This window comes from Corapipo altera, unplaced genomic scaffold, assembly GCF_003945725.1.
Source record: "Corapipo altera isolate COAL_440 unplaced genomic scaffold, ASM394572v1 23, whole genome shotgun sequence".
In the NCBI taxonomy this organism is placed as follows: Eukaryota; Metazoa; Chordata; class Aves; order Passeriformes; family Pipridae; genus Corapipo; species Corapipo altera.
The window spans coordinates 4,637,645-4,781,823 of NW_020884878.1; the positions used below are offsets into that span (position 1 = coordinate 4,637,645).

The 144,179-nt window shown below is 42.3% G+C and overlaps 2 protein-coding genes across 3 annotated transcripts in view; both read right to left on the reverse strand.

Moving 5' to 3' along the window:
• Positions 1-1,293: 1,293 nt before the first annotated feature.
• On the reverse strand, positions 1,294-103,630 carry KIF26A (kinesin family member 26A). The gene is made up of 16 exons (XM_027638197.1): positions 103,561-103,630; positions 103,121-103,282; positions 100,550-100,789; positions 67,614-68,114; positions 50,252-50,418; positions 31,343-31,526; positions 17,382-17,591; positions 15,308-15,401; positions 14,584-14,846; positions 14,150-14,333; positions 13,692-13,851; positions 11,854-12,016; positions 7,902-11,286; positions 4,256-4,446; positions 3,236-3,386; positions 1,294-2,766 (listed from the first exon to the last, which is right to left on the reverse strand). Exons 2-16 carry the CDS (start codon positions 103,253-103,255, stop codon positions 2,591-2,593), a joined length of 6,204 nt encoding a protein of 2,067 aa, XP_027493998.1. The 5' UTR covers positions 103,256-103,282; positions 103,561-103,630; the 3' UTR covers positions 1,294-2,590.
• A 30,317-nt stretch (positions 103,631-133,947) lies between these two features.
• ASPG (asparaginase) overlaps positions 133,948-144,179 on the reverse strand; it is a 46,904-nt gene continuing 36,672 nt past the window's right edge. For both annotated transcript variants that reach the window (XM_027638042.1, XM_027638043.1), the window contains exons 13-16: positions 142,479-142,565; positions 136,147-136,246; positions 135,770-135,828; positions 133,948-134,376 (exon numbers count right to left, since the gene is read on the reverse strand). In XM_027638042.1, coding sequence (XP_027493843.1) covers positions 135,775-135,828; positions 136,147-136,246; positions 142,479-142,565 — 241 coding nt within the window. In that variant the 3' untranslated portion in view covers positions 133,948-134,376; positions 135,770-135,774. The remainder of the gene's footprint in view (positions 134,377-135,769; positions 135,829-136,146; positions 136,247-142,478; positions 142,566-144,179) is intronic.

Consider the following 144,179-nt stretch of genomic DNA (forward strand, 5'->3'; position numbering starts at 1 on the left):
TAAATAAAAGAAACAAAACCTCTTGTGTCCATTCAAAAGGGCATTACAGGTTAGCTTGAAAAAGACTGTGTGCCCAGGGCTCGGAGGCACCACAGGTCAACTCATCCTGCTGCAGCACCATGAAAATGTGCATCTCCAGGGGACAGTGTAATGGCACCAATACAGAACATAACACCAAGTGCAGAGCTCCTTGTGAATACATTCTCCTTTTGCCTTCATGTTTGTGTAGGTTTTCCCGTTTGCTAATAAGTACTTGTTCCTCAGCATGGTGCTCCTTTTTTTATTTTGATTATATTTACTTATCTGATCCTTGCTCTGAAAAAACCCGCAACTGAATCACTACATGGTTTTGATGCTATCTTTGGAAGAACTGCGACTTTCTGCACATAGAAAGTAAATATAGCTGGGATTTACAAGTTAATAAATATATCTGGTATTTAAGGGTATCAGCAGGGGGATCCTCAAGAAATTCTAGATGCCATATTCCTTTGTGTACAACCTGACACAGTGCCAAATGTTAGTAAGTAAACATGGTGCACCCTTCTCTAGGGATAAATCTTTGGGTACCCTTTGTAACCTATACAAAGTCACAAAGATATTTAAGCATCAAACTCTTGCTCTGGCTCTCCCACTTCTCCAGCTGCAGAATGAGGAGAGGGAATTTAACCCCCCTCCCAGGCCTCTTGTGATGGTAAGAACACTCAGTGCATAGATGCCATGCTGTTAGGGCTACATAAGGAGAGAAAAACAGGAAGGGGAAAATTTCACGCATTATGGGTCGTTTGGACAAATGGCTGCAAAAAATCACTGGAGGTGATGTCATTAGAAGCATTGGCTTTACATTAACCCTGCCTGGAGTGACTCCAGCCAGCATCAGTGAGTTGAGGACCAGGCACAGCTACTGTCTGACACAGCAGTGGCAGAGAGAAAAGAATGTAGTTGTTTGCCATGATGGACCTAAGGGGCTCAGGGGTTGATTCCAGTTCCTAGTTTTCTTGTGTTTTTAGACCCATTTTTAATTGCTTTTTCTCATCAGGGAAAACAAGTATGTGAGTCACAGGTCTTTGTTCTGTAAACTATAAAGTGCTAAGAGATTATAAGTATTATCATCACTATTTATTTTACCCTTTGGTGTTTCGTCTCTTTCCTGATTGGTTTATGATGACTAACTCTGTTCCCACTTATATATCTCTGGGGCAAAGAGACAATGTAATATGACATTTAATACAGTGTACCACAGGCCATCCTCTCTCTTATGAACATTAAAATCACACACATAGCAAAAAGCACTCATAACAATAGATGTATCTTTTATTCACAGATAAAAACTGAAGCAAGCTGTTATAATACATATTTATACAAAGGATTTGAAAAAACCATAAAAAGGAAGATGATTAGAAAATATGATTCGTTATGAAATGTGGGATTACATACACTATTAAACGTTTCCAAAAGTATTTGTTTGGCAACAATTTATCAATAGTTTCCACACTTAAGTGGCCTCCTTCAAAAAAGCACAAATCTCATGCAGCATGTATAAACTTGATCCTGAGGGTTTGCCTTCCTTAGAAAAACTGTAAAAAGATATACTATTTGTCTTAAAAGTTCAAAATTCAAATGCTATATTTATAGTCAAAACTATATAAAAATATGGACCTAACTTAACATTTACAAAAACTTTTTGCTCCTTTTTTTTTGTTTGTTTTATGGTTTTGGTAATAAACATAATTCTCAATTCCTGCAGTCAGAGAGAAAAAAAGAAAACCAAAACAAACCACAGTGCCCTCTGTAGATTTCCTAACATTAAGTTTACAACTCCAAAAAGACCAGGTCTGTGAAAATTGAGGTTAGGAACCAAGGAAGTAGGTAAGCAGTTAATATATATCTATATATGTATATATAAAATGGAAAACAAACATTTATTTTGATCTGAAAAAGTAATAATACAAAACCTGAAGGTAAAACAATCATCTCAAAATGCCATAATACTCCTTTTCAATAGATAAATGTTCATAAAAATATCTTGAACCCTAACCAAGAAAACAATTATAATACAATTTTAATTCTGCTACATAAAACAGCTTTTCTATGAAACAAGAAGGCAAGTTCAGGTATGAAAACATAATTTACTTATTGCTTTTGCTACAATGTTGTTTGTTTTTTACATATAGTCATAAATACACTATACAGTATAAAATATTTCGTAGGAATACATTTTGTGGTCTGCTTAGGTTTGCTGGCTTTAATTGTAGCACCAAATACAAAAATGAAAAATCAAATGAACTTTAAAGGCACTTCCATTGTATGTTTGTTTGTTAATTAACATCATGGTTTGTACTAAATTTTTTCACTTCCCTCTGGTAGAAGCAATACTTGATCCTACTTTTATCTTTGTACAGCTCAGGTCACATTGAGGCACCAAATGATTTATGAACATTCCCATCCCTCAGCTGTTTCTTTCTCTTACAACATTCATTGTTGCTTTTTAGTCTTCACCTTTCCTCCTTCACTTTCCAGCCACTTTATCTCTTTACTTCTTCATGTCAGACGACCCAGCTTCACTTCCTTCAGTCCCTTGAAAAACCTCTCTTCAAACCTCCACTTCCCTTACTCCATCTTGCACATCTGTTATTCCAATATCAAAACACGTCACTATCATGATATGTGACTTGCACAGATTAACACACTGCTCCAGTTCTTCTGTCACTTGTTCCAGTGCCTCCAGGTACTCCTGTGACTCCTTGTCAAGATCAGGATCCACCTCAACTGCCAGATAAAAAAATTACTGAGTAAGAGAAACAGCTCATCATAATACATTATTCTATCAAAAGGGAGACAATAATGTAAAGTAAAATTTAATTTTTCTTGAACTCAGATTTATTTTCCCCACTTTGTTCAGCAGATGCAAAACTCCACCTTGAGACTCCAGTTAAACAGAGCACTCAGTCTGTGACAAATCTCATGTCTCAGTTTCCCAGCTATAACATGGACATATAAATATTTAATATTAACAAGCATCAAGTGTGTGTCTGCACCACTTTGACGTTCACTTCTGGTTGGTTTGGAGGGTGGGTTTTTTTCAAATCTCATATTAAAGAAACACAGACTGAGTCAGATTATTTTAGGATTCGATTCAGCAAAATATCTTATCAGGTGCTCAGGTTTTTCAGTGGGACTGTTGACATGTTGAAAATCTGTTAGATGCTGATCATACCCACTTTTGCAAAATACTTACAGTCTTCTTTCCACTTATTTGGATCCATCATCAACCTGCACTTTGTCTCTTCCAACTCTTCCTTCAAAAATTCATGCTTTGCCTTTATTTCTCTGATTCGCTGCTGGCGCCTTTCTAGTATCTTCAGCTTGGTGTGGAAATACATCAGACCCTTTTAAGACACAGAAAAGACCATTCCATGAACTTTCCTGTTGTGAGCTGACTTTCAACAGTCTGACACAAGCTTATTACTTGTAAGAGTTAGCAGGTGGATTGTTTTGTTTGGTTGTGGGGTTGGTGTGCTTTTTATCTTTTTGGAGGGTCTTTTTATTTGAAATTTACATTAATAGATTCTAATGTAGAGGATCAGCAAGCTACATCACTTGAGTATTTGTTCACTTCTCTGAATTGGCAAATGTCTCTTAATACATTCTGAAATTACTAGTGATTGTAGATAAATATTTTTTCCAGAAGTGAAAATTATAAACACAGTCTAATGATAATGTTAGAGTTACAGTTCATACTAAAACAGATGAATTCTTATTTTCTTAAAAGCATTCCTACCTTCTCAACATCCTGGAAAGGCTATTATGAAAGAAATGGGAAAAAGGCATCAGTAGAACATAGAATTCTGGTCTCCAAAATAGAATTAGCTGAAGTGTTTTCCAATTAGAAGTAAATTAAACTCAGTGTATCCCTGATCTAATAGAATTCTGTCATCTACATAAAGAGTTAATGACCCTATCGTTGAGGGAGCCTGTAAGGTTTCATCAGTCAGGCTAAGATTATGAAGTCTTCTCATAATGTATTCATTGGTAACTTCCATTTACACCATCAGTCATGTTAGACACAATTAATTTTAGACAGTAATCATTTTCATTTTCTGTGTTAAGAGTACCCCAACATATGAATTGTAAAATTAATAATTATAGTACTTTAATTGCAATCAATTTCCTGAGCACCATTCCAGCATTCAAGCAAGGACTCTGTCTGTATATTGTAATTTAACTTGTCTACAGTTGTTGTAAAATATGTGCTGACCTCAGTTTCCTCTTGTCTGTGCCGCTGTAATCGTTCCACATCATCAATCTCATAAACTTTAATTTCAAATGGCTCTTTTAAAGTGCCTGGCAAAGGTGGCAGATCAACCCACTGGCCAGTGACACTGGGTTTTCTTCCTAGGGAGGCAGCATCTGGCAACGGAGCAGGAATCAGTCTACGACGCTGGAGACCTAAAATACAGAAAACAAGCATTCCTCAGACTTTAAGAGACTTAACACACTGCAGAATGTACTGCAGTCGATTAAAGAAAGATCTAGGTTCTCAGAATACTCAGGAAGAAATGCTTTTCTTGATCTTTTCCTTTTAGTAAAATACCCTCAGGCTGCTAATTGAGTTACTGCCTTGACAAAGTATGTCTCACTTGGTTCACAGATGGGAGTAACAGCAGTTCCTCTCCCAAAGCAGATGTCTGAACACCAGTTCTTTATTCTCTCCTCACGAAAATATTTTGCCTGGATTGATTTTTCTTTGGTGCACTACAGTGGTATTCATTACCTTGCAAAGGCAATGAGATGGTGAGTAATCCAATACTGATATTGGCAGATGTATCTGGAAATCTCCTCCTCCTCCAGTTAAAGCCAAGCAAGGCTAAGATCTCTCTCATTGTACTAACTCTTTGCAAAGACCAAACAGTTCCCTCCAGAACTACTACAGATATTTTAGAGTGCTAAATACCACCAGTTATCAGTGACTTTCTGGGATTGAGAGGCATTCAGAAGGCACCAACCAACCGATCTGCAACTTCAGTCACCTCTAACATTGAGATGTATGACCCCTTTGTAGCAGCACTAGGAAGGTCAGTGCATGACAAAACTCACCACTTCTGGCAGCCCTCAATAGGGGTGCTCCCAGATTTACCAAGAAACATCACACCAAGAAACTTGCCACCATTGATGTGTCTGCTAGGGATCAAGTTTCAAGAAGCAGAGACTGAGTTATGTCCTTCAAAAACGCTGATACTTTTGATTACAAGAGTTAGCACTTTGGTGTCCAGCATTTTTTTGTGATTATAAGTCTCTCTTCATTCTGTAAAAGGTTGATCTTTACGGTATATGTGCCAAGGATGAGAACATGCACAGAGTTGGTCAGGCCACACTAACAAGGTTGCAGTCCAATCCCTAGGTAAGGGAGGGCTGAAAGCCACCAGAAACAAGTTGAAACGACACAGTAGCAGTAAGTATAAGCAGTTTTTGGGTGACTAGTGACAACAAATTTAGTACTTAAGTTCTTCCCCTTAATTAAAAAATTAACTAAGGGGTAAGGCATCTTACTTCTACTCTTACAAAATGGAGCATATCTACAGAAGAGACAGCACTGCTCAGAGGACAGTGCTGCCAAAATTTCTGGACTGAGACGTCTGCAGGAGAGGTAAGTGCAAGTTAAGGCTGTCAGGTAAGCCCTGTCATGAACTTCAACATGAAAAGAAGGCAAAATTCCAGCACGTGCTCCCAAAGCAACACAAAGCCACTGATACTTGAAGACCTACCTGCTTTATACACTCTTAAGAAAAACATCCCTCATTCTTAATTTCATCCTTGCTAATTTCTAAGTAATAAGAACAAAACAAGAATGATTTCAAAAGGGGAAGACTTGATTCTACTTCTGCAACACCTGTTCACCATTCTCACACACTAATTCTTTTAGCCTGAAACACCACTATCATCCTGTCACATGAAACCACAGACTGTAACTCTGACCCTGTAACCACTTTGGTCCTCTGAAGAGGACAAACAGATAAAACCAAACACATGCAATAAGCCAGAAAACTTCATATCCTTCCACTGAACAAGCCAGGGTCATCATCATTTCTCCAAGGATGAGGTTAAAGGATAAGGGAACAAGGTTTTCAGTGACATATATGGGAGTAGGATCTGTCCTTAAATCCAGAGACTGCAGGACTCCAACACAGTTTGGAGCAACAGAAGCTGCTCCAAGAACCTCTAATAATGTGCAAAGATTACAATTATTTTAGGATAATAAAGGGTCTGAAGCAAACATTTCTCATAAGAAATATTTGATGTACATCCTAGCAAACCTCATTTCATGTATAAAACACACTACTTTCTTGAAGTCTACAGCACTCCAAAAAAAGTAATACATAATTTACTGATATAGAGCAATTACAGTTGGAAAAAGAAATAGTTTGTCATTTTTAAAGACCTTATAAGCATTTCCTGGGGCAAAAACAAATACAAATCCATCAGTGGGTAATGCCTTCTCAATCTGTGTGCAACTTATACAGCTGTTAATATTGATTTGCTGGAAAGTTTTAAGAGGTTGATATGCTATGGAAAGAGAACTGCGGCAAACGTTGCACTAAGTTTCCAGAATGATTTATCACCTGATGAAGCAACTCAGTAGCCTTGACCAGAAAGCACCATGAGATCTACATCAGCTTCACTCATTTGGTTTTACTGGCAGAACTGAGCATCATGGGTACCTACGGGGATTGCAATAATCACAGCTTTCCAACAAAAAGTTCAGATTCAGTGCATTGCTGATATTAGTTCTATTATGTTTCCTACAGTCAGTATGCTCAGGTTGCTGAAGGAGGCTGTTGATTATAAGCTACAGATTCTTTACAATACCATAGGACCTCAGTAAAAATGAATACTGTAACAGCAGTTATATGAGCCTGATTTTGAAGATGGCTACAAATACATTCGACTAAAAAACCACTTACATGAGCACCACCTGCAAAAGCAATAAGGAAAGGCACCAGAGAGAAGGAAAGGGGACCTGGCTTTCAAACGCCCACCTTTGCAAGCTGTGGTCAGACACAGAAAGTGAGCCAGAGTAGCCTCTTCCCAGCTACTGTCAGTAGTTTCCTACTGCTTAGTGTCCACACATACACACTAAAATTTCTTTATATAACTACTATTATCATGCAGTACAATAATTTTACAATTAGCTGGTAGCATTAACCTAAGAGTCACTGCATCTTACATACACACCCTAATGCTCTGCCTCTAAGCCTTATCTTTAGGTAATCTAATGCACATTCAGCAATCCTCATTAATTCACAAACACTCTTCTCCCCTCCAGGCCTTTCCTTTGTTTCCAAACTACAGTCCCAGCCCTCTCACTGACATTCCCTCACAGATGCCTAGCAGCAGAGCTCCTCCTTTCCTCACTGCCCTGCTTTCACCAGTCTTCCAGGATCACTTACTTGATCCTCACAAAAACTCATCAGCACTCACCCAGCACCCTCACTTTTACCAACACACCCATAACACCCTCCTATTTTGGGCCACCCTGGTGCTGTGCTCACTGCCGGCCCTGCCAAGGGAGGAAGGAATATCCCCCATCTGCCAGGGGCCATCTGCTGCCTCCTCCCTCGTAGGAAGGCTGCCGGCACCCCGGGGCACCCTGCACCTCTCCTGCCCTCTCCACTACAGCACCTGTCTCACACCTGCAGCTTTGAAGTGAAATAAATGACAAGTAGCTGCTGTCACAGCAATACACATGCACACACAGGCACACGCAGTCAGTCCACTTCCCTGCTTTGAGACCCCTCCAAACCTCCTCTCCTTCTCTGTCAGAGATGCCACGAAACGCCTCCATCCCCAGGGATGCAGCGGAGCACCAGCGGACACACCTGGACACCTGCCCCTTTATTTCGTACCTGTTGATCGTTTCTTGGGGGATTTAAGGCTCCTCATCCGACCCGGTGATGACATCCCGCTCTCGCTCATGGAGTCGTGTGCCGAGGAGGCGCTGCCAGTGGCCTCACTGTCCCGAATCATGCTCTCGTAGCCGCTGCTGCCCCCACTGTGGTAGAACAGAGCTGTCCTCCCCATGGCTGGGGGCAGCTCCCCGCTCAGGACACTGCTGTTGTCACTGCCATGCCCACTGCTGTAGCGCTGCGGCCGCCGTGGTGCTGTGATCTTGCTGTATGGGGATGGCAGAACTGGGATTTGTGACTTCTCATCGCTGAGGTTAATGCCACTGTCATTGCCACTGTCGGAGTCGGTGGAGCCTCGGAAGTGGCCCGCCTTGGCAGAGCCACCTGACACCAGCTCATTCACACGGCTGTTGGCTGCCCTCATGGCCTGCTTGGTCCCCATGATGGTCCCTCGGCCAGGTTTGCCGCTGACAGGTTGCACAGAACGGGGGGCTGCCTTCCCACCAGGGGCCATGCCAGAGCTCTTCCCTGCAGGCTGTGCCAAGGACTTCACAGAGGAGCTGAGAGATTTTGACCCGCTGGCAGAGAGGCCCCGGTTTTTATTCCCATTGGCTGGCACCTTCTGGTTAGCTGCGGGTTTTGCCTGGCTGTTTTTACCCGGTGCAGGGGCAGCGAAGGGCAGTGGTAAACCCACACTGGAAGCAGCAGGGGGGACCCCCAGCCTGGGGACAGAGCGCCCTGCCCGGCTGTTGCCAGTGCTCCCGCTCTCCCTCACCACACTTGCTTTGGATCCAACTGATGTCAGGCTGTCGCACCTCTCCAGAGACATGTGGCTCCCGTATCGGTGCACAGCTTCACTCTTTGATGTCTTTGCCTTTAAGCTGGATGTCATCTTGGGCAAAGAGTGGTCACCCTTCAGGTTCATTTTGCTGCTGGCACTTTCACTAAAGTAAGACCCAGCTTTGAACCGTGAATCTGCTTCATCTTCAGCCTTTGGTGTGGGAGCTCTGGCAAAGTCCAGGCCAGAGGCTTTCCCCCCACCATTACCCAGACCGACTGGTTTCTGCTCCAGGCTTGACTTGCGTACAGGAGGCGTTGGAGGTGTTGGCCCACCTGGTCTGGGCAACATGGTTGATTTCTGTGGTGCATTCTTCTTTCCCAGTGACGATTTCAAGCTGCCAGTGGCCAAGGGAGCATCCGAATTCCCTTGGGTCACAGATTCTGGCAAAGCACTGTTAGCATGCGACACCGGCATCACTCCAAGTGTGGTGGCTCCTCTCTTCAGTTGTGGCATCTTCATCACAACTTCTGACTTCTTTGCAGCTCCACTGGAAGATTTGCAGGCCATTTCACAGCCATCCACAACCCTCTGCGAGCAGGCAAGCATAGTCTGCGACTTCACTGGCGTGGATGCTGTGCCAAAATACTGGGCAGCCTTTTCTGGCTGCTTCTCAGTACCAAACGTGTGAGATTTTGGAGACAGCAGTGAGTCCGCAGGTTTTGCTTCCAGCTGATAATCAGTGCGTAACAGCCAAGGATCTTCAAATATGCCATGTGGATTCTGCAGCTCTTTATAGCTGAGGACAGTATTATTGTGGATTGGAGAAGAGGTAGTTTTTGTTTTCCTAGGAAGACTAGAATGTATTGTTTCTATCACAGGTATATCACGAGAATTACTAAATTTAATTTTTACGGGTTGATCAGTGACACAAAAAGCACTTTTTATCTGAGATGCTTTGGTAGTTTCAGAGGTTTGAGGGCTTTTGCTGATGCCTGAGGACAGCTTGCTGGAACTCAAGCTCTCACTCTCCAGTTCAGAGAAGCAAAATCCACTGTCATTCAGAGCGCTTTTCAGGGGGACACATAAATGGGATGAATCCAAGTTGAAGGGTTCCTCGGACTTATTACAGTTGTAAGATGACTGTGCGACAAAACTGTCACTAGACTGAGCTCCATCACTTTCAACTGTACAGATGCTGACTTCACTAAGCCATGAACTGATGGAGGAACGTCTGCTGCTGGTAAAGGGATCCTTAGCAAAGGGCACAACAATATCAATATTTACACCAGTAGAAGTCTCCTGTGAGGTATAAGCATCAAACTCATCATTTATGCTGCTGATAATACTGACCGGCCTCGAACCCGATGCAAGGGCTTGAAGGGAACAGTCACTGTTAAAGCTAATGATACTGGAAGGTCTTCCATTATCCATAATTCCACTAATAGACAGCTCTTCCACCACTGTGAAAACAAGCTCATCCTCTCCATTCAGCTCAACAGGCTGCTGCAAAGTCACTGTGGTGGTCAGTATATCCCGATCAAAACACTTCCCTCTGAACGCTGACCTGAAGCTGTGTACCTCTATTGCACCTGACTGATTCTGGGTGTTGCTACCAACCAGGAATGTGCTTCCTACAGGGTTTTGCTCAGAGTTGTTTCCCATCTGTTTGCTCATTCCTACAGGAGGAGTTCGAACTGCATTGCTATTGTCCAGCTCCAAATTCTCAGATTTGGAGCCCAGTGAGTGCTCTCTCTGCTGTGGAGGGGGAGGTGCTGGGCTTGGCAAGGGTCTCTTCATGTACAAGGACTTTTCCTTAATGACACATTCAGCTGAGGCCTTATTCTGCTCTGGATTCCTTGAAGGGCTACACCTTGAGGACTGCAGGGATTCAGTGATTGTCTCTCTCTCTCCCTCCAGTATGGAGACTATTATTTTGTTGTCAGCTCTGCTCTGCAGTTTGGAAACCTCTGCTTTCAAGTGAGGTGTGCTATTTTCTTGACAGTTGCCATTGCCACCCCTTGGTACAACAGCCTGGAAAGGAAGATTATGTCCTTTCTTGGGAGATGCAGCTTCTTGTGGAACTGGTTTCTTAAATCCTCCAGAAGGAGAGGATATTTTTTCCTTTATCAGCTTAGACTGGGTATTTTCCGTACCTCCAGGAACAGGACTACAACTGGACCCAACAGAGATTTCTCCACATGCAAATTTCATGGGCTCCTCACTTCCATCAATGCACTCTAACCTTTCTTGCAGTTCAGCAAAAGTGTTGCATTTAAAATGGTCCTTGTCAGAACTCCTACCAATAGCAGAATTGTCTTTATTTCTTTTCTTATTTAGGGATGGGATTATGGGAACAAATTCTGGAGGACCTTCATTATCCGTCAATTCCCTGTCGGACAAAGCTGCCCCATTGGGACCAACATATATGACAGTATCACAAGACTGTTCACTGCTGGAGGAATAATCAGGATCACTGGATATATTCAGGACAGGAAGGTCAGGATCAAGGGCAACAGTTCGTGGGTGGAATGGTCGCAAATGGGGCGGTCTCCGTACATGTCCTTCTTCACATGAACTCTCTCCTCCAGAGGAGCTGGATGCATACTGCAAATGATCAACACAGGAAAAGATATTAATATTAATTGATAAATAAGGATATATATGTACATGTAATTGATCAAAAGGTCAAGTTTGCTATATACTTCGTGCTTTGTATATACTATCACCACTACATCTAATGGGAAAATAAAATTAGAGTGGAGGGTGAATTAAAATAACAAGGTCATGCTACATAGATTTTACTGTATTAGGAGCAATATAACAATCACACCTTTTCAGATAATTTCCATTAAATATTATGCATTGTCTTTCTCCCCAACAGTTTTCTGTTCCTTCCTTATTGGTTTTCAATTAATACAAATAGAAGGTTTTGAAATAGTTCCACACGTAGACAAAGAAAGAATATGTGTTTGAAACAAAAAGGAGGGAATTTCAGGATTAAGGATTGGGGGTAGGATGATGGCTCAGTGCCAAGTCATTTGTCAGTTCCTCTCCTGAGCTTTTATGCATTTTGTATTACTTCTTACCATCGAGAAACCCCATGTTCCCCTACCGAGAGGTTAGGAAAACTCATTTTCAAATGAATTAATTTCTGCTTGTTTGTGAACCAACCTTGGATTTCTTCTTTCTCATTCGGTGGATTCGCGATGCAAGCTGAATGGTGGTGAGAGTTTCTGCATAATTGGCTGGGGAGTCAGAAATATGTGCAATCATAGTAGTTCTGCAGTTGATGTTCCCAAGTGATTCCCTCAACAACATTGTCAACTTGTTGTCCCTGTGCAACAAATGAGAATGCTAGAGTGACCTAAAGAAATCACAGTCTTTTTCTGCAGAATTTTACACCATATACCATGCTTTTGCTTTCATAGGATGCATGCATGTACGCTGCATGTAGATAATATATGTTCCTATTATTAACTGCACTTCAAATGTGCCTAAATGTACACATACGAAGATACTAATATTTTATCTGCCTGTGTATTTACAGTATGAAAAGTCATTTTCTTTGTTACTTAGAAAATTGTAAAACAACTGACTGATAACTGTTAGTTCAGGTTTAGCTCATATTACCCAAAACAGCTCATGAGTGCTGTATTTTTAGCTGAACAGATTTAGTACCAGGATAGTTGCACTCTGTGAACTCTATGCAAACAATTTTGATAATAAGAAAAAACTAGGTCAAGAGAAACGTTAAGAAATTTCTAAACAAATACAACAATGTTAGATATCAGAAATATATTGTGTCACCCCAAACAATTTACTTTCCGTTCTACCACCTATAGTCTGCTCTGACGTAGCAAAGAGAAGCAGAAGGCTTTCCTGGTGACGCAAATCCTCCACTGTGGACAGTAAAGCTGACAAGAGAGGTGACATTTTGTCCTCCACTGGTCTCCAAGTCACCTCTCCCCAGGGCTCCCCAGAGTCCTACGCCCCCCTGAGATGGTCCAACATGAGGGAACTACTGTCATGTGTGCTCATTAAACCATGGTAGGCGACAAAGTTGAGGTTCTGCCCTTCCCTACTCTAACCCATCCATCTTCCATTCCATACACAAACCTAGCAACTAGCCCGAGGAAAATATCTTTCTGCCTAATACAGAAAGAAACAACACCTGTTTGAGATACATCACTAGATATATATGTGAAATGACATGATTGATAACAACAGCACAAAGTTATAATGCATGAAGACAAGCAGCAATTAAATTTAAGAACTGAAGGTCAAGTTCTGGTAAGGGTATCACCAGTGTGGCTGCTGTCTTTCAACTGGGCTCCCCACAGGTGTGTTTGACACAAAATTGTTGTCAAGTACACTCCACAAAGGAACACACTTAAGTGTTCACTTCTGCTAAACAAATGTCCAACGTGGTGGTCTTCTTTTTTTTAACTGAAAAGATGTATCATTCAAAAAGACGAATAGAAATAACAACCTTTGATGACCATACTTGACAAACTCTCAAATATTTTCTGAAATTTCAATACAAGCTTTATGTTTGGAAAAAGAAGAAAAAATCCTATGAAATTTTGGTTAAATTGTTCACTGATGTCCAGCTGGTTGAGATCAGGCGCAATTCCAAATCCAGGAAACAAAGAAGAGATAGAAAGAAAACATCCTGGCCATTTTCCCTCCGCTTTTTTCAACAACCAAACTATCCCAAACATTTCACTCAACTTCAGTATATACCACTATGAATATAATTTTTGACTATGTAACTAAGAATTTCATTTTACATTGTAACATTTAGAAACTTGTGTGTATGTATATATGGACAAGTAGGTGAATAGATACATGTATCTGTAATATAGAAATTACCTTAAAAGAGGACAGATCCCTCTTTGACAGAATTTCCTTTAACTTGATCTTAGGTGAAGAGTAAGTTCTTATTGCAATTCATTTCTCAGGTAATACCAGCCACAAATTTAAGCTAATGCAGACAAGAATTCACTTACTTATATGGCACATGCTTAGCACCATTAATTAAGGCCAAAATTACATTGCCCAGGGCAGAGAGAGACAGACACAGAGAGCCTCCTCCATCTCGGCTCTTGCTCAGCACTTTTTCACAGCTCCCCAGATCAATGAGATGCAAACGACTGCGTCCTCCAGACACTAAAACAAAAAGGGGAAAAACAGTTGTACATCACGTTCTTGCATGGACTCAAGCCAAACCTGGTATTCAAGATGTATTCAAATGAGGAAAATAATGAATACAGCATGTGATAATGACCAAATTAAATATTAATTGTGAGGAAACCAGATACTGGCCACAGTTACAAAAGTTAAAGGTGACTCAACTGGCTTGAGAGTTCACTTCGTCTTTTCTTTTTAAGTTTATTGCAAATTATTATTAAAACTAACCCAAGACCACATAATTTGAAAATAAACAATACGGCAAGAAGATTCATACTTCCTCCTTTGCCACTCTTCTCCATGCGATACTGGTATATGTGAAGAGTAAAGAGCATATGTGAATTCCTCCTATCCTCTTCCTCGCATTCAGGCTTGCTGGTGCTTCTGGCAGCAATTGCAGCATCAAGAAAAAAGGCAGCTTTCTCTGCTGTCGGGGCCCTTAGCTCACTTTGGTTTTGAAGCTTGAATATAAACAAGAAAATGACTAATTAGCACAGGCGCATTTTTTTATTATTCTTTTGCTGAACTGGCTAAATCTCCAGGGCACTAAAAGAAACAAATATGTACACCATGGGAGAAGGGTTTATAAATTAAAAGCAATAAATTTTTTTTACTGTCTTAAAAGTTGTCATAATTGTTGTCAGATAACAGGAGATAAAAAGTAGAAGAAAGTCAGGCTCAAAAAAATCTATGCTGTGATATTCATTATACCTGGGTTCCACATATTGGATCTTCTCTCAGATAAACCCCGGGAGATTGGCCATCCTGAAGGCTGCCAGTGGCTACTTCAGCTAACAAATCCTTAAGGTTTTCATCTTTGCCACTGATCTCCACAGCAGATACTCTAATAGAGAAACGAGTTCCAGTTTTTTCTTTACGTTCATTGATTAATTTGAAGAGCCAAGAAATTGCACAGGGGATGATACCAAGGCTTTGTGTGGAGTTATCTTTCCCAATCATGGTAAAAGATTTTCCTAGAATGAAAAGACAAACACGAACATAATTTACCTTTCTTGTACACGATAGTGTCTCTTCATATCACCACTGTACATTGCATGTAATGCCATACAAAGAACAGATGCAAAAATTCAAAGTATGTAATTATTAATTTATTACTATTTATTCAATTAGGTTTGAAATTTTTGTAAGTCAGACCCACAGCAAATTAATATTAAAGACATCTCTGATCTTTTGATTTTCATCACAACGCACCTACATAAACCTGTTCTTGAATAAGCTAATCTGATGCTACATTTTACCTTTTCAAATTAAAACTTACAGTCACGGTGTAGAAATAAACCATGATAAGTTTGCAAAGCTAATTAAAAAGAAATTCTAATCTATTCATATACTCCAGGTTTATTGTTCCAGGAGCTGACAGCATGTAATTACCAGACTGACATAGTAATTAACTGTAACGAATTTGGGAGCTCACCAAGCTTGACATGACCGAAGCAAAATATGCAACCATCTGCACCATTCACAACAGACTGAATTACTTCTGCTACTGTTCCAGAGCATACCTCAGCCTGAAAGAAAGATTGGAGACAAATAAGTAAAAGACATATACTGCTGTGGTTTTTACTATTCTTCTGTAATGAAATGAATGACTCAATATTTTTGAGGCGCAATATTCTCCCCATTTTTGTGGCACCAGTCCTATTGTTTTAGTAACTATGCTATCTTAAAAAAATAATAAAATATGCTACTACAGCCCAAAATAGTTTTCAATTCTATTAAACCTATTCTCTTGGAATATTGATTCTATGACTAATGTAGCAGACTGAATGCTATCCAACCAGGCTTCCTGCTGGTGTAATAGCTTAGCCAAGGCTATTCAGTAATAGCAGCAACTCCACTGAAATTAAGCTACTGAGGAGCGCTCACGAGAATTAAAAAGACATCCATACTGAAGAAAATGCATTAAGATCCCTGAATAAGATTTCATAGTATCACATTTTCCTTTTCCAAGGGAAACATCATCATCAATAAGGAGAACTTGCTAAAATATTTGAGTGTGTTAAAACCAGTTTATCCACGTCAGTGAAGGTTTCAAATACACCATACGATGATCTATCAAGTGCAGCAACTGGGGGCAGGGGAGAGGGCTGGTGTAAATATGTAACTACAGTGAAATGATAAGGCTCTGTTTGCAGGTACATGGCAGCAAGTTTGCCTCCAGCAATGACGCCTGCACAGAAGTGGCTGCACTGACCAACGTTACCCAGAAACATCACAACAGGCCACCCAACAGGCCCACCACAAGGGATTGAAAAGCCAGCCCAAACCAGGGGTCAACAGCCTGAAGGACTGGTGCCAAAAACAGCAGAGAAGCAGGCTGTGACCAGCCACCTTGCAGCAGGGTTGGCAGCACAAGTGAGGAAAAAAACTCACTTCCAATTCTGGACTAATGTTGAGATCACTGTTTCATATTTCTTCGCAAAGACCCCGTTTAAACACACGCAGGATCTTAAAAACAGCCTCCAGATGTGATTACCATTGCTCTGGGCACTGCTGTGTGGGGGAAGTTATTCTCCCTTTTTAGTGTTTGGCTAGAACTTAGACTTAATAGATAGTTTCGTATCTATAGTCTGGGACCCAAAAAATTAAGAATGCTAGGAGAAGATCTGAGCTTGAGATTATGAACTAGATCTTGTCATATTTTCTCAACATTAATAGACTATTTTCACCCTGGATGCTTTGTGGTATTTTTCACTCTAATTTTCTTTCCAGCAGTTCAATCTTGGCATAGTTCATCATACACTTTTGAATTTGTTCTTCTTTTTAAAGTTGTTTTAGGATTTTTTTTTCTGAACCGAAGATTTTTTTCCCCAGAAGGTGGGGGAGGTGTCTGTGAGGAGAACCTCACTGAATACACTGCAGATCACAATCCTCTCAAAGACCAGCCGTCCCTCCTGTATAGTGGATTTCAGGTCTGGGGCTACTACTGTACAAATATACTCTTTTACAGGCCAAAAGAAAGGCATACACCACCAGCAGCACAACAGTCAAGATAAAATAATCAGTCCAAACCACAGTATAAACAAACTGGAAAAGGTGAAGAGAATATTAAAGCTCCCTAAATGTTTCAGTACAGCAATCCCAAGGGGTTAGCTCTATCTTTGCTCCCAACAACAGCATTTAGTTTAACATTAAGCACATGTTTATTTCTCATTGAAAGCCATGGGGAAGGACTTTATTTCCATGCCATCAAATGGAAGGAAACCAAATTTCAAATTGGCTGTCTGTCTTGCTCTAACAAGAGAAAATGCAGGAAGGTAATTTAGTCAGCAAATCCATCTCCCCAGATATTATTCCTTAATTTTACATCTCAATCAAACTGAAAAATGTAAGAATTTACCTACTTGTCTCTTAATTAGCATGTTTTTTTCCAGGCACTAAGGTAATTCATTTAAATAAAGTTCCCCAGAAACAGAAGGAACTCTTCAGGCAATCAAATGCAGTGGCCATGAGAAGACTCAGGAGGTTTACACGAGTGACTCCAGTACCTGCGAAGCATCCTGGGGGAAAACCGCATCAAAGGCAAACATCTTTGGGACAGCAACAACACCTCTTCTGTGACCTGCATTCGAAGGCCCACTTGCTGCTGGATCATAAAACGTGATTTGTTTTTTTCGTGGGTCTACCTTTAGGAAGGACATCGATTCAGATGTTTCATGTGCTCCTTGAGAGGAACAAATCCTTACCATCACTTTCACCTGCAAGAATTCAGAAGAAAGCGACAACTTGAGTTCCCAGCTACAGATAAACACATGCAAAACATTCCTCCCAAACCCACTCTTCTTCCCATGATGTGTTTGTTTGTAATGGTTAGGTGTGTCAGAACAGCCGTGGGACAAACATAGAGCCAGATTTTCCAGCTTGGGGTCTTCACTGAACTAACTAGCTTTTAAAGGTGCATTTTGTCTCTTCAGTTGATTCTGTTCCAATTTTACCATTTCAATTTATAAATGTCTGACCTGCAGGTACGATCCACTGTAGGTGTAACACCACACCAAAGAAAAGAAAATTCTAGTGACCTACCTTTCAAGTACTCAGTGTGACCAAAAGGACATAACACTTTGAAAATCAGTCTGAATACCCCAGGGCTCAGACAGTTAGTGCATTTGAAGTAAATCTAGAAACTTTCAATTCCTTGTTCACATTATTCTAATAAAGAGGTGTTTTTATCATAATTTTCCCAGGCACATGCCTTTATGTTGTCATTGCTAGGCTCTTTAGTGGTTAATTGCAGATTTAATGGAGAAAAAAAGGAAGCAAAAATTTCCCACAAACCATTAAAAAGTCAAAAAGCGTGAAACAAAACCACTCGCAAAGTACTTTTCTATTGCAACACTACAAATTATGATATCCTACACAAAGATTTTTAAAACAATATTTTTAGAAAGCTCAGACATGTTATCTCTGATTTCCAAAGCAGTTTATGGGAGCCAAATGACTGGGTCTGAGGAAAGTTCAGCAACGGCTGCACACCTGCTTCTTTTAAGTTTCCTGGAAATCATATTCTTAATTGAAAAACCTGTGAAATACTGCCTCACACCTACTTACGACCATTTATCCATATGAAATTATTCCAAGGTCAGTACCAACATGTTTTATACACCTTGCATTGAAGTAAATTACCATTACAGGTGCAACTACAACTCTGAACTGCCCAGCGGATCAAACTTCAGGGAAAAGCAATGTTTGGCCAGAATTACTTTTTCCATGGCCAGTCTGAAATGTTTCAATAACAAGCCGAACAACAATATTATCTCCTTATCCAACTACCAGACAACTCTCTCAGCACCAGTGTTAACCAGGTAGTTTCACTGGATGAAGAGCCTCCATGGTTACCATAGCTGGAACACTTGCACTCTCCACAGCACCCACCAGGAGTTTGATCTCCTGCAACACAGCTGCTTACCCACTAAACATCCACTCCTGTTAAAGCACTTGCACTTGATTTGGAAGGGGAGTGACAGAGAGGAACCCCTCCACTGCAAATCTACCAGGTGAATCCTCCAGACAAAGAGCAGAGAGTCACCTACTGATGAGTCATCACTTGGCACGGGGGAGGCCACACCTCAAATCCTGTATTTAGTTTTGGACCTCTCACTTAAAGAAAGACATTTCGGTGCTGGAGCATGTCCAGAGAAGGGCAACACAGCTGGTGAAAGATCTGGAGCACAAGCCTGATGAGGAGCAGCTTAAGGGAGCTGGGAAAAGAGGAGGCTCAGGGGGGACCTCATCGCTCTCTACAGAGAATGTTAGACTGAAAGGCTGTAGCGAGGTGGGGGTTGATCTCTCCTCACAGATAACAAGTGATAGGGCAAGAGGAGATGGCCTCAAGTTGCACCAGGAGAGGTTTAGGCTGAACATTAGGAAAATATTCTTCACCTAAAGGGTTGTCAAGCCCTGGAACAGGCTGCCAAGGGAAGTGGTAGAGACATCATCCCTGGAGGTATTTAAAGGACATGTGGATGTGGCACTTGGGGACATGGTCTAATGGTGGGCTTGGCAGTGCTGGGTTGAGAGTTGGACTCGATCTTAAAGATCTTTTCCAACCTAAACAATTCTATGTTTCTTTGAGTCAGGTTCACTTTCAGCCCTGAGCTGGATACTGCACATGGAAGCTAGGTTTGAAAGCTCACATCTCTGGTAAAGAATGATTCTCCATTTTATTGCTAAATTTAACCTTATATCTCCCAGAACAATTTAACTCCTACTTACTATGTTTCAATAACATTGTCATTAAAATGGTGTGCACTTATTACACTGACACATTGTGTCTTTGCAAAAAGAATGGACTTCACAGTCAGCACTTCCCCGTCACTCCTGGATCCAGAGAAATAAAACCTACTTCAGCAAAGCAAAAAATGGGAAATGCAGGCAGTAAACAGAGCACTTATCTAAACAGCCATGCTCTGGGACTGCCCTTCATACCAGACAAGATGAAAAGATGATGCCATACACACCTGCACCCAGTGTGTGCAGTGAAATGCAGTGCCCAAGCCAGGATGTTCTATAGCAGACAGATAGAAACGACGCTGAACTGTCCCTGCCTTTATCAGCTGGGAAGGGCAGGTAATTTGAACATTTCATTTAAGTTCTCAACTGTTCCATTTTTCCATGTCCTCCTCTCTATGGTGGCTAACCTGCACACAGGCATCCCTACACAATTATTCAAGCACCCTCACAGAAAATATTTTCCACAAAGCAGCTACAAAAGCTTTTCCCCAACATTTTTTCCAAACAAAGAGGTTAAGAAACAACCAACCCTTCCCATAAGCACTGCAGGAGGCTCCACCAAAGGTAGCAGCAAATTCTTCCACCTATTGACTCAAGCAGTCCCCTTATTTAACACTTTCTTTTCTTTCCCCTTTCATGGTAATATGAATATGAAAATACAGTTGCAGAAAACAAGCAAACCTTAGAATAAATAAAACAGCTGCCTCAAAAGCAAAGTGCATCAGAGGTGACACATTCAAGGCTGTTTCCCCATAAAAGCTGCATGAAGCCAGCTTTGTGTATTAGCCTGCTAGCTCAACCTTGACATGCTACCAGGGTGCTCATAGAAATAACCTCCCTTGGGCAAAAATAAAAGAAACAAAACCTAAATGTATAAATATATGTAAGTACAAATGCCCACTCCAGGGTCACTTGATTAAAATGAATTTTAAAATATATGCTGTTTTCAGAGCACTTATCTAAACAGTCCTTTCTGTTCTCTCTTCCACCTATTAGATTATAGCAGCTAGAGCTTGGATAAGAGGAAAATTGGTTTGCTCCTGACCTAAACATCAAGTTATCTTCATCAGGGTGTTGTTCCCCCTAAACACAATGATGGCTTCACCCACAAAAAAAACATGCATGTCAAATTAGCTTTTTAAGACCACCTCTCTGAAGCAGAAAGATTATAAAATACCTTCCCATACTGGATCAGATCCCAAACTTAACAGGTCTCGAGGGTCATCTTCATTTTTACAGTGGAAGTGAGCTTTCAAGACAAATGGGAGTAGGAAGCGAAAACCAGCTTAAGGGAGTTCCCCTTTTAATGTTTAAAAGCAGATTTGCCAGTAGAAAAACAGTGATTACACATTTAGTTTCCCTGCCCACTAAATATATCTGTAAGTGGTATCTACCAGAGACTGTAGGGTTATAATGTGTCGCACTTATTCATGATGCTGAGCCAGACTGATTTCACTCAGAAATAAAGCAGAAGTGCTAATGAAAGTACCAACAAGCATGAAGATTACTCAGACATATCCTTTCACAACAGCAAAAACTAAGAGCAGGCAGATCCCAGGTGCATGCACAAACTTCTAAGTGCATAAAGGAAAGGTTTGGTGTAATACTATTTATTCTTCTTACACTTCTTGCACGCCTGTGTTTGAGGACCAATATTAAGTGACAGGTTTATATTCTCAGCTCTGAAGTTCATCCCAGTACTCCTCTGGAATGAATACTGCTGGAAAAGCAGTGTACTATAGAGCTAGCATGGTCTTGCCTTGAGGATCAATTTAACTGCAACTTCTCCTGGGTCTCTTTATCTAGTTCTCATACAAAAGATATGCTCACCTGCAGGGACAGCAATGTGCAGTGCAGGAAATCATCCAGATACAAGGGCTTGCAGGGAGAGGAGGATTCCAGATAACATGTGAACCCATAAATCTGAAAGTAACTTTGGCCCATAACTACAGAGCGAATCAGCAGTAACTGCGCTCCAACGCTTTCATTCACTTATGAAAATGAATTATTATAATTAAGTGCAATAACAATAATTTCAGGCCCACTCGGGATCACACCTAGCATAGGCAATTATTCGACAACATGTCCAGCTTTGTGTGGTCAACTCCAGCTACAGTGGTACCAGCTACTGGTAACGTTTGTAAAAAGTAAGGAAACACAAGATAAAGAATTTAGAGGAGAATGAACAAAGAAATGGAAGAATAAGACAAGTCGAAAGGAATAAGAACAGGTCTGGCGGGGGAGAGGGGAGAGAGAAAGAACAGAAAAAAAAGGAAAGACAATATAAATTTGGTGATTTCAGAAAAGTCATCCCAGGCTATGGGCATCCTGCCCTGACCTCCTCTTACACTCCTTAAGGAGAGCTAAGACAGCACATCCATCCTGTGATGGAAATGACCCTTATTGCTAGAACCAGGTATTATTATTAACTCCTTTCCCCCCCCCCCTTTTGTGTATTTCTTCTTCAATGCAGTGGACAGTGCAGGGTAAGAAAAAGAAATGTAAGTGGAAGTTTATAATCATGAAGGATACAAGACATTGTACACTGACATTCATACACACATCAAATACTGGATAGAGGCTCTATTTTAATGAGGATGTTGACAGAAAAGGAGGTTAGCTTTATATTTGAGTTCCATTTTCGTGAATAAAACAAACACAAACATCACAATACTTGCAGATTAGTAACATTTTTCTCAGTGCCTGAAGACAACCTAAATCATGCAAACCACTGAAGTATCTCATTAATTAACTGGCTCTGATCTGGTGGGTTTTGTACACTGGGGTTTCACACTCCATTGCTGAACTTTTCCAAACTCATGTTTCTGCAGAAACCAGCAGGTCAGCAGAATTGCTGAAGGAAATCCTATTAAAATCAAAAGTGTTCGGGAAAAGAAGATAGCAAATACATCTTGAATATGTCATTACAAGATAAAGAATTTTTAAAAATAAATAAACAAGGACCTAATTTGGAAAAGCTCTAGAAATTGGTGGCACAAGGTCAGAGACCCCTCACCCAGCACAACAATGGATGTAATTTTAACCTTCACTGGCAAGGGTGGGAGAGACATTCAGAGCAATCAAGGAATTATTTTTTTTTTTCAAGTTTATCTGTCTGTCAGCCTACAGTGGAAGTCAGGGCAAAGAAAGGCAACAGAAGAAAACATCTGCAAGCTAGAATTAATTCCAGCTATGTAAGGGCAAGCCTAATGGATGGATGGTGAAGCATTAAAAAAAAAATCGTACCACAGTTTATGCAAACATAAAGAATTTTAAGGGAGAAAAACTGGCAAAAGGGCACACTTCTGAAAAGAAAAGGGGGGAAAAGAAAAGGCCCATGTGTAGATGACAAGGGCAATGTGGATGATTCTGGGACTAAACCCCAAAAAGTTTTAGAAACATCTGATGAGATCACTAGAAAACCACAGATCTACTCAAATTTCAGTAACCTGTTGGAGTCCTGAGCCAAAGCTCTAGGCCTTGAGATCTCTGACCCTTATTAAAGTAAAATCTAAATGCATATTTAACAATTTTCACCTAAATACTGAAATAACTCAGAAACTGAAGGCTGTACATGCTGGCTGGTACCAGCCCTTCCTCCTCTTGCAGCTCTCCTCCTCCACTGCTACTGGCTGCCCCGTTTCACACCTAAGGGTCACAAGGAGAGACCTCCTCCCCCATCACCACATGGCAGTCACTGTTCCCATGCTGTGACCTTCTCCACTGTTGCCAGTCCCATGGGACCCTTTTGTGTGGACTCGTGATTTCCAGATCATCCCCCAAACATACTGAACGAGCTGGAGTTGAGGTGAACGGGATGAGGGAGTCACAGCAACCAAACTAACGAGGTGACTTCCGGACTCATCAAGACAGTGCAGAACATCAAGTCTATGTCACTGCCAGAAGGCAGGTCTGGAAAAAGTAAGAGACAGACCAAAAAAATTTTAAACCCAAAATTCAAAGCAACTCTGACAACAAGACATGAACGTGAGACTGATGGTCAGAGGCAAGCTAGCAATTTTATCTAATAAAGCCCATATATTTTGGATATGCTGAATTGAATGGAGCTATCACGAAGCCACATGTCAATGAACACAAAACTCCCCTAAGACCAGTGAGGCATGTGTTGTCCCAGAAGAAATCACATCCAAGGCTGAATTGGTAGAGAAAAGAGAGCCAGTGATAACAGAGAGAATGATCTACACAATTCTACACAATTTTAGACAGAAACAGCCAGGAGACTGACAGTCAGGTTCTCACAGATTACTACCCCATAACCAAGAGAGATGGAAAGGCTATAAACCAGAGAAAGGGGAAAGACCATCTCACACTTAAAGAACCATATGATTTGAATTCTGTTCTTAAGACTACCATGGACCTCTACTACATGTTTTAGACAATTAAAAAATGTATTTTATATATATATATATATATAGAGAGAGAGAGAGAGAGATCAAAGTTGTTCATTCATCTCTAAGTGGAGGGTGCCAAATACTCTACACAGTTTAATGAGGGGCAGACATGTAGATGGAAAAGACTCTACTAATTCACTAGGTAATGACTAGACTCCATGGCATTTTGAATGGTGAGGAAATTAAGATCCTGACCCAGCCAAGTATGTTAGCACAGGCATAACTGTAACATATGGTACCTCCTTCGAAATCAATGGATGTGCAGTGTTTATGTTTTTGTAGTGATGTTTTGTTAGCATTTGATGCTTATGTAGTTGTCAAGTTTCAAATTAGACAGAATGAGAAGGAAAAAGTAAAAGGAATGGATTAAAAAGCATGTAAAATTTTAAAATACATGGGTTCAAGCCTTTTTACTAAAATAACATGACTTTGTCTGTATTTCGGGAAGGTGATGGCACTATACTGGAATCCATTTTAGAAATGCTGGTCATATTCTGCATAAGAGCAGTATCATAATTCCTAAATGAACAACCAATTTGATCTTTAGCAATAAATGTCATTATATCAAATTTGAACAGACACTAAATATTCCCTGGAAACACACATCTTTGACAGGCATCGTGCAGCCAGGAGGTTAATTTTGCCCAATGTTCACAAAATGGCATATAGCAGCAGGTTAATTAAATAACTATGTTTAGACACCCACCATTCTGAATTAAGATTTCTCAGTGAGAAATTACAAAGAATTCACATTCAGTTGAATAAAGACCATTTTCCAGTGAAATCACTTATTTTTCAACTACAGTGTAAATCAAATTACAAAAGTCCTAGTTCAGAGCCAATATTTTTCATGGATTTAATTGTAACTGACAGATATATAACCCTTGCTAAATTGGTTTACTGTGGGTAGTTCTTACAAGCTTTTCATATACTGCCACTACCAATGGATGGCAAATTTATATGCAAAATTGCCATGCTAGCATAGACCAGCTAGCTCCCCTGGGAGAACCTAAAAAAAGAAAAAAAAATCACTTCTATATTGTAGTCTGTTAAAGAAGAATTGATTCCCTACTCCCAGAAAACATGAAGAAAACTATTTCATTTTTTCAAGATGAAAAACAGCAGAAGGTGAAAGTAGAAGAATTTATGTATTTTTATCTAACTTTTCCACACTTTTGTTTAAGCAGTTCAAGGTGTTTTGGCAGGGATACACACACTTGGGATGATACAGTGCTACATACATCGATAGACAAGCACTTAGTATGATACATGACTTATATCAGAAATAACGCTTTAGTCATTAGGAAAAAAGGAGCAATAAAGATGACAAAATTAAGTACCTATTTGTTATCTTGTCATCAAACCATCGCGAGAAAAAGTGAATGGGACACACAGCACACTTAAGAAAATCCTGCATGATTAGTAAATCAGATTAGCAGTACCTTAGCTATGGCTTGGTAAAGCATAAGCGAAAGTAAATACCTAAAACTCGTAAACGGAGACCAGTATACATATACCTGTCCAAGAAACATGTCTGACAATTCAGGTCCTCTTTAAATGCTCCACTTCAATTATCTTACACAGGAGGATTCTGTCATTCTAACACAAAAAAATTGACAGAATCCTTGAAAGAGACAAGCACTTAAAGTTGCTGTTGTAAGTGATGCAGTATTATAAAGAATGAGCTGAATAGAACCCCAGAAAAAAAAAAACATTTTGCATGAAAAAGGTTTCCTACCATGCTAAAGAAAAATAGCACATTAGAATGCTATGCAGCAGCCACTGTAAAAAGGATGCCTTTTTTAATACCACAATATGATAAATTATCTTAAGTAGCACATTAATGTCAGAGATTGAGCATAATCTAACTTCTTTCCAGTGACAATATTAAATGGCTTTCAGACGTCTTTCCTACTATTCTGACATTAAATTTAATAACACCCAGAGAGACCACAAAAATGATTCAGTTACAAGAATCATACTGCACTGGATCATTGCCTTTTAAGTAGGATTCAGCTAAATGATTTGGACTCTGATGCTTTTGGCACATTCAAGAGAAAGGTATGAATTTTACTATGTAACATTTATCAGTAGTGAGCAAAATTCCTTTCAGCATCCAGTTTGCATTGGTAGTGGGATTCTCCTTTGTGCAAGAGTTTGAACACTGTTGATTACATGAAACACAGGCCACAGACAGACCTACCATTCTATTTTTTTTTTTTTTTAACTTTTCCCTGCTTGGTATTGTTGAATATCGACAATCCCTACAAGCACCTGTTAGAGTGTATAACATTTTGCAGTATTAGTAAAGAAAATTAACAAAAGGTTTAATTAAAGATTTATATCACGGGGCAAGTCCACATACAGCTGCTGAAAATATTATAATGGGAAAAATTAGTATTTCTGAAATGTAAAAGAAATTAATAAGATATTTATTTTCCACCTTCCAGAAGAGCACTTGAAACAGTGAGAAATTATAAATTCAAATTGTAAAAGATACACACAGGCTCTCTGCTGAAGTAGGTCTCTAATAACAAGTGCATTCAAACATAAAAGCCATATAGCAATTTAACCGCAGCAGAACTGCATGATACACATGGAGATGATGATGTGAGATTAGGAATAAATTTAGATGTTGGGCTAAAATAATCAATAACTGAGTTCAAGCGCAAGAACTGGCCATCGAGATCTCTCCACATCCTGTCTCGTCCAGCAGTTCTCGCAATGCACAGTAACTGCCTTTGCTGTAGTCATGCAGCTTATGAAAAGTAAGAATTCAAGCCTCTTCCTTTCCCCAAATGCCTGTTGGGCTGAGAAGTTCAAGAAAAGGTCCCACAACTAGTGGCAGGACCTGTCCAGTTATAGACACCACAGAAGAACACAAAATAATCCAGATGCTGCCTTCAAACAGTTCCTTAGATTCAACTGTCCCATCACCCAATTCAGAATAACTCTTATTTCTGTGTTTAACTTTGAAACCAATGAAAAGGGCTTAATGCCTTCAGCTCACTATTGAGTCAGTGCTTTTGCCAAAGGGAGTTTTTTGCATGATAAGCCAATAGTCACAGTAGGACAGCTTTGAAAGTGTATATCAAGTAAGGATAAGGAAGATAAAATTCTAAGTACAGATGTTAATTTGTTTGGTGAGGTCTTTTTTCCAAAGGTTTAGGTTGACTGGGGTCAAGGTCTAAGCCAGCAGTGAAATATGCTCCACTGCTGCTTCTGCATGCTGGAGTCTGAGGACCCAGCCCTTCCCTCACTCAGTCACAGTAGTGCCTCTCCTCTAAGAAGGTAATTTGGAGATAAATACATGATAGAGGAGGGGACATCTTTATGTTTCTTGTTACCATCCTCTCAAACTTCTTTAAAGATATCACCTCAAGGAAGAAGGCGAGTACAGGAAAAAAATATCAATGAGTGGCTGTAATTTAAACATTATGAGCCTGAGGAGGAACATGTATTTATATCACATATTGTTAGACACCACCTAAAACTAACAATGCTTAATCTTTTTGCCTTCTGAACAGCCAGTAAAGCATTTCTTTAGAAGCTCAGGTTGATAACAAACTAATGCTGTAGCTTCCACGTTGGCTGTTAAGATGGGTTCTGGTCATGTCTGATTTCCTCACAGCTTACTGTCTGTGCATGCATAGTCAGAGCTGCTTTCTTGTGTACATTACCCTGTACTAATCAATATGAAAATCCATCTGCCTCCTTACTCACCCAGCAACTTCAGTGTCGTGACATCATTTTCCAAATCTTCACAGTCAGTTTTAGTTTTGGCTGCTGTGAATACACAGCTTCACCACTTCACCCAAACTATTTAATAGAGGTGACACCAAACAGGATGGATTTCCATATTACAACACTGCTAACTTTGCTTCAGTGTGAAATCTACCCTCATTTCCTACCATTATCAAACCACTAGACAATACATGACAAATTAGAGTTTTTTAAGAAACTTAGGTCAAGGCACTTGTCAAAAAGCTTTTACATAATCCAAATACACCCTATAAATCAGACCAACCCTATTCTAATGCTCACTGACTCTTCCACAAAATGCTAATGTATGTGCTCCATCTGCAAAAGCTTCAACAACTGATCCCTCCTATATGGCAATAATCTCTGCCTGCTAATTTTTATCTTTATTGTTGTTTCAACCACTTTGCCTGGATACCTGGTCTCAAAGTCAGCCTTATGACACTATACTTCTAGATTCCCTCTGGACACCTTGTTCTACTTTTGGCCCTCACATTTTCCACAGTATGTTCCTGTGTCTCTTACAGCATATTGAATACCAGCTAAAATACAACCTTGAGTATCCCTGGGGTGACAAAATATTAAGAATTACCACTGCAGGGACCATACAGAAAGCCATTCATATTTGCCATTGTAAATGTTTCAATGTGCACTTTAAGTTTCCAGCAGATTTACAAAAGAAATGAGACTACTAAGAATGTGTCAGTACAGATAATAATTAATTGCTGTAGTATTCAGGCCTTAATCACTTACAATAAATGGTATTTTGGTACAGTTGGCATATCATTTATCTCTTCAGTTTGCCACATTGCTCTCACTGAAGCATCTTGGGCACTTCATAGGTTTCCAGTTTGTTACTTCTATTCATCATTCTTGCACAACTTTCTCTCCTCAGAGGTGAGGGAGGAAAAAGCTGCCCCACCAGCTGCTTAACCCACTGTAACTACACAGTAATAGTTGGGTGAGGGACACGGCTGACATGGAAATGATCACATAAACCAAGGACAGCATGAGCCACAGATGCTGTGGTAGGAAAAAGTGACTCCATAATTCATCACTGATTCTGTCCCCTATGTGTATTTTATACTCATCACTGGACAGGCTGCAAAAAAACCCTGAGGAAAATGATAATCAGGAGGAGTGTAAAGTAAAAAGCTGTTAGAAGAAAGACAAGTTAACAGAGGATCACAGCACAACTGCCAGTGTTTACTGATTGTTCTCTCAATTGCTATGATACTTAAGGCAGTGAGGAATAAAAGTGATTACTTTATTCCCATCACCCTCATCATGAGACACCAGCTGAGTAAATCTTGATCAGTAGAAGTTGATGAAGAGGAAATAATGCAGAGTGCTAATGCATAGTGAGCTAAATGCTATCAAAAGCTGTTTGGCATTGCTCAGAAAAGGTGAAACTATGAGTTTTTACTACTGAAGTACACCTATAGAGAAGTGACACTGTTCCTTTGACCACAAGTTCTAGGAATTTGGACACATGAGATTTCATTTGTGCTGACTCATAATTTTTACAAAAAGCCATATTGCTGGAGGGCTTTTTTTATGGGCCAGCACTGATATTTGTGATGTTGCAAAAGAGGAATGGGTTGAGACATTTAATAGGTATTGCATATCAAACTGGATCAGAGAAGATGCCTAGTTACTTTGTTTTTTGAGGACTATTAAAACTAGGAACTAGCACACCACATCACCATTTGGATGGTCTAGGTTTTAACTGTAAGAACCAAAGGGCTCAGTTGAAATCCTGGGCCCAAACAAACAGTATCTTCAATACTCAATGATCCTTGTAGGTCCTGTCCAACTCAGGATATGCTATGATTCTATGTTTTTAATGTTTTCAGCTAAGAGCTAAACAACAGACATTTTGAGGGTCAATAGTAACTCACTGACCCATAAACTCTGGAAATTCTTGTTGTAATGTGCCAGGCAGGGGAGGAATGCCACCCACATTTCCAGCATACTACAGATATATATCCTGTGCTGAAAGAGAAGCTTCCACAGCTGATTTGCTCAAGGTCCTACCATACTCCTTAGCATTTTGGTAGAGCTCTTCCTTTGGAAAGCTCTCTGCTCTACTCACTAATGAAGAAAGTAGGTAGAGCACATGACTCAAGGCATATAATCTCCTGCTATCTGGGATAATGCATTTGATCTATATCAGACTTTTGAATCTTGTTTAAGACACCAGATAAACCAGAGCTGTCCATAAAGTACAGGTCTTGCTGGGAAGCTCCACCAGCCACCCTCAAAGCATAGTACAAAGGCTGAAGTTTCTTGGCTAGACATAGCTGGAGGCACACAGGTGCAATGAGGTGCAAAGACAGTTTTATTGAGCCGTAGGCACAAGGATATACAATCACACTTAAAGGTCTTCCTAAGAGAACGTGCCTCAGAAATGCCATGCTCCCTGTTATTGTGCCATGGACAAGTACTAAGTCTCAGAAAAAAGGCAGGCACAACAAACGGATCTGTTAAAAACACACACATAGAAAGGGTATTCCTTAGCAAAACCTCATCCACCTGGGAACCTCTAAATTACTGTGTCAGGTTTTCTGTATTTCACCATGTAATACTTTCTCCTCTTTTCTAAGACACTGGAAAAAAAGGAGAAGAAACCACATTTTCGTCTGTGAGTTTCCACCCGCTTAAAACAGCCAAAACTATTGCTTTGTTTTCCATTCAGCACAAATTCACTGAGTTAGGAAATGCAGAATATTTACTGTGAGCAAGTGTCAGCTGTAGGTGTTTAAGCTGACAGTCTCTTTCTGTTAATGCTGATTTGTATAGTTACTCTAGGTGCATATTTTAGTTCTCCTATGCACATTACATACTTCAATTCTATCTTCAAACACTGATCTCTTGTAGCCTATGTAAATAACTGTTCAGACTCTGCTGTGTGGGTGATTAAACAGTTATAAATATGAATAAAGCTCTAAGTAATTGGCTTCTATTTTAATTAATTTTAGATAAAATTAGCACAAATTTTTCCATTTCAAAAGGTGCCTCATTTCCTAAGCTGGTGAAACGTATATTTCTCTCCTGCTACTCCATTTGCCTACTCTTGCTTTACAATGACATGCAAAACAGAGGGAAACAAAGCCCCCTCAATGTATCTCCTTAATCTCAGCAGACAGACAGCACCAGCACCAGTGGCTGAGCCTTGCTGGCAATGCAGAGACTATTTCTTCCACAGGCAAAGCCTGTGTGTGCATTGGTTTAGGACCAATAACATCAAAGGAAATTTTGTCTCTTACTTTAACAGAAGGAAGGGCAAAACAACCTTTGCCAATACTGTTGTCAGTGATGTTAACTGGCTTCAAGGAAGCCTGCGCTCCAGCACTGGATCTGCCCTGAGCCTGCCAACTCTTCACCAAGTCAACAGGAGATAACAGGAACATTCAAAAGGATGTGGCTATCTCTCTATCCCAAGACCCTTTCCTTGAGCCTACCCAGCTCTGTTCTAGGCTGAAAGCTTCCAGTCCCATTAAAATTTGTCTAGAAAGCTGTTTTAAAAAATTGAAATCCAAAGTTACCTTTCCAATGCCAGGGTTGTCCTTGATTTTGGACACAGCTCTCAGAAGGCATGGTGGTGCTGGGGGAGGACAGAGCTGCAGGATGCCACTAAAGTTAGTAGCATAAATAGAGAAGTCGTGTGTGTGTGGCAGGGGCGGATGGTATTTCTTTCTCTTCGAAGACAGGTTAAGCTTCTGTGCTGCTCTGTATAAAAGTAATAGCAAGAAAGGACAATGTTACTAGGTGTTAATGGGAATCTGGACCAGACAAACAGATGCTCATTGTCATCACTGCCTGCTTAACAAATCAAGTCATTGCATTCTAATCTGATTTCATAAGGATAAACCATCAGGATGCCAATAGAAGGAAATATGGGTAGGAAAATTACTGGCAAAATATTCAGTTAACTTCTCCACCAACAGTTTCAATTATTATCTAACTTTCCCTTCTTTCCCCCAACAGCTAACATCTGAATCCTAAAAAGCTAACATCTCACTGACATAATAAAAAACTGAAATAATCCCCTTGTCACTGGCAGAACCAGATGGACTTTGTTGGTGATAACATTATGAAAATGGTTCTTTGTACTCTACAAGTTACTCAAGGCAGAGAATAACACTCCAAGTCAGCCAAGCTCAAGATCCTCTCCTGTTGGCTGCACAGAAAATCCTTAGATAACAGAAAATTTCCTTCAAGACAGATTGGTTTTTCCTCCCCAATTCCATTCTTTCACATTAAAATGGAAAGCTATTAAAAAGACATGCTTTAATGTGCTGAATGATAATGATGCTGCTTTTGAAATGTAGAAATTCAAAACATAAAAGATGAAGGAGGAAAAATTAGAACATACAATTAAAATTGTAACATTCTTCCCTGTGAATAAAAATAGGAATATAATCAGTTTTTTCTGTTATTTCCCATCAGCAACACTGAACAATATAGCAAGAAACAACAACAGAAACTCGAGTCTACATCAAAACCCACATGGAAAAAAAAAATCACCCTGCAGATTTAAGTAGAATAAAAATGTGTTAGCAAGCACATGCTGGGCATCTGAGAGTGGCAGTGAGAATGAAATCTCAGCTCTGTCAAAGTCAAGGAGAACTTTACCACCCAAATAACACATGTGTGATCTGACCCTGAGGCTGTCAGTAGATAGTAGTCCACTCACAAATAAGTATAGTAAAAGCATCCAACATGTTATTTTTTAACATTACTTTGAACAATTGTAAAATGTTCAAAATTTGCAAAATTGCAAAGTGTTCCGCTGCCAGCACCTGTGGACAACTCAAGACCATGCTACTGATGCCAATAGGTCTTCTGGGGACAAATCCCTATTCTGGTCCATGCTTGCAACAAAACAGCTTGTCACTTTGAACATATTAGTTTATAAATATGTGATGGCCAAAAGTATCTTTATACAATGACTACTTTATATTTTCATCATGTCTTTCAGCCCAAGATCTCCAAGTACTTTTCAGTGAAATCAAACTGGCACTAGCATCTGTGAAGTATTATAAGCAACAGACATGGAGAAACTAAGTCACTGCTTTGCTGTCATAACATATTAAGGGTAAATCTAGAACTCTAACCTTGCCCCGAATCTTCTTGTCAGTCAGTGTCAGGCTAAGTCAGTTTAGTAAGCTGATCAGAGATAAAAACTCTTCCTTTTCTTATATTTATGGTAGGTTAGAAGCAAAACCAAACACCAAGAGAAGAAGGGCTGCACAGTTTCTTCTAGCAGCGCTACTGGCTTCAAATGAGTAACAATACAAAGAACTGATTGTATCTGAGGAGCAAAATGCCACATTTGCGTAAACATTAGACAGCTAGTCAGCACTAAGGGCAGGACTCTCAATACAGATCTCCAAAATTCCCAGTCCTATGTTCTATATTCCCAAACTTGTGTGTTATAAACCTTTTTACTTCAACTTCCAGTTGCGGCCCCCCTACATGCTCCCTTTTCCCTCTATAAACACTGCACCATTTAGAAAAAGACAAAGATTCGTATGATGAAAAAATGAGGCTCTAGTTCCAAACTCAGAGGGAGCCTGAAGCCACTGTCTTTTGAGGAGCAAACTGGACTTTTGCCTCTGAGGAAAGAAGCAGCTTTTGACTCCGACTGCATCCTGAAACCAGCAGGAACTGGATCCCACAGTGAAGAAAAATACCACAAGCATGGGTTTATACAGAACTTTGGCGGGTTGGTGGCAATGAGAACTGATTTAACTGCCTAAATCTCAAATCCCCTTGCTAATACTTCATTCGGTATGAAAACATATGCCTGAAATAGGACACCAGGCACACAGTTGCACAACTTCACAGTGGTTGCAGCTGCACATTAAAACTGTAATGCTTCCTAAATTATATACAGCTTTACTGTGCAGGAAAGAGTCTCTACCTGGTGGTACTGCCACTGTGGAACTCAAAACAGTCATTAGCCTCTATCTCCAAGTACCAATTAACAATTGTGATTATTATTTAATCATCTTGTTGATTAATATGAAAGATAATGTTTATTTTCTTGTTTACATGCTATGATCCCTTGTTGAAATTATAAAAACTCCTCAAGAGAATGTCTTCAAAGCGCAATCAAGCTATACATTAAATCCTGATGAAATAATTACTCCTGCAACAGATCTGGCTAAAGGAGCTCCTCTGGGAAACATACATGAAAGAGAATGAGATACAAAGGACAAATTTACTCAGGAATTGTGTATTCAAGCAGCCAACTAAGCACTAACACTCAAGGAGTAACTGCACCCAAACAGGCCTAGCTAAGCAAAGCATACAAATAAATCAAGAGAAATTCCACTTTTTAGAAGTACAGAATCTCTCAAAATACCTCAGTAGCACATTTCTGGGACATTTTGATAAGTAGACCTAGGATACTGAATCCAGTACTAGTTCTCTGAACTTCCACACCAAGACAGAACAACTTTCAAAGTGGTTTGGTTTTGACAATATTCGCCACCTTTCTGCATCTCCACTGTTCAAAGGACAATGTCATTTGCTAGCTAAAGCAATTAACTGCTGTAGTGCTGATAAATCCTCTTCCTATGAGTCTGGAGTGCCACAGTTTTACGAAGAAATTTGGCAAAGGGACTGCTGATGTCCATGTGAGATAACAGGAAACTAAAAGGAGAGGAACTGGAGTAGCTGTTGTAGAAAATAATCGGTGCTTTGATGGGCAACAGGCCAATAGCACTAATAATGATGTATGTGGCTCACACTTAAAAATCATCTCTTGTCAGGTAACAGAGCACAAAGCTTAATTACGACCTCTTTGTGTCTGAATGCAAGAATGACTTTGCCTCACATTAAAACAAGGTTGTTTCTGGAGCTGGAACATCACAGATATCTTGTACCAGCAGTTTCAAACAGCTTGCGGGGTTTGGTTTTATTTGTTGTTTTGGGAAAGGTTAAGGATCTAATGGAAAGAATAGGCTGATTTAGATAAAACATCACTATCAAGCCATGCACTCTGAATATGAATTCAAGTAATTGTCATCCTCAGCCCCCATAAAAAGCACAGTCAGTTCTTTAACAAAAAGCCAATTGGGCAGCAGCCTTCATATGCTTTGCTTGGGCTCCTGGACTTGCCCAGGCAAAGAGCACAGCATAAGGACTCATCAATCCTTATGAACTTCTTGCAGAACCAACAATATACTTGGCATCCCAGCCAAGTACTCATTAGGCCAAAAAATAGGCCAAGCTGGTCTGGACAGGGGACCAAATAATTTAAAACAAAATCCAACTCCACAAACCTCCTTACTTCAGAAAAATTCATTAGAGAATGTATTTACATGAAACCAATCCTGAAACACTCCAGAGTGCTGGGTTTTCTGCAGTCCTTATCCAACAACCCATTACTGAATCTATACCTAAGTTTCCAGTTGTGTCTTTTCTCCAGCATTCCTTTTCTCAGGAGGAATTTGTTCCATGGAGACAGGGCAGGCAAGGCTCTCCTAAACTGGGCCCTTTTTGCCTAGCACCAGATAGACAGAATTCGGGCTCGTACCAGATCACTTTCTGTAGGAGCCTAATTGGGTGCCATGCCTATTGCCTGATTTGCTTCTTTTTCTCAAATTTAATCTTGCACAGAAAGCCCTCACATACATCTTCAGCACTACGCTGGGCTGTCTGACCTTCTTCAACATCAACTTCTGTTTCCTCACAGGAAAAATTATGACCTGTAGAGAATACTATGCAAAACTTAAGCATTACAGTCATTTGTTTTTCCAGGCATTTGCAAAGCATTTTGTCACAGCTTTGTCACAGTTATGCACTTTCCACCCAGCTTTGCTTTCCCCATTCAGCCTTCACAAGCACTCTTCTACAAAACATTCTCGCAAGGGAAACTAACCTCCATACTCCTAAGCTTCTCTTCCAATTAAAGCATGAGAGACATCCATGTATATTACTTTTACCTCCAGCTGTGAGATCTACTGTCTGCATTTTGCTTAACTCTTTCCCTCTTTAATAGAAGATGTCTTTTAAGACGCTCTGGAGAGTTCTTTCCTCATAGCTATGTGTCACAGTAGAAAATAAAACTAATATATGGCCCATGCAGGGGCACTCAAATATCAAATGACAAGGGACAGTCTCCTTACCCCACACAATTTACAGATTACTAGTTTTTCTGCCATGCATGGATGAGACCAGTGAGGAAAACTATGGCCAGATCAATTACATAATGTTTAGCATCTAGGGAACAAGACTGTGCAACAACAGCCTCTACAAAGCCTGCTCATTGAAAGAACCATACTATTTTTTATTTTAAATTCTGCCTGTGTAGTTAGCATGACATTTCAGATAGTCTGATGTACAGCAAGCTGCTTCTAGCTTACACTCACTGCACACGTTCTGCACATTATAGCTGTGAAAGTAAACAGCACAGTTTAAATCCCTTAAGCATTCCTTCTGGGTATAATTTCTCCACAAAAAAAAAAAAAAAGAAAACTAGATTTGAAACTTTTATAACTATGCAAAATTACAAAATTTTTGCTTAACACTGTGGAATTTATTAAGCTTCAGAAGGAAGAGGGATGTGAAATATGTTCTGGGATGCATACTAGAAATGGGTCAAGTGAGATAAATGCAGAGGACTTAATCGACACCATGGGTTTATGGACAAACTGCCACAAGTCAGAAAGAGAACTGGGAGTCCTGCTTCCCATTACTAACATCCACAGACAAGAAAAATAAAAGAAAACTTCTGCACGTTCATTTCAGCATGACTCATTACATATTAACAGTTTTAGTGTTATTAGCCAGTCTTATCTTTCAGAGATCACAATCATTATTCATATTGTGAGAATGCTTAAGGGCTACACTGAAAGAGTCAAGGCCAAAGTGTACAGTCCAGGCCTTAAATAGCCTGACATTCAGAGTTTACTCAAGAGAATGCTTACTCAAGACTTTTGGTTTGACCTTGACAGACATCATGGAAGTGACTTTTAACCTGATTCTGAACCCTCTACAAAGTTTGCAAGATTGTAGACGCAGGTTTACACTGAGAATCAGTCTACTTTAAAGCAAAGCTTTCCTGAACTGTCCCAGTTCCAACAAGGCATCAATCACCTCCCATAAGCAATATCCCAAGCTTTTCCCACTGCAAACCAGCCCTAAAGAAAGCAGTGGGAAAGTCACAGCCTATCATCATATCTGCAGTTCCAGTTATTGTTTCCTTAATTACTCATCAATACAGATAATAAATAGACGGATGTCCTACAATACACCCTCCAGCACTCTGTCCCAAGCCTTCCGCAACTCACAGAATACACTTGGTAGGCATTATTATTATTCTTATCCCTATTACTGTTTGATTTGTGGTTCTAAAACTAAAAAAGGTAGTACAATGAAAAAGTGCAGTTGCTATCCAAAACCCCAAGCAAAATTAAAAATCAGTTTCCACTAACAGCATGCAATGCGGAAAATAAAATGTGATTTAGAAAAAGACATTTTTAAAGAGAAAACTGGGAATGTCGGAATCTGTCATGAAGGTTTGGAAAGGATAGGCACCATCTGCATTTCTACAGTAAATTTTGCTCAAGAAACCACTTCTAAAATACACATAAAACTTTGAGGTTGTGGTCTCTTCTTCCCCCTAGAACCAGCATAGAGGTTCCTGGGATGCATATATAGCTCCAGGAGGATATAAAGGCTTTCCCCACTTAGTACCACTACACAAGTACAGCACCAAACCTTTGTTTGCTTAGCTGTCCCAGCAATGTTGCTGAGAAGCACTGCCAGGAAGAACAAACAATTAATGTTCCTTATTTCCGTGGTTCAACTTCCTCAATAAATAATCAGTTCATCTGGATCACAATGCACAGCCTCAAACAATGGCACTTTTATAATGGGTGATGGTAATAAAGTTTCAATAGAAACTTTATTCTGAAACATTCCAAAATGTCAAACCACATTTTAACGTTGTGGGGATGTTACCACGCCAGCATTATAAAAGAAAGTATCTCCAATACAAGACTAGGTTCATGCTTTGCCTCTTGCATATAGCATAAGCTTGCAATCTGGGCTTGGATTTCACTTTGACCTCTTACTTTTCCTCCTACTGTCTCTTATTAAAATCCACAAGGTAGAAATAAAAATCAGCTATTTATTAGGAAAAGCATCTTCTCATAGCTGGAAGAAGATGAGTCCAGAAGAGATTTTAAGAGGTTATCTACACTTTCCCAATGCTAAAGGGTAGGATGAACTTTACCTAATACCATCCAATAAATATTTCTCCAACTTATTCTTAGAAACCTCCAGTGAAAGCAAGTCCACAGCCTCCTGAGGCAATCAATTCCAGTTTCTAACTAGTCTTACTCTTAGAAAATTCACATCTCATGTCTCTCATTCTTTATCTTCCCCCCACCTCACCAGCAGACATGCAGAGAAGCTTATTTCCTTCTCCTGCAGAAGCTGTTACCTGTATGAAAGCCATTACCATATCCCAGTCTTTTCTAATGTTCTAATCCTTCCAACCTTTCCTCACAGGTCAGGTTTCCTTGATTTCTGACTATCCTTGTTGTTCTCCCCCTACTGTATTCATAGCTTCATACAGTATGGAATCAGGGCTTCTTGTATCAGTGAGAAATAATCAAGCATCACCTAAATGTAGGCACCATAGAGAAAAGCCAGGCAAAGCCACTTTGGGATAATCTCAAAGAGACCTCTAGAAGATGACAAGTTAAAACAAACCAGCTGGGTACCCTGAAATCAGAAGAGCTTCTTCACGCCATACAGAACCAAGAGTGATCCCTCCTCTCAACTGCACATTATTAATTTAGCAGAAGCAACCAATCAAGCCCATCTTCAAGCATTCAAGTAATATTCATACAGGAATTCAAGGACGAGTTTTCTCTATGCTTCTCTGTAATTTTTCCCCAGGTTTGAGAAACACCAAAGGGCAGATCCTCACAAGCACTGATAGTTACACTCCAGCCATTTCTTCTGCTCTCCCAAACCAGCGGTTTCCGAGGTTGCTGCTACAAAATTGTCATGGGTGACGTCAGCTCCTTATTCTCTTCAGATCGTAGATTTAAGATGCTTTTCTGGCCAAAGAACATTGCTTTAGCAGCCAGGACCAGCATTCATGAATTGACTTTTATATTTATACACATACACTCACCAGAATAACAGCTAGTCACCGCAGCCTGCCACATACCATTTCCAGCTCTTTTCACTAATGATGTTAAACAAAGCAAGAGCAGACGAACATATTGCTGCACTTCCACACTCACTGTTTACAATTGTACCATATGACAAACTGCTGAAAACCTGTGTAGGTTAATCTTTAAGTAAGCAAGACTGTCAACACCTAATATAGAAATATGTCAGTTCCCAGGCTACACACTGCATAGCTATGTAGTGAAAATACAGCTACCTGAATGCCAGCAGTATTTCCCAGCTCTGTTTCATGACCTAACTGAGCTAAAGCAGGCAGAACCACATCAATCTAAGCACACTCCTTAGGCAAAAAACGTTGGACTTATTTGCCAGCAAGACACAGACTCATGAAACAGTCAGGTTGAGCAAAACAGAATTCTAGCCTCATTTGTATTCTGTCAAGAAAAAGTAGTAAAGACATTTTTAAAGCTACAAAGTAATGAAATTTAAGCAATGGTGTTAACTAGCCTTTCATTATTAAAGTAACCACTTAAATAGATCACTTAAAATTTTGCTCTGTAGTATCAGCTCCTGGTGCACAGAAAGAAGCCAATAATTTTTTTTTGTTACAAAAGATATTACACTCCATGCTATTCATCAAAAACAATCTGCTATGAAAAGCAAAAGCATTCTACTCATTCAGGTTGCTCCAGGGAAGAAATAGATGCACTTGTAAGTGGAAAAGATGAGAGAGAAAATACATGACATCACTAAAAAGGGTTCATCTGAAGCACTATATTCAGACAAGTATCTGACAGGAAAGAGGAGGACTAAAAGGGGGGAAAATTCACTATTTTCACATTCCTGATTGCATATACCAGTCTGAATAAAAGTGAGCATCTGTGACTGTAATGCCTCCTTTACCTTAAAAGCTGTGGGGTGAGTTATATTTTCAGGTTACCTTCCTTTGCCCCAACACGCCATGCCCACAGGCAAACCTTTCTCATCAATTTCAGCTCCCTCAGTTCCATATTTTATTGCACATCTAGAAAAATCCACAGAGGATCCATTCCCACTTCAGCTGGGTTTTATTTCAGATGCTTAGTCAAAGTCTTGACACCTATACTGCCAAGCAAATAACTTCTCAGGGGGGCATTTACTTATTCGTACTGTTAGTGAGTTAAATGGTCACCGACAGCACTAAATGATGCAGGGGAAATCACCCAAGTACAGGAGTCACGTGCCCACACAATGACTATTTTTAAACAGAAGAGGGGTACATGGGCTTCTAAACCCAGGGTTTCTATGATTTATTTAACTGACATCAGTACTGAAGCGATATTTCTCAGAGGTATAATGGGCTGAAATTACAGCACCATTTAAAATAGCACTTAACAGAAAAATTTGAGATGCATGTTCTTCCTTCACTGAGGATGGAGAGATTTGACTATTTCTGACCCAAAGATGATAACTTCAAATTTCAGTAGAAATTAGCGGCTCCTGAAGACCTGCTGAGACACAGTATCAAAAGATATTCTGAAGCTTGCCCTGAACTCCAACAAGCTTCACTAATAACATTTAGATTAGATTCATTTTATGCTGATTAACTTCCATTGAGTCATTTCCTCATAGTAAAAACTCTATAGGGCAGTGCTTCTTAGTAAGTGAGCTCCACCACTGTGGACACAAAAAGCCCAGCAAAGCAGAAAGCAACCCCAAGAGCAGCACTATACTGATGTTAAGCGAGGTACTGGCTAAGCTGTTTGAAATGTCCTGCCAAAAGAAACATCTTCCATCCTCCAGCAGGAAAGATGAAGGAAATTTTAGAAAGCCAAAATGCAATGATATTTCATAGAGAATTTAAAAGTATCTTCAGAGTAATCCTGCAGTTGATCAAGCACTGCAGTTATAGTGCTAGTGCATTATTTTGGCTTGACATTTCATTTTTGTTATAAATGATAATGTGGGATGTTTTATTTTGCCACAAGCACAAGAAAGCAAAGCAATGTTGCTCAGAATAGAGAAAGTGTCACTTCAAAGTCCATCTGCCCTGCAAACCACATCGTGCACATCATAAACTTAGTGTTAGATTGACTGCAAGTTAGCCATGAAAACTAAATTCTCAATAAACTATCAGTCTGGTTTAACTATTTCACATGCTAAGTCTGTCTCTCTTAACAACATATTAAAATAGTTAAATATGTTACTAGAAGAGTCTGAAAGTCACTAATAAAGTTATAAAACAGGTGCAAACTGTCAAAGTACATCCCCAGAGGAAAGTAACCATTATTATTCCATTTACCTATGGAATGCTCCATTCCCACTGCAGCAAAACCACCAGTGCAGCTGCCACTGCTGCCAAGCTGAGAAGCCCCAAATAACGGAGTCAGAGCAAGCGCTGGTGTTCAGGAGTCCAGGAACCAAAAAAGCAGGCAGACTGGGAAGGCTGGGGTGAGGAGGAGGCAGGAGAAGTACTCCTCTTGACAAGCTAGGAAGGGCAGAAAGAAGGGAAAAAGCCAAACGGAAAGAGAGACTCTGGTAGCCAGACAACAGCGAGATTCCATACAGTCAGGAAAACAGAATGATCGAGTGGGTTCAGCTAGGGAGGAAGGAGAAAATATAGAAAGGATCATATAAAAAAAAATCCTAAAATTAAGGGAGAAAATATTAAGTCCAGGCAAGCAGAAGATCCAAGAGAGGACAAAGTAAGAAGAAATATCTGAAGTATTTGACTGGAGTCATGCAGACTTTTCCCTAGTTTAAAATCCACTGACCACCATTTACCGGCACAAATAAATTCAAACTTGGGTAGCGTTGAAGTCTCCCCTCTGGCATACTTGTGGACACATCTGTTTCAAATTATTCTTCTTTGCTCTTCCTCATGGGCATCAAGGACATCTCAGAATATAGAGCTAATCCAAGACCCAACCACTGCAACCGCCATCTGTACTGAACCACCGACAGGAGCTCAAAAAGTCATCACATCTGGAGGGGCTGCCTCTGGTACTCCAGAACTTCTTGTATTATCATCCATCAAGGCACTCAGAGCTGACAAAAATCTGTCCTCCTTAGAGGTGGCTTCACATGCTAAAGATCTTTAGGGTATTCAGTCAGCAGGAAACATTGCAAATGCTTTGTTGTGCCCCAATTCTGCTTTTGCTATCAACCCGGAATAAAGACCTAGAACATCCTCTCCAAAATCCTGACCTAATCATGAGGTTCCCACATTATTAGATCCATTTTTCCCATCTTTCACTGTTTCCTCCTTTTCATATTTCCTGCCAATCTGTTCGGCAGCAGGTTCCCTCCTTTTTTCACTCTGTCATCTCCTGCCCAACCTGTTCAGCCACAAGTCCTACAGCCTATGCTATCCAAGTGAGGCTTCTCCTTCCAAACATGTCCCTGACATTGATGCCTTGCATCATCTCTCCTTGGTTCATACACCATGATCCTTAATACTCTATATGGGGAGCTTCATCTTCCAAGGCAATGACTCACAGATGCCCAGTGCTGGTTCATCTGCTCACCACCCAGTTCCCTCTGAGGCTCTCTCAAATCGTCACCATGTGCTCTCCACCTTGGCTGATCACTCAGTGCCTGTCCCCTCGAAATCAATAGGCATATCCCGATCGCAGATCTCTTAGCCTTTGGGACATTTTTCACGCTTTCAGTAGTGTTCTAACTCAGCAGTGCTGACATCCAAACACTACCTTCCCTCTCCTCTCAGCTACTCCAATTTCTTTACGTCCTCCCTTTGCTGAACTACAGCTCTGTGCCTCATCTCTGTTTGCCCAGTCAATCTCTCAGCCATCATAGATGAGCTTTCCATAGCGGGGGGGCCTGGTTCACCGTACACTGATAACACCCTGTGTAAATGTACGATGCTGTATTAGCAGTAACGATGTTCCGCAGCTAAACATGCTGTCCTGAGAGTCATTTGTGTTCCCAAGGACAAAGACTACTAAATTCAGGCTTATCTCCTAATTTATCCTCCTTACAGGCTAACATGAAACGGGATATACCTAAAGCATGCACTCTTTGTTTGTCCTTAATTACAGGCAGTATTATGCTGCCACAGCAACTAGGAAAGCTTAAGCTGCCCTGAGATGATACAAGATACTGCACAATGCCTCACACCCTACCCCGTCCCCTGTCCCCACATAGTGCTGTGCTACGTGCGGGTCATGTTTGCTCTCTAGCAACCACATTCCAGCAGCCACGGCATGGCACCGGCAAGACAAGGCAAGCCCTTTGGTGACACCCGCTCCCTCTCCATTTGCACATCTGCATGAGGGCTTTCTTGCTCTTTCCAGCTCCATGCAGAGGGGAGAAAGGGGACAGGAGGGCATCCCTCTCTCCAGCCCCGTGCAGTGGGGAGGACACCACAGGGATTGGGCTGCTCCAGCCTTCTAAGTCCAGAGTAGGGGGGGTCATTAAGGGACAAAGAATAATTATGTATCTAATTATGTATCTGGCTGACTCTCGAAACAGCTGGATGCTCCACTTCATCTGTAGATCCATAGTTCTCCCCCAAGCCACAAATTTCTCAGCCACCCTTCCTGACCAGTGACCAAACGGTCACAAGAGAATTTGGGGCATTCCAGGTATTTAACAAAGAAGGGATGGTGCACTGAGGGGCTGTTGGGCTGCATTAATGCCAGCAAGCCACGATGTCCCTGAGGAGCCCTGCAACTCCCGTGATACTGCTATGACACTGTAAATTAGAGACAAACCACGCATGGGTTTGGGATAAATCTGCCAGCAAAGCAGCCTTAATTGGGAAGAGCTGGTACCCCGCTTTCCTAGGTAACCAGTTCAAAGAATATTTTCCCACATCCCCTCAACACAGGATTCCTTAGGCATGGGTTATGCTTGCTGAGGAAGCTTTAACAAGTGACTGTGCTGCTTCTCTTGACCCGTGATTTATCAAGAATTTACTATGGTTACCTGCTACTATAGTAAGCACTTCTGTTTCAACCTCACAGACTAGCTTAACTACTACAGGTCAGCACAAAAATCTCTAACTCAGGATCCAATGAATTACACATTTTCCTCACCTTTTGGTGAACTACTGCTTATTCGTAACCCAGTTATCCACTTTATCTGTCAAAGAGACTTAATTTGTGCCAGCTCCGCACAAAGGCAGGATACCAGTGCATCCCAGCAGGGTACTGGGCAAAAGTTTACAGCTATTAAATACAGGGAACTACATTATGAGCTTAGCAGAAATATAATTCTTGCTTTTAACAGGACAGAGAATGACAGGTTGAGGTGATTTACTTAGAAACATCTTAAACATGGCAACTTAAAAAAAGGTATGGGTTTTTTTCCTTCTCTTTTTTTCCCCCTGCATTAAATTCTGAAAGCAGTGGTAGTCATGGAATAATCAGGTTTAACAGGTTAGCAGTAATATATGCCTCAAGTGTTCCTAATACATCATAATCTTCTTTCACAGAATTTGCATCACTGTCAAACTGAACTACTGATTTTCTGTTGATGCTTTTAACATGTTTCTATGGTTACTTTCCAAGGTCGCATTACAGAAGCCTGAACAGCAGTTCAGAAAGACAAAAGGCATTTTGCACCCTTCACCATATTAAATAATTTATGAAAGTTAAGGCATCCTCATGGAAAAAAAAATCATAAAAGAATGGGTTCTGAGGTTATTTTCTCAGCACCAGTTTGAAGCACAGCAAAATCAATATCTCTACAAAAGCTTTCAAGACAAGACTATTTGACTAATGTTCCATATGGTAGAAAATGCTAAGGACCACATTCTGAGTTTAGATTATATGCACAAGCCTACATGAACTGCATGAATGGACCTTAAAGCAAAATGTAGACATCTAGTTTGCTGCTATCAGCTTCATCTTTTAAATCAGGCATTAGGCATTGTCTCAGTATTCTAAATCTAAAAAATGTAAAAAAAAACCTGAAAAAAAAAAAGAAGTAAAAACAGTAATGGCAGCCTTTATTACTTCCACCATTTTTCATTCAAAGCCCCACAGATTTCATCTGTGGCCTAAATGTTACAAATTCTGACTAGTGTAATGAAAGCTTGTACACAAAATATCTGAATTCTCTGCCTACCGCTACACTAGATCAGAGTTTATTGGAACTAATTGAAGTGTCTAAGGCTTGGAACAAAAACACATTAGTCATTTAGTGGTTGTGCTAATATTGCTATGCCTTTCCTGCAGTTTCATTAGATACAGACTGCTTCAATACCCTAATCATATGCTCAGTCACAGCACAATCAGGACACAGAGTACTGACAAGCTGTCCCACCATGCCTAAAGCTGATAAGGTGTCTGCTCTATGAGTAACCTCAATTATTGACTATATTTTATGGTCAATCTAATGACCAAATGCTTATCAGTGAACCATCAGGTGCCTGTAATAGGATAGTGACCCTTAGTTTATATGTACCATTACTGCTCATTAGTGAATAATTAGATTCTTTAATCCAAACTCACAGGCATTAAAATATGATGGAATATCCTGACTCTAGAAAAAGACAACTACGCTTATTTTAACTCTTCAGATGTTCAATTACATTACTTGGAGATTGTATATTCTGTTAAGAAAAGCTGCTTGCAAAAAGCATATCATGTGCAATGTTTTATATCATGTCTAAATTGACACAGCTTTCCCAAACATGCAGGAAGATGAGAGTGGAAAGATAATGGGTGTGATTCACCACTGTAATTCTCCAGATTTATTAACTTAAATGTTTTTAATCTAGCAAAGCCCAGCAACACTGAAAATAATTTAGAAAACTGAAAAGCAGTGAGTGCATAGTGAGTGTTATATGTTTGGAAGAGTAATTTGTCAAACAAAAGCAGGCAGATACAAGGGAAAGAAGCTGCAACTACAGAGACATTTCCCTGCTTCAAAGGCAGCAGTGCCACAGCAGCAAGTGCAACCTGTGACTAAGACAGTTTGAAAAGATCAACAACTCAACATCAAAGAAGATGACAATTTTAGAAGACAGACTTAATACAATTTGTCTTCTGCTCAACACTGCTTGCTTTGATATCCATTTTCTTCTAAACAGCTTTGATTCATCCTAGCTGCCCTGTCACTGCTCAAACCTTCCTTCCAGCTTGTGCACTGGGGGCAGCTCCCCATGGTCTCACCCCAACAGCAGCACAGGCACTGCTGCCACCACTTTCACCAGCCACCAACAGGCAGAAAGGGCATGTTAATGGTGACAGCTTCGATTTATTGGGGGTCTTGATTCACCTCCCAAGGGAGTGGTATTTTCTTTTTTGTCAGATAACCCATTAACCTCTTCCCAAGTGCATGCCTCTTCTCCTCATCACTGCCCTTCTCCCGCCTGTTCTTGGAAACACCATTTCCTCTCCTTCCCAGGTGTCCAGGTGACAAAAAAGCCCAAGAGCTTATTACAGTTTTATAACAAAATATGCCAATATTTACTTAGTTGCAAGCATAACCCACAGAAGGGTCCTACAATTATCTCACATATTTTCACTTAATAATATAAAGTTTGTTCAGGTTCCTTATACAAAAAAAAAAAAAAAAGACACCTGAAAAGAAGTATAAAGCGTGGAGCACTAGGCAAGGCACAGTTCATGTTACATCAAGGGACAAAGGCCAGATGCATTCTTCTTAAATCTGAAGAATGTAAGAATAAACTTCTCCTCTTGAAGGTGAACTGGGAGTCTCTTCACAGCCATCCATGAACATGAGCTCTGCTTTTTACCCGAGATTTCTTATTCTGTCAGTGACCTACTGAGAAGCTCCATTTTCTGCTAAAACCTCTGGTCCTTCGGTAACACAACCACTGAGTAATGTCTGGCAATTTGCTTGCGTGACACAGTCAGATGTTAATCAAAGCTTTCCTCCTTCTGTGACAGATCACAGTGAGGGAAAAAAGCTTAAAACTGATTTAATTTCTTAATACGCTTCTGTCTGCTGTCTTTAATATTTGGCTTTGATTTTGAATACTTAGCACTTCTCTGCATTCCTCAGTAATGAATAAAATACTTTTTTTTTAAGTAGAAGATAATTAAGCTTCAAGAAATTAAATATGACATTCAAATGAGAAAGAGTTTTGGATGAATATGTAGATTTGGGCTGCACATATGCTTAACAAAATCAATGCATTCACTGCAAAGAATACCTTAAACATACTCATTTTAATCATGGGTACCTCTTATCACCAGGTAAAAGTTTTACTTCGGCTTTTAGTTTTTATTTTCAAGGTGAGGAAATGAACTTTCTGTACCATTTTTTGAGTTTGTGACCTTTGAAACGCAAAACTCTGACTCTCAAGGAACAATCTGGAGTAAAAAACTAAGCAACCAACCAAAAAAAAGAAAATCAGTTCAAGAGTGTAAGGCTGTTATTTCACCAAATAGGCACCCTAGCTTTAATGTAAAAAAAGACATTTATATGCTGTCAGGAAACCATGTCACAATCCAAAAGTTAATTGTGCTGTACAAGCACAGTTAATGCTGTTTCATGAAGAATAAGACTGAAATCCTTTATTCATTTGGGAAAAGTCTATATTTAGTGACACTGCAGCTCAGGAAATCACAAATGCAGTTTTCACAAGCATCATATGAAGGCTTTGTCTTCCAAAGTAACTAACCCTACACCCGAACATACTGAACATTAATATGCATGCAAATTTTTACCTTGCTACTCTATTTCCAAGGCAAAAGTTCCAACCAGAGCTCCTTTTACAGAAGGCTCATGTAAAAATATGAAGGTCCTCAATAGACTTGGTCAAAGAGAGGTCAATGATTTGGGGAAAAAAAAAATATGTGTGTATGTGTGCGAGGGGAGGGGGGATTATCAATATATTAACTGCATTTATTCCACAAGAACAAAATGTGCCAGGCTCTGGATAACATGAGTAACACACTGGCTTTGCTACAAAGTTCAGAATTTAAGTGGCTGAGGAGTGAAACACAGCAAGGAAAAAAAATCAGCAAATTTAATGAACAGGGACTATAGCCATACACTACTGCCATGACTTCTCTTTCATCTCCAGGTGCTTCCTGAGAGAGGATTAGCTGAAGAGAGATATGAAGGAGAGAGAAGTGGATGCTGCTGCAAAGGATTCAAGGCAGGGCTGACCTTCTTCCTCAACAAGTTCACGGCTGGATGGTGCAAAGGGAAACAGACAGGACTGGAAAGGCTGAAGCAAAGAAGCCTGATAGCCCACCAGCACCGGACAAAAAAATCCAGACTGCTTATATCCTAATACCTGTGGTCCCTGGATAAGCCATTTCTCTCAGCATCTATGGTAACTCACTCATCCTTGAAGATCTTCTCCTCTTCCCCTCCCCTCCTGCTGAGAACTCCACACCATGAGGGTGGGAGGAAGACTCAGCATGAAAACTTGGATCCATAAAGGTCCCCATGGCATGAGGAGTTAGAAGAGAAGGAGCAGTAGCAGAGGGAGCCTCTCCTGAGGTTAGTACCAACACTGGGGGAGCAGCCCAGCCAGGACTATGCAGTGGTACCCACCTGAGGACCTGCTCAACATACTTATGACTGCCAGAGATCAAAGACCTCTCTCCCCTAGCCCTTGTCAGATTTTTTTGTGTATCAACAACAACACAAAGAACAAACAGAAGTGCTTTGCACACAAAAATTTCAACCAGTCCTGTTCTTTGGTTAAAAAATTGAAGAGAAACAATTTTGAGCAGAGGAAACACGGGTAGGGAATAAGCAAGGTACTAATGGGTTTTTAAAATGTTTTAGCTAGCACATAGCTGCTAAAGCTATAAAACTCTGATTCACTTGAGGCAAAGACAGATTCATGAGAAGCAATTAGGGCCTGATCCAAAGTACAGTGATGTCATTTGCAGTCTTGCTGCTGACTTCAAGAATTTTTGATTCAAGCTAATGACAATCGCTTCACAATAAAAACAGAACTGAGTTTTGCTGACCATTGACAAAAGCATCAATGGGAGAAAAGATTTTGGGTCTTATTTCAGACTGCTAGGCACTGATTTCTTTCAGTTCCAAGGAAGGTATTTTATTTTCTGGCTTACCCTATGAAAGGGACAAGTCTTTACATTTGTTTGTGACATACAGATTAACACTGAAATAAATCCAAAGCAGATTAAGCTAAAATCACACTGTTTATACCCATAATATGAAACACAGTAACGAAAGCTGTGCTGCTGTCCATTCTAGATACTTTGGAGAATATTCATCAGTCCTTATTTAGGTAACTAAACAAGAAGAGAGATGCCTGAGCTTTTCCCCTTATTCTTCCTCTCCAATCCCACTAATTTCAGATACCTATCTTTAAATTAAACCAATCATCCTCTGTAGGCAACCATTTCTCTGTGTTGGCTTCAAACCCACAGCACAGAGACAAACCACTAACTTACACAGAGCACTCTTAGGGCAGTCATTTCCAAACCTCTTGTGTACAGACAGACCGTGATATGTAGGCATTTAAGACTCATTGTACTATGTTCTTCTAAAAAAACAAAACTTGGAAAGTTGAGCTCCTTCGGAGGTCAGGTTGTAACTTATAGTAAACATCATTTATTTAATGGTACAAAACATGTTAAAGACCAATGAAAAGGAAACAACACAATTACTATTGTGATTAAATGATAAGAAGTATTCTCACTCCGTGCATAAATCTGACTTTACTGCCATTCACAGACATACGTTTTTCAATATTGTCTGAAAATATGTTCAGTTCTGAATTAAAAAGGAGTTGGAATGCAAGTACAAAGCCCTGAATTTTGTTGTTTTAAATACCATCTGCTTGACAGCGTATTGCATTTAATCAACATTGCTAATTACAACAAACATCCAAACAAAACTAACATATCGTTTTTGTTATAAGACCAAGGAATGAAAGTAAAAGATTGTTCTGAGCTACTGTTAAAAAAAGAATGTCTTAAACTGTTTTAACTGTTGCTACCAACCATGTAAAAACTTTCATTTGGACACATAGGCCATGCTACTGAATAAAAATCTAACTTGTTTTTTTAAACTTGGTACTTCAGCTTTAGCATCAAGAAAACCTACAGAATAAAAGGCTTATGGTAGAAATGGCCATTAAGGACTAGAAAATGCCCTAGGATTTTGGTTAAGTTCCTGCTGATGTCTCCAGAGAGAAACAGGGCATCACCATCACACCCCTGCACCCCAGTGGCAGCAGAAAGCCAAAGTCATGACCAGGTGACCAACCCCATTTCTCAGCAACCAGCATCACACAGTACACCTTCTACCCATGGCAAAGATTCAACAGCATTTCACAACTGTTTGAAGATGCATGAGCAGTTATGGAAACCAGAAAGGTGAAAAACTACCTTATGAAGAACGAAGCTGCAGCTGAAGTACCTGCCGAGACTCCGGCCGGAGCGACCATGCTCTGGGAGGCTGTCATGCCTCCAGCTCCCGAGGGGTCGGAGTTGTGCTGCCCTGAGCTGATCTGAACACTGGGAACATCTCGGCCACTTTCTGGTGCTGTTTCTGCCTGAAAAAAAAAACAAAACATGTGCACAGGTTACTACTAGTTAATACATGGCCACAGCAGGGAAAATCTCATGCAGCACTTCCAGTGAGTGTCTTTGAAGGCAAAGAACAGCAGTGGCTGAGGAGTGATACAGCTGGACAAGTGTAGCACAGTAGGTCCAGCAACAGAGAATGTAAAAACCATGACCACAGCAGAGGAGCAGAAAAACACAGAGAACCTTTGTGATGGGTAATGCACAGTTAAACAGTTTGACAGGCATGAAGAAATGGAAAACGATAAGCAGAACCCTTTTGTTTTACAGTGTTATTTGGGAGCTGGCAGAACTGTTTATCTGGTTCAGTTATAACTGTCAGGAATTATTTCTCAGTGGCACATCATCTACAGGACCTATCTGTTTAAGAGGAACTAACCAAACAGTCACATTTGTAACACGTTTCCACATGAATAACTCCAAGAGCTAAATAAAAAATTGATTTTTTTAAAAAAAACATATCTACTGCCTTGTTTTTTAGCATTATTTATCCTAGCAGCACAAGTGTATGACACTTTTTTCTCCTGCAGACTACTCTAGTGGAAGAACAGGAGCGACTGCAGATGCATCTTCTCCAGCATAATGTATCTGCAGTGTCTGAGAAGTTTGGAAGGTGGTGATTATTTTGAAATTTTTGCCAAAATATCAGTCATCTGTATTGTGAAATTGTGTCATGTCTATATCTTCGTGTTTAGGCCACCAACTCTTTGAAGTACCGAGTTCAATTAAGCCCCATCAGTCAAATGCTCATTGAAAGTGCTGGGATGCTTCCTTTTCAGAAAAACCTGCTCTATGTCTAGGAGTCCTGAAGATTTAATTAAAGATGACACTACAATAAATATCTGTCAAAAGAGTTAATTGCTTCATGTATGATAATATATGATATTTCTGTCATCTGAAATACTATTTTGACATTTCCAACTAATTAGCTAAAATAAATTCCAAGGAAAGCAGACAGCCTTGTAATGAAGCACAAATGCAATTAGGTATTACCTGGGATGCCACCAAATTTTAAATTTTGAGCTGCCATAGATCATGTTTTACAACTACAGATATGCAGACATGGTGATAGGGCCTTTGCAGTTACATACACACCCTCAATTTTCTCATACACCGACAACACAAATAGAGATTTTTCTCATGAGAATTGAGGCAATACCTAATTAAGGCAATACCCTGTTATTAGGTACCAAGTAAAAGAAAACTCTGTCAACCAAGCAGTGTTCAACAGGTGCATGAAAAGACGTCTGGAGTTTCCTCTGGACTTATTCCTATAGACTGAGTGCTGAATTCCCAGTTCCCAGCAAAGTCAACAAGCAAAAAGTACACCCAGCTCTTTTGAACATCTGCTCTTTAAAGATTAGTACTGTTATCAGTATTATGGAGTGTCTGACTAAAGCTTCACCATAGAGTGCTACACAAAAATGTACTTTTATAGAGCTCACCGAAGAGATCTGAGGCTGAGACACAGAAGAACAGTCATGCAGATTAACTTAATCCTAGCAAAGCTACTCACGCTAGAAGCCAAACTGGAAACTTTGAATAACCCTCTACAAAATCCTTCACTTTGTAATGCAGAAGTCTCACGAGATCGGATTTCTTAGTGATGCAGGCAGAAAGACAGACCAAGCACTGCTTAAGATCGAGACTGGCACAAAGAAATGGCATGGCAAGAAAACGTGCTTTACAAAGAGAGTTTGTCTATCCCATCCATGATCTACTGGCGGTGACAGCCAGGAACAGAGATGCTTGGAAAAGGATCAGATCCACTCATGTGGTTAATTGCTTATAACTAAGTGATGGAGTAATGAACCTTGAGAGGGTCAATAAAGCAGGTATTTGATCGTTAATGCACTGAAGCAACAGATGTGTGGTCCTGACCTATACCAGTCACAGAAAGTACATGGCATGGAGAAAAACGCGGATGGGTAAAATCCACTGTGATATCTGAACTTCAGAGTTACATGAACTGACACAAAGCACTGACAAATAAGTGGAGCTTACTATGGATTTAGCAATTTGCAGACTTAAAAAAAAAAATCTACATCAGAAGCTTTGGAGCCATCACAAGGAGCCTAAAAACTGGCACATCAAGGACTTCCATTCTCAACAGCTATGGCCTGATGGCCAGCAAGAGAATGACACCCCCCAACCAGCAACCACAGTGGCAGACACTGTCACATTAGTGTCTGAATATTCTCCCCCATTCTGTCAGGAAGACAATCATAATCCTCCGTCACATAAGATGTTGTCTCAGATTAAAAATTGCAGGCTCAAGATTAATTCCCAACACATTTTTCCACTCTCTTTCAGCAGGGGCTGTATTACACAATGGACCTTGAAACAAAGAAAATTATGTTTAGGCAAAATTTTGGAAAAAAAAGGCAGAAGCAGTAACATGTTTCTAACTAATCGCACTTTAATGAGTGTATAATCTCAATGATAGCATGATCTAAAGCTAAATATGAAATCTGCAGAATTAGCATGAAATGTCACTGAATTTTACAGTAAAGTGTAAGAGGTTTGTAAGAACTGACTGGAAACTTAATAGATCAATTCCTGTAAAAGCAATTCACACCTAACAAAAATATGATCAATGTGTAACACACATTCCTTTTACACCACTTTTTTATTTCTATGAGAACTTAGAAGCCTGTATTTCTAAGAGACCAATGATTTTGGACATATTAGACATGTAACTTGAAATATCCAAATCAAATCTGATATTTCAGATAACAGATGGTTAATATACTTTCCAGAACAACATATCTAAGTTGGATGTCTGTAAATTGCCATTCCCACATTAGACACACTTTCAGAAACTCAGACTGTAATTTCTGGATAAATCTGGAAGTTTTTTTCTCAGTTCTGTGTGTGCATGAAAGGAGGATGAAGGGAAGCCAAGGACAAGGCACTGATTCTTCTAAAGGGAGAAAAAGTGAAGACATGTAAGATAAAAATAATCAGAAAACTACTGCAAAAGACAACCCATATAGTTTCATTTGTCTTCAACTACCCAATTAGTATTCCTAAACACAGAGGTACCATCAGTTTTGCTGCATACTGAGAAGCTGAAAAACCACAAAACTTCTTCCAAGTTTAGGACTCATTTCAAGGGCTGCTTGTACCATCCAAAGTGACAGGATTTTCCAGCACAGCCATATTCAGGTCTCCCTGAGACAGCTACATCTCTCAGGAGATGAGGAGGAGGACTCAGGTATGAGGAAACTTGCCAGGTTCAAGTCATATGCCCTGAGGCAAGAACACTAAAGACAGGTAATGGACCTGGGTACTTCAGCTTGTCACACCACAAAAAAAGAATGCAGGAATTACTTCATGCTCCTTCCTCATCTCAACACATACTTTTTCACAAGTGTGTATGGAAAATGTAATTCTCTAGAGGACTGCAAGCAACTTTGCATGACTTTTTCAAGCATGCAAGTCTGCACAAAGAGAAGACTCCAAACTGCAGCTGAGAGGGAACTGTGCTTCAAAATTTACTGAATTTTCATAAATCACTCATGATCAAATGCTGAATCATAATCTTGTCACTATAAAGTGTTACTGACTGCACTGAATATTTAAAGTGTCATAGGCCTCCACATTCAGAAAGTAATGTTTGTTTTAATTTTCTAAGAAAAGGTTTGCTAGACAAAAGACATTAACCCTCTGGAAACAAGCTAAACCTCAAAGGAAGGACTTCCAAAACTGCTCTATAGGACCCCTTTTCTCCTGTGTCACAGACAGGAGGGTTTTGGTACCAGGTCCCAGTGCCCATTCTGAGGACATGGGAAAAGAGCTAGACATGCTGTGTTCCCAGCTGGCAGCATCCACACACACAGCTGAAGTTGGCACGACCACAACAAGAAATTACAGCATGAGTTGTTCCCCCTTAAGACACTCCCCCCAAAGGCTGGGGGAGAGAGCAGGAAGAGATGGAGGTGACCAGACATCCTCAAGCTACAGAGGTATGCTGGGTAGAGCAGGGACATTCGCATTACACAGGTTCTCTGCCATGACTAGATGGCAGGAAACATCTGTCTGGGTTTAAACAAGTCAGATTAGTCCAAAATCAAACTGTAAAGAAGTTGGCCATAAATGAAATATCTAGGTACACAGTACTCTGTCAAGTCATTACCATCCAAAGGACAATTACAATCCTAACAAGCTCTTTACAAGTTTGAAATGCAAAGCCAAAAACTAAGCCATAATGTTTTCAGTTTCCCGAATACTTCCATTATCTGGACATTGACCTTTGTCCAGGGATCCAAAAAAGCCAAGCTAAGTCATGCCACTTGGTCTCTGTAACACGTGCAAAACATATATCTGGTGACAGGCAAGAAAAACATGGGACTATAAAAACAGAGAGAAAAACTAATCCCAGGATTAGCCCCAGGACAGTACTGTCATGGCAAAAGAAAACCAGAAGGTTGGATAGAGCTGCAAAAGACTATCAAGAACAGAATCACAGAAGACAGAACGGAGAAAATTACAAGAGCCTCAACAAGTCTAACACACATCTGTGTAATCAGAGTCAGAACTCAACACAATTTACTTTGTTTCAAAAAATTAGTCCCATAACGAAAGCACTCAACAGGGTTTCAACAGTGTATTGCAGGTAAAGCTCTAGCTGCTCTAGTACAGCCCGAGTCTGTACTGGTGATTTTTTTCCCCCCTTTTCTTCTTGTTTTTATCCCTTTCTGACCAACAGTCAGACATACAGAATTCTGAGTATTTGCTTTAACTTACCATTTTCTCCTTTCTGAGTAGAATGTCACAGTCAATTAAATTGTAAAAACTGCTTGATCTAATGATTTTGCAACATATTAAAGCTACTGTTTGTATATGATAAAACAATAATTTTCTGCCTAAATGATTCATGCAAAGACTTTCATGACCAGTAACTGGAACAAATGTGACGTAAATCTCTAGCTGGATAATGCTCATAATATAAACCCCTCTTTCAAGTAAGCATGGATAAGTCCTGCACACGTCTTCTGTGTGAAATTCCTCCTCCTGACTGACGAGCATTACATAAAGTTAACAGGGCAGCATATGCCAGGTTGCAATGAAACATGTTCTGGGATAAACTTTTTTACTGCCATTTGACGTTGTTTCTTCCAGGGCTCATTATAAAATAACTGGGGCATTTTATAACTACAATACACTACTGTAGTCATTTTATAACCCGCAGCTGTGATGTGGTAACCAGAATGCCTAAACCTGTAGTTTCAAACTTTTATATGCATCTCGTGTTCAGTGCAAATCAAATGCAGAGCACAGTATCCCTTCTCTCAAAAAAGGTTTTTAGCTACAAAAGTTGCTAATGCCCGGCTTATCACTGATCTCTGAAAATGAGGTAGAAGGAAAAAAATTACAGAGAAATAGAATTAAACAGAAATAGGAGGGCCCATCTGCTGTCACAGACTGGAAAGTAATACAGGAGATCCACAGACAACCTCAGAGCTCTTGCTTTTTGAAACTATATGTAAATTACTAAAACAGGTTGAGGGTTTGGATCTCAACCACCAAAAATTACAAGCAGTCTGTGCTTCATGCACAGAAAAGACCTCATCCTTCAAGTGCAGGGCACATGCACCCAGCTACATCCAGCACTGGCACCCCTGACAGTACAAGAATGGAGAATTAGCAGCTTCTTCTCTCTGACCAGGGGCTTTTAATCTCAGTCTGAGCCAGATCTCTCCTAAACCAAGATCCTTGGTCCCTGAGAAATCTATTAAGGTTTTGGGCTGACCTGCATCTACAAAATGCAATGTCATCCCTTCCTTCAGATTGCCCACGTTCTCAGCCTCTGAAGCCAGGGCTCTGGTAGTGCAAAGATGCCACCAGGCAGTGACAGACCAATTGTTCCAGATTTCAGCTACTCCAGACACCAATACCAAAAGAGACAGCAAGCGATGCTCTTTTTCTTTCTTTCCTCACAATTATCCGACCACCAGTCCCATGAACCTCACCCTCCTATTTGCTCGTGTAAACCCACCACCTGGAAAGCCAGGAAGCCATGAAATGAGCTATCAAGAAGGACATAGATCCTGCTGCACATTAACATCTCAAATAAGGACTTTTCATGTGCAGCGGATTTAAAACAGCCAGGCTAGAGGAACTGTGTCTTCCAATGCCTCCAGGCAAGCAGTAAGTGTTGTCCAGAGCCTTTCCTGCTGACAGGTATTACAATAGTTACAGCCTCCAAAGCCAAAAAATATAGCTATGTACTGCTCAGGGTATTTATTCAAGTGGGCAAATACACAGTTGAACTCCTGCTTTTTGTCAGAGGTTGATATGAGCAAGCAAAGGAATTCATTAACAAGCTCATAATAATGCAAATTTCTGTCAGTTTAGGGTTGGGCTTCTGACAAGAAGACAAATGCTTTTCCATTAGGACTGACTCCCCAAGGCCAGATGTGTTTCAAATAGCCACTAAACGCAGGACACATACAGAGCTTTGAGTTGGGAGATCTTGTGTCGCCTTCCTGATTCCACAACAGAATTTCTCAATGATTTAGGCAACTCAACCAAATCTCACTGTACCTTTATTACTCTCTATTCAGCAAAGGAATTACCATGTTCCCAATTTTATTATAATCACTATATTGTTATAATGATTGACATACAATGTCATCAAATAAAGGCAAAGGTGGACAGAGACTGTCATACCTAATTTCTATTTCAATCATGCTTGAGCTGCTTACATATTAGATGTAACTGCCTTAAAAAGAACATCCCTTGGGATCAATTTGCCTGACAGCTACCACATGCAAGCCACCCATTGACTAGTATCTCACTTGAAGAGGTACAAGCCCTCATTATCTGAAGGGAAAACTGGGTATTTAGTACACCCAAATCCAGAGACCAAGATTCAATTACAGGCAAGCTCACGAAGCAGCATTAAGTTTGCACAGCTGTGATCATTGGGATGATTGCTGAAGGGCACTGAGGGCCCAAATGAGGGATGGAGCTGTGCAGGTGCAGCTCTTGTCTTCTGGCTGTTCCTTGCTATGTGCTGTTTGCTCCCAAGGTGGGAACCGTGTAACCCAGGCACACAGACAGCCATGATCCACCATGACTAGAGTGAAATCTGCAAGCCTGTAGATGTCCCAAAGCTCTTTCAAGTAGCCAAATGCCAGTATTAAGGAATTCCAGAATTTCCCAAATGTGAGTGAGCGAAGAAGTGTCAGGTGAGATTTGACATAGATAAGACCACGTACATAGGGAAAAATAACCAAATAACTCCTCCACAGTGCTGAGCCCAAAACTTGCAGCTACAGCTTGGAAGATCCAAGGGTTATTGACAGTTCCTCTGAATCAAGAATCAGAGCAAAGAAAAAATAAAAAAAACTTTTGGACATCACAATGCAGGGCACAAAGAACAAGGAGGGTGTTCACATACTGAGAACCATAGAATCACAGAATCTGCTGAGTTGGAAGGGACCCACAAGAATCACCAAGTCCAACTCTTAGACCTGTACAGGATCATCCCCAAGAGTCACATCATGTGCCTGAGAGTATATCCAAACACCGAACTCTGTCAGGCTTGGTGCTGTGACCACTTCTCTGGGAAACCTGTTCCAGTGCCCAGCCACCCTCTGGGTGAAAAACCTTTTTCTAATATCCAGCCTACATCCCCCTGACACAACTTCAGGCCAGGGATTGGATTCTGTCCCTGGTCACCACAGAGAAGAGATCAGTCTGTCCCTCCTCTATGAGTCCTAGTGCTGCATCTCAAGACAGGGTAGTGGAGTAAGGGAAATGACAGAGACAAGCAAGTAAATAGTCAAGAAGATGAAGCAACTGCCCAGGAGGAGAGATGAAAGAGGATGGAACTCTTGCTTGGAGAAGGGAAGATTGAGGGCAGCCTGATTAAGGTTTACAAAGTCATGGAAGTGCACTGGGACAGTGAACTTGTGGAACCTGCTGACATAGGAGGCTGTGGAGGTAGAGAGTGTTTGCAGGGTCAGAAAGGAATTAGATCAATTCCTGCACAGCAGGTCCATAAACAGATACTAAAGGGAACAGACAGTGCCTCCTTGTGAATTTTCCAAGTGTGGGCACTGGGGAGTATGAGCAGACTGCAGAGAGCAGCTCTCCCTAAACACCATTTCCAGCTTCACTGCTGGAGACAGCCCTGGGCTAGATGGGCTGCAGCTGAGACCCAGCAGGATATTATTAATGTTCTTATCATTCCCATATAATCTTTTCACTACAATCTTAGTTTAACAGTAACAGAAGGTTGTGCTATTCCCACAGGCCCCCATAAGTATTTCAGAGTCATCAGGAGAGGCTGATGAGACTCAAAAGGATGTCCACACAGCTACCTGGCATGAACAAACTAAACCCAGACCCTTCCCGAGCCAGGCATCACAAGGGCCACTCTCCCCTTCTTCATCCTTTCACTGCCATCTCCCCCTAAAACTGCCTTTCACAACTTCACCACTATAATTTTTTGAGAAACAGGAGAGGGACAGTTCTGAATGGCAGATCCATTAGCTTTGCCAAACAACACCAAAAACACAGCAATGGACTTCTGCCTATGACACCTTTCAAACACTTCCTTCAAATCAGAAAAGAACAAACTCATCCAGTTTTGAGATAGTGGCAGTTATGTAAATCCAGAGGAATTAACTCAGAACCATTTGGGCACCAAACAAAAGTAATAGTAATATTAAGTCTGTTTTGGAAAATACCTAACCACAACGTCAGTTTGTATAATTATTTGGACTCAATTCCCTAGAAGAGTTTCACACTTAATCTTACAAGTATTACTTTCAGATTCAAAGAAAATCTCTAATCACTAAGCCTCATTACAGAGAATCAGAGAATGACTGAGGATGGAAGGGACCTCTGGAGATATCTAGTGACAACCCCCTGCTTAAGCAGGTTCCACAGGATTGTGTCTGGATGGGTTTTGAATGTCTCCAGAGAAGGAGATTCCACAACTTCTCCAGGCAGCCTGTTCCAGTGCTCCCGCATTTCAGTTTGTGACTGTTGCCCCTTGCCCTGTCACTGGACACCACCAGGAAAAGAGTCTGCTCCCATCTTCTTGACAGCTGTCCTTACAATATTTGTATACAATGATAAGATCCACTCTCAGTTGTCTCTTCTCCAGGCTAAACAGGCCCAGCTCCCTCAACCTTTTCTCATAAGAGAGATGCTCCAGTCCCCTCATCATGTTCACAGACCCTCCCCTGGACCCTCTCTCCAGGATCTCCATGTCTTCCTTGAACAGAGGAGCCCAGAACTACATACAGTGCTACAGATGCAGCCTCGCTAGGGTTGAGTACAGGGGCAGGATGACCTCCCTCGACCTGCTGGCAGTGCTTTTCCTAATACAGCCCAGGGTATCATTGGCCTTCTTGGCCACAAGGGCACACTGCTGGCTCATACTTTACTTGTTGTCTATCAGGATCCTGAGAGTTGCTTTCCAGTAGGTCAGCCCCAAGTCTGTACTGGTACACGGGATTAATGCTCCCCAGGTACAGGACCCTGCACTTGCCTTTGCTGAATTTCTTTAGGTTCATCTCCTCCCATGTCTTCAGTCTGTCCACATCTTGCTGACTGGCAGCACAGCATTCTGGGGTATCAGCCACTCCTCCCAGCTTTTCATCCTACACAGACTTCCTGAGGCTGCACTCTGTCCCTCTGTCTGTATTGATGAATAAGATGAATGAGAGAGGACACAGCACTGACCCCTGGGGAACACCACTGGCTGTAGGGCTCCAACTGGACTCTGTGCTACTGATCACAGCCAGGGTCCAGCATAGCACCTCTCCTCCTTGGCTCTTCTATCATTTGGAGAAGAAAGCTATCACCAACACATTCCAGGAACCTCTTGGATTGTTTATCCCCTGCTATGTTGTCCCTCCAACAGATATCAGGGTGGTTGAAGGATCAGGGCTTCTGAACATCAGATTGCTCCTATCTGTCTATGGAGGACCTCATCCACTCAGTTTTCCTGGTTGGGCAGCCCACTCACTACAACATCATTGGTAAATTACCTCATCGTAGTTTTAAAGTTCTATTTTAAGTCTAATAATCTCATCATTGATTACTGTGACTGTATTCAAATTATAAATCCATTAGCAGCTCAACAATGAAATAAAATCAATAATGCACATAAATGGGACAAAAGGAATTTAAATGCATACATTAATGTCACTTCAAGTAGCGCTATTTTATGCGCCATCTCTAACAAAACTGTGTCACATCATTAGCAATAATGTGAAAAATCTTTTTCAATTAACAGAGCTGATTTGATGCTATATTCAGTAAAGTGGCAATCCATTCCATTAAACGCACACATGTGAAATGCTTGAAATATCTATGAACTCTATCTATACATCATAAATTCTCTCCTAAGTGCTGAAACACAAAAGTAGATGCTTTTTCTATTGATGGTTTTTAGACCTCCTCTCAGAAGCTACCACCAAGGGCACCTCAGTAATTCTAGTTGGAAGTAACAAAGAGCATCAATTTTTGCCCCATGCTCTGCCACTCATGCCACAAAACAACAGGAGGTGCTTTCAGCAATGCTCACACTGTGCACACCTCGACTGCCTGGAGTCCCACAACCTCAACATGCCATAGTTCCAGGAAACAATCTGTGGAGCAAATGTTACATTCAAAGCACTTTTTAAAAAAAAAAAAAAAAAAGGTTCAAATCCTATTTTTACACAAGCAGGACAACTGGGCAATCCACACCTGCATCCAGCTGTGTAAATCAGTTCCTTCCATGTGGTATACAGAGGCCACTGCAAAAGACTTTCTCTCCACCAGCCTGCACACAACTAAAGTCTAAACTCAGCCTGAAATTATCCGATTTCACTGCTGTTTTAACTTTTGAACCCAAAGGGCATTATTCAGCTTCAGCCCACCCTTAACCCATAGAGCCAGTGCAGAGCAACAGTAGCCTCATAAAAGCTGTTCTACATGAGATATGTAGAGCCTTTCTCAAATGTTGGATGACACTTCTGAGCTCCAGCCAAAAATTACGTACCTTCCTTGTATAGTGATTTGAAATGTTGGGGTGGCATGGGATGCATTGATTAGCCATCAGCACACTGAAGAATTCGTAGGAGAGCAAATTCACATATAAATGTACCAGCAGGAAGCAAAAGAAGCTGAAGAAAATGAAGTGAACAGAAAAGGCCATCCCAAAGAAACTAGTTGAAAGGCAAGAGTAGAAAACTTAAATATTTGGGGTATTTAGTGTACCTTATGATACATTTGCCAGATGAGAGAATGACCTGTGGGCGAAAGGTAAATCCAGTGGATTATCATTTGCAAATAATCTCTCAAGTCTGCTTGTCTTAAACCTACTTCTGATGAGTTACAGGTGAAGTCTGGGCCAACATTCCTTATTATTGCCTGTTGACTTCAATTGTCAACAAAGGCAAGTATGGACTTGTTTCCCCTTGAGACCTGTAATAACAACTGCTTACCCTGCAGCAGTAAAAGATCAAAAGAACTGCTTTCAGGTTGTAATTTGAGCCACAAGAGGGTCTGAGTCCTACAAATAGTTACCCTGTCCTACAACTGTAAAACCACTATTATGGTGGAAGTGTCAAACGCACAACATAAAGAAATGCAGTCCGCACCCTCATCTAAGAACATGCTCATTTCCATCTTGTAGCCAATAATCTTCCTGTTAACTCTTGACATTTTTCCTACATCACTCTGATACCTGGAAATACATTAAAAAGTAACCTCATTTTGACCCTCAGCATCCTACACTGGGGACAAGTTGGAATAAGAGAGAACAAAGATCTTAGCAACTATACAAAACGGAGGGCCATGGTCTCCATCCGGATGGCTAAGGCTGAATTTGCAACTCACACTTTCCAAGCCAGTCTGCCACCTGGCTGCTGGGGCAGGGGCTTGGTGACAGTGGCAGCGCTGGCCTCCTACATCACATCCCTCCCTCTGCATTTGCTAAGGCAGCAAAGTACAAAGCAAGGTATGACTGCACAGCAGAGATGCAGCAGCCACAGGAAAGGTCTTTTCTATGGGGGGTTTATATCAGGTTAGTACGAGAAAGCATTTAGTAATTTGGAGCAAAAGGCTTCCTTCGCCTGTTGAGATTTGTTATGGAAAGTGACCCTCAGTAACTTTGAAGAGCAGTGTATTTTGCCACCTCCTTTCTTTCATGTACTTCCTCTACAAAAGCAATGTCACCAACACCACTGAAGCTAAAAGGAAGACAAAAAAGCCTCTATGCAGTCCTGGCCCCACCAGCTGTCTGACATTGACTTCTTGAGATTCAAGATGTTATACATGGAGTCAGAAATATCCCAAAGCTCAAAGACATCCATATGTCTCACAGACAAGATTTATGGTCAACACACTGTATTTTAATTGTTTCATTACAAAATATATTTCCCACGTTGTATTAATAAAAGGTCACTGAGAAAGCTATCAAGAAGGATTTTAAAAATTAATTTAAAAATCCATTTAGTATGACATTTATCAAAGTAAAAAAGCAAATGCTGGAAAGTAAATCTTGTCATTCTTCTGTTTTCTGCAGTCAGCTTTTTATTGCATCTTTTAAACAAAATGTAAGTCACCCTTGCTATAAACAAACAAAGAGGTTTTAAGGAAAGTCAGAGGCTGAACTACTCTCTGACGAATCCATCTGGTTTAGATTAGGGTAAGAAAAAGACTTACTCATAGAAACTACAGGAAATCTTGAATTGTGACTAAAATAACTCAGAGGTTTTTCACATAAGACAGGCAAACGTAATTAACTTTATAATCTATGCACCCATTTACATGTGCTGTGGGCAGACCCCCCCTCTTTGAACCTTGCAGACCCAGGCCATAAACTCACACCTAACTTTAAATTTTTGAATACTCTCAGGGATGTACTTGAAGCTTTTGATAATTTTACAATTTTACATATATATGGTTAAAAGTTTTACTTAAGTCGCTTTGAATTTTACAGCACTCCAACTTTTTCAATTTCCTAGTGGTACATTTTTTAATATTTTTTAAAACAACTTACAAACTGGTAAAGTTTCAAGGAGCCACAATATTTTGCCTTATAAGCAGTACCAATTGTATGTATTCGAATAAGAAATAGTGTGACAAGGATTTCATTTTGCACAGAGATAAAAGAAAAAGCAATTTGCAAATAAGCTCTATTTCACTGTGATGTCTTTATAGCACATGGCATGGCTATTTTAGCACTTTTATGCAGTACATAACACTGCATAATAATAACACAGTCAATTTAAAGCACACAGTAAGACCTTTTTTTTCACACAATACAAAATAAATGCAGATACTTCTAATAGGTTTACAAGGTACTTTCAGTGGTCTTAATATCCTACCTCTCAGCCAGATTCCAACACATCTGAGAAGCCTAAATTACCCTCAGTTCTCTGCTTTTGCATTTAACTGAGTGTCAGTGCTGAGCAATGCTAATGTTTTTTCATTTGAGTAGTAACCTTATATTCACTTGTCAGTTTAGAACTAAAAACATCAATATAAAACTATTTATTAATTAAAGTTGTCAGGCATCCACTACAAATCACCTGTCTTACCCAGAGTTATACCCACTCTCTCCACAGTGCTTGTTGTCTGGTCAGACAACTTATCACTGCTACGGGTGATTATTATTTGTAATTTTTCACAACACGCCACTTGGGCAAAGCAACTGATTACATCTTCACCTTTTGCACCTTGGTTGAAATCCTACTCTTCCCCTCCCTGAACCTTCCTCCAGATCCTTAATTACTGTTCCTCTTCACAGCTCCCAAAGCCCAGTTATTATTTTGGTTTGAGTAGCAGCCTCACTATGCTTCAAACACACGTTCCTGTTCAAAAAATTTATAATCTATATAATGGATTTTTCACACTTGAACTCCAAACATGTATTAAAAATTTACGATGTCCTGCACTTGTGACCCCCAGCGTTCAGCCCAGAAGTGTTTTCCCAACCATAAGTGACATTACAAGGTAATACATGCGAGTTTGGAGAGGGAGATGAGAGGAGCAAAAAAAAATCAAATAATTTTTTTTCCCCTCTCCACAGGCAATTCCATTACCATCGCTATTAAAACTAACCATGAATAAAAAATACGGATCCTGGAGAAATGTCTGTAGGTACAAGGTCTCCTGAGGTCTGGCAGATGTACACTGGGGTGTATTTTCACTCTCAGAAGGCACTGGGCACACAGTACCCTGCATCAGCCACCCACGCAAGGATTTGCTCCACATCACCCACCTGGGCTCTGCCAGCACCAGCTGAAAGCCACAGGCACCTTCAGTGGACAAGGCAGACCAGGACACTTATCCAAGGTGAGGACAAGGCACCTCTTGGAGGTGCCTGTTGATCTTCCACAGCTACAAGAGAAGCCTCAGTAATTAGCTTAGAACAAACAACTGTCTTTTGGGCAGCTAAAAATACTTGAGATGAACCCCAGCCTTCACTTGTACCTGCCTTCCCAATTTTAGAAAATTATTCACTCTCATTTCATATGCCTCGGTGAGTTAAATCGCTGAGAGGTTAGGAATTGGGTAACAGCTTCCCACCAGGGAGTTGAGTACTTGTTTCAGGTACCCTTTGGTAAGGAAGAAAGGCAAAAAGATTCCCAGTGAAACGGGTATATACGGAGGAGTTAAAATAACTGGTATCACAACCAAGAGTGTAAACTCCCTGGGAAAAGATCCATCTTTTTCTTCTCCATTTGTGCAGTATCTTGCCTAAACTGGGGCTGAAGACTCCAAGATGCAGTCACACATACAGTACATGCAATGCTGTCCTTTCTACTGCAGTAGTTCTACTTGTTCCAGAATTCCTCTGGCCAGACCAGCTTTGCTCTACAAGAAGATGGGAAATGTTACTAAAGACATCACTAAAAGTATGTACATCTACATCTTTCTTCTGGGTTAATCTGAAACCTAAACTCTGCCTTCAACTTCAGGAAAGAAAAGCCAAAATTATCTCTCTAACCAGAGTTTAAAAAAAAAAAAATAAAGGAAATAAATCAAGTAAACTTTTCTAATAGGAAAGGAAGTTCAGACTTGAGAATCAAGAGAAATAGGGAAATCCCAGTCCTTGAAAAATTGTAAGAGGAGGTCAGATAAGCATTGGACAAGAATGTTATGCAGTGAATGCTATCCTAGACAAGGGCTATACTAGCTTTTTCCTGAAATCTCTCCAATCCTATTTCCTTCAACACCTGGGATTCCTCAGGGGAAGAGCGTAGGGGAAGCACTTTCTGCCTCACCCATCCAAACAGCTTCATCAGACACAAGGTTCTTAATAACACAAAAGGCAGTAGAAGAATTCAGACAGACACAAGAAGTAGAATTTGGAAAGACATACACGCACAGTTTTCGGTAACTACACTTGGATGCAAATGAATTTAAAAAAAATAAATTAAAAGAGATAAAACAACTGAAGACTAGCTCCTCTCCAAAAACTGCTTATAAATCGAAACTGCCCTTGCAGGTGCCTGGATCACATCCAAGCTGTCTCCAACAGCTTGTTTGTCCTTTCATTAAAGGTCACTGTTTTCCAGGCTACTGAGTTTCTTTGCACATTTCTTGATCGCACTTAATCTCTGTTGCATTATACACATTTTTCCTTCACAGGGGTTAAATGAGGCAACAGTTTTATGTTAGAATAGTACAGTGGTTAGGGAAAACCACATCTATCAGTCAGCATGGTTAAGCAGGAAGAAATCTGGAGCTGGCTGTTAGTGAATTATTTAGGACAGGAATAAGGGCAGACAAGGAATGAGCAGGCAAATGGAAATACTTCTGCTTTCAAAGTGCAGGTTTCTTAACCCAGTAGCTTTCCCATTTTTCCTTCTACATTTCTGAAATATATACAAAATTTAAAAGGTAATTTAAAGACAACATCATACACTTACATTGGCCAAATTTATCTCTAGTGCATGGAGCAACACCTTTGAGAAAAGCTCTTATAGCAGCAGTTCCTTACAAACTATGAAGAGCTGAATGGGTCAAGTTTTTTCCTTTTCTCAATGAGTGATCTGATGCCAGTGGGTATTCACTGGATTTAAATGGGAACCCCTCAGAGGTGGGATGTATGTGAATTCACAAATTTCCATATGAGAGAGAAGCATGGGAGGGAGGAATCATGCCTCCAAGCCTTTTCTGGAAGAAAACACAACAGTCAGGCTGCAAAAGTAATGCTACACAGCAGCACTGTTAAATATTTATCACTGATGATCTTGGAGCTCAACCAGCTGAAGCTACGAAGCAATATTAGGCAGTGTTTACATACAACAGCACAGAAGGCATTATGTTAAATTTAAAACTGTCTAGCACCAACATACCTGGTCTTGCAGGATCTGTTACATCTTTTAAGTGAAAACCATTACTTTAAATTGTACACATTTCATCATTACACGCACTCCCCTGTTCACTACCTTGTGAAAACCATTTAGGAATAGATCTTAGTCAAAACCAATCACTATATCCTTCTTCTTAGCACAGTTCCATAGATAGTCACAAATACGTAATAAACTTGATTTTAAAGGTAACATGCACCTCTATAAAGCTTTTTCATTTCCCACAAGAGTTCTTAAAATGCACGCAGAATACAGGAAATCAACATCAATGCTTAAAATCCAAGTGCAATGACATTTACAGGCATGTGGCTCTGAAGCAACCTTCTGAGCACCCTATTCAGCAGCAAACTGTTTTGCAACACATCTAAGCTGAAGATTAATGCTCATCACTGTCCATTAACAGCAACTGCTGAATTGTATACAGCATTAGAATCTCAGTGCTAGACTTGAGGGTCAAGTTCATCTTTGATATAATCCCATGAAGCTCCCAGAGTTACATATGTGGCAAACTTGGCCTTTTATGTTTTTCTAAAGGGGTTACCCGGTAGGTGACAGACAAATAACATCGCCTGCGTATGTGAAGCTAAAGTAGGTGCAAAAACATCTGAGGAAAGGATCTCACCATCTGAGATAAGAAAGCAAATTCCCTGTGACATCTGATAGAACATCGTTCAAAAGCTCTTTTTCAGCCCTTGAAACATGGTTTAGAATACCATTAGCTGATCCCGCTAAGATAAATATGTATACATCTCAAGTTTTATCTTTATCTCTCTGTATGTCCACACACATGTAAACAAAACTCAAACAGCTAAATTATTGCTACTTACTAGACAAGCCTGAGGCAGGAAGCTGTTCACCCTGGAGATACTCCACATGCCCTCGAGGTACTGCTGAGCTTGGATGGTGACCGAGCTCAGAGCACCGCTGAGACCGCTGGGGGCCACCGTCACTTGAACGCTGGAGTTCGGAAAACCACCCACGCCTTGAGACCATCCAAGTCCCTTCTTCCTCTCTGCTGCAGAGAAGAGATTTGGCGACTTTCCAGGCTGCCTGCCCACCTGCCCAGCAAGGAGTGGCAGGTCTCTCTGGGAGGAGACAGTGACCATCCTGGGTACCATGCTGGTCACTGCCCCGGCGCTGGGCGGGAGGTCAGGCATTTCTGGGTAGTTGGTTTGACTGAGGGTGTGCATCATCTGAATGGCTTCCTGCTTCAGCTGATTCAAGTGAGTGGCACAAGTTTCGCATCTGCTCTCTCCTTCATTCCTGTTTTTCTGTAAATAGTCAGGCACTTGAAGCTTGTCAAAAATTAAAGCTGATAATCGTGGGTCCTAAAGAAGTGGAGAAAGGCAAAAAAAAACCCGTACTGAGTGAATACAGAAAGATAAAAAGAAAGGAAAAAAAAGTTCTCTGATTTGCTCTCCGCTCACGGAAGTACTTTAAATCTGTTCTGGTAACTCTCAATCTTTTTTACCCTGAATACCTCAACAGGCTTGCAGGTTGCAGTGGATTAATAAACCATAAGTGCATTCATTTGTATCAGACCCAGCATGAAAATGATCATCAGAATTAAACAGTGGAGCTGTGGTGTACTTGATAACTGCTCATTTTTCTAATTAACTCTCCTTTGGAGACATCTAAAGTGCCTGTGTTTCCCATGCTCGGGAGCATTGTTAGTTGAGATGCTGAACCTACAAATATCATAACTTGATTCAAAGTCATACCACGACCAGAAGCCCACACAAATTAGACTTTAAAGCATTTTAAAACATTAATGCATGACCTGGTAAACGTTTTGCTGTCTTCATCCTCAGAAATGATTAATCAAGTGGCATAAAAGCCAGTTTACGTGGTGCTGCCCACAGCTGGTTCCTCTGCTAGCAAGGACCGTTATTTCTGATCTTTGCAACCCAGATGGTTGCAATATTCCCTTATGCTACAGTTGCTTTGATGAGAAATAGATTTGAGCCTACAGCTGTGTGTGAAGGTGTGACAATGTACATGCTAAGAAGCTGATTCAAAAGTAACACCTATTTTGTTTCTAAAAAGCAATTCCCCACCACCCCTTTGCCAGTTCATTTTAAGGCTGCTCAGACATTTTAAAACCCAGCACCATGTTTCCACTTCAGAGATAGAGTTACCTATCTCCTGGAATGCACAAATTCCTTCCCATCCCAAGCCTGCTACTGTAAAGATTAGTCGAGAGATTAAATCCAGCCCTGTTGTAAATCTGCTATCGAGACTATTGCCATGCAGTAAAACTGACCCAACTTAACACTCTCTCATTGAGCTCTCTAAACAAATAAGGTTTTAATGAAATCTCAGCACAGCCAAAGGTTTATTTGTATAATTATTTTAAGTGAAAATATTTAATTTGCTTGTTAATAAGGAGGGCACACATAGCTAATAAGTCTGCCATCCAACATATGCTGGGGATATCCCCAGACCAGTTCTTGGTTTTAAAAGTGTATTACTTATGCCAAGCTGCAATTGCTCTCTAGGAAATGAATGTCCTGTTAGAAAACTAATTCTGGTTTTAATTACAACGCACATCAATAAGACTCTTTAAAGAAGTTTTGGCACTGGCACTTTGCTTTGCTCTGAATTCAGAAAGTCCTAAACCACTGCCTAATTTCTGCAGCAGCAGCACAGAATTCATCTCATGTTCAGCTGTTGGGCTATTCCTGGAATAGTTTTAATCTCTCACAAGACACACAGAGTGTTGATAGAAGCCATTGTGAGTATATCTAGCATTCCACAGCCAAAAGCCATTAACAAAAGTTGCTCTTTCCGCAATAATCTAAATTATTGTTTATTTACTGACTTAAAAAAAAATACTTCTCAGGCTAAGAAAAGCTACTCCTGCTGCCGATTGAACAATAAATTGCACTCACATTAGTGAATCAATATAAAAAATGAAGTGAAAGACACTTTCATTTTTGTCTCTTCTCTTCATTGAGGTTTAGATGCTAATAAAAATGCTTCTGAAGTTGCACCATTTGCTTACCCTCAAGAGGAGGAAAATTCTTCCCCTCCAAACCTCCCAAAAGATGATAATACTAAATTAACAGATATTAGTCAGGGAAAAAAGGGAGTAATTAATATTTTAGAAACTTTTTTCTAACCCTTCAGCAGAAAGTGCTATTGGTTAGACTTAAACATAGAGACTTAGTGCTGCAAGCACTATTTAGCTTTAGGCAAAACAAAGGCCACACAGTCTATCTCCCAAGAAAAACAAACACCACCATGCTCTGTGCTCCACAGAAACCTCTCCAAGAGAGAGCCCTCTGAGCAAATTCTTGCTGAGGCTGACACACAGCATCTATTCAAACAGCCCCAGAACACAGTACCTTCCAGCATTGGGTGCCCCGTCTGCGGCCAGGCACATCCCTGGTCTCACTCCTTTGATCCAAGTTGGGCACTCAAGGAAGCACCTGCAGGTCCCAAATTGCATGAGCCTCATCTGGCAATGTTTAAATTGCTATCAAATGTCAAAAGTTTCAAATAAGCAATTAAAGCGAATTACTAGGTGAAACAGGCTTCTCATTTAAAAGAAATTACTTCTTTTGATGTAAAGAAAATTAATGACCCCAATTCTAGCTCCATAAACACAGTTTACAGCATAAGGCACATCAGAGTCAGGCCTGTCTTGCAGTTACAAAGAAATCAAGTGGATGCCATATTAAAGGGGGGGAACAAAAATAAATTTAAAGAAAATAATATATTTAGAAAATTACACAGAGTAAAAGCATATGGGCACATAGTATGCCAAATTTAAACCTTGTAATTTATTTATGGTAAAAAAAAAAAAGGAATCTCATTTCCAATGCTTATATTTTTCCAGGCATTACAAGGAGCCTCTTAACCTACTCAACCAGCCTCTGTGACCCCCAGTTTGCATCTGTGGCCAACATCCTCCAGCACCTCAGTGAGGGCCCAGCTGGACTGTTAGATTACTTTTATTTTTCCACTCTGTGCAACAAAAACACCTGGCTAATGGTTGGGCGTGAAGGCCAGAGGAAACACAAGTTACTGTTAAAAACATTAACCATAACTTAAAAGTTTAGCCAGCCCCATTAAAGAGGTTTTACTGTTCGGTGACAATGCCTGGTCCTGGGGAGCCCCTGCTTCGGCAGCTCGTGCCCCAACAAGGCTGGGGTGGAAGTTACACTCTCATGTTTTACAGAGGGAAGAAATAAAACTTGAGTGACCAAATGTGTTAGACACACACACGGGAGGGGTGAAGCAGCTAAAGCCATCCTTCTTGCAGCTCCACCAGCAGAGAGGCAGCCCAGACAAAGGGGGTGTGCAAATCGCTGGGGGGAATGGCGCAAAAACTAAATGCACAATGTACAAGCCTCTACTCCAAACAGTGCTCCAAAATCACTTTAGTCTGCTGTGCTACAAAGAACATGACTCTTTTGTTCCTCCACAGTATAAATAAACTATGCTGTCTTTGTCACACCTACTTTCCAAATGCTGTTCTTACCTCCTGAACAAGCAGGATAAGCAAAATACTGTGATGCTGTAATGTTCACAGCTTCCCCTCCTACTGTAGAAACCAAACCCCTAATTTCAGACTCAACTTGTTAACTTCTGCATACAAATTTTAGATATCCAAATATCACAGATTGTTAGAGTTGTAAAATAAGTGGTCTCACTAGGAGCAACTGTACTGGGGAGCCCAGCAGCACTCAGTAAGGTCAAGGCATGAGACAAGTATGTGTTGTTATATGAGGACAAATTTTCTGAAGTGCTTGAATTTACCACTGCTTTTCTGCAAGCAGTTCTTACAGACACAAGCCAGCTTGCCAACTGCTGCTAGGAGATTAAACACACACACGTAAACTGCCCACAGGAGAAGAGCTTGCAAGTCCTTCCAAGCTCAACTGGGCAGGACAGTAAGCTCAGAAAACCAGGATTTTTCTGAACACATGGCAAAAAAAACCATTTCCTTCAACACCAGCACATTTTGCCTGAAGCCTGCCTTCAGGCTTTACCTCTGAAATTATGAGTAGGGAAAACGAGCACAGGTTTGAAAACACATCCAGCAACACATAACAGAGAAAAAGAAACAGCCACTGTAATTCACGCTTCCCTCTCTGACGTACACTTCACCTCTGCTGCCTCCACATGAAAGCAAGTGAGGATCAAGCAAGGCTTCAGCTATTCGGGTAACACCGTGTGGGGCACACAAACAAAACTCACATCTCAAAACTGTAAAACACCACAGCCCAAGACCACTGCCCTTGAAACTACACACATATTCAAAATATCTGAGATGTGACCAAAGGCCAGTATCTCCAAAAGCCTTCCTTCAGCTTAGGTACCTAAGTCATAGCCAGGTTTTCAAAGCATGAAATAACAAATTACCTTCTTTTCTGAAAATAGTCTGTCAGGGATACTGCACTTCCAGTAGATTCTTTTGACATTTTAATGTCAATTAATGTCATCTGTAATTTTCTTAAATTAAAGTTAACTTAAAGTTCACAGTTAGATTTTCTGTTCAATTAACAAGGAGCAATATAGAGGTTTTTTCCATTGCATAAGAGAAACAAAGATACAAGCTTTGAAACTTACCTGTAGCTACTGACTTCTAACTCCCAGACTAAGCAAGAGGAAAGGAGGCAGAAAAGCATCTGGATTCTCACTTAAGAAGTCCCTGAAGTAATACCCACCCATTTGTAACCTAATCCTTTCAGTGGGGAACTGTCCAGAGAGTGCGAACAAACGATGACGAACAAATGATGAAAAGTCAAATTGCCAACAACCAGCCTCAGTAATTACCTGCAATTCTGCCTGGCAATAGTTTCTGCAATGCGAGTGTATCTGGAGCAGTATTCTGAATTGAATTAAATTCTTGATATAAATATAATTAAAAAGAAAGAAGAAACACTGAATGTCACACTATAATACATAATTAAACACAGACCTAGGTGAACAACATTTTTAAAGGATGCTTTTGGAGACAGGAATGTACTATTCCAGTGCAAAAGAATCAATGTTAATGATTTTTTGTCTTAATTGTCTTTCCAGATTTCTGCCGCACTGCTTACAAATTAGTTTTTATCTTACATGACATTGTGAAATATCCACTATTATCTTCTATATTGACAATTACTTTAAAGGCTGAGGCTTGCTTTCAACTATAAAGCAGTCATGGTCAAAAAAAAAACCCAAAATACAAAAGCACTATACTCAGCAAACCCAGGGGCTGCTCAGTGTAATCAAGGGGAAAAAAAAAGTGCTAATAATTAATTTTTTTTTAAGAAAAGTTTCCAACTATCTGACTATCTCAAGGGAGTGAAAATATGAGGTGTAAGTCTTCAAGTAACCCGTGTTGTGAATTCATTCACGTAACTGACTTAATCTTATCAGAATATAAACAATCAAGGAAAAACAAACACATGAAGCCTTCACAAAAACAGAATTCACCTGAAGTCCTATCTCCCGCTGGTTAAGGGTATCTGGAACTTGCAGTGTGACTTTGCTATCCTTGAAAACATCCCTCTGAATAAGCAGAAGAGCAATCCACATTTCCAAAGTGAGCAAAATGTGCAGGCATTTAAAAAACAAGCAAATGCATTTTTAAGGCCAAATTCCATTCGGCCTCCCTACAGGAATGCCTCACTACCTTTAGGTGAAAGATTAATTTAAGCCAATGGATTGCTGTCCTCCTCCCATTCTATTTGCTAGCAGGATTTCTTCACATCTCCAATCACATTATTCTGTTTCTAACCACAACCTGAGGTAGTGCATACAGACATATCCCACTGACTCTACCCAGCTGAGGCTCAACCCAATTTCTTTTTATCTCTGGTGTCCCAAAGAGTTTGAAAACAAAGTATCCAAGCATCTTTTCCTACTTAAAAAAAAAAGTATATTGCATCTCTTAAACAGCACCCATCTTTCTAACAAAAGTCAAGCAACATGATAAATCTGCTAAAAACCGCATGACCCCACACTAAAAATGACTGTGGTGTGTTTAGTTATCCGGCAGCCTCCACTGAACTCTATTTATTTCCATTTCCTGCCCACTTTAATGTACTTCAGTGGCCCGCAGTAAAGTTAAAGCAATAGGTGTCTGTCATAAAGATGAATAGTGCTATTGGAATGCATAATACAGTGGAAAGAGGAAATGAGAGCAATCTGGTTTATTTACATCTCAGGCTCCCATCAGCACCTCAACCCACCTCCCAATGGTTTCAGCTGCCTTTCCTGTTATCTTGCTGTATAGTCCCCTGCAATGATTTGGCTTTTAACCTTCCAGAACCAGAGGGTATGAGCTGATCTCCCAGATTTACTTTCATGAGCTGGCAGAGTATTAGAGCAAACAGCCATGCAGTGTGTTCAGGGCAAAGAAAACAAAATAAAGGTGGTGGTTGCCATTTAAAATAATTAAAAGACACAAACAAAACAAAAGACCCCAAAGAGATCTGCTATCACCGTTAAATTTAGATCAACACACAGGAACCTCACTACTTCTGAAAAACAGTAATTACTGTTTCACAAAATATTACTTTTAATCTTCTTTCTTTACAATCTAATTAAACAGATATTTTACTTGCCTTTGGAAAATGTTTTTCTTAATTTCATTCAATTTTAACATTTGGTGTATTCTATAAACTACACATCCAAACTAGTATGTAATTTTGTGCTTATTTTTAATAGTGCATGACTTCATTTAAAATTGATGACTTTTAATTTGCATGTTTATTGTTGGTTTTAAGTAATCTTTTAATTTTCCCTCTTGGGTCTGTGGCTTACTATAACTTCACAATGTAAATTCAGTACTGATTTTGTTCATATGAAAACACCGTCTTCCAACAGCCATTGTGTCTTTTTTAATTTTCCTCTTATATTTCTTATAAACCTTCAAAAAAGTATTATCCCTTTGAACAGCAGGAAGTGTTTGGGGAAATACTTGCACATCTATCACTACACAACACTTAGAGTCACAACTGCATAGAAAGTCACAACTTTTCTTTCCTCTTCAAAGCAAATCATGTACTTATGTGCTAGAACAGCTACTTGGGAAAGTGATGCTGTCTGATATCTTCACCACATTGAATGTTCTACTTCACATACAGTTTGAGTTCAGTCAGGCTGCTCAGATAATAAAGTAGCTCTGAATTTCAGCATAGGGATGAAAATCATAGCAGAGCACCTCTACACAGAAACACGCTGCCTTGTCAAAATGCCTCAGAAACATCAACTCCTAATATCATTTTACTGGAAACAAAAGGCTGTTCCCACTATTAGAATTATTTAGTCAACAGCCTGTGTTTTCAGAATGACAAATTGCAATGTAAGCCTGGCAAGATGAACTCCTTCACTGATGAACTCTGGCCAGAGACCAGCAACCCAACCCAGCCAGCCCAATGGAGAGGAGTCATGCATCAGATGAGATCTTCAGCACATTTGTCCCAGTAGAACTGTGCCCATTTCTATCAGACAGATCTTTAATGAGGGAGTTCGAGAACGTCTGGACACCAGCCACAGTAAAAGCAACTCTGGCTCAGAAAGACTGAATAGGAAAAAAAAAAAAAAGTGCTTGGAACACTCCTCTGTATATGAACCCTGCAACTGTTTCAGTCCAACCATCTGAATCCAATTAAGAGAACGTTCAGCGGCAGAAGTTAGGGAGTGGACACATTTTCCAAATGAACATCATTAACATAATGTACATTTAAAATCAACTACGAAAACCAGTGCTTGGCATTGGATCACTCTCTCTTAGTGTCTCTTTCACTCGCTCGTTTTATCAATTACGTGGTAAATGAATACTTGAGGACCATACAGGAACGATTTAGCTTTCACAACCAAAAGGCTGCCCATTGTGCACTCCTCTTGCAAGCTACAAATTGCTGCATACAGTGCACAGTTAGCACGCCATGCAGTTTTTATTATTAAAAAAGTGGATTTCACTTATTCTTCATCTTAATTAAGTTCCACTGTCTCAGTTTAGCTGCTTCTACAAAAAAAAAAAATCATTTTGGCTGAAAAATTTTGAGTTTACATCTGAATTTAGGCAGTACTGCAGTGGGTTAGAGTTTCTCCTTTTTCTCCTTGCTGAGACTTAATCAAGGGGAAAAAAAAAAAAAACCAACCACAAAACAACTTTCTAAACAGGGATTAATAGAAAAGGAATGATGAAGAGAATCTCTAACTCCTCAACCACAAGCAGACCACACTCTGCTTGAAGAGTCTGCTCCAGATCCCTTGCTTACTAGGCGGCACCTATGTGAGACACCACCTCCCTCTCCAATCTGTTCATCCCACAGCTGCTCTAAGAAAAAGCCAGCCAAGAATCCGTTTTAAATAGCACTCTTCAGCAGAGGAACTTCAGCAAGTATATTCAGAAATCTGTCATCAGCTACCTATTGGAAAGTGGGATCCTGTGCCTCCAGTTTCTCTGGACTTGGATGGAAGCAATGTCCATGCTCGTCCCTTAGTTTCAGATACGATACTGCTGCAGAGAAGTAATTGACCCCATTCTGCTGGCTCCAGCTTGCATTAGAAAGTATGCAGATACTAAGGGATTTATGCAGGTGGAGGATATTGCCCAAAAAATCAAATGATCCTCCTATGGAATCTCATTAGGTGAAGTATGATCCCAGCCATATAAACCACAGATGGAGACAGAACATTTGAGGAGTGTCTATAGGACAAAAAGGAGTTTAGAAAACAAGAATGTTGTAGGAAGCGAGAAGAAGTGTGGTTTATTTAGTTTAGAAGAGAGAAAACTGATCAGAATCCTTCAGTACACAAAAAGTGGTAGAAAACAGACTAGTGACAAATTACTTTCCATATCCACTTGAGAAGGGAAAATAGAAATCATGCTACTTTTCAAAGATGACTCAAGAAAAAACTTTCAAAGGCAAGTGAATATTGGCAATTGCTACAGAATGATGTTGAGAAATCTTGTTCCTTTGAGACAGTTTCTGAAGAGCAGGTAAACATCAGTGGGAGGTGATCTAGACATAGGATGACCCATTTCACCGGAGGAAGCTGGACTACTTTTTAAAGATCTGAAGATCCTTTCCCAGCCCTATTTTCTTATGATCCTAGTTTTGGAAAGATGGGTAACACATTTGTAGACAGACTTGTTGCTTGGGTCCAAGTGCCACAGACAAGGAATACAAGACTTCAAAATACTGTTCTCCTTAGATGACTATTCAGTAACCTATACTATCTTGCTTGCAGCAAGTTTTCCAATTTGCATCATTCCTATATTAAATTCCATACTTCTTGTCTTAATTGTGACTGTTTATACACCTTGAATAATTATTCTTTTGTCAAATTCTCACAGCCCATCACTACCATACCCAAAACTTTCTTTATCATTAACTATGCAACATATATAGTTTACTTCAATCTTCCCTTAGAGATACAAAGTATAGCATTGTTAGATTTCATTCCCTACAAGTTCGAGGGATAGCTTTGGAATACAAATGAGATGCCTAAATTCGATGGCGCAAATCCAGCCACTCCTACCTCTCCATCTTGATGGACATCAGTGACAAGTGGTGTCCCTCAGGGGTCCGTATTGGGACCATTGTTATTTAATATATTCATTAATGACATAAAGGGATCAAGTGCAGCCTCAGCAAATTTGCAGCTGGTACCAAGCCAAGTGATGCTGTTGTTAAACCTGAAGGGTGGGATGCCATCCAGAGGGACCTGGACAAGATCAGAAAGTGGGCCCATGGGAATCTCAAGAGGTTTAACAAAACCAAGCACAGGGTGGTGCACCTGGATCGGGGCAAGCCCCAGTATCAACACGGGCTGCGGGTGAACAGATTGAGAGCAGCCCTGCTGAGAAGGACTTGTGGATGCTGGTGGATGAGAGGTTGGACACGAGCTGGCCATGGGCACTCACAGCCCAGAAAGCCAGTTTTGATGGGCTCCATCAAAAGCAGCATGATCAGCAGCTTGAGGGAGGCGATTGTCTCCCTCTGCTCTGCTCTCATGAGACCCCACCTGGAGTGCTGCCTCCAGCTCTGGAGTCCCAGGCACAGGAAGGACATGGACCTGTTGAAGTGAGTCCAGAAGAGGCCACCAAGATGATGAGAGGGATGGTGCACCTCTCCTAAGATGAAAATTGGGATTGTTCAACCTGGAGAAGAAAAGGCTTTGTGGTGACCTAACTGTGGCCTTCCAGTACCTGAAGGCTGAAAAGCCCCAACTCTCTCAGTCTGTCTTCAGAGGAGAGGTGTTCCAGCCCTCTGATCATCTTCATGGCCTCCTCTGAACTCGCTCCAAGTCCACACCCTTCTTACACTGGGGAGACCAGAACTGGACACAGTGCTCCAGGTGGGGTTTCATGAGAGCAGAGTAGAGGGAAACAATCACCTCCCTTGACCTGCTTCCCACATTGCTTTGGATGCAGCCCAGGATACAACTGGCTTTCTGGGCTGCAAGCACACGCTGCCAGGTCATGTCAGCCTCGTAGCAAGAACAAGACTGTATTAGGAGGAGATACTCCTGCTGTGTTTGCTGAGACTGTTGGCCTTCAGTAGCCATTACCTGAGCAGTATTAGATAATCCTACCTACAAACCTACTGTTTTCTAGTTGTCCTATGTCAGATCAATCAATCGCTTTGCATGAGAGTACTTTGGTTTTCCCTAATACCACTTTTTGTAAGTTGGCTGCTATCCTTTGATCATACAGGCTTGTAACAGGCCTTTCAGTGGTTGTACTGCGTTGTTGACAACAAAGCATATATTCATCCCTGAATCCTTAAAATGCCCGGCTGGGCACCAAAAGGCATCGTGCATTTTCTATGCAACCTAAATAACGAGTAGGAATTGCCTTTATCAGCACAGCAAATCACATTTGTGTGAGCGGAACAACAACAGTCTGGTGATCAATACCCACCTGTAACCCTTATGCTAAGAAGCCCTGCGGTGGTCCTGTGAAAACTGCAAGCTGTGCAACCTCCCGCCATCCAAAGGGATAGCATAATCCAAGAGGAGCAACTCCCTTTGTCTAAGGTTTTCCTTCTACAAACATAAATCGATAGGGCTATGCCCACAGGCAGACAAAAACCCACTCTACCCATGCTCAAAGCATCTCAAACCCCATGTTAATAGGGTTTGTAAACTCTGCTAAGGCACAGGATACAAACATATTAAACCCATGAGCAAAGTGAGCTTGTATCTGCCTGTAACTAACACACATGTAGACATACCCACAGATGACTGGCAAAAATATCTCTGTAAACTCCTCACAAGTGCACATACACAAAACAAGCCTTATCTCCTGAGACACAGAAGCAATCAAACACCTGGCAACAACTTTCAAAACCCTTCAAGCCAGACCCTATTAAAAACAGCAACTAAGAGATGAAAGGCTCTAGCTTGTCCTACCAGTCACAATTAACAGGGCCCTTAAACATTTACTGTATCTAACGCTGCCTCTATAGAAATTCCACAAATGTAGACAATGCCTAACATCATAGGGTACATTCATGCTTCCGTTCAATTGAAGGTACTACATAAAAGGATGTTTTTATTTTAATTTTTGTGTTCTGAGACCTTGGAAAAGAAGCTGCCTCATCACCTGCTGGAAAAGGCCAAGTACAGTGGAAGAAAGGGTTCTTTTAAGAAGAGAAATTACAGCCCCAGAGAGGGACCTGAGACCTAAGGAAATCCATGGCAACATTCATACTGAAAGTCAAGTCATTATATCCCCATCTAAATTGAAGTATCCCTGTTCCTAATTTCAAATTAGCAGTGAACTCTTTCACCAACTTGTCTTTCCACTTCAGAAAATGCCCACAAAATGCATGTTTGCAGTTATTAGATGATTAATTAAGTTACATTTTAGTGTATCAATTTCCCCCTTATTTTCAAAGGGAAGTTTTGTGGAAGTAACTCGTGTGTCAAATTTGCAGTAAATCATTAAAAAAACCCCCACCACCCAAGTTGTCTTAGTATTATTATTACAGATATAAATACACACTTATAACCAGTAAAGTGAGTGTAATCATGCCTTGGTAATATCCTTATAAAATCTGACAGCTTGTCAAACAGCTCCCGTTGTGGACAGCACTAAAGCAGTTCTACAGATCATTAAAGGCCAGGGAAGATAACCATCTTGTCCGGCCTCCTGCACATCACAGCTCTGCTAATTTCAATCACCAGAAGTAGTGATCCTGATAAGCTTCTTTAACGAAAGTAGATGCTTTTGTATTTTAAGAAGCACTTTTATTTAAGCCTACATGTCTTCCAAAGCCACAATACTTGGAGGGGGGGGGGCAGGGGGAAGAAGAAAAAAAAAATCACATTTTTAAAGTACAAGGTGTATGAATAAAAAAACATACAATCAAACAGGTAGGGACAGCACTTGAGCTAATGTAAATTCAGAGCCAACACACATTATTCTTTGCTCCTATGCAAGTGCATATCAGCTGGGCCAGAAACTCTACTCCAAGTGGCCAACTTGAAAAATCCAAGTCGCTGATTCCAGGACTCTCAGCACCATCCCAAGCACTGACTATGTACTGTTAATATTTGATGTACACTTGCAGCTCTAGTCTCAGAGAAACCTATTATGCAGGATATCCTCAAAGATGTGTGTTTTTTCTCCACGTGACTGATGCTATGATTCACAGGGAAAACCTGCACACAAGGCACAGGCTGGGATGTTACTGCTCCAAGCTCCATCAGCAAATAGTCACTGAAATAACAACACCATCTCATGGAAGTCCCTGCATGAAAAAGTTAGGCAAGATTTATTCAAGACTATAATCTCAGGAGAAATTCATCAGAATCAAAGGTAAGCCAAAAAAGAAATAAATGAAAACAGGATCAGCTAGAATAACAAAGCAGCACGGCCAAGGCAGCAGCCACATGACAGCCAGAGGCATCTCCACAGCGATCAGAACAACTGTCCACAGATCTTGCCAATGAGCCAGATGCTGCTCCTGGAAGAAGGCTTGTGTTGATATAAACTCAGAGATGTGAGATGCTTAACACCAAGTGCAATCAATCTTCACCATTCCCACGTGGCTGCCAAGCTTTGCTATTATGCCTCAAAGAGATGAAAACAAACTTCATGAAACACATGTAGATTCTACATGACATTGAACTCCCTCCACCCTCCCCTTACTACTCAGAAACAAACCAGTGATTTGGGTGTAGCTATAAATGACCTGATGCTTTTCCTGAGTTAACAACAGAATCAGGAAAGAATATCGTTGGCTAAACAGTGCACTGCACACACACTGCCAGAAAACCAATGAACTTATCACACTGTATAGGAAATTCCTATCTTCCACACCAATCAGTGACCCAAGAGTGATTGATTTTATAATCCCAAACTTGACTTACAAAGTGACCTCCTCTGGGGCCAACTTTCCATTACCCAGCATGTGGAAAATTGCATATGGTCAGTGCACTATGAAAACCAAGGAAAAATAAGTGCTATTTAAACCCCAATTCTACCATGCCTCCACATTCCTTCTTTCCTAAGGGAGATGCACTCTCGACAGTTACTTCCTTTCCCTGCCCCAACATCCTATCTGCACCACACACCAGCTGGGCACTCAATCAAAACAGAAACAACAACAGGAACTAGCAGCTATTCATTACAATAGGATCAAAACATTTCTAGGCATTAGTGCTTCGCCAAGTCACTGTCCTTGAAGACCTGCCACAATCCACTTCTTCTCTCCCATCACAGACACCATTACTGAAAGTGGCCCCACTTCAACATGAAGCACCACATATTAAAGATTGTGGCTTTTTAGTCAGAAGCCACTTGGTGGCTGGCAGTCACATCTCAGAAGTGCAGGAGGCAATGAAACTGGGCAGCAGAAAGGTGAGAAAATTAACCGGCCAACAACACAGGCCGATGTTTAACCTTTATTTTAATCAAGCTAACATTAGCTCCAGTCTATAAAACCAGAATTGCACTACACACTAACTACCAGTGTAATCAGAGAAACAGCACCACAATATGATTACTGGACACTAATTATATCTTATAAAGAGTTAAAGACAATCAAGTACACGTAATAAAGATTTATATGCAGTTTTTCACTGACCTGTAAACAGCTTCATACATTAGTAAGTTAACGTTACTGCAGGAACAAAGCAAACACATCTACATGACAAAATACATGAGACACAAGAGCCAGATGTTGGGTCTTTTCATCGAGGAAACAATTATTTAATTCCTGGGAAGAGATTTTCTCTCATTGATTCATCAATATATATTATCTCTAATAAAAGACCCAGCCCTGGCTCCCTGGCCTGGTCTAGGTACAAATCTGCAAGTCTGCACAGCAGCATGAACCCAGGGTCTTCTTTTCCCACTGTGCCATTGCTTCTGGGCAGTGAGCAGAGAGCAACTGGTGACACTGTATCTTGAATGCAATTCCTTTTCTTGAATTTGTGTTATAGTTTGTATCTCATGAGATGCACAAGGGAATATCTTTTGGATTTAATGATTTGGGGAGCAAACTACATTAGCAGTTCCCAGGAACTCCTTTGTAGCTGGGGATGTTTCCATTTAACAACTTGCTTTCAAAGGGAAGGGGAGATGCCATGAGATCCATGAGATAGTCTTGGACCGTATCCATACCTCCCCATTCATGCACAACAGCGCAGACCCCAAGGTGGTTGTCAAGACTGTGCTTCCCCTCACACCTCTCAAGGAAGGCCAGTTCTCCATGGGTAAGCATAGCAGGGAATGCTAGGGAGCTGCCCACACTCTCCATTACAGTTGCTGCCTTCCAGCTCCCAGACACAAGGGGTCCCTTGGCCACCAACTGATGGTTCCCTGCTAAAACCCCATCAAGAACAGCTGGTCTTTGGTGACTCACTTTGCCCATACCCTCTCATCGATTGTTGATCCCCTCAGATAATAACACTTGTCATCTCTCAACAGGTCAACAGCCATCATTAGCATCCACCCAGAGATCATAAGATTGCAAAGGTCCTAAAAGATCATCCAGTTCCAACTTCCCTGCCATGGGCAGCAACACCTTCCACAAGACTAGGTTGCTTTAAGCTCCGTCTAAACTGGTTGCATCCATAGGTCCAGCTAGGTCTAGGCCCTCCTGTTCAAAATCACTACTCTAAAGCATCTAATGATTTTATCAAAAATCATAAATTACACAGGACCCTCCACCACAAGCAATTCAGCAGTTTTGCTAACCATGCTACGCTACAGACATCGTAACTGAAGAAGTACTTCCCTCTGTAAGGTTATTCCAAGGCTGTCAGTGGATAAACCAGCCAGCCTCAGCCTGAAAATACCATATGTAAGGCACGCTCCTGAACAAGACACAACAGATAGGAGCACTTAATAAACAGAGCCATTAACTGGGAAACATCCCTGCAGCAATTAAAAGTTTGCAAAGTACTACAGCGTGCACCTGGTTATTGCTCTGACATCTGCTTAGGTTTTCTATGTGTTTGTAAGTTGGACCAAAGAGAAAGATAATTGAGTTTATGGACATATCATGACAAAAATGACAACAAGGTGCTGTTAATTGTTCATGAAAAATAGCATAAAAACTCAAATAAAGCATGTGTACCGCCTGAAATGCTTAAAAGTTACTGCATTTTATAATGAACCATATATGACCAAATGGTGTTTCTCCTACTGCTAAAGAATAAAATTATTCTCAAATAAGGATCCCATCATAAAATGGGAGGAAATTCATAGTCTGAACAATTGCAGTTGGGCTAAGCACATTTTTAGGCATATGGCAATTTTATAATGGTCATTTGGGATGAAGAGCTAAAACTCTGTTGCAGATTCTGAATTTAAGACATTTCACATAAAATTGCATATCTCAGGAAACAAATTTTTAAGTGTGCATCCTCATAATGTTACAGACAACATTTGGCATAGGTAAATCTGACTACCTCAAAATATGAATGGTATTTCTGTACAATGACCCAATTACTTTATAAAGGGTCCAAATAAGTTTTTAAAAAATGCCTGAAGGCATCACTAAAAGGAAGCAAATAAGGAGATCTGCTTTAACTTTATACAGACTTACCGCAACATTATGCAACTGCAGTATGCGATCCAGTGTTCCCAAGTAAATGCCCCAATTACTATTGTAAGTCTGTCATTTAAATAGTTCCTTCCTGTTTAAAATGTAGAAAGCCAAATGCATTTTCCCACCACTAAGCATTGTGTAAGACTCTTTTCTCTTCCAGCAAGCTGGCCGAAGATGGATGAGCTTCCAAACTGATATCATTTTTAATTACGTGTTTTTCTCTCATTACTAATTTCCTAAACATGCCTCTAATCTTGCAGTGAAATCTCTGAGCGCAGTAGGTGTATCCACATACATCATACTCCAGAAAATTAATATGAGATAGTGATCAGGACTGCCATCACAACATAACCTGAAACAAGCAAGATACACAGGAGGTGATACATACTGAGAAGACTCTGATCTCAAGTGTTTCTGGAAAGCAGTGGTTAATGGATGGTTTCCATCCCTCCTACAGGCCCCTCTTGGAGCCAGTAACACAGTTACTGGGATCTAGGAGAGGGAGATGCTTCAAGCAACCTCCCCTTTGCAGTTTCCACAACGCATTTATAAGCTTGTGATGCCAAATGTGTATTCACCCCTTCACTCCCTTCCCCTAAATACTCCACCAAGAAGCACTCTTTGCATAATGGAGCCGTGATCAGCGGCTCCTCTACAGGAGATAAGCACAGGTATCCCAGTTCCTTCCTGCCATCAGGGGTCCAACAGCTCCCTCCGCCTAGGACAAGGTCTCCTGAAGTCAGGAGTCTTCTCCAAGAGCACAGCAGACCAGGAAGCATTAGAAGCAGCCGCACCCACCGAACGGGTAGTAAAGCACATGCCCACGCACGCCCCACGTACCAAAAGGGGTCACACACCCAGCAGCTTGTCTGCATCAGATGCTCTTCTGGCAGGCAGGAATCAGGGCTATGTATAGACCCGCCAGCTTAGGTCAACCAAGTGCCAGCCAGTTATTCCCACGGGATCTCTCTCATTCCTCGGATACCTCTCACTACCTGAAAGGCATTGCACAGCTAAACAACACTGCAGCATTCTTTCACCAATAAACCAGCAGGGCAAGGCGGCAACTTTTCAGGGAAAAAGAAAACAAAAACAAAAGGGTAACTGTCACAGGGCTTTTTTTCCCAGCTAAACACATACTAAATTCTTAAGGGAATGATGCTTTCAGCACACCAGCTGCCTTCTCATCAACTGACACTTCCCAAATAAAGGAGGAAAATCCTGGAACTGTTCAGAGTGGCTGACATTTAAGAAATCAAATAAAACAAAACAAGATAAATCACCGGCACTTAAATAAGTTTATATTTTCTAAGTGGTCTTAAAGTATGTCGCAAGTATGATTCTGCCTACTCACTCAAAGAAAGAGGATCACTGCTGTTTCATAGTCAAAAAGATGAGGGTAGAGAGGGATTAGAAATATGGTTGAAGTAAACACGCACATAAACCCAGTGCAATTATAAGGAACACCAACAGGAGGGCTCTGGTGTATATGTATGCAACTCACTAGTCTGTAATCACATGCTGATCAAAATGCATATGCTAAATGGGGTAAGCTTATCTAAAAATGTAATGCTAGCTAAATTACCCTGAGTCCCAAGGGAAGCCTGCAGCACAGACAGTATGAGTGGGCTGGAGTTCAGATGTTTCACTGTATTCACACATGCTACTATGGAAGCTGGCTGACAGAAAATTACACCATTTCACATTTTCTTCTCAAAAAAGACAAGTCAACAAAATTCCATCCTGTTTTTCTGTCTGCTATCCATCTACCGACCAAGATCAAAAGCTTTAAATCCAGCCTTAACTTCCTCAAGAATCCGATGAAGAAATTCCTGCAAGAAACCTGGTTCCTCTTGAAAACAAATACTTCTACTAAACTTCACTCATTCAGCAGATGGAAGGAAAAGCTGGTGGACACTCCTATTTTCTTTTCCCACAGCATCTTGGAAGGACCATGAAGAGGGCACATACAAAACCAAGGTTCCACTAGAGCTTTTGCTGTGCACCACCCACCCCCTTGACTGGAAGCAGTGCCCACACGGGAGTCACGTAACACTGAACTGAGCAACGCAACCCTCCAGCTCAGGTGGGAATTAACTGACCGCTGAAGGCACGGTGAGCCTTTCAAGTGACTCTGCTGGGTTATGACTGGTCTCCTGCTTCTTTTTAATTCTTGTTAACATTTGCTGACACCTCTTTTACAACCAGAGGGACTGGTTCTTTACGAGAAGCCGTTTCACCTTCCCCAGTTAATGTCTTAATCCACAGACTGAAGCAGGTCAGATTATCTACACTTATCAAAGACAACATTATGCTTCATAAGCTATTTTTCTGCTTCAGTAGGGAATAAGCACATTTTATTTCTTACTATGTTTACCCATTACCTCACCAAGAAGCATTATTGTTAGTCTTTCTGAGGCTCTCCTAGAATAGGAGCATATAAAACAGGATTTCCTCCAGCTCTGCATACCTACTTACCCCAGAGTCATTAATGACATAGGACTGGATTGAACAAAGACTTAGGATCAAATGAGCATTCAAAACAGCTGGGAACAAAAATATATCTGCCTGGAACACTGCATCTGTGTTTTGTCTTTTAAAAAAATGCCAATGAGGCAAAAGTTTGCTTTCAAGACCACTTTCACAGGAATGTTTTCATGAGAAAAAAGAAAAATGGCTAAATATTTGCATATGGGACATGTATCTCAGTGGTCTCTAAATTAAGTTTATAGCAGTTTTTATTTATAAATCTGCAAATCAAGTTGTCCTTTTACTGGAGATCAGAAGTACCTTCACTGCTGTCAAAAGGAACTCTGCAGAAAATACCCAAGAGTTGCCCAGGAATCCTCCAAAAACCCAAACTCAAACTGTCTTCCATGTGACAACAAGCAATAGCTAAAATACCCAAGGATAGGTAACTATCCTCAGAACTTAACTCTGAGATTTTTAAAATACCTCTAACCAATGTTTTAAGGAAAACTTATAGATGTATATATGTAAGAAAAATACAAGTGATATTGTTCCAGGATTGGTAGAAGCTGATTCCTCGGGTTGTTACACTATTTGAGTGTCAGGTGGGAATATTTATCAGATGGAATCACTCCCTCGGCAGGGTGTGTTTCCCAGCAGAGGCTGCAGGAGGACATGGGCCCTGTACCCATCACATCATGCAGCAAGACAGGCTGCTGATAGCCCAGCACTGAGACACAGCACACTCTGTTCCATTCCCTTCTCCCTTCCCTCCCCACTGTCCCACAGATAGACATAATAACTCAGGGTAGGCCTCCAGAAGCCAACCTCTAAGCACATCTCCCCTGAAAATTATTTGGAAAAAATTATAGGCAAACAATGAAAAAACAAGCCAGAGGTTACAGACTGTCCATATAATTACCTCATATAGGGCCAAAGTCGGTAGGACATGGGAAAAATAACCCAAAAGCTAAGGATACAGCTTGGGTTCAGTGGTTAGCATCCAAAATTACCTTGGCAGTCTCTTAAAGACCTCGGTAGGGATGGTGTACACAAAAGCAGTAGCAGCCAGCAGGTTGGTAGAAGCACAGAGCAATGCAGAGATGCTTGAGGAGAAACACTACTGCTCTATGTAATGTTATCAGATCCTACCTGCCCCAGGACATTTCTTACCTCTACCTACAAACACGGTGATTCTCCAACCATTAAGTAAACAGCCTTTGAAGATAACAAAGCTTATTCTAATCTCTCACTGATGTCACTCCTGTATTGTACTCAGTTGAGCTACAGAACTCCTGGATTAACTAACTCTTCTGTAAAATCAGGATTACCTTAACTCTTTGCTCCTGCCCAGACTTCAGGAATCCTGTTCAGGTACAGAAAGAAGTACATTTTTCACACAGTGGATTTACATTTTTTCTAATTGAACCATCATAGACATTTTTCAGCTCCCTCCTTTAGCAGCAAGTGAACCACTTCTATTCCATTATACTTAGTGAAGGTTTCCCAAAGAAAGTACAAGCACAGCCTCTAGAAAGTAGGGAATGCCATGGACTATTTTTCAACATTAGCAAAGAGGACTGTTCTTCCAGTGGCAAGGTGAAAGAAAAATCAGATCGAGCCTGGACTAGTGTGGTGTGACTCTTGATGTGGTCCTGTGCAGGGCAAGGAGTTGGACTTTGACGGTCCTTGTGGGTCCCTTCCAATTCAGGATATTCTATGATTCTATTGAGAGAAATTCAAATAGAAACTACAAAAAGAAAACAGAAAAGTAGTGATCTTCCAGTGTACCACCTCAGAGGACAATGCCTTTGTGTTCTCGTTTGTGTTCACTTCCCAGGGTTAAGTCTTTTTTCTGCATTGCAGTTCTTTAACTATCTACTCTACACTTCCGATTGCACCCAATCCTACAAAAGCCAAGCCCTCTCACAGGAATAAAATGCTCAGTGAAAAACTCAGGGTGAGTCAGAAAAGCCAGCCCTGTGTATAACACATCTCTCATGTCATCAAAAGTCTTGTCAATAAGAAGCTGAAACCCAACTAAATTCTTACAGCACATATCAGAGCTATTTTGCTCCTGAGCTGTGTGTTCTTATGAGTAGCCATGACCAGAACAATAAAAGGACACACAGTACAAATCTGAGAAAGGGGGCTCAAAAGCTGTGCCTGAATGTTCACGCTTACTCAGTCGCAAAGCAAGTTTCTTTTGAACAGCCTGAATATTACCAACTTGGGTTTTCTGCCTCTTCAATAAGCTATGTCTCAGTTATAACAAACAGATCCTGGCACTATTTCCACACACATACACATAAACAGGTAATTATGTTCTCACTGAACAGAAAAATGAAGAGGATGTGCTGGAAAAAAAAGCAGACAGAGGTAATGATACCTACACAGAGAGATGGATTTGGAATACAGACATTGACCCAATTCTGCAGTCTGGCTTCCTCTTCATTTCACCCTTGTAAATCAACTGAAACTACAAGAGCCAACAGGCTTCATTTTCCACCTGTTAACACATTTTTGATTCCACTGTCAATAAAAGAACGACAATGCAAACTGTTCTGAAATGAAAATCCAGCATCATATGTAACTGGAGACAGAAGCAGAAAGATGAACAGGCAGATTCAGGATGAAATATTGCTGAAAATACTCTTCCCTGAACCCAGTCATTGCTCCCCAAAGGGTTGTTACCAAAGACATGACTACTTTCCACTGCCAAACTGCCCTCAGGGAGCCAGTAAGGCTGAGGCCAGGGTGTTGCTACTGATGATCAACTGAGCAAACACTGAGCACAAAGTCCACCCTTCCACATGAAAATCAGAGAAATCCATTCACAGCCTGTGTTTCACAACATCTCAGGATGAGAAACTCTCTCAATCACACAAATATTTTTCTAATAATTTGGTTCTTTGTGGAGGTCTCAGATTTTAAACTTGAATAACAACTAACTTCACCAGAGGTCAGTCAAGCAGCAGTAAGACTGCATGAGGTGGCAGGTTAAAGCATCTCTTGTGTATAAGAGTACAAGTATGAAATTCAGAAAGGGCCCCCGGGGATCCCAATGCAAGACATGAAGGTGTAATTAAAAACCATATATCCATCAAATGAAAAATATGTAAACTTAATATATTAACTCATATATTTTTCTTCCTTGAACACATTTGTCTTATTCTACACTCCTTTGGAGCCTACAAATAAAAAACTAACAATATCAGAAGAAATATTTCTTCGTATGTGGAATGTGAATATCAATAATAGATGCTTTTTACTTTATTCTTACAGGTAATTGCTGAAAGAAGCTATCTCAGCAGACTGCTGAGATTCTATGCATATTATAAATTACTTCAACTGTATCTTCTATTTCTAAAACCCACAAAAGGACAATATCTTACAGTGTTTCCATGCCACTCAATCATCCACACAAAATTACCCTTGTGAGAGTTTATTGGAAGAATGTCAAATGTATTTGCCTGTCTTTGCAACAAAATCTTCAGAGAAAGACAGAAAAATAGTTCACAGTTTACAGTTACACAAGTTACATTAACACCTGAACATTTTAACTGCAGATTCTGGGTTTAAACTTTGTATTTCAAGCTACAGGCAAAATAGTTACAGGCCTGTGTTTCACCCACGGAGTAGTTTTCAAGATAGCTTACAAAAGCTCTGCAGCACCTGTAGGTCATATTACGGCTAAGGCACCTCTTCTAAAAAGGGTATTGAGGACAAACCAGCCCTTCTACCTTCTACTCACTGACTAGAAAAGTAGAACCAGCATCACCCAGAAATGACAGAGGCAAAGACACTCACCTCCATCCTACAAAGGCCACATTTTGTAGAGCAAATTTGTTTCTCATCATTAATGAGTGCTTCCTCAGGACCAGATGGCCCAGGGCCAGGCAGCAGTATGGGAACACACTCTTCCTGATGACACAGTGTTATGGCACATATGTGGGGATTATGTGATGGTCACATCAGAGGTTCAACTCAGTTTCCTTTCTGTTGCTGGTGCTCTTGTTCTCACAGTGGGGCAACCAGGTCTCTGTACAAACACATGTACGTGTGTTCAGCACAAAAGTGATTCATTATTACAACATGGCTAATGCTTCTCAAATAATACCCAACTCAGCAAAATATCTCTTTTCCTAATGCTCAGTGAGCGCTTTTACTAAATCCAGGCCAAAACTCTAAACAACTCTGCTGCTCTGCCAACACAACACACAATCCAACACTGGCAGACAATGGCATACCCTTCAAAATCATCCTAAGCACACTCACCACAAGAGAAGCAAAACCCTCCCTGTCCTGGATGCCATGGATCAGCTCACTCAACTACCTCCCCACCTTTCCTTCGATCACTTGGATTTCAGGTGCTCTGGCATCATTAGTCAAGCTTCCCCTGCTGAACAGAAACCAGATCTGTCCAATTTTTGCTATTTGCAGTTGAAAATCATTTATTTGTATGAAAACAGGCCATGTGGGATGTTCCCAGTCTGGGCCGGCGACTGGTCACCCAGGCCTGGCAGTCACCTTGGCACCTGGAGCCACTTCCACACCAATGTCTACCAAGCATTCCACAAATGACAGAGCACATTGATAGGGTTTTCCTCTTGGCCACTAAACCCCCCTAGGAACTGTGCCATTAGTCATATAGACTGGCTGCAGTCGGGAAGTAAGTACAAGCATTTCCTTTAACACTCCACACTAGGCAATTTGGTGTTAAAGAGGGGGTTTGTGGCAACATGAGCATGTTTTGTCCAGGGCCAAAAAGAGGTCCTCAAAGAGGACCCAACAGCTACCAAGAAAAAAAGCAGAGTGCTTTCACCATTCCACACAACAAGCACTAGAGAAACCATCAACAGATGACTCAAAAGTAGTAGAGCAATTGAAACAAGGATGGCCAGATTTCCTGATCGTATAAGGCACTTGTTTGTCTTCAAGTTTCTAACAGTTGTAAAGACTGTCACATTCCACAGAGTCCCTGGAGACAGCTCATGGTCTGGGGATGGCAACTGCTGCCCTATTTTGGGGTGGGAACTGGACATGTGCCACCAATCCAGCATAGTGCAATTGATCTCAATCACTTCACCAGTCTCATCTCCTCCAACACACTCAGAAGTATCACTCTGCTGAGGGCCCCACGATGTAACCCGGGTATAGTTACCACCCCTGAACTGCTCAGGAACCACATAAGATGCAAATGCAGCAGGAAACCACTGAAAACAAATTTTTACTTGATAAAACTACATGCAAACTGTAGGAAACTGCTGTACTCAGATCCAGGAGAAAAGCAGCAATGCCAGAAGGAGTAAATGCATGATACAACATACAATACAGTGAGAACAACACACAAAAAAGAGAGTACAATACAAACTGAGTACATCTGACTTCCCAAATGACTTAAACCACAAAGTCAAATGCTGCCCATTTATAGTACAATCAGCACTGATCAATATATACACACAGACAGCGACACAAACCACATTGTAACAAATGGTAAATTGCAGTAAAACAGGAAACACATTTAAACATAACCTTTTGAATGCTGTGAGAACTAGGACTAATGCCTCGCTTTTGCCATTCATACTGAAAGCCAGTCAATGCCCAACCTAGCCAGAAGTATCACATTTCAGTTTTGTAGAGAAGGTTTCCCGTTCTGTTCAATCAACAGCGTAAAATCCCTCAGCAACATGCAGGGAAGATCTGGTAAGAGCTAAATGAAAACTGATTATTTCCCCAGAGCTGTCCAGTGTTCCAACCAATCCTGCACAGGTATTGACACATGGTAACGCCAGCCCAGCCCCAGCCAAAACTTGGAGTGGCTTGCCAAACTCTAGGAACGCTGATCAAAGAAGAATTTTAAGACTTGACTCAAAGAAGGGTAGTTGTACTCACCTAAGCCTCTTTTTGTGAGCAAGTGCTGAGATTTCACTGATTCACTGCACTTTAGAGTGATGTATAGAGCAGTCAGATTCTTAGAGATAAAACAAACACGCAACAATGGCATTATGCTGCCTAAAATAGGTGGATATATTTACATTAAACATTCTTTCTCCAGCATGAAAATGAACATCTGCCAACTACATCTTAAAAGTTCACACAACTTCAAAGCAAAGGATTCAGTCCAAAGAACTATACACCAAAGGTTTACATTCACTTTAATTTATCCTAGAGAAGAACACACTACTCCTGCAAAGTGACATATTCCCACCATATTCTAAATGATTGAAATAACAATTTGAAGCTCTTTTCTTAGGTTCCTCTATAAAATTTACCTTTCTTTCCACTTAAAAATAAAATGTTTTTAATTAAAAACTAGCAAGTAATACACTTTGGCATAAACTTCAACAGCAATATTAGGAACTGAAGCCACTGAAGAGTTTTCAGTTTACAAGGCCACACCATATTTCCACAAGGCAGCTTTCCAGTTTCATCACAGGGAGGCACAGCACAGTACACAGATACACCCTTTTTAGATACCATCAGCACAGTTCTAATCCTTGCTACCTGAGCTGATCTGATACCTGCTACTTAATAAAGCTCCAACTGGACACACACCACAGCATCTTCAGACCCCTCCCAAAGCCTCACCACTCCCCTCCTGGCGAAGTGGCAGATTTTCAGGACTACCTGTTACTGTCTTCATTGTTTATCTGAAGTCCCTGGCTTTGTTTGCTGTTTCTGCTGTTGCAGTGACCCCAGTCCCAGAACCCCCTCCCCTACACCCAACCTTAAAGTTCATTTGCCAGTCACAGAGCCTCCTGTTTTCTGTGTCCCTGTGTTATGTATTCTTCCTTATTATACATATTATAGGAGCAGTCAGCTCTACTGAGAACAGCAGTTGATGGGGCTCAATCCTATACAAGGAAGAGAGTCTCCACCATAAAAAAAAAAAAAAAAGTTTTTACTGGAAATGGACAAAAGATGGAAGCATTTTCTCTTTGCTGAGCAAAGGAGAAACTAAGCACAAGATTATTAAGCAGCTTGCCCAAATTCACAAAGTCAGTGACACAGATCTAGAGATTAACTCAGGTCTTGCATCCCTGCAATGGGACACAATTCCTCCAGTTAATACAGGGAGCAGGAAGCATGATTCTTCTGGAAATAAGGCACAACCTTTCTCCCATAAACCACTCATCTGTACAAAATTAGTAAACACTCATTTGAGAAGTCAGACAGCTCCTGATCACAAGCACAGCCAGCAACAGACAAGACTCCCACCTTCCTGCTGGTGTCTTCCATTTGGGGATATATTGGACACGTAAATACAAAATAGTTATTCCAGTGCTGCAGGTCTGAAGTCAGAGGACAAGGAGACAAATTCAGACAAATTAAATTTCATTGATTTCCAGTAAATAATAAAAAGCAGATACAATACTCCCAACTGGACAGCTGCCTGGCCATACACAATATGAGCAATATCCAAATAGATGTAGTTCCTGAAAGTAATCCGATCTTGAGAAAGGCAACAGCACTGGCATGGAAAAATCTTCCATAAGTCATGAACATGCTTCCAGATAGATTCTCCTCATCTAACCAGAGTGAAGCAAAATCTCTGCTCACTTTTCACAAAAAAAAAAAAAAATGTTCATCTGCCAGCTGAAAACCCAGGGACTGATTAGCTTTTCTCTACATCAGCATTGTCACTGTGAGAAGTACAACTCAGGCCCACAGAGGGCAGCCATAGTGGGGTACCTGAGCAGCAGGAGACACAGCAACTGAATATGGCAGGTGATCCTGGTCTTGGGAAAAAAAACCTGATTTCAGTCATTCTCACTCTTATACCCTACAGTGCCAGGCCCAGAGCAGCAGCCACTATCAGGTGCTGTGAGCCAGGGAAGAGCAGGATGACTGCTGCCTCCAACAACCTCACTGTTAACAAGTCAGAAGTTGGGATCACTGTAGGTGGAAACCCTTGGCAAAAACAATAAAGCAGCTACTACATATTTCAACAGGTTCAAAGTAACCTCAGATGTTAGGAGCAGATGCTCTTTTCCACCCCCTGGGATTTTGAAATGGTATATGTGTTTCCTCCCTTTTTCCTAATAGGGCAGGGTGCTGAAGGAATTAGCCAGAGAAAGAGCCAGAGCAATATTAATTACCCTCAGCTACCCAGGAGACCACAGTACCTTCAGCTAATTGTGCAATCCCTTACTCCCCTAGTGAGAAGGTCTCTTGGTCTCTTGCCTCCAGCTTCTGAACTGCAAGATAATCCCACCCACCTGTATTTTAAAAGGGTATGCTTGAAAATCCTAAATGTCTAAAACAAACTCATTACAATTAGTTTCCACAGCCTATCATATCACATGGGGACTACTGCACTGACTTAAACAAGGGAACTGCTCGTGTCAACACATCTGACACTGTGCTGTCACTAACCCTGTTATTAGACTGCACACATACCTGAAATCCACATCTGAGATCATTGCCTGAAGCACTCCACAGCCAAGAGTCTCTCTCACAAAATTAAATATTAAGTGTGCATCTTAAAAAAAAATGCCCCGTAGTTTCATATTTATTAACTAAGACATTACTTTTCCACTTACACATTTTTGAAATGGTAAATATAGAACATTTTGAGGTGCATTTAGTGCTTGTAAAGAGCTGTGAAAATTGGATTCCTCTAGAGAGCAATCTGTAAAAGATAGCTCTCCCACTCAATTCCCCTTATCTGTATCAACCCAGTTGCAGAAAGACATCCCATGAAAATAAAAAGATCCTGTAAGTAAAAGGACCCCAAACTTATCCAAGACCCAGCAGTCTCACCATCGTGACTTCAAAATTCCAGGTGACCACACCACCCAATAGTAAGGACTGATACATTAATAGAAAATAATGTGCACAGGAAGGAAAACTCAGTGAAGGAAGAGATTGCTTCCAAAAGTTCAGACCTAGTTCCCATGCACATCAAATGCTGCAAGAAGTCCCCATATGCTCTGAATCCTTTCTCTTTTAGGGAAGCATGAGCCTGCAGACAAACAGTGAGGACACAGAGCCCTCTCCCAGGCCCACACGCAGCACAGGTTTCTGGAGCATCCAACAGTGCACACCACAGTGAGGAGACAGGTACTGGCAGCCAGGGATCACACAAGCTCTCCTTGGCACTACTCCTGCTGATACCATGCCATCAGGGCGGCCACAGTGGGTATAGCAAAGCATACCTGACTCTCACACATTAAGACCACAGTCTTCAATTCAATACCTATCCCCTTGGCCTGGTTTTCCAAAGCAGTAAGAACAGCTTCATCGCCCTCCTTTCCATCCTCCTTGCTGCCAGCCCTTCTTAACAGCTTTTGAACCTGTCAAATGAACTGAAATTGAGGTAGAAGGCTCAGAGCAAGTTCCTACAACTTCCACAAACTGGCATTGAGAGAAACTGGGCAGGACCCACATGTTATTAGTTGTTTGGCAGAAGACAGATGTCAAAGTACTATCTTACTGTCAATCAGACTGTGGCTGTGCAGTTGCAGAGAAGATGGAGTCTTCTGGGACAAGGAGGGCACAGCTGGGATTAATGCAGAAGGATGGGGAAAACAAACGCAGTGAACATCCATCCTACCAAACCCTCTTTCAGCTGCTCATGGAAACGTAGGGGTTATTTAGCACACAGGAGAAACCCACAGGAAAGAGCATGCCCCTCCCAAAACTTTGTTCTTGATCTCCCCTTCAGGTGATGCAATCAGCAGCACATACAGGTGTGCCACCAAGAGACCATCACTTTGATTAAAAGGAGTGATGGGAGTTCAATCCAGTGTTTGCACAGTAAGACACATCCATATAAACAGCATGTCTAAAGCCACTGCTGTCCTCCCTGTTTTTTCCTGGAGAAGCTGGGTTTCCTCAAACTCTGGCTCGAGTAACACTGAGCCTTGACTAGGATACAGCAGGCTAAGACTTGCTTAGCTCTCTCAAATGATTCATGGTTCGTTAGCAACCAAGGCATGACCTGTCCTGGTCACTGAGACTCCCTGCAGACCAGGGCTGGCAGCATGCTCCTTTGTATCCAGCCACAGTTTACCTGGGCAACTGGGAACACAGGGGTTTTTAGGTTTTGGAGAAGAAACATTGCAAACCCCACCAGCAGCAAAGAGCCACACTCACTTCTTTGTCCTTCAGGCCCTTGGAAGCCATCCAGTGGTTGTATCTCATGTAACTTGCAGTGCAGAGAATACAATGGGGACAAAAAGAAAAAACAAAACAACAAAATTGGGAAGAAGAGAAGCTCTTAAAAACTAAGACAGCAAGAACTTCCTGAACTTAAGCTACAATACAGTATGAATGTTTCTGCCCCACTTAATGTTGCCTCTGACACCCACCTGCACTGGCATTAGGTACAATATAAACTTCTCAGATTGGCAGAGTTGGGAATGAGGGTTGATGGGGACAAGGGTGTCTGAATCCCTGGGTTGGGAGAAGTACAGCCATCAAAGCTAATCATCATCATCATGGCTAGGCTTTGAGAACAAAGTTAATCACTTCCAAATTTCCACTGGTCTTGGCGTCCTTTCAGTACTGATTAAAAAAATTCTTTTATTCCAGTATAGCTGGTACAATTATTACTTTTCTATAACCAAAATATTTACACCAGGATGAAAACCTTCTGTGGATGTAGTTGCATCCATGTGTGCATTCCTCACACCATGAGAGCTTTCTTCCTCTGCTCAAAAGGGATTAGATAAAATCATTTTACAGTAGCTGGATATCCTTAAGGCTATTGCCTTCTCCAGAGGCAGTACAGAGTTCACTTCCAGCAGTGCAGCTACAGGAGCACATCCCTCATGTTGAACAGTCCCTGCCTGTCCCCTTCCTTCTGGAGACACACACCTTGCTCTGACATACATGTCTTTTGAAAAAGCATGTTTGGGTTTTACCTAACAGGGGCATCACACAAATTGACTAATTAGCATTTGTGAAGCACTGTGAAGATTTTAGGTGCTAAGTATTATTATTACTAATTTAATCTACATCCCATTCAGTCCTTAGCCTCTCCTGTGAAACTGCCAACAGTGATGCCAATTAGCGGTAATTGTTGTGGTGGTTTTGTGACAAGGCTATTTGCCAACTGGGAGTGAGACACAGACCACCAACTCATTTCCCGTGGATTGTCCCACAGCTGCCAACAGCAACAACTTCCAGGCACAGCAACCTGCTCTCCACTCCAGCCAGAACTCTGGCAGTAGGAGATCCTGTATCCCATTACCAACTCCCCAGGGACACAGCCTGCAAAACTTTTACTTAGGGATAAACCAAGGCACCTTGTTTTTCCCTCCATTAGTTCAGTACATGACCTGACAACTGATGCTGATACTGCAATACCAAAATGCTAATCTGGAATAATTTCAAATTAAACTTTGCTCGTTTCCATTCACGCTTGATGAAAATCACATTTTGATTCACATACAGGCCTCACTGTGGTGGCAAACTGTAAAGGCAGCAGCAGTAAAACGAAGGGAATTGAGAGTGTAGGGTGCAATAAATCTTGTACTTGGGAGACTGTTAAAAGAGTTTTAACATAAGCAAAGAGGTGTATCTTTTTATCAGCTGTCCACAGAGATTTGGAGGACTTTGAAGAGACACAAACAACTAACAGTATTCTGTAATCAATGCACATCATCTGAGCACCGAAACTTTAAATTATTTATATATTTTAAATACGTCTAATTGAAAGGACAGCAACACATAAACTGTATGAATCATAGCCCTCTCAAGCAATTAGATTTGTTATCCCTGCAGACTGCAAACAGTACGTTGGCTTTTTATTCTAATGTGAATTCAATCCCTTGTCAGCTGCCCCACGCATGAGAATACACCTCCTCTCTTTCATCAGGAAAGATATCAACAGCAGGAAACTAGCCCTTCTTTCATCTCTGAGGCACCCACCCACCTTTCCAAAGGGTTTTCAACCAGGTGTGGAAATCTTTCTGAATCTGTGCTGAAAGATCTCTTAATTATTATGGCAAAGGAGGTAAATCCTTTGAGAGTAGCATGCTCCAAGCCGTAGCCTTCTGGTGTTTACTCATCCAGTAGTTGCTTAGTTTGACAGTGCATCAGAAGAGCTTACAAGAAACTTTGGACTTGCATTGTATGGGCATGAAACTCTGTAAAAGAGAAGCTGCTTTTTCAGATGTCTTGTTATATAATTAAACAAGAAAGGGAGGGGGGTGGAAATCGAGCAAGCTGCCTTTCTGGCACAAACATTGCACAGTGCTCACCCTGCCAGCATATTGCATCAGATTCCCACTGCAAGGCCAATTCACAGCAGCTGAGTAGCCAAACCCCTGACTGTTATCTCCCGCTAACCTACTTCACGCTCAGAAGGCAGTAAGTACGACTGTTTATTGCATCTTCCTTCCTGAGGAGCTGCTCACTACACCAGGGTTAGGGGGGTTCTGAGCTTGCAATTAGGCTGCAGGTCACACAAGCGTCAGAGAATGTAGCTTTTAAAAAATTTCAAACATCAAACACTACTGTATGCTACACAATGAGTAAACTCCAGGTATCTGTTACTTTGTGCTCAGGTCTGTCGAGGTTCTGACACTGTGATGACTACTACTTTTTTACATTCCTAGGCATGCTTTGAAACCCTGCAGAAAAAGAGGATCAATTTACCCATCATCAAGTGCTTATCAGGGAAGTCCCCTGAGACTTGCAGGAAGGAGACCACACAAACAGGCCTTTGCTCACAGGTCTCCTCATCTGAACACCTGGCCGAGGGCCCCAGACTCTCCTGCACTGGCAACTTTTTTTTTTTCCCATGGAAGAGATTCACTCCCAGATAGGACACAATTCTTTATGGCAGTCCCACCCCAACAATGGGAACAGGGGTTTCTGTGCTCCTCACTGAAGCAGCCTATCGCAAGCACTTCAAAAGGGAAATTAAACTTCTTTCCACCACTTGCAGCAATCCAGAAAACAAAAGGTCCAGCAGTCCTGAATCCAATGATATAAGATACGTGACCTTTTACACCACAGAAATAAGAGCCCACTCCAAACCCAACAAGTCAATAGGGAGACTCCTGTTGATTTCAAAGGGGTTTGGATCCTGCCTGAAAATGCAAACCTCACCATGCATTCGGACACTGCTCCACAATGCACTTCCAAACAAAACTATATTTAGATTCAATGGGAATTCTGTAGATCATACAGGAACTCTTTGAATGAAAACGAAGGTCAGTAGGGTTTGGCTTCCTCTTCAGACCCTCCCCCCCATTCTTGCAAACATCCAGATAAGCATTGTTTAGAAAACAATACATTACTTCCAAATGTTATCAAAACCCCAACACACGTTTTGTGTGTCCTGAAACAGAATCTCAGGGTCTTCTGCTGCATTTGCCCCATCAGCTGGTCCACGTGATCTCTTCAGATGTCTAGACAAGACTCAGTATTTTTTCACCTGTACCACCTTTCAAAAGCTTTGCTTCACCTGTTCTGACTAAAGGAAAAGGGACAAGGATAATAAAGGCCTTTGATATACAGAAAACAAACTCGGAAAGGAAAAACTGTGCAGACAGTTACAATACATACAAATGAAACTGCACCTGTGTTAGAAGAAACCTCTGGCACCCTCGTGCACTTTCTCCATTCCCTACCAGATATGAAATACTATCGTGGAGCACAAACTGAAGGGAAATGACACAGCCAGTGCTTGCGTGAGGGACATTAAGGACAGGAGTGAGCCCATCAGCCAGGCAGGCACATTCAAGCACTCAGAGGGTGAAAGCACAGCAAAATCATCCCACTCAAAGTTTCCTCCAGAGCCACAACCACGAGTGCGTGATTCTCATCTGCACTTTATGGGCTCCTCGGAAGGAGGAGCTGAACCGCTGCCATCGGCAGCTCCTCTTAGGAAGGATGAAAGCAAAGCCCAGTCGCAGCACCGAGGCGGCATCCCCGGGGCGGTGTCAGCAGGACTGGGCGGCACAGGGTCCTGCGGAGCGGTACGAGGAGTTCCCCCGGGCTCCGAGGCGGCTCCGAGGGCGCGTCCCGAACGGCTCCCGCACAGCCGCTCCTCGGTTCTCTCCCTCCGCTTCCCAAACTCCCTGTTTTATTTTTAACTGTTTCTGGCAGTCAGCGAGAGCCCAGCCGCACAGTTTCGCCTTTTGACAAAGTCCGGGACGGGAAATCCTTGAACTTCTGAAGAACCGTCCTGGGTTGGAAACCACCCGCTTTGCCGTCACGCTCCCCTCCCAAATCCATAGGGACGTACCTCTGACCCCGGGCCAGGGCCAGGCTCCCGCGGGTCCCGCACCCCCCGTGACCCCCGGTGGACTTACCGGCGGGGCGTTGGGCGGGCAGCCGCCGGCGGCGAGCCGGGCTGCCTGTCTCCTCAGCTCGGCCAGCTGCGCCTGGCAGCTCCGGCACCAGCCCCCGGCCGCCGCCCGCTCCAGCGGCCGCTGCTCGGCCCCCGCGGCGGCCCCCGCGCCCTCGGGCGGCGGGCGGCTGGCGCAGCGCTCCTCCTCGGCCCCCGGCCTCTTCCTCGGGGAGAGCTCCCGCGCCGCGCTCCCCTCCGCCACCTGCGGAGACAGCACAGCTCAGCAACGCGGGACGCGGAGGTAACGCGGCTCCCCCCACCCACCTCGCGGGGGGGTGAAAGAAAAAAAAAAAAAGGGGGGTGAAGGAAAAACAAGGAAAAATAAATTTATTAAAAAAAAAAAGAAAAAAAAAAAGGTCAGCTGCGGGGAGCAGTGTTGTCACAACTTACCCCCGGCGCCCGGGGCTCAGGTCCCAGACCCTTCCTGCCGGCGGCCGCGATCATGGTAGCGGGGGATGCTCCCCTGCCCCGCGCCCCGCTGCGCTAATGCGGCCGGCGCGGTGCCCGGCGGCGCGGCCGGCCCGGGGCGCCCATGGCGGGGCGGGGGTCGGGGGTGCCAACAGTGATCGCGCCGGTTCCCCGCCGCCCGCTCGGTCGCTCTAGGTGATGTTGCCTCCCATGTTGAGACGGGAGCGAAGTTTGGGATGGGAGAGGGAGGCGGAGTGAACTCCCCACGGCAGCACGGGGAAGGACCCAGAGCACGGGAGCACGTCGGCAAAAAAGCTGGAAAAGTGCTCGGAGGGCAAGGGAGGAGGGGCTGGGCTGGGCTGGGCAGGGGCGGGTGGGGTGGGGTAAGCGGGGCGGGCTGGGATTTGGGTTTAGGTTTGGGATAACGGCGGGGAGAGAAAGATACCATTTCGTAGTGACCCTACAGGAAAGTCCCAAAACCGGTGTGACATAAATCGTTGCCCTCTTCACACTCCAACACCCAAGTTCCTCCAGAGTGCGCAAAAAAGGGCCGGGCAGGGGGTGCGGGTCCCGCTGCGGAGCGCGGGGACACGAAAGCGGTGCTGTGGGTGCGGACCAGCTGCCAGTGGGGCCGAGGGTTTCCCCCGCTCCGCCCCGCGGCTGCTGCTCTCCTGCGAGGGTTGGGGTGCGGTACCCCCCCTCTGCGGGCAGATGCGCAGTGCCGGGGGGCACAGCCCCCGCGGAGCCGGCTCCCCCGCCGCTCGGCGGGCGCGACGGGATGCTCCTACACGCGAAAATTGACCTGACAGATGGAGAAATTAACGTTCCCGCAGCTAGTTGTCTACTTGGCTGCCGCTCCGGCTCATATATTTAGCACTTTTCTCCTTTTCTAGCATTTTTTTTTTTCCCCGAGAGAGGAATACTCGCCGCTGACTGTCACGACACCCCCCCCAGTGCCGGTCCCGGTGGCCGGGCCGGGACGTGCCCGGACCCGCGGGGCTCAGCGCCGTCCCTGTGACCAGAGTGCCACCTGCTGGCACCGCGCGGCCGCACAGCGGAGCCTCCGGTCCCGCCCGGGACAAGAACGGAGATGGACATGGAGAGGGAGCCCCGCGGGGCCGCGCCGGGTGACGGCGGCGGCTTCCCCTGGTGATGCCAACGCAGCTCCTCGGCCCTTTCCCCACTCGCGGGTGGGCGCTGCTGGCACTGAACAGCGGGGTAGGGTCTGCGGCAGAGTGAGCAGCGCCGAGCACAAAGAGTGGGGAAATACATATATATATACGGGGGGTAGGAAGGGGGGAATAATCCTCCCCAAGAAGCGCCCTTCACCGCCGCTTAAACTTTTCTGGCTCTCCTGAGCACGTGTGTGAAGCGCTTTCCTCTCTCCCCCTCTTTCCCCCCCCCCGCTATGCCCAAGGGTACGTGCCCTGGCACCGCAGGCAGAGCCCCCCATCCACTACGGATGCTGCCCCCCGCCCGTCCGAACCTCCCTAAAAAAAAAGTTTGGATGGGGAGCAGAAGACGAGGGCGCGGGCTGTTGCCCGGGGGGTGCCATGAGCTCCTCTTGGGGAAGCGGGACTGACACAGACACAAGCACGCCGGCATTGCACCCCGGCTCCCTTCTCCCGCCTGCTCGGAGCAATGCTGGTCTACGGGAACTTGCTCCGAAATGTCCTGTGCCCAAACAACGGCTGCTAAACCCTCCCGCGGCTCCGAGTCCCGGGTTGGACGGGGCGGGGGGTAAAGGGGTGGGCTCCCCGACCGGCGCTGGGCTGAGCCGCGCTGCGGGGCTGAGCCACCTCCTTTTCTTAGTAAAAAAAACCTTCCTGGAAATAGCGGGACGTAGTGCCCCCCCTTCCCATCTGAAACTGGGGTCACATAAGGCGCCGCAGTGTCCTCGGGGAGCCCCGGGAGAGGGCCGGCAGCACGGTCCCCCCGCCCCGGTGCGCGGAGCCGCCAGGACTGTTCGTGGTGCTGAAACGTGCCCGGCACCTCCGCCTGCAACTTCGCACCGCCAAGTTTGCCATCCCCTTCCCATGAGCCGGCCAAGAACAGGGCAGGCAGCACGACCCCACGACCCTCTCCCGGGCCGCAGCTCCCCGGGACCGCGGCAAGGTCCCCTTACCTTGGCTTTCCTCCGCAGGAGGTGGCTGGTGAAGCCGAAGATGATCTCCGAATCCAAACACAAGGCTCCTATTTCCAAGAGGCTGGGGTTTTTCCTCGTGGTATTGGAGGCATCGGGCGATTTTTGAAAAGCCATAGTTTAGGATTGGAAATATCCGGCTCCCTGAGCGGAGGCGATGTATTTGTATACACACAAGCACACGGAGGGAGGAAAAAAAAAAAAAAAAAAAAGATAAAATACAAACACCTCCCACCCCTTAAAAAAAAAGAAGGGGGGAAAAAAAGGAAAAAAAAAAGCCAGGCGCGGGTGAGTTACTCCGTCATCTGCCAGGATGCGCCGCCCGGGTGAGGCAGCCAGCAGCCGGGCAGACCCACCAGCCTCCCTGCCTCTCTCTGCCACTCTCCACCTCTCTCCCTCCCGTTTTATCCCCCTCAGCGCACCTTGCCTGACGAGCGAGCGCGGGCGCGGACCCCTCAGCGCCCCACCGGCGCCGGGGCCGTGGCCGGGGCCGCCGCTGCGCTGGGTGCGCGGGGCCGGCAGCGCCCTGATCCCCCGCCGCCGGCCATCAGCTCGCCGAGCGAGGGGGCTCCCACCGCCCGCTGGCCAGGAACCCGCACTGCGAGCCTCCTGCCTCCCCCCATCCACTGCTGGGTGGGTTTAGTGGCTGGGTTGGTGGGTTGTTTTTTCCCTCCTCCTTCTCCTCCTCCTCCGGGGTGAGCGCAAGGAGGAAAAAGCTACCAGTGAAGTCAGTTTAGGAGGGAAGAAAGATACGGGGGAAAAAAAAAAAAAAAAAGGAGGGGGGAAGGTAAAAAAAAAAAAAGAAAGCCTGAGGGAGCAGCAGAGGTAAAGCACTTTTCGGAAGTGATCCCGCCTTTCACTCTTTCACTCGTCCAAAAAACTTCCCCCTCCTTTCTCCCCCGTGCTTAATTTTACGTGTAGTGGGTGCGGACGGCAGGACCGAGCGAGCTCTTCCTCGTCGAGGAGTCGAGACACAGGTACTCGATGGCTGCCCCCGGAGCAGGCAGCCCTCACTGCAGGCTACCTCTCCGGCCGCCCCCTCCTCCGCCTGTCCCAGCCTGGGGGCCGGGGCAGAGCCCTTGGATCGGGGGTCTGCGCCAAGGCGTGGCCCGTCCCGTCGGGGCGGGCAGGATGAATGGGGCTCCCTGGAGAAGCGGGGAGGGAGCTATGAGCAAAGCGCTAATCCTTTCTTTCTCTCTAGACAAATAATCCCCCCCTGACAAAAGCATTATCCAGCTTCATATCGCCTGCAGTGAAAGGGAGTTGAATAATCTGTTTAGCCCGGCTCCGCGGGGCAGCCCCGCCCGGACACCGGGTGCTGCTGGGCGGGGGGCGGGGGTGTCCCGCTCCTCCCACCCGCAACTGCGTCCTGGGCAGGGCTGAGGTCCGGGGGTGAACTGCGAGACGGTGGGTGCTTCGGGGAGGGGGGAGGGAAGGAGGACAAGAAGGATAGAGATGAGGAAAGGGAAGGGGAATGGAGGGAGGGAAGACAAGAGAGGGAGGGACAATGGAAAAGTAAGTAAAGGAAGAGAGAAGAGAGAAAGAAGAAAGAATAGAGGGAAGACAGGAGAGAGGAAGAGAGATGTCCTAACTCTCTATGGCCATGAAAGGACATCGTAGCTTATCTTTACTCTGAATTTACTGGATTGTCTGTTCTGGGATTCCAGCTAATGATGATCCTGTGTTAGACGAAGGAACTGGGTTAATGAGTGTGCCTGTAGGATGGAGGTACACAGATGTCACAGGCAGGCACAGAAGCAGTGCTGGAGGGGAGCACAGGGAGATGAGAATGGTGAGATGCTTATAGCAAAGGTGCAAAGATTTGTTTGGCTCCTCATTGCATCCCTTCTTGATGTAGACATCAGATCAGAGATGTACTAATGTGTTACCTGGTCCCTGAACCCACCCAGGAATGGTGTTTGCAGGGACTCAGTCCCTGTGACACCTTGCACAGACTCATCCTCTCACTCCCCAACAACCCTGTCCCAGCCTCCTGTCTTGCTGTGCACCACTATGCATTCAAAGTCTTCCGCCACCCTCTGCTGCACAAGAGGAACATTCCCCTGCCCCAGAACATCCCTGGGCTTGGAAGGTGTCACATTATCAAGGCATTGTGAAGTGAGTGAAGGCGAGGGCAGAAGGAAAAGCTATTCAAGCAAAATGGTGGTATGGACCAGGTAAAAAGTGTCACCACCTAGGCACTCAGCTCAGGTGTTCAGCATGAGGTAGAACAGTGCCCATCCCCAGAACCAGAAGCATGAAATGTCACTTCCCATGCATTGGGGTCTTTCCCATCTTGGCTTGGAAACATCCAGGGGCAGAGACAAACTCAGCCAGGCCAGGGAGGCTTGTTGCCTGCTTTGGAGAAGGCCTGAGGCATCTACCTTCATCCCCCACATCTTCAGGCCAACCAAATTTAAGCACTCGCACCATTCTGTTCTGGCCTCAAGGAGAGCCCAGGCCTTCACTGCCCTTAGGCCACTTCTGGCCCACCAGGTCTCCCTTCCACACCACAGTTTGTCCCTCTTCCCTGACTCTTGGCAAAGACCCTGGGAACAAGCACTAAATGTCAGGCACTGAGGGTCTCTGTGCAACCCTAACCTCACCCCTAGTTCTGGAGTCTCCCTTTAATCACCTCTATTAAAGCAAATATCTCCCCACCCCACTGCCCTCAGGTGTCTTGCTGATAAACAAGCTGAAGGGAAAGTTATTACCTTTTATTCACGGTGTCTAAACTAAAGTAAAACATCAACAGGGTGACTGTACATAATAATAGACTAGATAAAGTCCATTTTTCTTGGGCCCTCTGAAAGCGATCCCCAAGCATTAGAACGGGTCTCTTAATAAATATCTTATCTCCCCGCCACAGAGCCCTGGCTGCAGATAACCAGACAGCCATTACTGTTCCTCTGAAATAACCCCATTTCCATCAGGGCCACTTCAAACAGGCTTCTCTTTAAAGACCACCCTCCTTCCTCCCTGAGGGGAGGTGGGAGAAGGCTCAAACCTCTCAGACTGGGGGATTTCATCCAAGTCCCTAAGCAAGATATGAGGTTACTGCATTGCAATGCATTCCCATCCACAAGTAACCATGGAGCAAGGCATTCCCTCTGCAAACCACAAGTATAAATCCATCCCACTTGTGCCCTGCTTTGGGGTGAGTAGTGCTGGGCTCCATAGTTCTGCTCCCCTGGGCCCACTCTGCAAGCAGAGAGAAAGTTGGCCAGGAGATCAGGGACATGGGAGGCAGCTGCCATCTCCTCGAGGGAAATGGTCTTCCCACGTGCACATCACAGGCTGCAAGGTGATGCTGTACAGGTTGCACTGGACTCCTTTATTAATACACCATACAGGTGATAGTGGATTTATTAAGTATATTGCTGTGACTTCACATTTAATTTACTAAGAATACAATGGTTTGGGCTAGAGGACCCAAGGGAAATCTAGGCAACAGTGAGCAAAAATCCATGAAATTCAATGTAGCACACTAATCATGGAGGCATTATAGTATTAATTGCTATAATGATATACTTCTAATCCTATCTTACACTGTGCCACATAATTTCATTGGGTAAGAGAGGAAAGGATTTAAATTTAGTTCAATACAGGCAAGTGTGTAACTTAATAGAGTAGTTTGACTCTGGCACACTCAGGGGTTTAGGGCTAATGTCACACAACACAGTGGGCAGCCAGGAAGAAGATCGGCACAAGACTTTTAACACCCTCACTGAAATCTGGAACCAATATGGAAAAGTGTTAGATTTCTGCTTTTCGAGAGGCAACCTGGCCATATAGAGGATAATTAGAGTTCGTTGCAAAGATGATTTATCATGTCTATCATTGTGCTTGAAAAGGCTAGGTCACCCATGAATGCTGATGAAATTTCAAAGATCTACTCCCCAAGGACTTTCTACATCTGCTGCCCTCTGAGATGGGGAAATAGCCCAGGGCAAGCTTCTCATTAATACCGCAGGAAAATATAAGCGTTTTGTCTGACATAACATTTTTCTTCAGTATTTTACCTGACATGATCAGATCTTTAAATAACGTGGTAATAGGGCTCACTTTAAAGTTCATGTAGTTGGTGTTGCGTCCCCCCTTCCCGTTCATCACCTTCACCCTCCCTCCCCCCGCCCCGGTTTCAGCTAGGTAGTAGGTCTCACTAACAAGGCAGCGTTTTGACCCGAAACACACTTTCTCCCGTAACAAATATTGTGTGAGGTGGGCGGAGGTGGTAAAAGTAGCTTTTGATCTTGTTTGTATAATATGCAAGAGGACATCAAAGCGAGGGAAGAGGGGGAGGGAGGGAAAGGAAAGCAGAGCAGAAATAACCCTAGTCAGTGGAACACCAAATAGCTCATGAATAGCTAAATAAAACATAATTAGGAAAACACGATAAATGAGTGGTTCTTTAAATAGGGCGATGGCGGAGCGCGCTGGGAGGGCGGCCAGGGAAGGCGGGCACGGCCCGATTCAAAGCCATCCCCGAGGCGACTGAAGCGGGGCCCGGACCTCGGAGGAGGGGCAGCAGGATCCCTCGGGTAGCCCCCTCGCCGCCGCCCCGGAGTCGGCTTTCCTCGGCCTCATCCCTGTCGGGGAGCCCCAGGACAGCCCGAGGGGCGGGAGGAGCCGGGGGGGTTCCGGCGGTGTCCGGACCCGCTCCCTGCGGCGGGATAAGGGGGAGCTGGTTTCCCCGCGGGGCGCTCCAGGTTTCGGGGCGTTCCCGGTCGCTCTCCACGGCGGAATGCCCCGGGGGCCCGGGGGGGGGGTGCCCTGGGAGCCGCGGGGGCGCCGGTTTGTTTTGGGTTGGTTCGTTTGTTTGCTGTGTGGCCTCCCCTTTATGTCGATCAGGCCGACGCTGGGTTTAATTGATCTGCGGGGCGGGCAGTTGAGACCATCAAGGGAAACTTCAGCCCTTGTAGACTGTGGAGAAAATAATGATCGTATCGGTTGAAACCGGCGTGAAACGCAAACACAGCCACCTCCCCTCCCTCCTTCCCCCACGCGTGTTCACACACAGGTGGGGATGCGGCCACCCCAGAGACCCGGGGGTGCCCCGCTGAAGCTGCAGGGCTAGACCGATCGCGTGGGACATCCCTGGGGCCAGGGGGGATGTTCGGAGGAGACCCTGGCCCTCTTCCCGTCGCCAGTTGCAGCCTGAGGGCTGCGAGAGGGACGATGCCGGGTCCTCGGTGACACTGCAGTGGCTCTGAGGGCGGGATGCGCCTGCACCAGAAGGGACGGAGAGGACACACGGAGAAGGGTGGTTAAATTCAGACCCCGAGGCAAATTTCCTTTCTGTCCCGCAGGTGAGCCAGGCCGGCCAACTCCATCCTGACTCTGGGTAGTTCTCCTTCCAGCTCTGCACTTGGGTAATTCTTCCCCACAACCCTGCGGCTCTGCCCTCTGCTCATTTCAGCGATGCTTCCTTGCCACATCTGTTGTCCTGGGGGGTCAAGCCCAGCCTGCAGGACCCCTTTTCAGTTTCCACCACAGTAAGGGGGCCCCCAGCCATGCCAAGACCATGTCCTGTCTGCACTTGGGGCAATTCAGGCTCCAGTGAGGATCTCATAAGTCTGGAGCAAAGGAGAGGCTTAAGAAAGCCCTAAATCGTGAATTGCTTTGTAGAGAAGGGTTGGGTAAGGCAGCTCGGTGCGAGGGTTCTCCTGTCACTGCCTGGGCTTGGCAGCTCAGAGCAGATCTCAGATCTGCTCTTTCTCAGTCTCTTGCCTTTTCCTGACCCTGTTCTCCAAGGGGAGATCAAAAACCCTCCTGTAAACAACTGGTGAAGGTCAGGGGAAGGAAAGCCTGACACCACTTAATGAAAGACAGTTACGGACAATCTTTTGCTCAGTTGTCCGTGTCTGGGAGGCGTGGGGATCTCTGTGTTCAAGCTTTTTAATTTCCATTCTAATTTGCAAGTCATAAAGAGAGATAGTATGCAGTCCATGGTCTCCCGTTTAATTTCTTGTCACCCTAATCATGCCAGTTTAACCCTCACTTGCTTGCCTAGGTGCTTCTTATGCTCAGCCCTAGCTACAATCTCCTCTGTGAAACAACCTACCCAGGCATATTAGTGCTCTGCTTCCACTGTAGATCTGGGATTCTAATACTGGTCCAATGACTTCTGCCCAGATGCATTTGAGCAGCAACAGCCCGTAGGAAGAGCGGAAAACAAACAAACAAACAAACAAACAAAATCAAAGACAAACCAAAGCCCACAACTGCCTCCTTTTCAATGTTTGGTTGGGTGGTTTTTAAAGGGGAGAGTAGGAGAGGTGTTTACTTTTTCCATGCTCTGCCAGCCTGGTTAAACCGCCTTTTCCCTCGATGTGGGACACGCATCTGGAGAGTCGCCGGCAAGGATGTGCGGGACGGCGGGGTGGGCGCAAAGGCTGGTTCCCTTTCCGTGCTACCGGGGAGGACGGGGATCCCGTGGCCCCTCCCCTGGCTGGATAGGGTGGCTGGCGGAGATTCAGCACCTTGGAGAGCGGCCCTGTGCCCGGCAGGGACGCCGCCGCCTTCCTCCGCCAGCGGCCGCTCCCTCTGCGGGGGAACCGGGCTCGGGAGAAGGTGCCCTCACGACTCCGCCTCAGTGGACGTGAAGGGCAGAGGTCAAAAAAAAAGAGCTTCTGGCAGCAACTGGGTGTTGTGGTTTAGTCTCCTCGTGGGGAGCATCCCCCCAGAGGGATCCCGCGGGTTGCAAGGGATAGATGGTGATGGACGCTCCCACTGGAGCGGGAACTCAGGGGACTGTTCTGCTCTCTCCCGTGACAGCTTGGTATTAACGAGCCCACACAAACAGCGTGAGAAGCAAGGAAAATCACCTGTTCCTTAAACAAGGCACCAGCCCCACGCTGCCCAACCCTGGGGTGCCACGGGCAAACTTTACTCCATTGCAGAGGTGTGAACTGGCATTAACCAAATGCCCTCCTCTTCCTCCTCCTCTCAACAGTGGAGTGACTTCAGATGGATGGTAAACCCTCTCGGGGGGCTCCAAGAGCCCTGGGCAGCAAACAAGACCTAGGGGAGCCTTCATGCATGAGGGAGGGCAAAGAGAAAGGGAACAAACCAGCACTGGCTTCTAGCCTTCAACAAACAGTTCCCCATCTCCCCAGCATGGTGCACATGGAAGTGTTCTCACGGACAGTCTGCTGTGTGACGAAAGACTCGTTTAAAAAGGCAAGCATCAAGTTTTACACAGCTATATTTTCATCAAAGGCAAAATAGCATCATAACAAACACGAGAATATCCAAGGAGCTGCCACAGAAAGAATCAGCTTTGCTGGTCATGCACAGCAGAAGCATTTACAGCTTTTGTGACTTGAGAACATATCGAGCATGGCCCTGGTAGTGCAGCCTTCTCCTCTCCCTCATCCCCTCCTACAGAATGAAGGAACAAACATTGTAAGGCACAAAGTCAGGAAACGTGCTATAGGGAGCTCGGTGTGGCCTCATATTGTATCTCTCCTCAGCTCACGTTTTCTGACTGGAGAAGTTGCTCTTTTATTTCCTTCACCACGTCAGACCTTGAGTGCATTTTTCTTATGGCCCCAGCCTTTCTTATTACTTTATTAATTCTTTAGCCAAGCAGAGAGACTCAATTTTCTAAATTCAATTTTTAAATGTATTTGTTTGAAAAGAGAAAATGGTGCATCTCAACGGAAAAGGGGCTGGTTTGCCAGCAAAGAGACATAGAACAGGAAAGGTGGGATTACATTTCATCAGCCGAGTGGATCCTCAGAGCAGGTATCACTCGCAGCAACAGGCAAGAACTTTTTGATTGAAAAACACCGGTGATCCTGAGAACTGCACCAGAGGCGCTGGAATCACAAACGCGGGGAAAGACACCACCGAGTATTCATCCATCATCCTTCAGCGCCGGACGGTGCTTGGTGTCCCCGGCAGGTGGTGCTGCTCCGCCAGGAACCGTCCGGGACCGGGCGCGGGGCTGAGAGGCACCGGGACATGAGGGACCTGAGTCGGGTGGGACAGGGAATACCCTCGTGGCAACTGCTGGGATGTGGCCGTGCCTTCTGCACATCGGAAAAGGTCCTGATAGAGAAATACATTTTGCAGAATCACAGAGTGATTTGGATTGGAAGGGCCATCTGGTCCAACCTCCCTGCTCAGGCAGGATCAGGCACAAGTTTTTTGGGATTGTGTCCAGACAGCAAGAGATTCCACAGCCTTTCTGTGTCAGTGCTCAGTCACCCACACAGTAAAGTTCTTCCTCATGTTCAGGTGGCAGTTCCCACGTTCCACCTATTCCACATTCCACCTATTGGCTTGACACCCTCCCTTCAGATACTCATATACATTAATGAGGTCCCCTCTCAGTTGTCCCTTCTCAAAGCTGAGCAGGCCCAGCTCCCCCAGCCTTTCCTCATAAGAGAGATGCTCATCAGTGTAGCTCTCCACTGGACCCACTCTAGGAGTTCTATGTCTCTCTTGTACTGAGAGGCTCAGAACTGGACTCATTACCACACTCTGTGCCACTGATCAGAACCCCCTGAGACCTGCCATTCAGCCAGTTCTCACTTCACAATGCCGCAATAAACAAATCAAACAGCTGACAACCAATAGTTCTTTCCTTCTCTCCCCACCTCACCCCATCCCATCCTGTATGAGGGTTCCTTTACAAAGGAAGTTTTAAAATCAAGTGGCTAGACCATCCAAGTCATTGAGTGATTTTCCTCAGAAAAACCTTCTTTTCCTAGTTATTCAACTTTTGCACTGAAGTTTGGCTGTACATTTTTTATTCTCTGTCCTAGAACAGAAAGGGTGAAGACCTGAACCACTGTCAGGGCGCTGACAGCTTGAGAAGGAAAAGGAGAATTAATGCAGTTTTCTGTGAAACAAGGCAGAAAGGGGGTGTGAGAGCATCAGTCTTGCACATGGAAAACATTGCTGCAGAGCCTATGACACAAAAAGCGATGACAGGTTCTTGCAAAATATGACAGTTCAAACTACAAATGGCTCCCTAAACTGGAAAAGCACTCCCTCTGTACCCACTCAGACCCAGATATTTTCAAGCCACAAGTACTTGTACATGAGGCTGCTATGGACTCACCAATGTATCTCTGGGCCATCCTAAACCAGTAGTCAACACACATGGAGGAAATGAAAAGCAGGACCAGCTCCAGTCACCGGCAAAATAAGCAGTTGTTTAGTGCAACAGGCAACCACACATGGCTAAATGACCCTGAGCTCCAGTGCCTCTATCTCCTTTGCCAAAGCTCTGGAAAGCCAGGCCTGAAGTTATGGACCCTTCTGTGGAAAAAGGGAAGGTATCTTTGGCTCTCATATGAGCACATCTCCCCCACAACAGTAGAGACTCCAAGCCAGAACCTCTCCCCCAATATTTTTCTTTCCCATTGCAAAAGACACCTGGCCAATGCCCTTATTTATAGAACAATGTATCAAATTTTGGCTCCTCTGCCTGCATAGCTGAGAAGCCTTCAGTCAGCTCTGCTAAATGCATCAAGACAAAACAGTCCATCACACAACAGATGCAAATTGATCATTCAAACAAAGGAAAATTTTGTTTCCAGTGGGGGAGAATAGAATTCAGACACATCATCTTCAGAAGACTGAAACAATAACTGGGAGAGGCAATCTCCCTGGTTCACCGAGTCTGCTAACTAAACCATAACTGGGTCTAACCCGGAAAAACTAGCAACAACTTTGAGCAACAGAGGTTACCTTCTCCTCTGATAATCCTTCTGGCAGGTGGCACTGGGGAAAGAAGTCAGAGTGAAACAAGATTTTGGAAATGGAGTCAGGAAGAAGATGTATGAAGATTGAAGGAGACATGAGAGAAAAGAGGAAAAGAAATAGAGCAAGTGAAGGCAAAGGGCAGAAAAAGTAACATTCCCACACAGAGGAAGAGATCTCATTGGGAGAAAGGTAAGGAATCAAACCTTCACTGAAAAAGATCCCAAAATAAATGAATACCTAAGACACTCTCTTTTCTACGGCTTCCCTAACACATTCATCCCACATCCTGCACCAGAGCACCCATCCCCTTCTTGCTTTCCTTTCACCTTTTTTATCAAATGCACACAGAAACATGAGCTTAGTACAGCACAATAAACACCTTGCCTGGCTGCTTTCCTAGGTGAGTGCCTCCCCATGCCAATCCTGCAGCAAGATACCAATCACCCATGCCAAGCCACCATTTATCTACTTCATGAGCAGCAAGAGCTTCCAGCTCCTCTGGCAACACAGCAGCTCTCCTGGCCCCACAATAACCTATTATTTTCAGCTCCTTAGCAGATCTTGCTCAATTTCCAGTACACCATCAGGAATAACCCCAGTTTATACAAGGTTACACGTACTCACCACAGATTTCCAGCCACTCAGAAGCCAAATTCACATCTAGAGGGATGGTGATAGCAGTAAAGTCTTCAGTTATACTGCTGACTTACCTTGGTAAAGATGACAGTTTCCATTTTATCAACACCAGTAACCCAAAAGCACCTGAATGAAAGACCAAAGCCATCTGGATTAGAGCCTACAGCCCAGCACTTCTACAGTTCTCTCCTCCCTCCAGCTCCAGCTCAGATATGTAGAGTGACACAGCACATGCTACCACTAAACAAATGGCCGTTTGCTTTTTTACTTTTTTTTTTTTAAACTAACAACTAACAACACACACGAAGGAGGGGCACAGGAGTGGATGGTTTGCTGTTACAATTAGGTCAGCTCATAGTCTATTTTTTTTTCCTTAACTTCCTCAGTTATATGAATGCTGGTATAGCTAAATGTGGCAAAACTGCTGCAGGCACACAGGTCCCAGAGGTGTCTCCTCTTGTCTCTGAATGAACTTCTGTTCCAGGATAGAGCAGCTGCTACCAGCAATAAAGAATATCTCTTGCAAAAGGCTTAGCCTTAATGGAAGATTAAGAGCTTAAGTCAGCTCTTAATGGAAGATGGAGAGCAAATTATTATTATTACCATTATATTCCAAAATTTTTTCAAGAGACATTGTATAATAAGCTAACTATAATCTTCATGCTCTTTCTGGAACTTGTGGTACATGGAAGACTATAAATACTTGCTCTTGGGTAGGAAGTCACCTGAAGCCAGGTTAGTTCTCTCTCTATCAAAAAAATTACAGGTTTATGCAAACACATTCTGTATTTTTTTTTATTGATCAGTAAATAACAAGTAATGATAATGCATAATTTTATGGAGCCATTTCCACAGGCTGAACCACCTGCCATAGAAACACTGTTCACTCATCACTAAATAGCATCTGAAGTCACAGCTGTATGGGTTCCAACTGACACCAGCCCAGATGTGATGAGTAGGGGACAGTCCATGAATACTGGCAATGCCCATGTTCCTGGATGCTGACAGGCTGAAAGATGGAGTATTTTACATGTTGACTTTCTAGACCACTTAAAATTAAGTCTAAGTATGGATTTTGGAGCTAAATTTAGGCTGTGGATCTGAAAAGGCATGACTTTTCCAGGAGGCTGGCCTCTTCTGGAATATTAGGTGCTTAACACACTGTCTGCACAAATATAAAAATCCAGGGCTTGTTTTTAAAGTAGTGTGGTCACTCTGTTTTTTTCTTTAAACCCTCATTACCAAATGGAATGCATAAGAAGAGCCAGGAAAAATATGTTTGTATTTACTAGGGAAAGAAAAATAGAGAGAGAAGACATGAACAACATTATTATATGTGCTGAATCTCCTGTTTATTTTAGAAAGTCTGGAAATTGCCTTAATTTTTCAATTGGACCACATGTCCTTGTTAAAGATGTGTTCTACTCCAAACCATAAATATTCCAGGGACATTCTATTAGCAGTGTTATGCAAGATGGGGAACTAAATTATCCCAATGGAAGGTATTCACACTGCTTCCTAACACACATTTGATGTGAGTCTTCTATACTCTCTCTCCAGCAAAGGGGATTCTGTCCAGGAGCCTTGCTACAGTCCTCTGTCCTTCCTTTGGAGAAGTCTGGGAAGATAAACTTCTCACACATGGCATCTAAAATTAGTGTCATGTGAATATCCTCTTCTGGCCTTATAAACTTTGAGTCTGTGAAAACAATAAAACACTATTCTTTAATTTGACATGAGCACAAAACTGCCTTTTACAATTGTACATCTGAATCTGGTTAGAGTGAGCCTGGGGTGCCACTACTTTGACCTTTAGTATCTGGCAATGTGCTGCTGAGGTAGGAAGCCAACAGTGGTCCCCAGAGAAACCTGTACAATTCTGCTGAGTCCACATCAAGCTGTGGGAATATGGCTGGGAAGAGCATGGTCTGAAAAGGCAAGTTTACATCCAGGCTGAAGTGAGAGCAGAAGAATCAAACTGGAATCAAAACTCTGTCAGACCTCCTCCTAATTCCAAGTCACCTCTTAGATCTCATCCATCTATCAAGGAGCTTAAGGTGCCCAGGATCATGATCCAAAGAAGTCATCATACTCCTCAGGAAGCTGATCTTGTGAGAAGAAAAATTCAGAAGGGAAGCTCAAGACACTGGAGAGAGAAAGGCTATAGTGCATAGAGCCACTTCTTCCTACTACAGATCCTCCCTTGCCTGGACTCAAGCAGTTATGAATTTTGTCCTCGGGCAATAGAGTCACCAAGGGAACCTCTTTCCATGTCTCTGCTGCCAGAATTTAAACTGCACTTCTCCATAGCCCACCAAAAGTAAGTTTTCCATTAGCCAATCAAACCTCACAAGCATTGTGACCTAGTAATAGATCAGCAAAACACAGATTGGGCCAGACAGAATTTGGGACTGGGAATCACTGGTTTTACCTGAAATGACAAATGCACAGGTCATTGTAGCAGTTTTAGCATCTTCGGTTTTTTTATTCTATTCCATCACTGTACACAAATAACTGGTGTTTTCCTGGGTTTAAGCCCATGTGAAAGAGAAAAGATTTGGCTTTCTGTTTAGATGTCATAATATTAATAAAGAACATCTTTAGAGGCTTATTACAATGCAATATTGCCAATTCGAACTATTAGGAAAATGAAGGGAAAGAAAGAGGACATAATGAATCATTCATCCCCACCCTTCAACAGAAATCACGAGAGTAAAAATGGCTTTGATTCCATTTGTTTACCAGTTTCTGAGCATTTCTGTGTCGTCAGATTACTATTTCAAACCCTTCTGCCACAATGGGAGCTAGGACCTGTCTTAAACAAAGATACTCAGTTATCTTTAAATCACACAAATCCTGAAGGTGCAGCATTTGGGGAAAAAGAGATCTAACAACATAAGCTAAAAAGGTACTTAGAATGAAAACACCAGAGCAATTAATGAACTATCAACACTGAACAGGTTCATAAGGTTGACTGTGCCGCAAGACCCAGAAAAGATGACATTTCTTAGAACAGATTTAAAATGCCCGAAATGAAAAAAGCGCCAATTTGGTTATTAACCCGTATCAGCTATGCAAAATGTTCCTGGGAAAAAAAATTATCCAAACAAAAACCTACCCCCAAAAAGCAGCCGGGGCTTTGAGACCAGTTCCCCTAGTCCTGATTTCTAATGGAGTCAGCAAAAAAGCTACTGGCAAAAATAGCTCTGTGTAGGACTCACGAAATGTGATAACTAGATATTATTATAAATTTATTTCACCTTAACACCAAAAACAGCTCTACAGCTGTTTTATGATATTGTGAAGGTTAAACTACTACAGAACAAGTACTCCTGCACGCGGCTACTATAAAAGTGTCACTGAATTATTTCTAATTTTAGTGCCAGTTGTTCTAAAAATTGCTTCTCGCTGCACTCCAGGAAGCAAGAAAAAAGGTGAATTACATAAACCTAGCAGCTGAGGAACCACATGGACATAACTGATGGAGCAGAGCAGCTACAGGGTTTGTATTGGACTAAGACTGAGCAGGGACTCACAAGAGGATTCAAGTCACCATGGTCCACAATGTGTAAGTCCCACGGCTGATTTAGTGATGCTGCCCCATTTTCTAGCAAACTAAGAGAAACAGGTACTTTTAAGGTAGAATGAGATTCATTTCAGCCCCGCAGTTTAAGATGATGCGTTGAATCACACCTGAGAATGGCCATTTGTCTGCACTAACCATGAAGTTAGTTCAGGCAACTAGAAATTTTATTTATCTTTTTTTTCAAGTGAATATTATCCAAGTGTCCAATAAGAGGTAAATTGGCACAACACTACTCCAGCTACAAATACTGCTACACCTCCACCCTGTGGGACTCAAAATTGTGACAATAAAAAAAGGAGGGAAAGAAACAAGAATTACACCTTGACAATAGTCTTGTAGAAATTAGCATTTTCAAAAGCCATTTCCTTTACTGGTATTCTCAAACACCATTTAAAAAACCCCCCATATCTGTGTGCTGGATCTGTCTAAGAACATAAAAAAGATGACATGAAGCCGTGTAAGCTAAAGGGAGATCTTCAGTTTGGAAAAGACTTCAAGGTCATTGAGTCCAACCATTAACCCAGCACCACCTCTCTCACCCTGGACTCCCAGAAACACTGTAGCAACTGAATAATTTTATTCTCAGAAATTGCTGGAACACCTTTAAAATGAGCATCATGCAAATTCTAAATCAGAGGTTGTCAGATAGGGGTTTTTTTTGTCAAAGAAAGGAACCGAAACCAAACCAGTTAGCAAAGAAATCACATCTTCATTGTTACCAAGCACAGACTTTGTCACCCCATTTATCTTATGGGGATGCTGTTACTGCTGATATGGGCAATTAACTGTATTTGGAAAATGCATTTTTCAAAAATTATCTGCATTCTCCCTCATCAATTTTGAGCAGAAAATCACTTGCAGGGAGAAATAATTTCAAGAGCTGCACCTGAGCTGAGGTAAGATGGTGCAACTACACAGAAATGGAAGACCAAATGCCAATTTACATGGGCTGAAAGAATGGTCCTTAATTCATGTCTGTAGGATTGGAAAGTTCCACCGGTGTGTGAACCTTCTGTGTCCCCCAGGTAAACAAATCAAATGGTTGATCAGGCCCCAAAATTTCTGATACTCAAAGTGATGGATGTGTGGTCTCTCAGTATGGAAATTATTGTGTGAAGAACATTCCAAGTACAATCCCAGAAGCCAAGCATAAACCCCCTGTGAATGTTGGCTACTGGTGTCTATACTTTTTATTTTGTATTAGTTTTTCATAAAACAACTTCTGCTGTTATTTTTAAGGACTTTTACAGATGCAACTGTCTTGTTTGAAGATGCAGCTATTCTTGTTCAAGAATCTAAGTATGATGCCTAAGTATGGTGCCTAGGATGCCCTGATTACAGCATTACTCAAGAGCTTTGAAGCAATAGTATCTAGATTGCTCCTATGCAGAGGGCCTTATTCAGTAGATTAAACACACAGAGCAACCCAACACACCTTTCTTAATTCAAAGGTGGATTTGATTTGAATGCATACTGTACTCGGTGTTCCTACACAAATCTCTGACCAATCAGCATCCCACCCAACATATTCGTGTGTGTACTGAAACTCTGAGATGCTGCCAAAGCATTAAGCAGCCCACAGAAAAGGGTGGGGAGGGAGGAATGTGCTTCTACTTCCTGTTCTTGGGCAGAGCAGACAATGAGACTAACCTCCTTAGTCCAGGGGTTAGTCCAGAACCAGAGGGTTTAATCCACCTATCCTTTCAGTCTGGTCATAACACCTTTTTGCTATTCATTTCAAAAGGGAGTAAAAAAAATTAAGCGTTATTATCCAAAGGCCAAGATTCCAGCGATAAGCAACTGAAATATTGTCTGGGATGTTAATAGTAAGAGCTAAAGACATGCTCTGCAACTGCGGGGCAACATTTTACTAAGTTTGGCCGACGAGTCTCCTCCCCTCATCCCCTCAGGCTTTTGCTTAGCTTAGACAATATCACAAGGAAGGGCTGTTTGCCCAGAGGTTTTCATTGCGTATTTGTTGGGGCTTTTTGTTTGTTTGTTTGTTCATCCACATGGCTTACTGCCAGCTTATGAAAACTACAAGCCTGTCACCAGGAGTTCACCCAGTCTGAGAGAGGAAAAGCAATGGTTAGAAGTCAACCTGATTCCATACCTTTAAAATGTCACAGAATAAAACACATGAAAAAAGACATTTCTGTAATGTTGTGACACTCCCCAGTTTCAGCCATGGACAACAATGAAACATCAGCTTTTGTAAGTAATCAGCAGAGGTCTGTCTTGACTTGGACAACCCAGTACAAAAACATCAAGGTCTTGTCTTCGTGTGAGCAGAACCTTCCCCAGAAGTTTGCTCTTCCAGAACGATTAACACTATCCTTAAAAAAAACCAAAACTCTTCTCTCACTCCTATCAAACAGGTTTCTTTCAAACTTTTTCAGGGCACACTGCACTCAAACACAGGAAAAAAACTTAGATCATCTTGAGCTGTACTAAGAAGTGCAAAGAAGATTCCCTCGAAACAGGAAATCCTACTTTGTACAGTTAGTATTCCTGCTGAAGCCAGCAGACAGCTTGGATACAGCTGAGAGGATCAGATTTATCAACTGGAGATAGGGCAGGAGAGGAAAAAATACTGGGTCAGATCCCAGCTAGTGTAAATCAGTGTAACTCCACTGAAGTCAACAGGGCTGTGCCGATTCAAGCCAGCTGTGGATCTAACTCTGTGTGTTTTGCAAGTCTATTTTCAACTCTTCAGGGCTCTGCTCTGTTTAAACATCCACAACACCCACTGAAATTAATGAGAACTGTGTGTGAAAAACGCTAGTGTTACTTCTTTTTAAATATCTGGGAGGTGCTCAGAGACTGTGATAATGAGCGCCATATATTAGAACCCAGACAGAATGGTATTGAATCATCAGACCCTTAAGTGGGACAGGTCGTTAATCTTTTCCTTGGGAGAGTATTTCAATTTTTGCCTTGGCAAATGAGGAATCTTCATTAATAGATGTGGGGGTTCTACCTTTGCCAAGTCCCAGACAAAGTGTGTTTTTCCATTTGCCTTGGGCTTGTGTAAGCTTGCCTAAGGAGGCCAGCCTTGCAGTTTGAGAAACACTAAGCAGCCACCATACCCTCATTCCCAGCTAAATTAAACCCTATTATGCTGTAATTAACCTTGCCTAACTTGTTCTGAGTTACAGCAGTAGGTAAAAATCACGCTTTTCCTAGGTTGTCCCCAAGAAGGATTTTTACGTATCAGGCTTGCCTACTCTTCAGATATTTCCAGCTTCTCCAGGAAGCTCTTCTGAAGATCACAGCTCTACTGCAGACAACATCAGAACTCTTCTCGACTTCAGCGAGGGCAGAATCCCCTGCAAATATACTTGTGCACCTCGTATTCATACCAGATGGCACACTTTTGGAGCAGACAGAATGCCACAGAGTGATGGTGAGAATACATATATACAACTTGTTGATTTTAAAGGTTTAAAACATACACATAGGCAGGCTCACAAAGTTTTCTTGGTCAAATTTAAAACAGTAAAATTTGATTTTATGAATTAGTCTGCTGCCTGTTTTATTTAGATGCAAGTTAAAAAGGAAGGAAGAAACCTGTTACATTTCTAGTTCAATTTGATAACTTGGGATAAGGGTGAAAAGAATGAGCACAAGGTAGGAGGAACTTCTCATTTACAAAGCTATACTTTTAAAAGAAAAATAAATTGTTGGTATGATTGCAGTTTCCAGGGGTTTTTTCCCCCTCCTTTTTTAAAACACTCAAAAATCTTCAGCTGTATTTTGAAAGATCCAGCATTTTAGCTAATGTCCATCCGAATAAGTCCATGGACCTTCAAGCCAAGTCATCGATGTCACAGTCTTAAAAGCAGACATCCTCAGAAGTAATTCAATTAAGGTAGGACAGAAATTATATACAATCCTTTAGCTGCCTGCAATAAGTGTATACATTGAAAATACAGTATAAACCAGCAAAACACAAAGGCTACAGTGCCCTAAGTAAAAGGGCACTCAAATTAAAAAAAAAAAGTGCTATCACTGGATACATCTTGCATATTATCACCAGTGAAAAGGTGAGAAGCCTCTGAAGAATGAAGCCTGGACAGTCAATCTGTTTTTTTTTTTTAATCTGTGCATCTCAGTGTATGGTGGAGATAAAGGAGAGAACAGATGGTTCTGTATGCACTAAGTGTATCAGCCTGCCTCTAGCACAGCCAGCTGACAGCAGCTGCAGCAGCAGCAGGATTTATCCTACCTGTTCCTTTCAAGTTACTAAACTCCTCCGTTCCCACAGGACATGCAATAACTTTTTTTTTTCTTTTCTTTTTTTTTTTTTTTTCTTTTTTTAAGCAATTGCACTGACTTTCCTCGTCCCGCCATCCCCGGAGCGGGAACCGCGGCCAGCGTCCCTCCGCCTCTCCCGCCTCGCCGCCCGGTCCAGGTGCTGCGGGGCCGGGCCGGGCAGCTCCCCGAGCCTCTGCCTTTGCCTATGCTTTTGCCTCTGGCTCTGGCTCCGGCTCCTCCTCCCCGGGGCCGGCCCGGCGCTGCCCCGCTCCGGGTCTCTCCGCCGCCGGCGCTGCAGGTTCTCCGGCGGCGCCCGGGGCGCGCTGGTCCGGCGCTGCCGGCCCGATGCCCGGGCCTCGCTGGTCAAGTGGTCCTAAACATTTCACAATTATGATAGAGAACTGTTGAACTGTTAAGAACCACTGCACCAAGGAGGCTGAGGGTCCGCGGGGAGCGGGGCGGGGGCGCCTTTCCCGCCCGCTCCTGCCCCGTGCTTGGCTCTTCCTTTCGCCACGGCGGACCTGGGGATGAGACAGAACACGCGGGGCTGGCGGGCGGGCGGCCCTAGAGCCGCGGGGACAGCGCCCTGCCCGGCCCGGCCCCGCACGCCCGCCCCGCACCTCCTCGCTCAGCGCCGCCACTTACTGATGGCCACCGTCCTGCGAGCATCCCCCCGGCCTGGCGCTGGGAGAGCCTGACGGCAACAAGCTTTCTTTAAAAAAGTGGAAAGGGGGAAAAAAAAAAAACCAAAAAACCAACAAAACAAACAACCCAACAAAAAAAAAAGTTTTAAAAAGAACGAAACGAAACAGAACAAAACAAAAAATAAAGCCATTCTCCTGAAGGGCCCCAGCTCGGCGGCAGCCCGGGCCGGGCGCCCGCGGCCGGTCCCCGCCACCCCTTGTGCCGCGGCCGCCCCTCTGCCGCGCCTGGCCGTGCGGGGCCCTTTTATACCCGCGCGGTACCTCGCGGTGATGAGCCGTCCCCTGCGCGGCAGCCAGGAATGCTGCCCTCGCCCCTCACACGACCAGTTTTTCCAGGCTGCCTTCGCACTGACGGGGCGGTTTTGTTTCCAGCCATCATCTGGGGCGGCCGAACGTCAGCAGGTAGAGAAGGACAAACCTGTTCCGAGGCGGCGCATTTCCTCCCTCTCCCTCCCTCCTCCCGCCGCCCTCCTGCCCTCCGCCCTGCCACGGGGGGAAACTGCTCGACAGGTTTCGCCGAAGCTGGAAGTGGCTCCGGGAGGTGTGTAAGAGACTCCACCCTGCACCCTCCCGACAGGAGCTGCCGCTGACGGGCCGCCTGCCCTCGCACCCTCCCGGCCCCCCTCGCCTGGCTGGCAGCCCTGGAAAACAAAACAACAAAACAAAACAAAACAAAAAAAAGCCCTAAACCGGCACGTCACGTTCTCCGGGGGATTTCATCGCCGCGGCGTGAACGCCCGGGCTCTGTGCGTGTTGTGGCGTCGCGCCTGGCGAGGACAGCGCTTCCCAGCCAGCCCCCGGGCAGGCCTGAGGGGGAGAGGTCTGGTGTCCTGCCTGGCATCCCCGGGGGCCGGAGACAGGTTTCCCCTCCTTCCCCACTGGCCAGTTTTCTCCTGAGAAGGCAATCTACCAAAGCCCCCCGACATCCCCGTGTGGGCTGGAAGTGTTGCTGTGTGCAACTGCACAGGTGCCCTTCCCCAACCTGGAAGTGTTCACTGCTGGATTTACTCTCTTGAGTGTAGTTTTGCGTTTTCTCAGAAATGTCACAAGAAACAAGCTGTTTTATGCAAGAGGCTGGGTTTGCCCCATCTTCCCCATTCTCCCCACAGCCCTGTTGCTGTTTCTTCAGGTGAGGCACCTGAGGAGTCACCTTTGGGGAGGACCATGCCTTTTCAGAGATAGCTTTCTGCTGCTGAATGTTCCCAACCTTGGTTTCAGAAAGGCAGGACTAAGAAGCCAGGATTGATAAATGTGAAGAAGGGCCTGATGTTCAGAGATGTTGGGCAGCCAACAGGGAGGAAGGACACCTTGAACTTCAACTAGCAGTGAAACCTAATTTATGGAGGTTTCTGAGCTGTGTTGTTGGGGTGAGCTGAAGGGCCCTCACACCCTGGAGCCTCAGGATGGGGATTATGGTAACCTCACAGCAGGTTTCCCCGTGGTGGCAGTGGGGATGCTGGGCGTTGTTGGTGCCAGGCTGCCTGCATTGCCTGACCACACACTGCACTTGCCAGCCAGGCCAGGAGACACCATTTCAAAAAGATGTGGATGGTAAACCCTGCTCTGCCAGTGACTCAACCTATGGCCTTAGCCAAGTCACTTCACCACACCTTGAAAGGGGAGAGATAATGCTTACCTATTTCATCTTATGAGGCTTCACTAATGTTTATATAGTGCTTTGAATGTTTAAAGAACTAAGTGCTGTGTATGAATTTTGGTGTTCCAGATCCTCTGATCTTTGACCCTTTAAAAATATATAGGAGGCTCGAGCGGTCCCAGAGGAAATACCCGTACAGGCGTCACGGAGCAGCAGCAGGGGAGGGAGAAGCCCTTGTGGCTGTACACGGCTCGTGTGAACAAGGCACTCTCAGCAGAAGCAGGAGCACTGGAACCAGAACAGGTTGCTCTAGGAGCCTATGCAAACCTCATGCTGAGGAAGCTCCCTGGACCTAGGCTGGAGGCGTTTCAGTCCATTTTGGTAAAACCAGCTCCTGCTCTTCTGCTCTGCCCTCTCACAATCCAAACCAGAAGTTAAAGTTTGTGCCTTCTTCCAGATAGCCCAAGCCATAGAGGGTTTCTGGACCTTCACATTCTCCCAAAAGGGTGTTCACTTGCCTTGGAGAGAGGAGGGTGCACTATTTGTGGGTTCACTCAAAGGGGACCTCTGTTCTTGGCATCCATGGAAATCTGTGGAAGCAAGGCTACTCTTTACGCCCTGTAAGAAGAGGTGTTTGCGCTATGACACATTGTGCTATGTGTTCTAGGTTGTCCACTCCTGCCAGTGATGTGTACAGCATGTGCAGCATGATTGCATGAGCTGTATTTTATATATAATCCCTCACTCACTACACTGGCAACTCTTGCTTGCCTCTGACAAACACAAACCCACACCCACACCCACGGCTCAACAATACCACCCAGCCAAATAATAACCTGACTGTCCATAGTAACTGGGTGCAAAAGTCCAGCCAAACCAGTCAGAACCCATTTCTGCACTGGTGAGATGTATTAAAATCCCCAGAGATCCCATCGCTGTTCTGGTCCAGGGTCGGACACACTCTGAGCACTAAGTGGGGAAATGCCTGGGGCAGCCAGGGTACTCTGAGGTACCAGAACCTGTATGGGGTTTAGGTAGAATGAATCATACTCTGCTTTGGACTTCTTTTTTAATAAGTGTTGGTGGGTTTACTGATTGAATGGGCAAACGTACCTTTAATTTATTAATATAATTATTTAATAAGTTCTGTTTCTCACCTATACACCCTCAATTATAAAAGTGAGAAACCTAACATCCTGCTACCTTCCTTTGCTAGGTAGAGTCTCAGAGAACAGGCTGAAGGCTCTGAAAGGTAGAAGAGTAAAGGTGCCCAGCAGTAAAATGGACAGATAGCACTACACAAGGGATAAGCAATGTATTCTTAATCTGTGAAGGTATGAAAGATGATTGGAGCATTAAAATAATAGAATTGGTTGTGAAATCATAAAAGGGGAAGATTCAGGTGTATTAGAAGGATTAGTAATTAGTCCTTTGTTTCTATTGGTGGTCAAACTAAGTATTGTTTATATCGTACTCTTTTGAGCTGCATGTATGTGACTACAGTAGTCCTGTGTTTGAATTTTAAGGGATCACAGTCCAATAAATGGCAAGGAGCAGGTAGGTCTCCCAGTTGTTTACAGTCAGCACAAACCTAATGAAAAGGACTGTGGCACCCACCAATGGGGCGTCACCGCAGTAGATGCAGTGACTGCACTGACACTCCTGAAACCTGGAGGAGCAGCACACTGTAACATGGAACTTGATGGCTTGAGCACCTTGTATAGCAGGCAGAGTTTTCTTGGAACAGGAAAGCAAATACTAGTCACTTGATAGTGTCAAACAAAGAGGGCAGCACAAAAGGAGACATAATGCCAGAGGTGACTGTAAGAGACAAAGAGCTGGTCTGGGAGGAAGTGAAGATGAAGGGTAAGCTTGTGGGAGGACATAAAAGGGTGTGCTGTTTGCATGGTAGAATATGGAAGATCATGAATACCCTGGTAATGAGAGGAAGATTATATTTCAGGGAGGTTCTACTTTGAAAAAATGAAGTTATGAAAAGTGCCTGGGAGGTGCTATCATTATTATTGATCAATATCCCCGTGCTTCTTTGGCAAAAGGTCCCAATAATGTCCTGCCAGTACCTTATTCCACAGGTAATGTGGAAGTGCATGGGACAACCCAAAGTACTATTCCTTGAACAACAACATGTTTTATCTGACAGTTCTAGATTTAAATCCAGCACACAAACTAAGCTTGGACATGGAGCTAGCTTACCATTTTTCTGCCTATCGTTTTTACCTTTGTCACTATTCCCCTACTGATTTGCTATTCTAGCTCATTGATGCTCACCTAAAATTAGATTGGCAGTCTCTTCAACATAGACCTGGAGTCTGACATGTCCTGTAAAGTACCTTTCATACTCTTGGGCCTGGTAAACAGAACAAAAAAAAAAAGAAAAAAAAAAATCTCTGCAAGTGGATTTTCTCCTACCCTGGGAAATCAGCATTCCATATGTTCATAGCAAACACTGATGGGGCAACTTCGTGTTTACTTTAGTTGGTTCGAACTGATTTGTCAATATAGCAGCCCACTGCATGTCACATGTGAGCATAATAATAGCTTGATACTAACTTGCTTTGCAGTAATAAACACCCTAAGAGATGGCCTAATGCTTCCTCATAAATAGGAAGCCTTTTGAGCTTATTGCCTAAATAACGTCAAGTGATTTGTAGAGAAATGTACAGGGTGGGATGTTTTCCCAACCAAGAACTTCCAGAAAGATCACTGTGGATTTACTATTCAGTAGTTAAATTAATAAAGACATGATAGAAATTAAAATAGGGATAAGAGCTTCTTATGAAGCCAAGAATTCACATTTTATTGGAAAATGCCACCATTGTATGCATAAAATTTAGATCCAAAACTATCAATTTAGCTGGAGAGGGGTTTGTATCCCATGTACCTAAACAGAGTTCAGTGTCCCTGAGCACTACAGAGGTTACATACCAATTTACTGTGTAATACCACTCTTCACCATTTTCCTTGTTCTGACTTAACATCTTGTTCATTCCAGAAGTTAACTGTGTAAATTACATTATACAAATTGTTTTTTTTTTCCTTTTTGGCAGAAGTTTTCAAGTAAAGCTCTGTATTCAGTATGTGAGCAGTGGCATATAAATAACAATACAGATTTTCCGGTTTCTCCTTCAGATTTTCAATTTAATTGTTAAACACGTCAGTTCTTTTAATAACAGGTCTAGAATAAGGAGACCTCAAGGCTTTGCACACTTGTAGGCTGGTTCAGTGGGTACTATTTCCTGTGTATCAGCAGTTGCAAAAAGAAAAAAAAAAGGGTGAGTGCAGAGATGGTGTGTGACATAGATGTGTCCTGGGAGATCTGTCCACCTCTGCATCGAGCTTAATATTAGGGAGAAGCTTCAACTATGGCCATAAAAAACATCAGGAAAAGCACACTGCAAGCAATGAGGAGGTACTTTTGCAGCCATGATGTAGATTATACTGTTATGAGTTTCCACTGGAAGCTTAGGAGGCCCAGCATTGAGATGGCAGTTGGAAATTTGCACATGAGAAATGGAATCCACCAAGTCCTGTTTTGCAATCAACTCTGGATAAACAGTCTCTCTAGTATTTTCACCAAATTTCAGGAAAGTTTGGTCTCATGGTTACATTTTTATCTCCTCACAACCAGGTCTTCTTTTTTGTGTGTGTTGCTTTGTTTTTAATTTGAAATAAAAATACAAATTGAATAGCCAGTGAACACAATTGTGACATGACCAATTTTTAATGCTTCACTTCCCAGGTGTCTGGCTCTATAATGGCTGACTTCCATAAAATATCAGCCATGTTTTGTTCTACCATGAAGTTTCAGGCTAGACCCTGGAAGCTGACACTTGAAATCACTCACTATTTTTTTTTAAAATTTCATCCAAGCAGTTCATGTTTAAGATTAGCTGCTGTGCACTAAGTCTGCTTTAAAAAGTTCGTAATTGATTGCAATGCTTAATTGTGATAGCCATCAAAACCTTGATTTTTCATGTTCACACACCAGCACTTTTTTCAGAGTTGGACGAATTACACGTCCTGTGCCACAAACCCACGAGAAAGGAAGTAATTACTCATTATTTGACCATCTATTGAGATTTCCCAAGTATTTGCTGGTTAAAGCTACTGAAGATACAGTCAGACTGAGACTTTGCACTGACGTCGCATGGCAGTTTTTAGCAGCATGTCATATTTCCGGTTTTATGTCCTTGAATGTAGAACTTTCCAAACAGGGGTGAATGGTGACATAGTTGTGGGCAGAGAGCTTGGTCAAAGTGGTCCAAGTAAATAAAGTAACTTATTTCACATCACACTCTTGTCAGACAGCAGAGATAACAGGCCTGTCTTCTTTGCCCTGAAGCCCTGGAGTTCTACAGGATTCAACAGAGATCTTTGCTGGATGCCTCAAGTGTGCTGGAATCATGTCATCCCAAACTGACTCTTAAGGGGAATTAGAAATTCATATGCACCACAGAAAGGATTTGATGCACTGAAACCCCAGTTTTACTGAAATCCCAATTTGGGCCCTGGTCACAAAGATCCACAGCAAAACATATCCAGGAAGGAAGCCACACACCCTGGAAGATGCAAGTGTAATCATTCATGCACAGACATCAGCATCAGAGAATCTTCCCAGCACGGCAGCTTCTTGCATATGACAGGACTAATTTACAACTGTCTGTTCTAATTGTGATAACTCCTTATCTCTCAGCAAAAGATTGCCATTAAGATTCCTTTTTCTTCACCCTGAAATTCTTTTCTTTGCTATATGTGACCATTGCTACTGAATTGCCATGATCGTCATTCCCCTTCTATGCTAATAATTAATCATTTCATGTTAAGTAATTGGAAATCAAGGTGTAGAAATAACCAGCTGATGTAAACAAACACTACTGTCATTCTCTTGCCCCTTTCTTAGCACCTTTCACTGTGTGGAGTCTCATGTAATTTCACTTGTAAGCTCTTAAAACCAGGATCTGTAACTGGTGAACACCAAGCATGAGAGCCTAATGGGATCTACAACAGTGGCACTAGAGAAGAAACACATTATTTGTGCACATAAACATGTAATAATGAGGCTTATCTGTACTCAGAAGTGCTGCATAGGATACTTAGCAGGCAGTTTTGGCCACGTAATATCTCCTCTGGCCACCATTCTTCTGGTCCCATGCTGAAGCTGAGAAGATGTGAAGGAATACCACAGCTTGAGAGAGGGGTTATTTATTGCTATGATATTTACTGCTGCTGCAAGGCAGGGAATTATCTCTCAGCCTTTTCCTGTCCCGTTGTGCAACGTGCCACGCATCAGGTCATGCGATGCCGAAGCCTGGCAGTGCCTGTGCGCAGAGGAGGCTGCAGAGCAAACCTGCAGGATATTGTTGGTTGGCGCCTTCCCATGGATTTGGCTGACGTCTCCCTCTGATGTGCAGCATCCTGGAGTGGGAGGGAGGTGCCGGTGTGAAGCTCAAAACGCCAGTGGGAGTGCAGAAGATATGCACTGGCTGAGCGTGTCCCAACAGGAGAGCCTTGGCGGGGCTGGGTGAGGGGGAGAGGGGCACTGCCCCTGCCCTGCCTGCAGAGCCTGCAAGGAGCATGGGCCCCATTTGTTGTATCCTCCTGGTACATCGGCAGCAGCTGTGGTCAGACAACAACATAGATTTGGACATCAAGGACCAAATCCTTTGACCGTGAGATTTGTATCAACTCTTCCAAACAGAGCCACGTTAAGTAGTGCTGTTTTGTGTGCTCCACACCAGACATTTCATTTTGTTGCCATGATTCGGGATACTTGCCTCAGCTACACTTTTGAGATGTAGGCTTCTGCCTCTTCCCACTCAGCTGATCAGAGGTAAACAAATGTACGTATAATGAAGTTTCTAAAGTAATTTCCAGGTAGACACTTTGCAAAATAATAAATCTGGTAGTACCAGATTTTATTCTGACTCACAGACTATCTAAGATGGCAACATTCGAGTCCCACAGATTCATTTGTATGGCTCAGTAGAGTACTTTACATACCTTATAAGCCTTCTACATTAGTAGCTTTTCTAAAAGAGTCACTAAAATTAAAGTGTTGGTACAACCATGCAATCAAACACCACTGTGTCATAAAACACTGTTAAAGAATCATAGGAAGACTAGTCTTACTAGTCTAGAAGATGATTATACTGCTGATAGAGTCCACTTGGAAGAGACACAAACATATCAGCAATGCTTGTGATAACATATGCTGTGCACATTTGATCGGTTCTTTATAAATTTCTTGTTTTCACCCATCATACAATTACTTCAGGTTTATCTCAGTGAATAACAAATTGTATTGCTGGAAACTAAAAGCATTTTGTTTCTTAATTGCTGTAATACGTCCTATGCAGGGATCAGCATAGGTGCCTGGACAAGTAGATTACACCTGTGGCTGCATTTGATCACGCTCTAGATCCATTTATGCTTTGTGCGTAAGTGGAACTAGGCACACTTTGTTGTCTATGACCAAGGGATACATTTCCCTCCTTGACTCATCTCACTACTTGAACAAGCCTTAAAAACGGAGAAATCTTCCAACTAGATCATAATCTTTTTGGAAGCATACCAGCAGATCACACCATTCAGAAGACTGCAAATAAAGAAACTCTAATTCAAGGAGGGGTTTAGTTCCAGATGAGAGACTTCATTATCACTCACTGCTGAACAGCAAAATCCTTGTATGAGACAACTGAGACATGCTACAGTATAGTAATTCTAAGTTAAGACATGCAGAACTGGAGTTATTTAGCAATTTAAGAAGAAGGAGCAGATACTGAAGCTTTGCTGAACAGCTGATTTAATTCAGCAAGTACCGATCAGACATAATCAATCTGTCAGGGTGTCAGCCAGCCTTGTCAGATGTTAACAGTTTACCACGAGGACATGGAATAAGAGAGTGAGCACATGCTGATTTTTTAAATAATTAAGAATGCCCTTCTATGACAAAAGCTTTATAAGAGATCTCCAAACAGAAACTTAATATTTTCAGCCATCAGTAAAAGAAAGTGGTTGCATTCAGGAAAGGAAAGCTGTAGCTCAAATCAGACAGGAACTTGGACATGTTAGTTGTGCAAATCTCTGCCTTCTGCCGTGTTAGAGAAGTGCTGACATAGGCCAAGTAGTCCCTATCCCTTGGCAGTATTAGCTGGATCATTAGGAAAAAGAAACAAAGTGGAAGCTGGGTGTTGTCTTTCAAGTGAAGAAAGCTGTAGAATTGATGTAATGTTTGACTTTTAGAGGAGGCATTCATAGTCTCTCCTCCGTGGAGAGGCAGCAGATGTTCCAGCACCAGCATTCATTCCCAGAACATCACTGCAACTTAAAAGATTCAACACTGGAAATAAATCCAATGTTGGTGCAGCAGTTACGAGTCCCACATTACTGATTATGCCTTTACACTGTTCTATAGTCACTGCCGAAATTGCAGGCAACACAATGGTCCCAGACCCGCTGGAGTCTCTCTGAGGCTCACACAGGTGCAGGCTGTCTCTGGAGCTTGTGCACTTCCCTGGCATGGCATTTCACCTGGGGGTGATTCTGCAGTGCAAGGAAAACTACAGCCCAGTCACTTGCATTATTAGACTGAGGCTGGAAGAGAATGGGAGCCACTGCCGTGTTCTAGCAGAAATTAAAATGCCATCTTTATGTTCCAATTAAGTACTGAGACTAAAAAATATCACAAGCCTTTCTGCATGCAAAAGTAACTTTATCCAGCTTCCACCGTGCCATTCCAATGGGTACTGTGTCTGAAATACCAAGCACAGATCTGCAGATGATCCTCACAGTATGTGCTAGATCTCTCAAACTGTACTTGGATGTAGATATGGAAGGGTGCATGGACCTCATGGGTGACTGGAGTTAAAGCTGTTTGAGAAGTTGTGAAACGGACCCACAGTTAGTCCTGGCAATGGAATGAGGGTGTTTGCATTACTATTGGCCCTGTACAGCTCCTTAATCTGCAACCCTTTACTGAGCAGAAGATTGCTGGATAAAAAGAGGTGTATCAGATCTTTTTAAGAATGATCTGAAGGAGAAAAATTAGGATGTTTAAAAAAATCAAGCTGCCTCTGGAATGTCTAGCATACTTCAACTAATGAAAGACACTCTGCTGCTTGCAGCAACTGAAATGGGTAGAAACAAATAGGAACAATTTTAATCCCTTACTAATATTAAGATTTTACTTTTGAGCAATAACTATGCAAAGCTTAAGGCTTACTACACACAAATAGATTCATCATAAGACTGGGAGTTATCACAGGAAGTATAATTATGATTATTAAATCCACTGCATGAAGCAAAGGGTGTTGTAGATGAACAAGACAAAAACAGAATCTCCAAAGTGTTACTGTTCCCCAACACTGAATCAAGAGCTGAAGTTTGTGGTCTTGGGTGGGTGATTCTTGCCACTTTTTAAATCACAGCACTCTATACACAGTTTCTCTTAACACTTGCAGACTGTTCACAGTTCTTGAATGAAATTTTGACATATATAAAAGAGATCCAGTTCTCCCTCAGATAAACATTAAATTTACCTTCATATGTCTGCCATTAAAACATACTGGTCTATTTATAAGGCCAATCACAAATTTTCCAGAAGATTGCATGAATGTTATCTTAGGCAAGATGACATGTTAACAGGATATATGTTTCTGTAAAGCTGTGTCAGAAAGAAGCTAATACTGCTTTAGCCTTACAGTAAACATGACCCAAACAATTTCCTTTTAGCTTTATGAGCTTTTAAATAAAAGTCTTACTGGATCACATCTGGAAATGCCTTTTGTGTCTTTACCTGGCTTATACGCAGGACCAAAACAATTGGCCATTTTCTTACCTCTCCTGCAGTTTTACTGTTGAGACCTGTCGTTCCAGTAATTCACACCAGAATGTCATTTTTTGTTCAAAAGAAAAAGTATGTTTTGTACTTTAGATGGGTATTGTATTTTAGAAATATAAGATGTTATTGTTTAGAAAGTTTTCTATAGATCAGATGACCTTTTATTGAAAAGTATGAGGAGAATATTGACAATTCTGTATATGTTGCAGTCAGTCATTTCGGTACAGAAATAAAGAATGGATGCTGTTATAGACAAATGATTGCATCTGAGAGTCATTGAAAAATAGAAAATATTCCAATGCCAAGAAAGTCACTTGCAGAGAAGTCTATCAAGGGATTGACTTGATAGTCCAGTGCATCACCATTTAGACTGCTGACAAGGCAAGAGCTAAGATAATAGGTCTGAATACCATAGGAAGAAGAGTCTGTGCATGATTTTACTCCTGATGGTAAAAATTTTCACACACATTACTTTGCTACATACATCACCTTTATGTACTTACAGATAAGACACCAGAAAGATAACAAATTTGATGCCTGATTTTGGATGTTAGATCTCATTTACTTTATTCCGTATTCATTTTATTCAATCTAAAGCGTGTTTATTGCAATGTAATATCAACTATTTAATAATGAGACAGCACAGTTGTAAATTTTGTGACTGTAGTGAAGAGGTGCACTACTCTTCATATTAATCAAGCATTTTTATGGTTTGGTTTTGTTTTTAGCTGGAGTGTATACAGCATTTTCTTAGACTACATGCACAGTTACCTTGTTTTAGTGGGATCTAACATGCAACATACCTTGGGAATCTTTTAATACTAACAGGCTGAGCAAGTAGTCCATGCAGCTTTTCTCTATGATAAGAATATCTGTGGGAAGATTGAATAATATAAAGAGGAAAAAGAAAAAACTATCTGCACTTCAAAGATTCCCTGCAGATGAAGCAGATAGAAAATCCCCATAGATTACTGCAGAAGCTGCAGGTGAAATTAAAAGTTGCCATCTCCAGTATATGCATTTGCCTGAAGTATTCTCTATGTTTACATATTCTATGGCAGACACAGCTGTAAAGATATGTATTGCCTTCTTTCTTTAGTTTGAAAGTGTTCAGACTTTAAACTTGGGGTCTGTTAATACTGAGATCCCATTTACAGTCCAAAGAATTTTGTGTCCAGCATGTAGCAATCTTGATTATATTCCGGTCAGGATGTGGGAAAGATGCTATTAGAAATAAAACAATCAATTCACTTAGGCAGTCCCACAAACATGCTTTATGGCATCTGCCTCCTACTCATTTCAAGTGAGGTTTTATAGTGACACATTGGTGAAGATTAGTACACAACTGCAGGCAGATGCCCATGACTGATTCAATTGTTTGCACTGACACTCACAATTGCTGTAATTGCAACTGAAGTGATACAAGTCGTTACAAAAAAACAGACCAAGTGAAATCAACATTGTTCCTCAGAGATTTTATTAGCTGTAACCCAGAAATGCACAATCCACTGTTTTTTCTTGGTATGAATTCACCACAGCATTTCCATTTGCTATGCCTGCAATACTCTTAGTGAGCTAACATAAGAATATTCAAAAGGCCTCTTTAAAAACAGAACTTGTACAGGAATGACAATATATTCCAGCGTCACTTGTTTAAAAGAATTTCTTTTCAAAAAAAGTGATTAAAAGATAAAGCAGCAAATAACTTTTAGCAAAACAATGTGATTCTAAATAAAGAACCATTCTAAGCTCTAGCTTGCCTGTATGCCCCAAGCACAGCTACCATTGTTCCTTTCCTCTTTTTCTCCCATTAGGACTTAACACCATGAATGGTTCAAGTTGGTATTTCTGATGATGGCTGAACATCTTCTGCAGCCTCTGGAGAAAGAGAAAATGGATGTTTAGAATTAGGCAGTATCCAGAACCTTCCTGAGAACAGATTACCTCGTAGCCTGCCAAGCCAGTTCTCATGCGGTACTGAAGACTTCCTTCAGTCCGCCTACACTGCTAGTGGCTCAGTCCAAAGGAATTATGAGGTGATCCATGAAAGAGCTGAGGATTTAACACATTCACTCCCTACTTACAAAAGAAAAGTAATTTTTGCAGACCTATTCCACTGAAAATGGAAGTCCCTTTGCAATATAACTCATATTCTGAAGGTATTTTTGCAACGTCATCCTGAACACTGGAAAACTTGAGACTGTGATTATATCTAAGACCTCTATATCAGCTGAAACCAAAGAAAACACCAGAACTTCAAAGGAAAGCAAAAAAACCTGTGTCCCACGTTCTTGTAGCCCAGTACACAGTGAATCAAAAATGCTGTTGTTCCAAGTGCAGTCCCCACTAGCATCTCTCAAGGGGGACACAAGATTGGCCAGATAGCCACTCACGCAGCAAAACCTTTAACTACATTTTGTGTTAACTTTAATAAATAAAGGATATCATCTCATCCCAATATTTAAATTTGGACTAGACTTGCCAGTATATTGGAGAAGAGATATCTAAATCAAAAATGTATTGCATCAGAAAGGAGCTCTGAGAAATGGAAGGCAAGAGTTTTAAATGCTTCCAGTTATGGCACAGCACTGGAGAAGGTCAAATACCCAAACAAGGTCCCTTAGAGATATTTGTCAGATCTGATGCTCTGAACACAAGGCACACACCAGCCTCACATGGACACGTCCAGGGAAACACACCTTGGATGAGAGCAGCACAAAAGAGATTCCATGCACCGAGACCATGTCAGGGACAACCAGGCAGCTGCATCCAAGGTCTGAGCAAGAGGGAGACCATGGCACTGCCCTACTCTGCACCCAGAGCTGTGATCTCCTTGCAGCTGTACTGGGGAAGGGAACGCTCCTGCACTGGGGGCACGGCAGAGATCCAGGCCTGGCATCATGTCTGGTAAAAGGCATTTCCTTTCTAGTGCAAGCAAGACAGAGGGGTAATACATTGCAACAGGCCAAAGGGACAACACATTGTTGCCCTCAGTGGTTTTATTTTGGTAGTTTTTACATTCCCAACCAAGTTCAGAACCATGCTGTGGAATGCACAAAAAACACCATTCCAGGTTCAGGCAGGAAGAGGAATAAACATTAGCCCCACTCTACAAGGAGGGATTAAAGTATTTAGAGTCCTATCAGAAACCAAGGCAGGGACTGCAGCTGAACCAAGATGTCCCAGGGTGAACTAGACAAAATCCCTCTTCATATGTGTGTATGTTGATCTGTACATTTCAGAACTCCAGTACTTGAGAACTAGATCTTACCTTCTTCAGTGCTTTTGTCTAAGGAATTCAAGAACCTCCTTCTGTCCTGTAGCCTCTGCCTGTAAGTAGAGATGTGAATTCAGTCTTGCCATCCTCTGCACCAGGACATGCAAATACTTACTTGTGGGAAGTAAGAGTATGTTACCACAAAATAATTGAAATCCAATTTAAATTTTAATTCCTCTGACATTGATGAGAAAAATTCTGGCTCCAACTATTTATTGCTTCACAAGAGCACCAGATTTGAGTTTGTAACAAATTCTAATCCAGTTTATAATCCACAAAGCAACATTTACTTTTCCTAAATGAATATCATCCGACAGTGCACTTTATTACTCACTCAGCTAGCACGCCATACGGAGTACAGCACAACTTACTACTTGTAAGGGATTCCTGCCATCATAACCAGTTTGCTCCAGGTCTGCACCAGCTAGGTACCAGGCATACAACCCATCCACATCGCCTGTAGCTGCAAGGCTGGAAAAAGAATAATTAATATTGGTTCTAAATCTTTCCATTTCAGTGAGTTCCTGGGTCCTGTCAATTAGCTCAGCAGGCAAATGGTGAACCAGAACAGGCTCAACATGGCTGCCAGGGTAGAGAGGTAAGGAACACTATTACAACAGTTTTGAATAGCTGAGCAAGCAACACAGCTTGATGAATCAGTTCCTTAAATTAATAGGGCTGTGCTATAAGTACTTACAACAGGCTAGTTTCACATAGTGGGTGTGACTATGACCAAAGGGGAAAAAAAAGTCATGCAGTTTCATATTTCACAACACAATATTTATCTCATGAAATGAGTTGGGGGGAGGGCAACAGCTAAATCAAGATGCAGCTGAGTAAGTGAGAGCACAAGCAGATGGGCCACTAGTCCACAGGACTTACTTAAAACCAGTAAAAACCCCCCTTCACAAGTTTGCATAACTATGTTTGCTATCAGAAGTTATGACAGGACATTTATGTGATATCATCTGGACAGTAACACAGCTATATGTTTTGAGTTTTACAAGATAATTTGTAAGGTTTAAATGGGCAGCAAGCAGGCATTTTAAGGATGACCTCTATCTTCCACATGTAACAAGCAATAGAAAGGATCAAAATGAATCACATAAAATAAGCAAGTTAAAGTTTTCAGAGGATTGTACACCAGGTTATTTCTTCACACATCTCCTGGTAGACTAATTCATAATACTTAAGGTTCATTTTTAACTTTCATTTTGGTAAAAGGCCTGTACATATGCAAAAGCATGACAGTCTGTACCAAGCCTGCAAACAGCCTGAACTGATGGGAAAGCTGGGAGGACAACCTTCAGTCTCCTCAGGATACCAGCATCCGTGAGGCTTCAGACCTCACCTCTGCTGTGAGCTTGCAGATTGTTTCAGCAGAACCATGCTGATAATCATCAAGTGAGGTTGAATCTCATTAAGAGAGGGGGAGCCCTCCCCACCCTTATTAAGTTCAGAGTTTGCTGCCTTAAACAGTGCTCGCTGGGGCTGAAAGGCATTGTGCTGGCATCAGGGATGGAGGTGGTGATGGGCTCTTGAGTATAATAACCAAGCCAGGCAGAGCTGGTGAAGAGTGGAGACAGCTCAAAGATGCAAGGGGCAGACAGTCAGGTAAACTCATGGAAGAAACCATGAAAGCAGGGCTGCAACATTGACTTCTCTGCTAGGTTGAAATCACTTCTGTTGTTGATTAAATCTCTTAAGTACCTGGAAATATGTTTTCAGGGGAGTGGAAGCCTCTAATTGCAGCAGTCTGAGGAGTAAGTCAGAGAGAGGCTTTTGCTGTGTTCCTCTATGCAACCCCCCAGATGACCTACAACTGGGGGCCTTTGGGGGACAGAGAAGTGGTAGTGGGGTATTAAGAGGTTTAACAGTGCTTCAGTCTTCCATCATGAAGGAAAGGATCATTAAATAATTAATGAAAACTGCCATCACAAAAAAAAGGGGCCTCAGAAGCAATAAGGAAACAGAGGAAGGCAAAGGAGGTCCAACAGGAAGCTCAGTGGGAGGTCAGTAAGGAAACTGCAGGAAAGACATGAGTATTAATAAAGAAAAAGTGTAAGCATTAGTAAGGCAAAGAAATTGCTTAGCAGCCACTTCTGGAGTACATGAATTATCTTAGTTACAAAAACTAGTCTCTTGCTGTTAACACTATAAGGTCACAGATTAAGGAACTAACAAAAAACAAACAAAGATCCTAACTAGAGAGTTACAAGCATCACCAACACTGGACAGAAAAGCCCTGTATTTGCCAAACAGAATCTCATCATTCAGTCATGTGCAAAGTGGAAACCACTTTGGGCAAAGACCAGTACTTTCAGAAATATTATCAACCTACATACCGAGGACAATTCAGCTAGCACCAGTGTAAGCAACAAACAAGGACTGCTGCACTTACTTGAAAATTAACTGCTTAATAGCACCTGTTCAGAAAGAGCAATTTAACCCCCACTGCCATAGGTCAAACCTGTGAAGTGGTCTCCTTCCATGACATTAGAGCACTCCAAATACACAGAAGTATCTTCAATTTTGCAGCAGCCATTTACTGATCAAGGGAGAGCTATATTCTGTGTGACCCAGAGAACGTAAGGTGATGTAGCTTGTGAGAAAATTTAGATACCACTCTAAATAGAAGATACCTACTATTTACCAAATTGATAACCACCACAAAACATTTTCTCCAGTTCCAGATTTCCATAGTTGAGGCATACACATCTGTACTTCCTTTACACACTTTAAATGTACTTCATATACTCAAATATATACAGAGGACTTCTCAATTTACACTATAGGCACCATTCCAACTACAAATGCAACCTCTAAGCAGCAAGTTCATCACTTTTATATCATCAAATGGACTAAAGATAGCTTCAATGTACACTTACCAAGATGTTTAAAACCTGCTTTGTGATAAAGAACTACCTAACACATTTTACTAAACTCTGACTGATACTTTTTACAGCAGATAATCCTAGGCATGCTGCCTTATCAATACTCCTGCTCTCAGAAAAGAAATTATTATGTATCCATTTCACAATTTCAGTAAGGCTAATGTAGCCATGATGATGACAGAGCTAAGATATCAAGAACAGTGACAGCGCAGTTATGCTCTCTGATTCTGTGTCTCACACCCCACCAGCATCAAGATGCAGTTTAACTCCTGCATCTTTAACTCCAAGGTACCAGGAGTGAAGTTGGTCAGGTCTCAGAGGGTTTATAAGGACAAGAGCCAATGCAGTTCTAGATTTGGGAAGTAATAAATACTGTGAAATGACACTTTGGGGTTCCCTCCTGCCTCCTCAGGTACTAGGATTTCATCCTTCCCAGGGACACAAAGCTGTGCTTTTTCAGCAATGCTACCAATTCTCCTTTTTCAGTGTCTATATAAAGCAATCAGGAAAGACTTCCTTTTTTTCAGGTATATCATCACCCTGGCAGAAGAGAGAATCTTTTATCTACTTCTTTTTTTTTTTTTTTTTTGAAGATGAAAATCCTCAAGAAAGAAGTTAAAAGTCCAGTGCAAAGAGTGTCTTGCATCCTGAACTAATTTGTGAGTGCTGCTCTTAGCTAGTGTCTCCACGTCTATCTCAGCTGAGACAGACAGACCTCTTTGAAAGACAGCAGGCATGAAGCTTGGTCCTAATTCCTGCTGAGACATATTTATCCTTCCTTCTCCAGCCTTAACCCTCAAGTCTATGTCAAAATGAAGAAATATCTTATTCTGAAAGGTGCTGATTTTGAAAGGCTGCATCCTTGTATATAATATCATTTTATGAAATCTGAGAATATGAAAGAAAAAGCTGGTTTGGCTTTATGCCCCTGTTTAGTTTTGTAAACTACAGACTTAAACAGAGTATCTCAATTCTATACAAATTTTTTTCCTTTAAAAAACCAAACACAAATCAACTGTTTACCAACTCCAGAACTCCACAATCTTTCAGAATAAGCCTGAGTGTTCCAATTTATGTCATCATGGTTTGGGTTTGCAGACAGATGACAATACTACTGCAATATGAGAAGATATTCTGACATTTTTAACAGATTACTAACATTGAGATCTCATTTCAAAACAAAGCCATGAACCAGATACCAAACATCAACAAAGTGATTCCAAAGCCAGATTACCACCTCTCACTTAAAAAAAAGACACCAGCAAATGAAACTATGGAAGATTTAATAACTAGATCATGTTGGCTGCACCTATGTACATCTCCACTTCCTACACAAGAGTTCCCACTGATACTGTCCAACTCTCAGTTCTGGCTGGTACTCCTTTTCTTCTCAAACACTGCCAATGCCAAAGGAACACATTTATTTTTATCTCCATAATCTTCCAACTGAACTATTCTATTCTGTGATAAAATAATGAGTCTAAACAGAAGAGAGCTGAGGAGACGGTATTAGAACACAAAAACCACTGTTCATGGTCTTTTGTGAAAGTCAGTTTGTTCAAGGATTGCTAAGTAGCAAAGGGGAAAAACATGTTTATAGTTTCTGCTTCAGACAGAACTGTAAGGAGAAAAAGTTAAGTTAGCTAAGTGTAGGAACCAAGAGCTTATAAGAAAACAAGCAGCTTTTTCCTCCTAAGCCCCAAGAAGTTGAAATCCTGCCTTGGTGACAAATTCAGGTTGGTAAAAATTGCAGCTTAAGGCACATTACAAGATAGATGAGATGCAGAAAAATAGTTCAAATCAGACAAAGGGAAGATATTATAAATAGCTTGTTCTTTAACTAGCTTGACCAGGTGAACATGTTGACTGCCATGAAGGTGCCAGTGCCTGCAAAAAAACGGCGTAAAAGGAGGAGGTAAGAAGTAGGAGAGAGAAGTGAGCCCAAGCATGCTGGAGAAATGAGCGTATCAGTAAGGTCATTTGAGGATACTGCAGAAGTACCAGAGACATTTTGTCAAGAGGACAAACACCAGTACCTCAGATTTAATAACTTTAGGCATCTAAATAACGCTCTGTGGAAAAAGTCCACTTTGGTGGAAGTGACTGTGCCGGACCCTCTAAAACAGCAAGAGCAAAGGAAGCACTTAAGCTCTGCAGAAGCAGTGTAGGGAAGAGACACTGTTCACAGGCCGCCTCTAAGCCTGACCACTGCCTGGCTGTGCTCTTGGTACAGGCCACATGGTGATGCCTGTCCATGGACACACCTCTGGCCATGGCCACCACTCCAGCTGCCAGCCGGGAGAGAGCCACAGCCTTGGTTCCTGACCCACACCAATGCGCAAGAGCCTCTTCCCCTCTCATCCCAAGTACAGCACTCTGTGCTGAGTCCTCAGTCAGCCCCTGCACATGTGCACTCCCACCCCCTGTTTGGAAGATTTACATTGTTTTATACTAAAATTACTACCACCAGTGCAAGTTCAAAATATCTGAACTGCTGATTATCAAAATGTCAGCTTTGAACAACAGGAGATTGTGCAATACAGATGGAGGTGTACAATGTTCCCTAAAAAGCTGTAACAAACTGCATCAGAACCACATTTTGTTTAAAACATCCTCTTTCTCTTTCTTTTGTTTTTTCTTTTGGGATATATTACTGACAGGTCAGCTAGCCAAACTGGTTCTGCATGTGGCACCAGGGCTAAGTAAGGGGCCAATTTATTTGCAGAGGAATGTAATTCCCTGAACCACTCCTCTTGCCTTTTGGCAGATGGAAACTACACAAACCAAGGGTTTAGTTCTGTCCTATCACTTGCAGTGCCCTGGGAAGTGCATATTTTAACTTCCTGGTAAAAGCCCTATTACCCAGTCTCCTCTGAGCATGTTATGACAATGGAAACACTCCAGCTAGTGTTTCTTAATTCTAGAATTACTCAAAGGATAGAGTCCAGTCTCTACACAGAATGCACATAAGCTTCACTTTGACCTCATTTTGTAGACATTATACAGCACTGGCTGGTCTCTGCAAATTTCATGGTTTCCTGCCCAGTCCTGATTCAAAGGCCAGTACTTAGGTGGTTTTTTTGTTTGTTTTTCAAAAATAGAAAGAAGAAATGAAGTAAAAACTGTATTTTAGGAAATACATGAAAGTTTCTCATGATTTTCAGAGTAATTTGTAATTCAGGACAAGTACTGGAAAAAATTAAATCTAATATCTATTTGGTTTCATAATACATATCCACATTGTTATATATTAAAAGCAACTTTAACAGAGAATTATATCCTCCTAAAATTAAACATAGCGACACTGAGCAGTTGTTCACAAGTTTTGGGATTAAATCTATCTGTCCATTTGATTTAGTTATTTTTAAGAACGCTATTATATACTAGTTAGAATAGAAGCCACTTCCATATAACTGAAAAGTTGATTTTAAGACCATAAAAATTACACACAGTGTGCAGCTTTATTTTTTAATAGAGATGTTATTAAGTCACATCTTGAACAGCTTCTTTCTCACTCTTCCTCAGTAAAACACCTTGGAAAAAAATGGGGTGTATGTGCTTCCAGGTCACTGATCTCCACAATACTGTCTACTTTGGAGGTCTCTTGAGTTACTGGTGCTTTGACAGAGAGTTGATTCTTAATTTCATCACTTCCCTTGTTTCCTTATTATTTGTCTAGCACCGAAATAGCCACCTCATGTGCCAGGGACCCAAGTGCTTCTCCAAAGTTCTTCATTCTGGAGTCTTTTCTGAAAAACCATCCCCCTCCACCCCAATTTTAGGGCCACCTCACCTTGTATCACATTTACCTGCAGAGTATTGTTCCAATATTCTCCAGGTCCTGGCTTGAAAGGTGCGCTCCCGTTTCCCGTAACAAATTAATCACTTGAATGTGCCTTTATGAGAGGAATAGAAAAAACAGAGAGTGTCTTGACCTGTAGGTTTTTTCACCTAAAGCCAGCACTGTCATATACACAAAGAGTCAGTGAAAGTTCTTATATCAGATTTCCCACAATCACAGAATCAATGAATCTTCTCCAAGATGAGCGATGTAGTAAACAGAGCTGCCCTCCCTTTTAAAAATTCATTCATATACTAAGCTCAAGGAAGTGTTAATTTCAGCTCTAAAAAGGAAATGGATGCATACTCTCCTCTTCTAAGAATTCTTAGTATCTTTACCTTAGTGCTAGCTCAGTTTAACAGCAGAAATGTTAGTGATTGAAACACATGCAAACAGTGAGATTACTTACTACATAGCATTGTTCCTGTATTTTAAAGAATGCAATGGCCATATATATCAGTCTTAAATAAAAGGTGCTTCTTGCAGATAAGCAGTGAATCTTTAGGTTAATGGGGAAGCTAATCAGGTTTTTAGGGCTTCAAAATGATGGTAAGTATTCTTATGAACTGCCATCAAAAGCACACCTGTTCCTAACCCTCTCTTCCCAATGCCTTTATTATTTATTTCTACCTGGAGATTTTAGGAGGTCTTCATTGTCCTTTCCTTTGAAATAAAGGGACAAATAACCAACACCTATACTTTAGTAAGATGCTTGAGAAACTCTGTGGGAAAGGCTGCTCTCCAAAAGTACTGTTGTGGGTAGAAAAGAACATAACAGATGCAAAAATATGTAAAAATACGTTTTTCATAAGTAATCTAGTGAAAGGTTTAGAGCTAGGTTTGAAAAGGAGGTGACAGAGTGCTCCTCTGCTTAACAACTGATCTAGTTTATAAATCAAAGCACAGGTTTTTTTCTCCAGAAAGAGCATGATGACCCAGTAGATCAGGAATAGTTTCACAGTTCCTATTTTAAGTAAGTTGCTATACTATAATACTTCAAAACAAAGAGGCAGGCTTATCATTTAATAGGAAATATATGAGCTTTTCCAACCCATTAGCTCAAAGCTCATCTGTAGTAATTAAAAATAAAAAATAAGATCACATACACTTTCTGCTTAATTACTTGCATTTTCTTGGTGATAGCCATGGGCCTTTTTATTCCATTAATTTCAACTGGATTAAACTGCTTATCTAATCCCTTTGCCTCCTTTTAGGAAACTCCATCTTTAGTCAGAAGCTACATTACAGTTATCCATAAAAAGCCTATGTAAGCTTGTATGTTTCACATAAAATCTTTAATTTATAAAGTAACCAGAGAACTGTACAAATGCTCTAAGAATCATTTTGGTGTTCCAAACACAGGTTATTGAACCTAGCAGATCGATTTTTTAAAAATTGTGCTTTGTTTCAATTGACAGCCCAAAAAAAAAACCCAAAACTTCCTTTGTCTCATAGCAAAGCGTTGCTGGAACAGCACATGCTTCAAGTTTGTTCAGTTATCTAAAATATTTTCTCAGGTGGGTCCCTTACGACATGGCTAGTCATCCACAAGCATCTCCTTGAGCCAGCAAATAATGGCATGGTTTCCTATTTTTCAATCTGTGGTGTAGAACGAATTCTACATGTATGAGTTTTTTAATTCTTAGTCTTAAGCAAAACAGTAATTAGC

What these genes read in the sequence shown, in the direction of transcription:
- KIF26A (XM_027638197.1), bottom strand. Translation starts at nt 103,255, where the DNA reads ATGGCTTTTCAAAAATCGCCCGATGCCTCCAATACCACGAGGAAAAAC. An exon ending in GCCCGCCCAACGCCCCGCCG is followed by an intron (nt 68,115 to 100,549) that starts GTAAGTCCACCG and finishes CCACTTCTTTAG; the next exon opens with GACCCACGATTATCAGCTTT. An exon ending in TCCCCCAGGATGCTTCGCAG is followed by an intron (nt 15,402 to 17,381) that starts GTACTGGAGTCA and finishes TCTTTCTTTCAG; the next exon opens with GCTGAGGTATGCTCTGGAAC.